Source organism: Ceratotherium simum, chromosome 18 (genome assembly GCF_057802395.1).
Source record: "Ceratotherium simum simum isolate JZ-2026a chromosome 18, ASM5780239v1, whole genome shotgun sequence".
Taxonomy (NCBI): domain Eukaryota; kingdom Metazoa; phylum Chordata; class Mammalia; order Perissodactyla; family Rhinocerotidae; genus Ceratotherium; species Ceratotherium simum.
The window spans coordinates 56,199,857-56,329,591 of NC_141917.1; the positions used below are offsets into that span (position 1 = coordinate 56,199,857).

The 129,735-nt window shown below is 55.7% G+C and overlaps 6 protein-coding genes across 11 annotated transcripts; 4 read left to right on the plus strand and 2 right to left on the minus strand.

Moving 5' to 3' along the window:
* The first annotated feature begins 30,510 nt into the window (after positions 1–30,510).
* HOMER3 (homer scaffold protein 3) lies at positions 30,511–37,506 on the plus strand. The gene is made up of 10 exons (XM_004422929.3): positions 30,511–30,646; positions 32,208–32,289; positions 32,370–32,526; positions 32,774–32,905; positions 34,017–34,124; positions 34,976–35,097; positions 35,273–35,429; positions 35,740–35,847; positions 36,112–36,198; positions 37,044–37,506. The coding sequence occupies exons 2-10, from the start codon at positions 32,276–32,278 to the stop codon at positions 37,233–37,235; spliced, it is 1,077 nt and encodes a 358-aa protein (XP_004422986.1). The 5' UTR covers positions 30,511–30,646; positions 32,208–32,275; the 3' UTR covers positions 37,236–37,506.
* Positions 37,507–38,100: 594 nt separating this feature from the next.
* On the minus strand, positions 38,101–45,557 carry DDX49 (DEAD-box helicase 49). Of its 2 annotated transcripts, XM_004422931.3 has the most exons (13): positions 45,407–45,557; positions 44,442–44,565; positions 43,141–43,226; positions 42,932–43,053; positions 42,422–42,609; positions 42,164–42,304; positions 41,408–41,483; positions 41,055–41,131; positions 40,773–40,870; positions 39,603–39,677; positions 38,901–38,989; positions 38,740–38,811; positions 38,101–38,660 (listed from the first exon to the last, which is right to left on the minus strand). In XM_004422931.3, the coding sequence occupies exons 1-13, from the start codon at positions 45,519–45,521 to the stop codon at positions 38,472–38,474; spliced, it is 1,452 nt and encodes a 483-aa protein (XP_004422988.2). In that variant the 5' UTR covers positions 45,522–45,557; the 3' UTR covers positions 38,101–38,471. The 2 variants fall into 2 exon arrangements, with proteins under 2 accessions (XP_004422988.2, XP_087299595.1); XM_087443469.1 differs by lacking the exon at positions 39,603–39,677.
* A 290-nt stretch (positions 45,558–45,847) lies between these two features.
* Positions 45,848–63,878, plus strand: COPE (coat protein complex I subunit epsilon). 2 transcript variants are annotated; one of them, XM_004422932.3, is made up of 10 exons: positions 45,849–46,025; positions 53,057–53,119; positions 54,472–54,572; positions 57,570–57,722; positions 58,940–58,993; positions 59,497–59,578; positions 61,000–61,155; positions 62,702–62,770; positions 63,492–63,566; positions 63,673–63,878. In XM_004422932.3, exons 1-10 carry the CDS (start codon positions 45,900–45,902, stop codon positions 63,718–63,720), a joined length of 927 nt encoding a protein of 308 aa, XP_004422989.1. In that variant the 5' UTR covers positions 45,849–45,899; the 3' UTR covers positions 63,721–63,878. The 2 variants fall into 2 exon arrangements, with proteins under 2 accessions (XP_087299598.1, XP_004422989.1); XM_087443472.1 differs by lacking the exon at positions 62,702–62,770 and having other exon boundaries at positions 45,848–46,025.
* A 3,202-nt stretch (positions 63,879–67,080) lies between these two features.
* On the plus strand, positions 67,081–84,507 carry CERS1 (ceramide synthase 1). Of its 3 annotated transcripts, XM_087443470.1 has the most exons (8): positions 67,081–67,398; positions 69,759–69,918; positions 73,961–74,141; positions 75,814–75,975; positions 76,682–76,829; positions 77,070–77,179; positions 78,866–78,953; positions 79,029–82,831. In XM_087443470.1, exons 1-8 carry the CDS (start codon positions 67,150–67,152, stop codon positions 79,077–79,079), a joined length of 1,149 nt encoding a protein of 382 aa, XP_087299596.1. In that variant the 5' UTR covers positions 67,081–67,149; the 3' UTR covers positions 79,080–82,831. The 3 variants fall into 3 exon arrangements, with proteins under 3 accessions (XP_087299596.1, XP_087299597.1, XP_004423099.3); XM_087443471.1 differs by lacking the exon at positions 78,866–78,953 and having other exon boundaries at positions 67,086–67,398; XM_004423042.3 differs by lacking the exons at positions 78,866–78,953; positions 79,029–82,831 and adding an exon at positions 84,333–84,507 and having other exon boundaries at positions 67,094–67,398.
* GDF1 (growth differentiation factor 1) lies at positions 84,469–87,818 on the plus strand. Its single transcript, XM_004422935.3, is given in 3 exon segments — positions 84,469–84,928; positions 85,561–85,749; positions 85,752–87,818. Coding segments are annotated over 3 exon segments (1,101 nt in total). The 5' UTR covers positions 84,469–84,603; the 3' UTR covers positions 86,339–87,818.
* UPF1 (UPF1 RNA helicase and ATPase) lies at positions 86,690–121,511 on the minus strand. 2 transcript variants are annotated; one of them, XM_004422936.3, is made up of 24 exons: positions 121,092–121,511; positions 109,784–109,926; positions 108,145–108,234; positions 105,645–105,812; positions 105,041–105,221; positions 103,582–103,743; positions 102,842–102,926; positions 102,560–102,658; positions 101,254–101,362; positions 100,929–101,088; positions 100,708–100,826; positions 100,046–100,210; positions 99,811–99,925; positions 99,020–99,163; positions 98,420–98,633; positions 94,605–94,722; positions 94,067–94,223; positions 93,719–93,861; positions 92,403–92,577; positions 91,544–91,625; positions 90,007–90,168; positions 89,655–89,872; positions 89,136–89,258; positions 86,690–88,483 (listed from the first exon to the last, which is right to left on the minus strand). In XM_004422936.3, exons 1-23 carry the CDS (start codon positions 121,308–121,310, stop codon positions 89,139–89,141), a joined length of 3,348 nt encoding a protein of 1,115 aa, XP_004422993.1. In that variant the 5' UTR covers positions 121,311–121,511; the 3' UTR covers positions 86,690–88,483; positions 89,136–89,138. The 2 variants fall into 2 exon arrangements, with proteins under 2 accessions (XP_004422993.1, XP_014637198.1); XM_014781712.2 differs by having other exon boundaries at positions 102,809–102,926.
* Positions 121,512–129,735: the final 8,224 nt, after the last annotated feature.

The window sequence follows — 129,735 nt, forward strand, 5'->3', positions numbered from 1 at the left end:
TGTTGTCAGTCTCTATGACGTCACCTGTTTTACCTCCCAGGATCTGAAACAGCTTGACTTTCCTGTGTGCTGCCCTCTCAAGCGTGTAGGCCTGAGGACGGGAGTTTCTGCCTTGATCTCTGCACACTCACAGCTCCTACGAGAGGCCCGTCTCTCAGTCCCTGTCTGTTGAGTAAAGAGCCACGTTCCCTTCCATCAGACTCTCACCCTCCAACAACGACTCCGGACTCACGGGCTCCTTCCCCTCATCACCCCAGAGTCTCAATGTCCCCATGGAGACACTGCTCCCACTGCTGTCCTGGTCCTCTCCTACTGCTCGCCTGGACCATTCCTGCAGCTTCCACCCTCACTCCCTCCAGTCCCTCCCCCACAGCAGCATCCAGAGGAATCTTTTTAACACTCCACTCTGGCTATGGGCCTCCTCTGCTCTCATACTCTCTATAGCTCCCAATTGCCCTTGGGTAAACATTGTAGGCCGTCTGTCCATTGTTCAGAGCCCTTCAGAGTGGGCCTTGTCTCATTGCTCACACTTTTCCAAACACAAGCCGTCCCCTTGCCTGGCTTGCCCTTCCCTACCTCTCTGTTTGGTGAATTCCTACTTACCCTTCAAAACCGCATTCAAATGGCCCCTCCTCCAGGAAGTCCTCCCTACTCCTCAGACAGGGCCCTCACTCCCCTCTGGGGATGTCTGTGTCCAGCTCTGTCTCCCTAAGGCTGGGGGCTTTTGAGGGGCCTTGGTATCACCTATGAAAGGCTGATTACACTGTCATCACCTATTTAACAAAAAGACCAGTTCACACTCCATCGAGAATGCTGGTAATCATGCAGTTAGATGTTTGAGAGTCATGTTCCAAGTCACCCCTTTTGGTTTCCACATTGCGTCCAGATTGCCAACTACATGGACATGCATCCGGCCAGCCAAGCCGAGGAGACCTGGGGCAGGTGTCCCTCGGACCCCACCCTGCAGTATGGCTCTGTCGTTTTCCGTAAGGCCTTTTCACATTTCTACACAGACTTGAGAGTGCAAACCTTTCACCTACTGCTACGCAGCCCCCAATCAAGTCCCTCTAGTTTGCAGTTGGGACGAGATTTGAGAAGTTGTGAATCTTCTGTGGTTTGTGAAGATCTGGCAACCCTTCCCCAAGGCGTGTGAAAAACTTAAAAGCCCCACACATGAGCGAGAGGAATCATTGGAACATTTAGAGAATTCATTTCCTCAAAGGAATGTTCTGTGTTTTTGACATTTGGTTGCTCTGAAAACCACGCGTTCTTGCAAGAGGTTGTGCTGATGACGTGGAAGGATCTTGCCTGAGGCGCGAGTCTGCGGCCCTCATAGCAGCCCCCGCCCCGGGGTCCATCTACAGACAAGAAGTTGGAGGCTGAGTCGGGGGGCGACACGTCTGCCTGATGGTGCCCCCGCCTCACTATGGGACCCAGGGCATTAGTGAGCCTCGTGTTCATCGCCTGAGCATCGGGGACCGTGGTCAGACTTGACGAGGAGATGCCTGGAGCTCACCACCAGACGGCGCGCAGTAGGGCCTCAGTCTGCAAGCGCTGTTACTTATTACTTTAAAATTTTTTTTCCTTTGGTGGCAAAATATACACAACATAAAATTTACTATCTTAACCATTTGTAAGTGTCCAGTTCAGCGGCATTAAGCACATTCACATTGGCGTGCAGCCATCCCCACCATCCACCTCCGGAACTTGTTCATCGTCCCAAACTGAAACTCTGTGCTCGTTAAGCGCTCACTCCCCATCCCCCTCCCCCAGCCCCTGGAACCCTTCATCCTACTTTCTGTCTGTGTGAGTCTGACCCCTCTAGGGACCCCATATAAGTGGAATCACACAGTATTTGTCCTTGTGTGACTAGCTTATTTCACTGAGCATATTGTGCTTAAGGTTCATCCATGTTGCAGCAAGTGTCAGAATTCCCTTCCTTTTTAAGGCTAATATTCCACTGTATGTATACACCACACTGTGTTTGTCCATTCATCCATTGATGGACACTTGGGCTGCTTCCACCTTTTGTCTATTGTGAATAAGGCTGCTATGAACATGGTGTACAAATATCTCTTCAAATCCCTGCTGTCAGTTCTTTTGGGTAAATACTCAGAGGTGGAATTGCTGGGTCATATGGTGATTCTATGTTTAATTTGTTGAGGAACCACCAGACTGTTTTCCACAGCAGCTGCACCATTTTGCTTTCCCACTGGCAAGGCACAAGGGCTCCAATTTCTCCACATCCTCACCAACATGTTATTTTCCCTTTGTTTTTCTTAAAACCATCCTAATGAGTGTGAAGTGATATCTCACTGCGGTTTTGATTTGCATTTCCCTGATAACTAATGATGTTGAGCATCTTTTCATGTGCTTATTGGCCATTTGTATATTTTCTTTGAAGAATGTCTATTCAAGCTCTTTGCCCATTTTTAAATTGGGTTGTTTGTCTTTTTGTTGTTGAGTTGTAGGAGTTCTTTATATATTCTGTGTATTAATCCCTTATCAGATTTAGGACTTGCAAATATTTTCTCCCATTCTGTGGCTTGCCTTTTCACTCTCTTGATTGTTTCCTTTGATGCACAAAAGTTTTTAATTTTTATGAATTCCAATTTATATATGTTTTCTCTTGTTGCCTGAGCTTTTGGTTTAATATCCAAAGAATCCTTCCCAAATCCAAAATCATGAAGCTTTTGCCATATGTTTTCTTGTTTTTAGCCCTTATGTTCAGGTCTTTGATCCACTTTGAGTTAATTTTTGTGTATGGTGTGAGGTAGGGGTTCAGCTTCATTCTTTTGCATGTGGAGATCCAGTTTTCCCAGCACAATTTGTTGAAGAGACTGTCTTTTCCTCCACTGGATGGTCTTGGCGTCTCTATTGAAAGTCATTGACCATGTATGTGAGGGTTTATTTCTGGCCCTCTATTCTGTTCCATTGGTCTATATGTCTGTTCTTATGCCAGTACCACATGGTTTTGATTACTGTAGCTTTGTAGTAAGTTTTGAAATCAGAAAGTCCTCCAACTTGGGTCTTCTTTATCAAGATTGTTTTGTCTATTCAAGATCCCTTGAGATTCCATGTGAATTGTAGGATGAGTTTTTCTATTTCTGCAAAAAATGTCATTGTGATTTTGATGGGGTAACATTGAATCTGCAGATCCCTTCGAGTAGTATTGTCATCTTAACAATATTAAGCTTTCCAATCCATGAGCTTGGGATGTCTTTCCATCTTTTTACATCTTCTTTAATTTCTTCCGCAACGTTTTGTAGTTTTCAGTTCCCCTCCTTGGTTAAGTTCATTCCTAAGTATTTTATTCTTTTCTGATGCTTGTAAATGGAATTGGTTTCGTGTGTGTGTGTGTGTGTGTGTGTGTGTGAGGAAGATCAGCCCTGAGCTAACATCCATGGCAATCCTCCTCTTTTGGCTGAGGAAGACTGGCCCTGGGCTAACATCCCATCTTCCTCCACTTTATATGGGACGCCGCCACAGCATGGCCTGACAAGTGGTGCATCAGTGTGTGCCAGGGATCCGAACCTGGGCTGCCAGCAGCAGAGCGCAAGCACTTAACTGCTACGCCATGGGGCCGGCCCCTGGAATTGGTTTCTTAACTTCCTTTTTGGATTGTACACTGTTAGTGCATATAAATGCAACTGATTTTGACATGTTGATTTTGTATCCTGCTACTTTGCTGAATTTGTTTATTACTTCTAACAGGTTTTTTTGGGTGTGGAAACTTTAGGGTTTTCTATATTAAGAGCATCATCTGCAAACAGATAATTTTACTTCTTCTTTTCTGATTTGGAGGCTTTTTATTTCTTTTTCTTGCCTAATTGCTCTGGCTACAATTTCCAGTACTAAGTTGAATAGAAGTGGTGAAAGTGGGCAACTTTGTTGTTATAGACTGAGTGTGTTCCCCCAAAACTCATATATTGAAAACCTAACCCCCAAGGTGATGGTATTAGGAGGTGGGGGCTTTGGGAGGTGATTAGGCCAGGAGGGTGGAGCCTTCTTGCATGGGATTAGTGCTCTGATAAAGAGACCCTGGAGAGCTCTCTCACCCTCTTCCACCATGTGAGGACACAAGAAGAAGGCAGCTGTTTGCAGCCCAGGAGAGGGCTCTCACCAGAACCTGACCATACTGGCACCCGGTCTCGGACTTCCAGCTTCCAAAACTGTGAGAAATAAATTTCTGTTGTTTATAAGCCACCTTGTCCATGATACTTTGTTATAGCATCCCAAACAGACTGAGACACTTGTCTTGTTCCTGATAGTAAAGGAAAAGCTCTCAGTCTTTCACCATTCAGTATGATGTGAGCTGTGGGTTCTTCATATATGGCCTTTCTCATGCTGAGGAAGTCCCCTTCTGTTCCTAGCTTGTTGAATGTTTTGAGCAAGAAAGAGTGTTGGATTTTGCCAAATGCTTTTTCTGCATCAATTGTGGTGATTGTGTGATTTTTATTCTTCATTCTGTTAAGGTGGTATATCACATTGATCGATTTTCATATGTGGATTAGTTTTGCCTGTGATAAAATCTCACATAAATGGAACCATCAGTTCTGTGGCATAATGACCATCAATCCATGTGGTTGTGGGTTGGCAGTCAGCTCTTTATCATGGCTGTATAATATTCCACAGCATGACTCAAGCACGGTGTCTTCATCCTCCTATGATGGGCATTTGGGTGGTGTCCAGTTGGGGTGACTAGGAATGATGCTACAGAGCACATTTGTGTCGTGTTTATGTGGGGCGAGTCCCAGGAGTGGAGTTGCTGGGCTGGGTGTGGTCTCCCGCAAGCGAGGAATGTTTTGATTCCAGCCCTCCGCCTGCCACATCATGGAATGTTGTGTAGACACTCATGTAACCAGACCTCTTGGGTTAGGTTTAGGGGCTGCTCCCAATTTTCCCCAGTATTGGGAATATCGCTGAGCTGTGCATTGCTGAGCCAAAGCTTTGCAAAATGGCAAGGCCTGGGCCATTTGAGGGCCCTTGGTGCCCACCGCCATCTGCCGTTCCCAACTGGGCATTCCCCAGCAGCCAGCTTCGCAGGGCTCTTGCATGCTGATGTCTCTTCAAATCTTCCCCCTCTAGCTACAAAATTAAGAGCCACTAGTGCTCTGAACTGAGCCTGGATGAATGAATGTTCCGAACTTCTCCTCAAAGGGAGGGAGTTCAAGAAGCTGAGGCCACCGTGCTCATGTGTACATCTTTTGTTAATACATATTATGACGCAGCTCCGTGCACAGCCCCATGCTAGGTGACGCTGGACCCATGAAAGGCCTCAGTCCTCAAGGTCCTCCAGTCTGGGCAGCAAAACCAAACACAAACACCCCCAGCCTGATGGGGTCAGGGCTGGGCCAGAGGGAAGAATTGGGGCTGGTGGACCCCAGAATGGGGAGCTGGGCCCTGCCTGGGGGTTTAGAGAAGCCTTCCTGGAGGAGGGGCCATGACGCTGGTCGTTGAGTAGGAGTTCAGCAGGTGGGGAGGTGATGAGGTGACTCTGACAGAGGGAAGGGCACGAGAACAGACACTGAGCGGGGGGCCACACAGGGGCAGCCAGGGACGCCGCTGGGGGAAGGACTCCTGCGGAAGCAGTGGACAGCCTTCCTCAAGGTCAGCCGGCTCTGCTCCATCCCACGACCAGCTTCCACTCAACGTCCTGTAAAACTGAAGACTAGAGAGAAACTTTCTCTTACCGGATCCTTCTGCCTCAGTGGTAAGAGGACATCATTTCTGTGCCTCTGGAGAGCAATAATATGATGCCCACTGCATGCCAGGCGCTCACTGCCAGAGGCAAAAACAGCTGCTCAGGAAGGCTCAGAGCTTTGGGTTTGAACCCTCGGCTGTGGGGCGGGAAGGTGATGGGAGGCTCTGACCTGCCACCTGGGGCCAGGCGGGACCCTCCCTTTCTTGCGTCACCTCATGTAATCTTCACCCCAACAGTCGGGAGGAGAGAGTCTCATCTCCATTTACTGAGCCTCTGAGAGAGGCTTCCTGCTTGAGAATTCAGAGCTGGCGCCTCTCAGGAAATGCAGAGCCCCTGGCCCCGCCTGCCCGTCAGCCCAGGCGAGCTGGAGCTGGGAAGGGGGCCGAGGCCCACCCTCGAGGCCCGTCTCTGCCAGAGGGCGACCCGGAGGAATTGCTCCACCCGCGGTTTTGTGTGATCATTTTCCCCTAATTATAAAAAGTTTGGGCAATTTCCTGATGGAGAATCAAAGAAGCAGAAAAGAAAACAAAGAAAGACACAACCTCTCCCATAATTGCTCAGCACAGAGATCATCACTGGGGGCATTTTCCTGCACTGCTGTCCAGAATTTAAAAATGGTCTCATTAGGGCTGGCCCCGTGGCTTAGCGGTTAAGTGCGTGTGCTCTGCTGCTGGCGGCCTGGATTCGGATCCCGGGCGCGCACCGATGCACCGCTTGTCCGGCCATGCTGAGGCCGCGTCCCACATACAGCAACTAGAAGGATGTGCAGCTATGACATACAACTATCTACTGGGGCTTTGGGGGAAAAATAAATAAATAAAAAATAAATAAATAAAAATGGTCTCATTACATTTGTGTTGTTATTCAAGTAATATGACTCTACTGGAGGAAAAGCAACTGACAAGATAAGCAGAAAGAAAAAATAAACCGAAATTACCTATCATTTCTAAAACAAGAGGCATTAATATTTTAGAGGGAAATATTTATTTTTCTTAGTACGCAACGCTGCATCTACTGCAGACGACTTAGACGATACGGATCAGACAGAAACGTGCAGCTGTTTCTTCTCATTCCTCCACCCAGAGACGAGCCCTGTTAAGGCTGCTTCTGCGGTTTTCCCCACACTCATGAGACAAAGAACAGCGAGTGCTGACGAGCAAAGACTCTAGACTCAGCTCAGGTTCAAATCCCAGCTCTGCCCACAGGCTGAGTGACTTTGGACAAGTAGCTTCACCTCTCTAGGTCTCAGATGCTTTGTCTGTACAGCAGGAGGGACAATAATTGTGTTAACTTCCAAGGGCACAGTGAAGATTGAGATAATGCACTTACTGTGCCCAGGACATTTTTTAAAACTTTATTCTTATAACTCTTTCCTCTGCTTACAAAAATAAGATATGCATACCCCCCACACACACACACTCACACACACACACACACACACACAAAAGTTGCAGCAGCTGATGTGGCAGCCACCCACCCCGCCATCCCCACCCCCTCCTCAGGCTGATCCCGCGGGGAGTCTGGAGTGTGCAGAGCACCTCAGAGCTTGTCTGCCCGGAGGCCAGGCTGTGCTGGCTCATCCAGATTCCCCTCACAGGGGCTATTTCTCTCCACTTTTCAGAAGAGGAAACTGAGGCCCAGAAAGGAGTAGGCGACTTGTCCAGGGTCCAGATTTGATCCATGTCAGGCACAAAAGAGTAAAGTGATTAGGAGAAAAGTTAACTCTTAAAAAAATTTTTTTCCTTCTATTTCATTTTAAATACAAAAATAGGTTGGGTGGGTGAAATGGATGAAGGGGGTCAAAAGGTACAAACTTCCAGTTATAAAATAAATAAGTCCTGGGATGTAAGGTACAGCATGGTGACTATAGTTTTATTACTGTGTTGTATATTTGAAAGTTGCAGGGCCGGCCCCAGGGCGTAGCGGTTAAGTGTGCGCGCTCCGCTGCTGGTTTCCGGAGTTTGGGTCCCGAGTTCAGATCCCGGGCGTGCACCGACGCACCGCTTGTCAGGCCATGCTGTGGCGGCATCCCACATAAAGTGGAGGAAGATGGGCACGGGTGTTAGCCCAGGGCCAGTCTTCCTCAGCAAAAAGAGGAGGATTGGCGTGGATGTTAGCTCAGTGCTGATCTTCCTCACAAAAAAAAAAAAAAAGTTGCTGAGAGAGTGGATCTTAAAAGCTCTCATCACAAGAAAAAAAATATTTATACCCGTGTGTGGTGATGGGTGTTAACTAGACTTATTGTGGTGAGCATTTCGCAATAGATACAAATCTTGAGTCATTATGTTGTCCACCTGAGACTAACGTAATGTTATAAGTCAATTATATCTCAATAAAAAATAATATATGCTCAGTGTGAAAAATTCAAGTTTACAGGGTTCTACGGAATAAAGAGAGAAAGCCCACCACCTCCTTTCTGAGAGCAGCTGGACAAGCACACTTCCGGGGCCACACCTGCCAAGTATAAACATCCACATACAGAAATGTAGATCTACATTCTTAACTTCACAGAAACATGATTCTGTCCTACATGTTGATCTGAAAATGGTTTTATTCACCAGCTCTGTGTTGTGAATATATACGCACATCTATACACATAGATATACCTCATTTTTTTCTTGAATGGACCACCTTAACCCCTCTATTTGCCTTTTTTATAATATTTTTTCAAATTTGTTGTGAAGCATAAACTTATATTTTTCATTTTTCTCTATTGTTGCGGTATAGCGTACACCCAGGAACATGCGTAAAGTGCATTAATTTTAGGTGTGGAGTTTGGTTAATTTTTTATGTGGGCACACCCGGGTAATCACCACCCAGCTCAATCTGGAGGGTTCCCTTGTGCCCCGCCCCGTACATCATCTTGTTTCAAACAGCTATATGCGTTCCACTGTCTTCATAGAGCTTGTCCCCACTTTGCAAAATAGTATCTATTGTTTTCTGTTATTTTCAATATGTGATCTTAATCCTCCAGCATTGCAAGTCTTATCATTTTCATTAAACTTTTTATTTTGCAATAATTCCAGATTCACATGCAGCTGTAAGAAATAAAAGACAGAGAATTGAAAGCATATGTTCATACAAAAAGTTGTATGTGAATAATCATAGCAGCATTATTCATAACAGCCAAAAGTAGAAGCAATCTAAATGTCTGCCAAATGATGCATGGGTAAAGAAAATGTGAAATCTCTGTACAGTGAAATATTACTCAGCCACAAAAAGGAATGAAATATTGGTACATGCTACAACATGGATGGATCTTAAAAACACACTGCTGCCCCGTGGCCTAGTGGTTAAGTTCAGTGTGCTCCACTTTGGTGGCCTGGGTTCAGTGCCCAGGTGCAGACCTACACCACTTGTCGGTGGCCATGCTGTGGTGGTGACCCACATACAAAATAGAGGAAGATTGGCACAGTTGTTAGCTCAGGGCAAATCACCCTCAGAAAAAAACAAAACAAAACAAAACTTGATGCTCAGTGAAAGAAGCCAGACACAAAATAAAAGGCCACATAGTATATGGTTCCATTTATGTGAAACACTCGGAAGAGGCGAATGTGAAGAGACAGAAAGATTAGCAGCTGAAAGATTAGCGAGGTAGGGGGAGGGGAGAATGAGAAGTGATTGCTAATGGGCACGGAGGTTTTTTTGGGGGGTTGTGAAACTTTTCTGGAATTAGTGCTGATGGTTGTACAACTTTATGAATATACTAAAAACCACTGAATTGAAAATTTTAAAAGGGTGAATTTTATAGTATGTGAATTATATCTCAAAGCTATTGAAAAAAACAGAAAAAATACAGAGAGATCTGGGGTACCCTTCACCCCACTTCCACCAGTGGGAATGTCTTGCATGACTACAGTACAGTATCACAACCAAGAAACTGACATTGATACGTTGACAGACCTTATTCAGATTTCTCCAGTTTTACATGCAGTTACGTGTGTGCCTTATAGAATTTTAAAGAAACAATAATAATAATAATGGCAGTAGTTGTTTGAGTGCCAGCCGCATAACAGGCCTACGGGGACCCAATCCCACAACAGGTCTTCGAGGTGGGGACTGTCCCCCACAAGAGGCTCAGAGTAAGAAAGGGCTTTGCCACAGGTTGAATGTTTGTATATGGCGTGAGGTAGGGATCAAGGTGCACATCCATATGTTCCACATGGATATCTGGCTGCTCCAGGACAATTTCCTGAAAAGCCCATCCGTGTCCATGCTCACACAGGGAACCAGGGATGGAGCAGGGATTCCAACTCCGATCTGTGTGACTCAACTCGAGCAGTCTCCAGGTCCCCTGTGGCCTGTCCTAAGGGCCAGCCAGCCCAGCAAGCTTTGCCCCGTCAGCAAAGCGCAATGACGTTGTGGAGCATCTGCCAAAGGAAGTAGGGCGGGGAGGCGCGGACCGGCTCAAACTTGCTTCCTTCCTGCAGGGATGGTGAAACAGCTCACTCTGCCTCCTGCCCGCCCAGACCCCACCTTTGTTAATATTTTTCTTTTCCTGCCTTCTTCTGAGGGGAGGGGGGAGCATCTGGCTGTGTGTGTGTTCCCTGTGTGGAAGGTCCAGCACGTCTTTGCCAAGGGGAAGCTCAAGGTCATGCTCAGGTCCAGCGCCTTCCTCCACTGGGAGATGTGGATGTGAGACTCCCAGGCCACCCTCAGACCTGCCCAGTGCCCCTCAAGTCTCCCCAAGTCAGGGAAAGTCTCCATCAAACACCAGACATCCAGGAGTCTCCTTAGACTCCTCTCTTCCCTCAGCCTCCAGAACATTCCCCCACTTAGCTAACTTCTCATGATCCCTCGCCCCACGCAGGCAGACCTTCTCTCCCCCGGAGGCTGCCCCTGCTCATCTTTGGTCTCCCTGACACCACCATGCCCCAGTCCCTTCTCCCTACAGCAGCCACAGGGAGCTTTCCAGAACTTAAAAACCACACCAAGTTATTCCCCCGCTCAAAACATGCCTGTGGCTCCCATCACCCTAGAATAGAAACCCCTCACTCTCTGCAGCCCCTGAGGAGGCCCAGCCCCTGCCCATCTCCCTGGCCTCCTCTCCCTCCCTCTCCACCTTGCTCACCCTGCTCTAGCCTCAGCACCTCCTCCATGCTCCTCAAACACGCCCAGATCCTTTCCACTTCAGGACCTTTGCATGTGCTGTGCCCTCCACCTGGGATGCCCTTCCTCCTGATCTCATGTGCCTGACTTCTTTGCCTCCTTTGGGTTTCAGGTCAAATGTCAGCTCCTCAGAGGGGACTCCTTGCCTCTCCTGGAGACAGTAGCGCCACCTCCATGCTCTCCAGGCCATCCCCCATGTCCTGTTTGATTTCTTTCTCAGTACATATTGTCGTGTGTCCTCTCCTTGTTTATATTTTTGCCTTTTATGCTTATTGTACCCCTCCCCACCCAGCCCAGGGCCCAGGACATGGTTAGGCCTCAAAATATCTTTGTAGAATGAATGAGTGAATGGATGAATGAGTGAACAGACTGTAGGGGTTGAGCGACCAGAAGTGACAAGAACTCCTTCTGAGGCCCAGGTATGGGCTGGACTGTTGACACTTTCCCCAATTTGGAGAAGCCCCCAGGCATGAACAGGGCCAGGGCCAGGGGTGGGGGTGGGAGGAGGTGGGGGTGCAGCTCAGGCCCCAACTCCGTGCTCGCTTGCCTGCATGCCCTGGGGCAACTCAGCCTCAGTTTCCTTCTCTGGAAGACCTGCGTAATTATAACTGCGGCCTCCTCCGCCCTCCTCCATGGGCCAGGGTGGGGTCCAGCCACGACAACTGCTGTCATCACATGGTTGAGAAGCCAGGAGGCCTGCCAGCACCTAACCAACGCTGACCAGAGCCGTGGTTCCGCTCCATGCCTCCTTCCGTGCTCCTCTCTGCCTCCCCGCCCCTGCCCCGTGGGATGCTTCATCTCGCCGGCCCCCACTGCCCTTCCTGAACCCCCAACTTGGAGACAAGATGGGGCATTTGGGCCCCGGGGACCCCACCCCCACCTCACCCCAGTGACGGAACATCCACAGGACCTTGAGCTTCATGGCAGCCCAGGTGGGGAAACTGAGGTACAGAGAGTCTTCCCTAGCTGCCCAGCCTTGAGAAGGGAGCTGAGGCCGGGGTCTTCTGAGTGACGCCTCTCTGGACCTCTCCGGGACAGGCTGAGGATGGGCCCAGGGGGGTACCTTGTCCACCCTGAGGCCCAGAGCAGAAAGGGGCAAAGCCAGGGTGCTCCTGAGATGGGTGTGGGCGGGGTGGGCAGGCTGGCTCCAGGCCCTGCAGGACAGCAGCAAGGGCTCCCCAGACACACCGGCTTCCAAATGCCGACAAGTGCTCAGTGCATGTGGGCCCAGAGTGGAGGAGAGGGGGTGATTCTGAGCACCTTCCGTCAGACACTCAGGAAATACACCTCTCTCTCGTTCCCTCCCTCCCTCCATCCCTTCTTCCTTCCTTCCTTTGAGCATCAATGTGAACTCATGGATCTTGAACACATTCGACGTGCTTCAGTCCATCGGGTCCTCAAGCTGGCTCTTGCTCACTCATCCCATCTTTAGCTCGCGGGCACCCTTCAGGGTTTTGCTCCTTTGACATGATCCCGATCTTCAGAAGCTTCCTTGCTTTCTGGTCTCACAAGACACTCCTGGCTCCTCTGGCGCATTTCTGCCAGGACCTGGAAGCAGCCCTCCCTCAGCAGCCGCGGCTCCTGTGGTGGGAGTGGCGGGTGGCGTTTAGAGACCATGCCGGCAGCAGGGAGCTCGCTGCTTCTGGGCCTTTCCGGAGGACGGAGCCAGGGCCCACTTTTTCTTTTCAAGAGACAATATGTTCTGTGTTCCTACTAATTTTTCAATTCAATTATCTAGGTTGGCAGAATTTTACTTAACTTTCCTGCTTTTATATTTGTACATCTTTCCTGTAACACTGAAAATCTTGGTTCCTAACATTAACAAAATTACTTATTGCTTTGGTTTTAAAATATACGTAATAGTTTCAGAATAGCAACACCAATATTATCACTAATATGATGATTGTCAAAAACAGCTTAAGATTTTTTACAGTTCTTTTTGTCCTTGGGGGGGAGCCCACGAGGGCGTGTACTGCGCACTGTGTTCAGACAGCCGTGTTTTAAAGTCATCTGAAATAACTCCTGTTTGTGGGGCTGAGACACCAACTCAAAAACACAATTGGTTCATTTGTCTCATTTTGATTTCAAGTTTTTTGGCTCTCTCTCTCTTTCTCTCATTTAATTTTGTTTTGTAACTATGTAAAACATTTACATGATCCCAAAGCTACATTTACAAAACAAGATGAACTCCGAGAAGTCAGCTTTTCACCTGTCCATTTCATCCTGTTTCTTCCTTTAAAATTTTGAGGTTTATTCTTCCATTTTAAATACAAGCAAATAAATATACATTCATAGTCTCCCTTTGATAAATGACAGCATATTACACGAACTTTCCCCTACTTCGCTCTTTGCTCTTTATAACGTGCCTTCGCGGTGACTCCAGTAACACGCAACTCTGCCTCAATGCACTGCACAGTGTGTGCTCCGCTGGGTGGACGCACGGGCACTTCATCCCGCTGCCCCACTGGGTTGTTTCCAGTCTTAGTTATCACTGCACGTTGTACACACATCTTTTTGGAATAGATCCCTAGAAATAGGATTGCTGATTCAAAGGATGAATGAACATGTAGATTTGCTACATACTTCCACATTCCCTTCCATCACCACGCCATTATACTACTTTACATTCCCACCAGCAATGAATGAGAGTACCTGTTTCTCCACAGCCTCACCAAGGATGTAGGGTCACACGTCTATCTCCATGTTTTTTTGTGTGTGTGTGTGAGGAAGACTAGCCCTGAGCTAACATCCGTTGCCAATGTTCCTCTTTCTGTATGTGGGATGCTGCCACAGCATGGCCTGATGAGCAGTGCATCAGTCCGCACCCGGAATTTGAACCTGCGAACCCCGGGCCACTGAAGCAGAGTGCGCAAACTTAACTGCTATGCCACCAAGCCACCCATTTTTTTTTTTTTCCCCAAACAAAATGAAAATTTAGTTTCTCTCTTATAAAATTCCAGAGGTAGATGGTCCAGGGCTCACATTGTAACTGCTCCACAAAGTCCTCTGGATTCAGCCTCCTTCTATCTTGGCCTCCATGCCCAATGTCTCATGGTCCAGTATGGCTGCTTCAGCTCCAGCCATCACATCTGCATTCCAGGCAGCAAGAAGGAGGAAGAGATAGAGAAGGTGGCAAAGAGGGTGCCCTCCATGTAGTTTTAACTTGCATTTCTCTTATTAGAGTGAGGTTAAGCATGTTTTCAGGGCTATTGCATTTATTTATTGTGATCTCTTGCCTCTTTTTTATTATGGGGTAGTTGATTTTCCTTATTTTTGGAAACTATATATTAGGAATATTAACCCTTTGTGATATAAGTTGTAAAGATTTTTCCCACTTCATCATAAAACATTGCTAATGATATTTGTTGACATGCAAAAGTTTTATTTTACACATTCACAGACACATACACTTTCTGTTCTTACTTCTGGGCTTTGAATGGTCTTTAGGAAAGTGCTCTCCACTCCCAGACCGTAGGGGACCGTGGAATCATCTTCTAGTGGTTGTAGGGTGTGTGTTTACAAGGACTTCTCTGGTCCATTAGGAATTATCCTACTGTACCTAGTGAGGTATGGATCCGATTTTATTTATTTTCCCCCAAAGCCCCAGTAGATAGTTGTATGTCATAGCTGCACATCCTTCTAGTTGCTGTATGTGGGACGCGGCCTCAGCATGGCGGGAGAAGCGGTGTGTCGGTGTGCGCCCAGGATCCAAACCCGGGCCGCCAGCAGCGGAGTGCGTGCACTTAACCGCTAAGCCACGGGGCCGGCGCTGGACCCGATTTTATACTTTTTTGTATGACTATCTGGTTAGCCCTACATCCTTTTCCCTCTCATGGATTTGAAACTGGGGGGAGGGAAGGCTATTTTGGCCAGGGTGGTGGCATTTGAGCTGAAGGAACAGCCAGTCAGGAGGAAGAGCTGAGGGAAGGCTGTCCAGGCAGAGGGACCAGCATGTGCAAAGGCCCTGAGGTGGGTGTGTTGTTGCTCTGTGCCAGGACCAGTAGGGATACTCTTGGCTGGACAGGAGTGAATGAGGGAGAGAGTGGAGGGAGGTGAGGGTGGAGAGGGGAGGTGTCTGACTGTATTCTGAGGCCACTGGGGAGCAGGGAAGAGACCAGCTCTGGTGCACAAAAGGCCCCTTCTGGCTTGGGCTTGGCGTACCCATTTGTCAGATGTGGAGACTGAGGCCTAGAGAGGCACGGGGGAGTGGGGCGCAGACAGGAGGTGAGGATCGAGGCCCCATTTCCCTGACGAGGAGCTGAGGCCAGACCCTTTTCCTCTCCCCCAGTGCGTGGACAACGTGGCCCGGCAGCCTCTGCTACAACCGCCCCAAGTTGCTGCGGGAGCGGACGCCGCAGTGCGTGCGCGAGCACCCGCGGCTACGCCGCCTAACCTCGGCACCAGCACATCCTCGACCGCGGGGGCTCGAACGCCCTTGCGCCACACAGGTGCGCTGTCCGCCCCGCCCCAGCCCCGCCCACCAAACGGGGCAACCCCGCCCCCAGCCTCACCCCGTCACCCCGCGAGGAGCCCCGCTCCGCCAGGCGAGCCCCCGCCGCCAGTTCCCCTAAGCCCATCCCCTGTGCTGAGCACAGGTGCGCCCCGCCCGGGCCCCACCCGATGGGGTAGCCCCACCCCGCCGGCTGCGCCCCGGCTTCAAGTCCTCTCCTCTCTGCCCGCAGCTGTGTGGCCTCTGGCAGCCCGCTGACCTTCTCTGTGCCCTGCCTTCCCCCTCTATACAGTGCACACGGGAATAGCCTCACCCCAAAAGCCGCCTCTGCCCGTCCTTGCTGCCGGCATGTTACGTCGCTCTCCGGACCTCAGCTTTCGCCTCTGTAGAATGGATGCTGGTGGAGCCCTTTCCTCAACACTGGGCCCCTCGTTTCCCAGCTGTGACAACTTGGGCAAGCTCCTTAACTGCTCCGTGCCTCAGTTTACCCACTCAGTGGGCTATTGGGAGAACGAACTTTGAGGATGTAGATTGGACCCTCAGCGTGCAGCCGGCGCTCAATAAATGTTCGGGGATTGTTCGCTCAGTTCCTCCAGGAGAGGAGAGTCGGCAACAGGCTGTGGTTGAAGGAGAAGCCAGGAGGTTGGGGGCCCGGGGCGGGCACTGAACCTCAGTTTCCTTTTCTGCAAAATGGGCCCATGAGGTTGTGGCGAGGCCACAGGGGAATCCGCAGTCTGGACTTGAAGACAGCACATAGCGGGAGCTTTAGAACTGAAGGATCCCTTCTGGTAGCGTCAGGAACTGCTCAGTCAGCCGGGTTGGTCCCCCCTCACCCTGGGGACCTTCACCGTAGGCGCTGCCTTGGGCAGACCTGAGGGGTCCAACAGAGGGCCTGGCCCCGGAGCGCGCTGGCGCTTTTGAGGAGAGTTTCCAGCCTGGTTGGAGTGGGCAGGCGCCAGGAGGGGCAGGCCCTGGGCGGCTGAAGCCCAGGAGGTGTGTGTGTGTTGGTGGGGGGCTCGTCCCCTACTGTTAGCAGGACCCTTCCCCACCTGGGCCTCCTGAGGGCCAGACTGGAGCTGGGGGCTGGGGGGAGGGCGGGGAGCAGAATGTGGCTTTCCTGCCATTTTATGGGGCACCTGGCAGAGGGAGGGGCTGAGAAGCCAACTTTCAATCTTCCCTAGCTGGGCAGTTTAAAAGCCTCCGGAAACTGAGTCCTGGCCTGGAGTGGGCCTGGCTCTCCTCACATCTGCTCCGCAAAGTACACTTCACTCCCAACTCGCCCCCCAAACTTCTTACAGATTGGGCCATTGGGAAGAGTTGGGAGGGTGGGAAGGGTTCAAACTCCAGCGCTGCCCCTGCCCCTCTGCCCCTGTGGACCCGTGGCCTGTGGCTGGGGACTCAGTTTCTGCATCTGTGACACTGGGATGTTCATGCCGAGCTTGGCAGGTCAAAATCCCAGGCGTGAGGAGGGTCTGGCCAGGCGTGCCTGTGCAGGCGGGGGTCCTCTTTAGAGGGCTGTAGAAAGAACGAGCAAATCCAGCCCACGTGGCATTCAACTGCTAACTGTTTGATATTGGTAGTGGCTTTGGGGCCTGTCTTAGTTTGGGGCCCCCGGAAGCTGACCCCAGGAAGCCCTTGTGAGGGGTGGAGACCCAAGACGGAGAGGGAGGGAGCCCTGCAGGTGACACCGTGGGCAACAGGGGCTCGGTCCTGCTGAGGACCTCAGGGAGACAGCACGGAGCATACGTGCTGGTTCCTGGGAACCAGGAAGGCGCTAGGGGCACAGAGGAGCCCCCACCGGTGACGGCTCTTCACACTGCATCTTGGTGAGTACTCGCCAACCCTGGCGCCTGGCGTTGATGCCGACCTGTAGCTCAAGTGACTGAGGCCCAGAGAGGGTGTGCACCTGCCCCTTTTCACACAGCCAGCACAGGGCAGGCCTGGGTTTCCCCTAGGGTCTCTGTGGGACAGGCTGGCTCTCAGCAAAGCCCCGAGCACTTCCCCAATGTTCTCTCCTGCCCCCAGATGACAGGTACCTACCCAAGGCCCACAGCCACCGCCAGGAGATGGTCACCATGGAAGAGGCCCTGTGGCCCCCAGGCCATGGGCTCCGTGGAGCTGTGTCCCCAGAAGGGAAGGCCACCACCTCCTTGGTCATCAGCTTGATCCATGGCCAGTCTCTCCCTCAGCACAACTGATCCCTTCAGCCGCAAAGACATCCTGAGTCCGCCCACTTCTCTCCCCAACCCCTACCCAGTCTCCTCCCCGAGGCCCCCAGCCCTGCCTCCAACCCTCCGGCAACTCCCTATTGTGGCTGCAGGGGCTTTCTCCAGATCATCCTGTGACGCCCAGCCCAATAGGAATAAGACCCTAACTCCCCTCCGAGACTCTGCCCCATCTTGCCCCTCCCGATGCTCCCATCCCCGCGTGAGCTGAGGCTGCTCTCTGCCTCTCTGCATCTCATTCCCTCTGCTGGGCTTTGCACATACACTGCCCTCTTCCAGGAGCACCTTCTCCCGTGTCTGCCCCTTTCACCCAGTTCTTCCATCCCTTAGCTCCAGCTACCCCCCAGAAGCTTTCCCCAGCTCCCCCAGCACAGGTCAGGCCCCCTGATATAAGCTCTCATAAAACCAGTTCTTTTCTTTCTAAGTGGCTCTGTTCAGACTTAGATGTTCATTTCTGTGGCTGTGTCTTTTGTGCTTGATTGTTGCTCCATGAGGACAGGCCCAGGTCTCTGTCCCCAGTAGCATCTCAGGCTCAGCCCAAGGCTGGCACACAGTAGTACTCAATGCACGCTGAATAAACCTCCCCGCCCCCCAGGCCAGGACCTTCCTGTTTATGCAGCCCTCTCTATTCTCTCTCCCAGAAAACATTTATTAAGTGTCAACTGTGTGCCCCACGTGATCCACAGGATCGCAGGCTGGGGAAGGACCCGCCTCCCAGAATCTCAGCCCCTGAGTTCCCTGAATGTCCCTCTCTCAGTGCCACATGTCTCTAAAGCATCCTGAGTCTCAGGCCATCCTCCTTGTCTGCTCTGGGCCCCTGAGCTGGTCACCAGGCAGAGCCCTGATACCTCTCACTCCTAAGCCCATGTCCACTCAGGTCCCTGATCCTGCCAACCTCCTTCCTCAGTTCTCAGCTGCATCGCTCCTGCTGTTCCCACGGCCTCCCTGGTTCCCACCCGGACCCCTCCTGGCCTCCTTCCCCGGACCCCTGGGCCCAGCCACCCCAGGGGGCTACACCTGGCCGACCTCCCCTCCTCACACCCTTCATGGCCCCCTCAGGTAGGACAAGAGGGCTCTGCCCCAGCCCTGCCCACCTCAAGGCCCTCCCCCTGTGCAGGGCGTGCTGAGGCTGGGACCCGGAGGAGGCCAGACGAGAGGCCTGGGGTCCTTGTGCTCACTGCTCACCCGCCTCACCCAAAGGCTGCCCGGCCGCAGAGGGAGCCCAACTCTGGAGGTCAGGGCAGCCTGCAGCTCAGCAGCCCCCAGCTCCAGCCGCCAAGGCCTCCCGTTTGCGTCCTCAGGGTTGAGCGTGCAGCTTCTTCCAGTGGCTGAGGCGCTACCAGCTCTGCCTTGACGAGTGCTGCCCTGAGACCCTCCTCACTGCTCCTGGGCCCCACACTTCACCTACCGCGTCCCCCTGGCCAGGTGCCCTGGCCTGGTGGCCAGGTACATGCCGCCCCCTCCCCTAGTCCCGACCATGCCACTGAGGCAGGGACCGAGGGCATCTCACTCCCATTCACAGGCAAGGGAATCGAGGCCTCGCAGCACACTAGGATTCGAACCCTGAATTCAGGGTCTTCAGCTGTCTTAACCACTCTCCTACGAGCCCACAATGATAATTGACAAGTGTTGAGTGGCCTCAAAGCCAGGGACATCCTGTCCATTTCAGGAGCAGGTATCCAGTGGCCTCAAAGGCTGAGCATGGCTTTGCCAGGGGGAAGGAAGAAGGGTGCTCCCTGGGAGGGCACCACCGGCGGGGGGGTACCACCGGCGGGGGGGTGGGAGGGGGCGGAGGGGATATTCAGGTTAGCCCTGGGCGCGGTGTCACTGCATTGGAGGAGACAGTGGGAGAGAGGGCCGAGCTGGGTCACACAGGGCTTCGGATGCCTGTAAGAACCACAACCACTACCAGCATTTATTGAGCACCTACTGCACGCAAGCTGCCTGGCGCTGAGTGCTGTTTTTATATGATGACTTCTCGAAAACTGAGCCTTGCAGCGGGCTAGGGCAGGATGGAGACAGGCCCCCACCCTGCAGCCTGCTTTCTCCCTGTTTTTCGGCAGGTTAATTCAGGCGTCTCGCAGGGAAGCTTGTCTGGCTGTCATCCGGCTGGCAGGTGGACGCAGGACGGAGGGGCGCCTCTGCTACCTCCATGCAAGTCCCCACCAAGGGCTTCTGTTGGGTTTAAAAGAAACCTCAGTCCAGAGAGTGTAAATGCTGCCCAGGGACCAGGAAAACCAACGAAGGGGCCCCCAGGGCTGCAGCTTTGTGCTTGGGGACAACTGCAGGTGTCATTCAAGCCATGAGAGAGGGTAACCCTTCTCCCTCCAGCCACTTGCCCCCACCAAGCCCTGCTGCCTGGCCACTTACGGCCCAGAGGCCCCTCCCTTGGGCCAGCCCCCCACTGGTCCCTCACCTTGGGAAGCCGCCCTTGGGGAGGCACCTGTCCACCCCGAATCTGCTTGACGAAACACACGCGGTTCATTTGCCCTCGGGTTTTTAGACAGAAATCAAGGAAAATACAGACAAGCAGAGAGGGGTGAGAACTGTGTGCTCCCCCTCCCAGGGAGCCTCTCCTTTGCCAGAATGCCTTTTTCTGGGTCTTGCCTGGCTGGGGTCCCTCTGTCATGTGTTGTGTCTGGCTTTTCTGTTGGACATGATAGCAACAATTGGGTTGTGACTGTTGTTTCATAAACTTTCGTTTATTCAACAAATATTTACTGAGGACCTACTGTGTGCCCAGCTCAGCTAGTGAATAAGTGAATGAATGAATGAAATGATTCCAGGGAGTGATGAGAGCTGTGAAGACAAATTGGAGGACAGAAGGAAAGTGCTGGAAGGGGTATGGGGGGTTGGCTGTGGTAATGAGTGGAGGCTTCCTGGAGGAGGTGATACTTGAGCAGAGTTCTGGGGACTTTCTGGAAGTCCGAGACCCCAGGTTGGGATTTCTGATTTTTTTTTATTCAGGTAAAATTCATATAACATAAAATTAGCCATTTTAAAGTGTACAATTCTGTGGGATTTAGTGCATTCATGATGTTGTGCAACCACCACCTCTATCTAGTTCCAGGACATTTTCGTCACCCTAAAAGGAGACCCCATACCTATTAAGCAGTCACTCCCCATCCCCGCCTTGGGGGACTCTGATTTTAATCCACATCTTGCAAAGCCGATATCTTTAATACTTATTTTCAAATGTCAGACATTCAGAGAAGTGGACACATTCACCCATGGCTGCTGGGAGCAGACTGAGATACAGGCATCCCACATGGAAGGAGGTGTGGCCCTAAATTTCCATTAAAAGCCTTGAAAATGTGTTATTCCACTTTTAAGGCTCTCTCCAAAAGGTATCCCTCGAGGAAGCAACCTAGTTGCCCAATCACAGGGGATCAGTTTAATAAATCATGGAAGAGGCGCCAGATGGATGATTATGAAGCCCTTCAACACAAGAGAGTAGGCTCGTGTTGACCGGTGTGGAGAGTGGGCCTCCACTAATGACCCGTGTGTACAGTATGATTCCATTTCAGCTAAGAAAAACAAGGAGAAAGAAAAAAAATCTAGAATGAAATGGACCGTCATGTTACTAACAGTGATTTCTGGGTGTTGATTTTATTTTTAAAATTTCATTCACTCAACAGATACTGATGGAGGACCCGCCGCGGGCCAGCCTGCGCCGAGGGCAGGGCCTGCGTCTGGAGTTTGTTTTCTTTGCCAGTGTCTTTTAAGTTACCAGGGAGCACCAGACACGTCATAAATGGGTAATAAAAATGCATTCAGGGAATAAATGCTATGACAAGGGACCTATTTAGATTGTTTACGTCATGCTTGTCTGTTTTCTGAAAACGTTTTTACACTGAGCACATTCTACTTTGGCAATCAGAAGAGAAAACACGCAAAGCTGTTTCTATTAGAAAACGTATGTGTGTGTGTCCCAGGCCCTCCCAGCCTCCCATCACGGCCAACCCTCTTCCCAGCCGCCCCTCCTCTCCTCCACCTGGCTCCTCCTGGCCTCTCACCGAGAGTAGAGCTGATACATCCCAGCTCCTGGAGTCTGTGGTGGGGCTGGGCTCCTGGAAAATGTGCAGTTAAGTTGAGACGTAGAGATTTCCAGGTGGGGGATCTGAGGCTCAGAGAGGGAAAGTAACCTGCCCAATGTCACAGAGCACATAGTGACAGTGAAAGCTGTCTGCCCCTGGAGCTCCTTCTGCTCCCTGGAGTGGACTCAGGCCAAGCCTGGATTCCTTCCTTCCCTGCGGCCATTTTATTGGGTTCATATAAATGGCTTCATTACTGATGAGGGGACTGCATTCCACATGGAGGCCTGTTTGATTCCTCAACGGGCCATGGGCAGAAGTTGGTGGTCTTCTCCTTGGTACCCACCTCACACTGGTGCTGCTGGGCCCTCAGGAAGCATTAGCCCATGACCCTCAAAGAGCCCCCTGTCTGAGGAAGCCAAGTCAGATACACTCGCTCTCAGCTCCGTGGGGTCAGGCCCGGGCAAAGCGCTCTGTCTGAAGAGTCTGGAGGGCTGCATGGAGGAGGGGACACAGAGTTGGGGCTTGAAGAATGAATAGAAGTGTGTTAGGCTGAGAAGTGGAAGAATAGCTGGGTGAATACATGGATGGAGCTGCTGGGGGTGGATCATGGATGATGCCTGCATCCGTTGGAGGGCAGGCAGATGGGTGGGTGGGGGGCAGATGGGTAGTGGAAGGGTGGGTGGGGGCAGATGGGTAGTGGAAGGGTGGGTGGGTGGGTACTGGATGGGTCAGTGATTGGGTAGATGGATGGGTGGGAGACTGGGTGGATGAGTGGGTGGGTGGATGGATGGGTAGGTAGGTGGGTGGATGGGTGGATGGGTGGGTGGGAGATTGGGTGGATGGGTGGGTGGATGGGTGGGTAGGTGAGTAGATGGGTGGATGGATGGGTGGGTGATTGGGTGGATGGGTGGATGGGTGGGTGGGTGATTGGGTGGATGGGTGGATGGATGGGTGGGTAGGTGAGTAGATGGGTGGATGGATGGGTGGGTGATTGGGTGGATGGGTGGATGGGTGGGTGATTGGGTGGATGGGTGGATGGATGGGTGGGTAGGTGGGTGGATGGATGGGTGGGTAGGTGGGTGATTGGGTGGATGGATGGATGGATGGGCAGATGGGTGAGGGGGTGAACAGTCAGGGAGTAGAAAGAAGGAGCTTGGCCTTGGGCCTCAACAATCTCTAAGGCCCCACCCTCAGCCTACCCCTGAGAGCCCAGTGTGAAAGGTCAGGGTGGTGGTGGGCCACAGGCCCCCCGCGTTACAGCTTCTTCTCCAACCTGGCCTCCACAGGGGGCTCTTCAAGGCTGGCTGCTCCTCCCGCGAGACTCCAGACACCTGCTCTTGAGCGGAGCCTGATGCTGCTCACCACCATGGAGACCAGCACCGGGTGCTGTAACTACCAGTCGGTGGAGGGCGCCGGGGGTGGGACTCGCAGGCTGTCCCGGCCAGCTGCACCTGTCTGTCTTGGACAGGGCACCACCGCTGTTTCCCAGCTGGGCTCGGAGAGGTCCCCCCAGGAGAGGGTCCAGCCCGCTGCGGCTGCCCTGGGAGCGGCTGCTCTCCGAGGTCTGTACGTGTGTGTTTGCCTTCCTGTTCCTCAATCTCCTGACCTGGAGCTGGTGCAGGGACACGTGTGCCCGGGAGCCCCAGGCCCTGGAGAAGGCCCCGCCCCCACAGCCGACTTGGGACCGCCCACCACCTGGCAGGCGCTGTGGGGGCCCGGCAGCCCCTCCTCCCTCCTGCCCTTCCTCGTTGCCTCCCTGTAAGGTGTCCCCAGAACAGCGGGGACACCCCCAAGGACTCAGCCCAGCCACCAGACATATCCTCCTGGGCCCCAGGACAAACGCCAAAGCCTGAGGGACCCCAAGAAGTGACTAGGACCCCCGGGATGTGGTGGGACTGACACCCCTTCCCCAGACTCCAGCTCCCTGCTCCCTGTTCACTTTGGGATTAGTTATAACAGAGAATTAAAGGGTTTTGAGAAGCAGGGACCACAGTTCCCAGAATTCTGCAACCCCAGCCTTTGGGGTACCCAAGATGTGACGAGGAGGCTGAGTCCCAGTTGCCCCCCCACATTCAACACCCTTGCCACCGTTTGGGGAGGGGGAAGGTCCCCATGGGTCCCCCTGCTCTTGGGCACACCCCCTTCCCTCTCTCAGACTCAGTTTCCCCAGCTGTAAAATGTGGCAGTGGAAGCTCCCACCAAGGGCCAGCTCCTGAGTTCAGTGCTCTGATGTCACTGTCTTAAAGTTCTGAATAAGTCTTTGACAAGGGCCCCTGCATTTGCCTTTTGCGCTGGGGCCCGCAAGTCACGCGGGCTCTCCTGCGGCATCCAGCAACAAGCGTTTCTCGGGTGCCGGGCTGTCAGTCCCTGCTCAGGAGGACTCTTCAGGCCCGGGAGCTGTGGCTGCTGCTCTCAGGCCTCCCAGCTAGGATAAGACAGGGCAGCATTCGAACCCAGGCCCCTGACTGCGGCCTGTGCAGAGTGTCTCTCCTGTGTATGCGGTCGGTGCCCAATGTGTGACCCACTCTCTGTCCATCAGTGGCTCTCCTCCCCCAGCCCTGGGCACAGCAGCCTCCTCTGTGACCTCCCTTGGGGCTGCAGGATCCTGGCTCAGGGAAACAGATGTTTCCGAGCAGTTGGAGGCCTGAGATTTCAGCGATAAGGCCAGGGCCAGCGGCTTCAGGGCCCGTGAGAGAGAGAGGAAGGCAGGACAAGCAGAAAGGAGGTTGTTGAGACAAGCTTCCTCCCCGAGGCCCTGGGAGGCATGTGAGCTCAGAGCCTGTGGCCATCTCCAAAGATAAATGGTAGTGCATTTGTGTGTCAAGCACAGCCCAGGACGCCCTCCGCACGGTGATGGTGGGGAGGAAAGCATTAGAATCACCCTCAGTCCATTCGCATGTGGTGCCCTGGTCAATCTTATCTAAATGTGTGAAAGCAGATCATGTCCCTCTCCTGCTCAGAAGCCTCCCATGGCTCTCCAGTGCTCTGAGTATAAAGTTTACACTCTTCGCTGGGGACCACAAGGTGCCCTGTGACCCCACTTACGGAGCTCCCTGCCCACACGGCCCCACATTCTAGCCCACAGCTCACCCTGCTCTGGCCACACCCACCTCCTCGGAGCTGAGCAAGGAGCTGAGCATATTCCCGCCTCAGGGCCCTGGCACATGCTGTTCCCCCAAATCACCAGCTCCTCAGGAGCAGCCTTTGCCGACCACTCGTCTTTGCCTGTTGCTTTGCCTGGTTTTCTTTCCTTCAAAAAATGCTGTCAGAAGTCATCCGACTTGGTCCTCTTTGTCATCCGTCTTGTCCACCAGAGAGCTGGAGCGCCTTGAGGGCAGGGCCTCCCACAGGGCTGGCACCTAGTAGGTGCTCAATACACACGAGACAGCAGATGAAGGAGGAGGAGGAAACAGAGGCCCAGGGAGGCCCCCAGCGCATCCATGGACACGGGCTGTCGGAGCCCTGGAGTCTGAGCCCAGATTGGACCAAACTGACCTGCAGCCAAGTGAATGCCCCTCCCCCTCCCATGGGAAAATAAGCCTCTGGAGGCTGCAGGAGCCGGGCCTGGGCTCCCAGACTCGGGCTTGAGGCCCGGCTTTTCCTCTCGGCCAGCTTTTAATTTGAGGAATCAGCTTAAGTCCCTTGAGCCTCAGTTTCCTCTTCTATAAAAATGGAGTTAGAGGGTGGGTCAAGGAGGCAGCCCGGGGGGTTCCCGCCTTGGGCTGCCACAGCATGTGTCCTCCTCCCCCAGTGTCCCCTTTGTGCTGTCCCATATTGGGTGACGATGGGGCCCCTGAGAGGCCTTGGCCAGAGCTGGGACATCGAGGAACCCCCAGTCTGGGGTGGAGGCAGAGCCGGACACAGACCCCACCTTGTCCCGGGGGTCAGGGTTGGGGGAATGGAGGGAGTCTGGGAAGCCTTCCCAGAGGAGGGGGCGTCGAAGCTCACGTTCCAGGCCATAGGTGGGCCCAGCGCAAAGGCTCAGAGGTGGGGTCTGGCAGCTTGGCCAACGTCAATGAGGAGCTGGATTCTCCCTCTGACACTGGCAGGGGAGCTGTGGAAGGTCCGGAGCAGGAAAGTGAGCAATGCCAGTTAAAGGGACCACTGCGGGGCGCTGGTTTGGAGGCAGCCTGGAGAGGCGAATCCTGACTCCTGTCTGTGCCGGGGGACCAGGAATGGCCTCCCTCAGCAGACCGAGGGAGGAGACTGCAGCATCTGAGTCAGCCGGTTCCTGCAAGAACATTCGGCACCCAGCGGCCCTGTGTGGGCTGCCAGCAAGCAGGAACACGGCCCCCGGAGCCCCTCCGTGCCGCCTTCCCTGAGGCCTCCCGCTCTCTGTTCCCACAGCTGTTCCGTCAAGGCCCCAGAAGGAGAGTAGGAGGAGAGGGCAGGTGAAGGGGAGGCCATGTAGGCTGCTGGGCCAGAATCTGGGAGTTTGGGCAGAGGGGAGCATCCTGGGCAGAGGGTCCAGTGTGTCCTGGGGCTGTCCAAGCCTCAGGCCTCTACCCGAGATGGGGAAACTGAGGTTCAGAGAAAGGGAGAGTCTATCCCCATTCTGCACATGTACAGACATCTAGTTCTCTCCCAAAAGCTGAAACCCTGGCCTGGAGCCTGAAGTGTAAAGCTGATCACTTCCCTCTCTCTCTGGCTCCAAACTCTCCCATAGCTCCCCAGTACCTAGAGAGGTGAATCCTAACTCAGAACAAAGCCTACACACCTCACCACTGCCCATGAGGTCCAACCTGGCTCCTGTGACTCCCTTAGCCCTCAGCGCCCCCTACTCTCTTCCCACTCACTCTGCTCTGGCTATCCTGGCCTCCCTGCTGTTCCTCCAAAACACTCAGCCCATCCTTGCCTCAGGGCCTTTGCACATGCTGTGCCCTCTGCCCAGAGCACTCTTTGTAAGTTATTATCTTCATTTGATCCCTCAGGAAAGGTGCAAAAAGAGAAGGTCACATGTCCAGGCACATGCATCAAGTTGGTGGGAGTGAGGTTTGCACCCTGGCCCTCTCCCACCAATGGTGCCACGTTTAAAACAGGCCTCCAGACCAGTCCACCGTGGAGCTAGATGATTCTCAGCCCCTCCAGGTCTTGCTGCCTCCAGGTGGGTGCCAAAGACCCTCAGGCCTCGGGCTCAAGTCCCTCTGCTCAGGGAGCTCCTGGGCCAACCCGACTGACCCCCAAGTCTCCCAGCGTCCCTCCTGATGTGGCCGCAATTCTTTTGCCCCACTTTCTGCCCTTCACGCAGGCAGATGGCAGAGCCCTCAAGGACGACATAGCCAAAAATAATCGGGCTCCGACCTACCTCCCCAAAGTGGGCCAGCCCCGCCCAGCCACCTGGCACGGTGCAGGTAATTAGTGCATGTGGCAAATGAGGGTAATTAGGTCTGTGGGAACCGAACCGCAGATCCAGGTCCGGAGTTTGGAGGGGGCTCGAGGATGGCCTCCCCCACCCCCAACCCGCCCTGGTCCTGGGAGCTCAAGTCCATAACCCAGAGCCAAACCCTCCCCTAGCCCCTTCATGCCTGGGCCTGAGGGGCCTGGCTCTGTCACTTCCTGGGAGCTGTTTGTTTAATGAATTAAACCTGGCCTTGGGTTGGATCTAAATTTAAGGTGGGGTCCCTGTCAAATGATAAAAACTCACCAGTATTGAGTCATCGAACTCTCCTCTGCCATGACCCCAATGTGTCCATCCAATGCTGGGAGATGCCAAGCCCGAGGGAAGCCAGGCTTCCTCAGTGCCTGCACACTTCCAGGTGCCCTCAGGCTGGGGGTCAGAGCTGAACACAGACGCCACCAGGCCTTTGGGGTCAGGGTTTGGCCAGAAGGAAGGAGGGTGTTGGGAAGAGTCCAGAGGGAGAGGAGGGAGGGCTTTTTGGAGAAGAGGGCATTGGAGGTAGGGCTTTGAGGGATAAATAGGAGTTTTCCAAGAGGACAAGGTCTGGTGGCTGGCCCAACTGACGATGCTGGGGGAAGGGGGAGAAAGAGGAGGAAGATGGCTGGAAGGGCACAAGGGCCTCAGAGCTAAAGATTTAGAGGATATCATGCCAGGTTGGACCCATTTCTGTCCTCAAGAGTTCATGCCTGGCTGGGACCCTTCAACTCCTGAAAGAGAAAATCTTAAGAACTCGGCCCAGGATCAATACCACATGCTGGACAGCCAAGAATAAATACAATGTTTATAATGGCAAGCATTTATTAAGCTCCTAGAGTCACGCCTCTTCACGCAAGGACTCATTGGATCCTTACAGCAAACCTCAGAAGTGGGCACCATTCTTATTCACATTTTATAGATGGGGAAACTAAGGCACAGAGAGGGAAAGTGGCTTCTTTAAGGTCACACTGCTGGTAAGAGGCAGGGCTAGGATTCACTCCCTGGCTCATGTGACCAGACTGGACCACCAAAAACCAAGGCTGGGGCCTAGGGCTCCTCGCCTTCTGGAAGCATTTACAGAGTTCCTGCTGTAGGTCAGACTTGCTCTAGGTGCTGAGCCGTGGAAGAGGTGGACAGTAACCAAATCACACACAACAGGTCTAAGCGGCCACTGTGACCTGTGCCACATCGTTGGGCAGGTGGCTTTGGGAAGAGTGACAGACTTACCCTGATTCGGTGGGACAGCAGCTCCCCAGAGAGGACAGACGATTTAGCTTTAGTCCAAAGGTTGGGTCAGATTGAAGTAGGCAGAGGACAGAGCTTGACCCCTAAGAGCCACTCTGCAAGGGCAGCTTCCCTAGAGCAGAGCAAGCTGTTCCAGTCCCTGTTTGGTCCCTCCTGTGACAGGGAGCTCCTTCCCTCATGCCTTCCTCAGCCCCAAGTGAACGCTGTTGCTTCTAGCCAGCCACCCTGTGGTAATGGCCTCTGCCACCCTGCAAGGACATCCCCAGGCAGCAGAGGGCTCAGGCTGCAGGGGGCTGCAGCTCAGGGCAGCCCCCACCCATCGATACCCAGGGGACAGTGAGGAGCTGCTGCTGTTGCCTGGCTCCTCCCTGCCTCCTCCCCCACCCCCAGCCCTGCGAGCATCAGACCATTGTCCGGGCAAGAAAACTGAGATCCACACTGATAAAGCCATTCCTTCAGTCTGGACTTGACTACGACAACTTCAGGTCAGGGCTGCTCAAGGCTAGCCCTGTCCCAGCCACTCCCAGAGGTCTGAGAGGGGGCCCTACTCTCCCTCATGCTGTTGCCTTCTGCCCACATACGCAGGAAAGTCTGCCCGGGCCCCTGGCCCAGCCACCCCCAGAGAATGGCCACATGGCCCCAGCTCTGCAGCCGGCCAGCACTCAGCACATCCTGAGTGGCTTCCAGAAGCCTCGACCCTGCCGGCACCTTTCCAGTTACTTTTTTTTTGGTTATTTTTTTGGTAATAAGGAAAAGTCACTCTTTGCACAGAACAGACGGTATTTTCTTTGTTCCCCACAATGTTCAAGCATTTTGTGGCTTTGGGCCTGAGAGCGAAGCCAAATCCTTTGTCTGTGCAGATGCCTTGTGAACTTAGAAGCAGCTGGGGAAACTGAGTCTGTGCCTCAGTTTCCCCAGCTGGGGTAAGCAGTCCCTCTCGTGCCGGGCGAGGCTGGGGCTCCAGGACGGGCTGGCCCTCCAGGAGTACCCAGAAGTAATAACCAGGTAACACAGACCAGGGATCCCACAGAAAGGGATGGGGTTGTGAGTAGGGGAGGGTGAGATTCCTTCCAAGCCTGGGAGAGTCAGAGAAGCTTCCAGGAGGAGAGGGGGCAGCGGAGCTGAGCCTGGAAGGAAAGGAAGAATACATGCCTGTGGAAAGAGCACTCCATGGGGAGGAGACAGCTTGGGCAAAGGCCTGGAGGGAACAAAATTCAGACCTTGGCCTGGGAATAAGTCTCCAGAAACACCAGGACCTGGAATTCCCTAACGGTAATATGAAGGCAGCTCCTAGCTCAGATGTGTGGTTCTTGTCAGGAGGAACAGAAATAAAAGAACAGGGAAAGGGGACAGGGGCAGAGCAGATGAAGAGCAAAACCCCTAAGGGTGTTGGAAAGCTCAGACCTGAGGCTCAGAGCTTCAGGGAACTGCGGGCCGGTTCTGAGGAGCCCCGTGCACTGCCCACCAAGCAGACGACTCTGTGTGGCCCCAGAGGAATCTCCAGAGAAAGGGCAGCCTCGTGACTAAGTGGGCCCCACAGGCAGGCTGGGGCCTGGGGAGGCCGATTCCGGCTCAGCTGCAGAAAGAGCCTCTCCTGGCAAATGTATGAGGGCTGGGCTCCTCCAACCAGAAGTGGAAACCCAGGCCTGCAGACCTCCAGGGGATTCACCCATTCGGCGGGAACTGGACACCCACCTTCCCTCCGCCCTGGATTCTGGGACCCTGGGATACAGCGATAGTCATCGTAATCTAACCATCACTAGCATTGCTACAGTGGTCTCAGGGGAGAGAGAGGCAGACAGAAGCCTGAGCCTGGGGGATCAGGGCTGGGCGGGAGGGCAGGCAAGAAGGATTCTGAGCAGGGCACCCGAGATCAAGCCCCATTAAGCGTCTACTGGTTGCTTCTCTCAGCCTCTTCCCGCCCCCTCTCTGCCCAGGTCTCTCTCATTTCCTGGCAACATGCACTGAGCACCTACTGTGTGCAGGCCCTGCACCCACCAAAGTGGCAGATGTGCCTCTGTCCCTGGACGCCCCTCAGGTGGACAGGGACCTGACTCCCATCAGGGGCAGAAGGCAGCAGTGACCTGGAGGGTCGGGGTCACCCTTGACGAGAGAATGAAGCCACATTCCCCACTGTCCATCTCCGTCTGTCTGTCTGTCGTCTCCTGTGTCTCTGCCCCCACCCCCACCCCATCCTTCTTCCCCGCCCTGAACCCCCTCCCCCGCGCCGCGGAGGGCCGGCAGGGGGCGCTGCGGGGCGGCCTCGGGGCCCGGGGAGGCGGGGCGGGCGGCGGCCGCGTCGGACCCGCCGCGATGGGACCGGAGGCGGCGCGGGCGGCGGCGGCGGCGCAGACAAAGGCGCGGGCGGCGGCGCGGAGGGCGGCGCGGAGGGCGCGGGCCCCGGAGCCAGCGAGCGAGCGGGGTGCCGGGCAGCGGGGAGTCGGCGCCGCGGGGTCGCACCCGACTCGCTCCCGGACACTCGCGAGGCGCCGAGCCGGCAGGGTGAGCCGGGCCCGCCGAGCCTGCGCGGGGGCGCGGGGCCCCCGAAGTTCCCGGGCCGGGGGAGGGCTCCGGGGGTCCCCGAAGTTCCGGACCTGGAGGCTGGGGGCGGCTCTGGGAGCCCCGAAGTTCCAGGGCTTGAGGGGGCGCCGGGGCCCCGAAGTTCCGGAGTCGGGGTCGGGAAGGGACTGTGCGAGGGCTTCCCAAAGTTTCGGACCGGGCGTTGGAGGAGGCTGCGAAGGTGTCTCCTAAGTTCCGAACCGTGGGTGTGGGGGCGGCACGAGGGGACCCCGGAATTCCCGACCTGGAGATGGAAGGGTGGCAGAAGGTCCCCGAACTTTAGGAGTCGGGGGCGGCGCGGAGGGTCCTCGAAGTTCTGGACCTGGAGTTGGAGGAGGCAGATAATGTGCCCCCGAAGTTCTGGACCTGGAGTCGGGGTGCGTCGCGGGGGTCTCGGAAGTTCCGGGGTCAGGAGCCGCGCCTCCCGAAGTTGGGGCGCGCGCGGGGCGCCCCGCTCCTGACGCCGGTGGGGACTCGATCCTGACTGACTGTCAGGCCTCCGGCACTGGGGCGCATGGGGTGGGGCTTCGCCCCCGCACGCGATTGGGGCTCCCCGGCACCGGGCGGGGTCGGGCCCCCTCCGGGAGCCCCGCGGCCGAGGCGCATGACTAGCTGGTGAGTAACTTTCCCCGAACGCCAACGCCGCAGGTCGCGGCAGAAGCGTCGGTGCCGGAAGGGCCTGAGTTCCTGGGACCCCGGCGCCGGGAGCCCTGCCCCAACCCAGGACCCACCCCCAACCCCGCCGAAGCTGCCGCCCCTCCTCCACCTAGGGGCTCGGGTTTCAGACCCTGTGACCGGGACAGCAGCTGCCCAGGACAGGGCTGTGCCGGGGCCTCCCTTCCCCCCCCCCCCCGCTTTGCCTCCCCCTCCCCCAGGTCCCTCCAGGATCTGGATCCCGCCCGGCCCCCCATGGTGTCGGGATTGAGTGGCATGGGAGGTCTGGCGGTAGGCAGCAGGGTGGACCTTTTTGGTTACATCTTGTCTTTTTAACGAGGCTGGAGGCTTCCTGAGCATTGGACCTTGTCTCTAAGGTGTGCCTCTGCCCCAGAGTGGAAGCTCAGGTCTCTCTCTGAGCCCAGTGGGGGACTGGTTTCCCAGTAGGCCCCTGGCTGTGCCCCACTTTTTGATGGTGCCCTGGTTTGGGGAGTGATGGGTGAATGTGGCAGAAAGTACTGCGCGGGAGTTGGCCTTGGCCTCCTCAGCCCAGCTCCCAGACTGAGGGGGCTTCACTGGGGTCCAGTGACTGGGCCGGTGAGAGTTTTACGCTGGGATGTCAGGGGCCCTAGCTCGCCTCAGAGAACAGTCTCCTGCCCAGGGTGTTGTGGGGGCTTCCTCCAGATGGAGAGAGACCCGTTTTTTGGTTCTGAGTGATCTACTGAGTCCTTCACCTTTTTGATTGAAGTTCTGTGAATGGTGCTCCTGGTGGTGGGTCCTGAGGTTGGACCTGCTTGGCCTCCCTCAGCCTGGCCTGTGGGGGACACTCACAGGCCCCCTCTCCCTCCAGAGGTGGAGCCAGCAGCTTCTGCCATCCCCCTGGCTGCCTCTTGGAGCCCGCCCAGCTCAACCTGACCAATGTCCACAGCCAGGTGAGCCCCCATCTCCACCTGCTTGGCCCTGAGCCCCCTGGGCGGTGCCCAGCCCCACTGAGCACCCTCTCCCCGTGCAGGGAGCAGCCCATCTTCAGCACACGGGCGCATGTGTTCCAGATCGACCCGGCCACCAAGCGGAACTGGATCCCAGCGGGCAAGCACGCACTCACCGTCTCCTACTTCTACGATGCCACCCGCAATGTCTACCGAATCATCAGCATCGGGGGTGCCAAGGTCCCTGCGGGGCCTGGGTGGGGCGGCAGGTGCCAGGGGTCCGAATGACAGGCCTGGGTCTGGTCGATGCCTTGCTCTGTGCCTGGAGGAGCCCTGACCCTTTCTGGGCCTCTTCCCTTCCTCCTGAAATAGTTCAGAGCAAGGACCTCCGAGGTGCTAATACAAAGTGATAGCCGGGTGGTGGTGGGGGTTTCATGTCCATTGTTACCAGTCCCACCAACCTTGAACTCTGCTCCCCCCTTCCCAGGCCATCATCAACAGCACTGTCACCCCCAACATGACCTTTACCAAAACCTCCCAGAAGTTTGGGCAGTGGGCAGACAGTCGTGCCAACACTGTCTACGGCCTGGGCTTTGCTTCTGAGCAACATCTGACCCAGGTGGGTCTTGGGGTTACGCGGGGGGAGGGACAGGGCTGCGCCTGGGTCTTCTCCTGGGTGCCCTGGGGACCCTGGAAAGGTGCTGGGCCTCCGTCTTCCCACCTGCAGAATGGGCGTACAGAATTGGACAAGTCAGAAGACCCTCCTGGTTCCCTGGTTCGCGTCTCAGCTCTGCTGGCCGCCTGCTCCGATTTTGCAAACACCCTGCCCTCTCTGGGTGTCTGGGATGGGCTGGGCGCTTCCCCACACACCCCAGCACTCCCTTCGTCATCGCGTCCCTCCACCCCGCGTCCTCTCAAGACTTCAGTCTCGTCTTATCCATTGTCTTCCTGTACGGCTAGCGCTCTCGAGTCCTGCTGAGATCGTGATGATTTTCTTCTCTTCTAGAAGCTTGTTTTCTTTTCACATTTAGGTCTTGAATTAATTTCTGTGGGTGGTATAAGATAGGAATATTTTTTCCATGTGAGTATTCAGTTGCTCTTGGACTGTTTTTTGAAAAGACCATTTCCCCCCAATGATTTGCACGGGCCTCTGCACAAATCAAGTGGCTGGATGTCTGTACATATTTTCTTTAAAAAATTATTTTCAAAGGAAGGAAATTTATTTTAAAATGAAAAAAAGTGTATCCTCCCCTACCTGGAAAACTGGAGTGGGTGGTAAATGTAAACATAGTGTAACAGAAATGAGGATAGGGTATTACTTTCTCACTGGCTGTGGTGCCTCTCCGGCTCTGAGCCCAAGCCCTGCCTTCTGTCCGTCATACAAGGATGTTCACAAGGGTCCAGACATTACAAACACATTAGCACCCAGCTAATGTGGCTCTCCTTGCTGAAATACGCCTGAGAGGAAAAGGGGATCCCTCTCTCAAGGTGGCTCAATGTCATACACCTCCGTGGACATCCCACCCCCGACCTTGATACCCACTCTGCTCATTGGGACATCATTTTCCAAACCTTCTTCCCACTTTTCCAGTTCATGAGATGAGAAGATGTGCACAGTTCCTAAAGTTTCTTCCAAAGTGACAGGGCTGGTACAGGGGTCGGGGGGGGCTCTTAGGGGAGAAGGCTGGGAGTTTGTTGACTGTCTGTTGCTGCCCCCCTCCCTTCCTCAGTTTGCTGAGAAGTTCCAGGAAGTGAAGGAAGCAGCGAGGCTGGCTCGGGAGAAATCTCAGGATGGGGGGGAGCTCACCAGTCCGGCCCTGGGGCTTACCGCCCACCAGGTCAGCACTCCCTATCCCGTGCCTGCCAGGCACTCGACTGATACTGGGGGCTCCGGGTGCTGTGCTGGTGCCCCGGCCCAAATGCTCACAGATGACAACATAAAACTAGACCCATGGCAGGGGCCACAGAGGAGGAGGGGTGCGGGTGCCACGGGAGCATGTTGTAGGCGGTCGGGCGTAGCCTGGGGTCAGGGAAGGCCAGAAGACCAGCCCAGATGGCGGAATAGAGACCTGGAAGTTGAAATGGCTAAGTAGAGGGGTTGAGTAAAGAACTGTCCCTGGGCCTTTTCCTCCATTAATTTATTTGGCGTAATTTATTGGCCATCGTCTGCGTGCCAGGCCCAGGGCTGGGTACAGGGGTTACAGAGATGAAAAAGTCAGCTGGCCCTGCCCTCAGGTCTCAAGGTCTAGGCAGCGAGGTGGATTCATAACGAACTCAGCCTGGTGGAAAGGGCTTCCTATCGGAATCTTAAATGGATGTTGAAATGCGGCCCCAGGGAAGGGCATTGCTCTTAGGGAATAGCACGGAGGTTTCAGATTGCTTCCCCTTTGCAGATTTCAGGTGTCTCAGTGAGTTTAGACCAGACTGCATCAGGTTTGCTCCTGGGGGTGGTGAGAGTCCGAGCAGATAAGGTCGGGGCAGATCCCGGAACTCTGGCCCAGGGGCCATGGGGAGCCATGGAGGGTGGGTGAGGAGGGGAGGGGCGCGCTCAGATCCCAGTGCCCGGAAGGACTCCCTGACCCTCAGTCACGACCCCGCTAACATGAGCCCTGACCCCAACCATGACCATCTAATTGGTTCTTGACTGAAGCCACCCCCACCGTGACCCCACTTCTGCCCACGCTCTTAGGTGCCCCCGAGCCCCCTCGTCAGTGCCAACGGCCCTGGCGACGAGAAACTGTTCCGCAGCCAGAGCGCAGATGTCCCGGGCCCCGCGGAGCGAGAGCGGCTCAAGAAGATGCTGTCGGAGGGGTGAGGGGGCGGGGCGGGGCGGGGCGGGAGCTGCTCAGAAGTCCACGGGTTGGCTCCGGCGGCGGATCTGACTGGGGACCCCAGGCCCGGGGAAGGGGAGGAGGCTGACCCCGGGACCGCCGCCCCCCCGCACCCGCCCCAGCGCTCTCCTGACCCGGCCCCTGCCGTCCCGCAGCTCGGTGGGCGAGGTGCAGTGGGAGGCCGAGTTCTTCGCGCTGCAGGACAGCAACAACAAGTTGGCGGGCGCCCTGCGAGAGGCCAACGCCGCCGCCGCCCAGTGGAGGCAGCAGCTGGAGGCCCAGCGCACAGAGGCTGAGCGGCTGCGGCAGCGGGTGAGGGGCCCCGTCGCTCCCTGAGACCCCAAGTGGCCTTGGCCACAAGGTGCGGGCGCATCCTCTGTGTCCTGAGTTCGCTGACTGGCTGTGTGATCCCGGCAGGTCACCTTCCTCAGTCTCAATTTCTTGCTCTGTAATATGGGTTTGAAATAATGCCAGCCTCAGAGGATTGTCAGGCCCTGAAGTCCTACCTGCCAGAGGTGGGGTGGTGGTCCCACCCAGAGGGGTCAGTGAGCGGGAGGCAGAGTGCCCATGGGTCAGGAGAGTGCAGGCTGGAGGCCAGGTGCTGACCTTGCTGTCTGCACAGGTGGCTGAGCTGGAGGCCCAGGCAGCTGCTGAGCCACCCTCAGGCAGCGAGGAGGGGCCAGGCCAGTCGCTGGAGCAGCTGGAGGTACTAGTACAAACCAGGGACCAGGTGAGCACCCGCCGATGTGTGTGTGTGTGTGTCCCCGGGCCTTGCTTTCCCTGATCTCCTATAAGGGAGCCAGGACCCCCCCAGACAGACGTGTGTGTGTGTGTGTGTGTGTGTGTCCCCGGGCCTTGCTTTCCCTGATCTCCTATAAGGGAGCCAGGACCCCCAAGACAGACGTGTGTGTGTGTCCCCGGGCCTTGCTTTCCCTGATCTCCTATAAGGGAGCCAGGACCCCCAAGACAGACCCTGGGAACTCTTCTCCTCCAGGAGATTCAGACACTGAAGAGCCAGATCGGTGGGCCCCGTGAGGCCCCGGACGCAGCCGAGCGCGAGGAGACACAGCAGAAAGTGCAGGTGTGTGTGGTCGCCATGGGGTGGGGTGACCGTGCATGGGCAGCCAGGCTGTGGTGTGGGACAGACCTGAGATTGTCCTTCCTGGTGGGTCCTGGGCAGCTATATGACTCCCTAAACCTCAATTTCTTCCCCTGTAAATGGGGTCAGGAAGATACCCGCCTAAAGTTGTGAAGGACTGGAGAGACCAGGTGCGTGGAAGGCCTGAGGCACAGCAGGTGGTTTGTAAACCATGGCTGTTAGTACAGCGTTTCATATCCATCTATTCATTCAACGAGCAGTTTGAGTCCCCAGTGAATCCGCATGCTTGATGCCATCAAGTCTTCACACATACTCATCCTGAAATCAGGAACCTCCATTTGAACCCAGATCTGACTGCCCTGGTTTTCGCTGAAGATTTTATCTGAGAAACATTCATGGGGCATGTCCTGTGAGTCCAGCAGTTGGAGCTGTTCAAGGATCTGGTGCCCCCAAAAGTTTACAGGGAGAGAGAAGTTGGGGAAATGCTCCCTGTTGTCTCTTTGGCAATGCACAGCATGTGCAAAGGCCCTGAGGCGGGGAGCAGGTCAGTGTGTTCAAAGAACTGCAAAGAGGCCGGCGAGGCTGAGTTGGAATGAGCAAGAAGAGGAGGGAAGGGTGTGGATTTCATTCCCAGCCAGATGGGTCACAGGAGGGCTTTGAGCAGCAGAGGGATGTGATCAGTTCTGTGATATTCAGATTGGCCAGGGTGGGAAGTGTCTTGGGCAGAGGGGGCTTGGTCCAGAGTGGGATTTGTGGGGATGGCACTCAGATGCTGGACGCCCTAGGCAGGGTTGGGGCCCCCAACTCTGCCCGCCCTCTCCCTGCAGGACCTGGAAACCCGCAACGCAGAGCTGGAGCACCAGCTGCGGGCAATGGAGCGCAGCCTGGAGGAGGCGCGGGCTGAGCGCGAGCGGGCGCGGGCCGAGGTGGGCCGGGCCGCGCAGCTGCTGGACGTCAGGCTGTTCGAGCTGAGCGAGCTACGGGAGGGCTTGGCCCGCCTGGCCGAGGGTGCGCACTGAGCTGGCCGCCGGGCCCATGTGGGGTCTGGCCCATGGGAGCTGGTGTTACATGAACGATTCCTGCCTGGGGCATGGGCTGGGCCGCCGGCGGCACAGTGGGCCATTTGCCCTGGCAGGGACCAGGGGCCGACCCAGTCCGGGGAGGGCCTGGCCACAGCACCCCTGCCGGCCCTGGCCACTCACAGCTCAGGGGCTGTTGAGCTTTTCATTGTGTAGAATTTCTAGAATCCCCTGGGTGCGTGCTGGTGCCCAGATTACATTTCTAAACGTGGCCGTGTGTGTGTGTGTGTGTGTGTGTGGGCACCGGGGCCTAACCGCCTTCACAGGGCCCGCTACCTACCCCTGTCTCAGGTGCATGTAGCTGCCTTCAATCCCTATAGGGTTTGGTAAGCCACGTGCAGGGGAGGGGAGTGAGGTTCAGAGAGCCTGAGGGGCGTGCCCAGGCCACATAGCCAGGAGCCCAGCTCTGCTGCCCCCATCCCCTGGGGTTCAGCCCATGTTGTCTGGACCAGTTTGGATTTAGGTGGCCTCTGGGTAAGCCCCATTCACTGTGGCCACAAACCCCAAATGTGCCCAGGTGGCTATGCAGGGAAGTTCCTGGAACACAGCTGTGTTCACTAGGCCTGGGAGCAAACCCACCAAAACCTCACGGTGGTGTTTGGAGAATGGTGCAGTTGCTACGCCCATTTTCTGGATGAGGAAACTGAGCCCCAGAGGGGGCTTCACCGACCCAAGGTCATGTGGCCGGAATGGCCAGCACTGCAGTTCAAAGCTTTGGGCCTGGCCAGGTGGGAATGGAGAACTGGGGGTAGGTGGGGGGGACATGATGTTCTGGGGGACCTGAGAAGCACAAGCAGCCGAACTCTCCTCTCCTGCCCCGACTCCCTGAGAGTCAGATGGAGGAAGTCGAAAGACCCATTTATTGAGCACCTCCTGTGAGCGACAGACCTTCGCTCTGGGGCCCAGTGGCACACCCATGAGGTGACCTTGGGCTGGGGTCACCGTATGTGGAACTGGGCCCAACCTCACAGCCAGCGTTCTTTCCTCCCCTGCAGCCTGACTCTTGGCCAAGGTTCTGAGAAGGGGCCAGTTGGGGGCTGTACAACGTGGGTGTCCATGGGCTCCGCTGAGGGGGACTGGGCAGGCTGGGAGGGGGGACTGTCCCCAGGGGGGGACTCTCTGACCCTCGGCTCGATGAAGGAATCTCAGGCTGGGCAGGTGGGGGCCGTGTGGAACTCAGGCCGGGTCCTGGGTGGGTGCTGGGGCTGAACGGGCCTCAGGCTGGACCCCAGGTGGATGCCCCTGGCGGCCAGCCCTGCTGGCCTCCTGCTGCTGCAGGGCCTGCTCTACCTTCTCCTTGAAGCGCCGGTTCTTCTGCTTGATCTTGGCCAGCTCTGCCTTGCGCTTGGCCTCCAGGTCAGGGTCCTGGCACGGGGAGGACCGGGAGGAGGCTGAGCCAGTCATCCCCCTGGGGAACCCTGCCCCCTGCCAGCTCAGCCCTCACCTTCCCCTCCAGGATCAGCTGCTTCCGCTTGTTGATCTCCTTCTTTTCGTCAAAGTTGGCTGCCTCTAGTTTCTGGTAGGGAGGGAAAGGCTGTCATGAGGGGTCCCTATCTTGAAAAGACCAGCTCGGTCTCTTGCCCCAGCACCTTCCTCAACACTCACAATCTCACACTCCCTCCGCACCACGTTGACCTGCGTGAGAATCTGCAGCACGTTGGCCTCCTCCACCGAGAACTCCTCCAGCTTCTTCTCTGTGGGGACAGCAGGGGCCAGGGAGGCAGGCGGACATAAGAGGGATTTCGGCCACGCAGTGAGTTCCCCGTGCGGTGGGGCATGCAAGGCCGGCCAGGGTCAAACCACGTTAAGGGTCAGGTGGACAAGTTCAGGGATTTCAGACCTGAGAAAGGTCTGAACCTTCCTCAGACCTAAGGATGAAGGACTGCTCTTTTTTTGTTGTCAGCAACACTGAATTCGACTGGGAATATTTATTTTTTGGCAACAGTGGTCTTTCAGGTCAGATGTTTCTGAATTTTAGGACACTCTGTGCAGTGACTAGAGATGCCCAGTCAGTGGTTCTCAGTCCTGGCTACACGTTCAACCACCCAAGCCCAAGCCCGGGCCCATCTCTGCCGCCTTCTTCCCCCGCAGGACCAGCCAGACTCCCTGGTGTGAGCGGCCAGTCCTTTCCCCCCCGCTGGCTTTCAGCTGGTGAGGGCCGCTGTGGGAGCTTCTGTTTCGATAAAGGGGCGAAAGACACTTCCTTTGGGGTTGTGTAGGAAGGAAACTGCATTTTCGCCTGTTCACGTGAGGCTAGTGGGCATCTCACCCCGAGGCACCCGCCTCCCCCGCACCCCCCCCACTCACTGATCTGCTCCTCTATGGCGTGTACCAGGTGGATGTCATACTGCGTCACCAGTGTGATAGCCTGTCCCTGCCGCCCTGTGAGGACACACCATAGTTACCTGCTGTGTGCTGGAGGCCGGGACAAGGGGCCAACAGAGGCAATTCTGACTGCTAGGCCGCTCAGGGCTCCTCTCGATTGAGGGGAGCAGAGCAAGAGCTGGGCAGGTGGGTGGGGGGAAGGGAAGGAAGCCCAGGGCATCAGGGCTCACCCCCTGCCGGACCTCTCTGTAGTAGGTGGGTCTGCCCCAGGGGGGCTGCAGGACCCCAGGGAGAGGCGGCTCTCCTGCCAGCTTGCCCTTACACAGGGGCTGGTGATGTGGCTCATCTCCCTTTCTGGTGTGACTGCCAGGGAGCCCAGGCTGAGTTATGTCAGCAATAAGCCCCAACAGGCTTCAGCCCAGATCTCTGTACGCCAGGTTCTCCACTCCCTTTCTGTGACGGTGACTGATGCTGGAGCAGCACTGACAGCTGACGAAGCATGTGACCCTTGGAACAGCCCGAAACAGGTGTCACATTCTTTTTATCCATCATTTGATGAGGCAACGGGGCCCAGAGAGCTAATGTGACCTGCCCAAGGCCACAGGGCGGGAGAAAAGGGCCAGGTCCAGCCCAGCCCCAGAAACCATCTCTCTCCCCACTCCAGGAGTGAGAGAGTCTCATGAACCCCATGGCCTTCCCTGCTGGGGCTGGGGAGCAGACAAAAGGATGCCTCCTCAGCCCCTGGCCAGGGTTACAGTGAAAGGTTGAACTTGGACACGAAATCCTACGGGGCAGCATCAAACCTACCAGGGCTCACACACCTACTTGCTGCCGGGCCCTGATTGGCAGCTCTGATAGGCAAAGGAGACTGAGTGAGGCAACGGAGTGGTGGGGACTGGGGCAATGGGTGCCATGCCCCCAGGGGACAGTGCACGCTGCTCAGCTATCAACACATAGGTAGTGTGGAGAAGCCAAAGCACCCCACCTTTGCTTCTGAAAGGACAATTCCCACGACTTGCAAACGCCTCTAGTATCTCTCACCTGAGGGCTGTATCCCCATGCGCTACCAGCTCATGACTTTGACTCCTCGTGGTGTGGGCAGGCTGGAGCAACAAACAGGTGCCCAGAGGCCACCACAACCTGTCCGCTCACCTGCACGGGCGGTCCGGCCGACTCGGTGGATGTAGATCTTCGGGAGCCCGGGAGTGTTGTGGTTGATGACCACCTGCACTGTGGGAATGTCCAGGCCCCTGGAGGCAGAAGCTGGTCAGCACCACTGTCCACATGGGGAAACCGAGGCTGGGACACAGCCAAGGTCACCCAGCAGTGAAGCTGGGGCTGCGCAACCCTTGCTGGAGGCCACCCTCCCACTCTGGCCCCTCTGTGGGCACCAGGGGACCAGCGAATGGGAGGAAGTACCCTGGGGCTGCTCACCGGGAGGCCACATCTGTCGCGATCAGGATCCGGTAGATGCTAGACTTGAACTTGGCCAGGGCAGCAAAGCGTTCTTTCTGTGCCGGGTCAGGGAGAGAAGTAGGGGAGCTGGGGTCAGGGGGCATCTCAGCAAACGTTTGAGCACTTAGTGTGTGAGGCCTGGGGACAGGCCAGGACCATCCCCGCCCTCACGGGGTTCACAGCCCAGCAAGCAAGACGACCATGGGAAGACCAGATGGAGCAGACGAGTGGCAGGAATAGGGAGGAGCCTGGGCAGAGGCCCTGAAGCTGGGAGGAGTCCCCAGGGCGAGGCAGACGGGCGACGGGGTCTCTGGGGCAGCCCACCGTCTCACCTGTTTCATCATGGAATGCAGGGCCACGGTGGGGAAGTTGAATTTGCGCAGCATCATGCACAGGATCTGGCAGGTCCTGTGGGAAGGGTGTGCTGTCAACCCCTGCAGCCCACCCCTGAGACCCCAAGCAGGTGGCCCTGCACAGCTGGGAAAGGAGAAGCAGGGGTGTGGGGTGTCCTCGCTGGTAACATCCTCTCTGCTGACCCTTTCCCTGGCCTAAGATAACGAGTCACCCCTACATCCAGACGTTTCTGGTAGCCAATAAGTTCTTGGAGGGCAGCAGCCAGTTAGGAGGCCTCCTCAATGCAACGTGGACTGCCCCTCTATCCTAGCTCATACTGGAATAGCTTACATCTTCTTGACATCTCCCCAAAAGCTTCAGAGGAGGAGCCGACTTGAACTGGCTCTAGGGACCCCTGGGATTGCAGAGACAACAGCCTGGGTGCTGGTGCGCTGGGCCTCAATGACACCCTAGAGCATAGCAAATCTGCTGCAGGGGTTCCTGGGGACAGCCCGAGGCCCCTGGCCCTTCTAGTTAAGGGCAGGTCTGAAGAACCCCAAATCCTGGCTCCAGCTTCAGGAGAAGTGACCATGGCGAATCCCTTGGCCTCTCTGAGCATCCTTGAGAGAGTTCTCTGAAATCTCTGGTCTGAGCAGAGGCCCCACAGCACCGAGTCTGGCTGTGTGCCTCACATCTGCACCTTGGCCCCTCTTGGGCCTCCGTGAAGGGCTCGGGGGGGGCTCGCTCAAGCTCACTTGCACGTGTTGGTGAAAATGATGATGGACCAGTCCTCGTGCTCATCCTGGAAATTCTGGATCAGGTGGACCAGGTAGGCATCCTTGATCTTCTCAGGCACCAGCAGGTAGCGCTGGTCCAGCTGCTCCACCGTGCGTACCCTGGGGACAGGTGCGCCATGTGTCCCCTTCTGAATGGGGCCAATGCCCCGCCCTGCCCACGGGTAATAGCCTCCGTTGGGGATGCCCCCCACCCCCTGCCTGCGCTGCTGCTCTTACAGGGCCTGAGCCTCCCAGAAGAAGGGCTGGTTGGTGGCCAGGCCCTGCAGCTCCCGGAGCGTGTCGGTCAGTGTGGCACTGAAGAGCAGGGTCTGCCTGCGGGCCGGCACGGCCGCCAGGATGGTCTCCAGGTCCACAGTGAAGTCAGTGCAGCCCTGCTCCAACAGCCGATCCGCCTCATCCAGCACCTGCGGTGCCGGCGGCGGGGGGTGGGGGTGGATCTGGGGTGAGGGTGCTGTCTGGGGCCTGACCCGCCTCCCCCATGTGCCTCCTTCCCTGCCTTGGATGTGGGCCCTGGAGAACTGTCCCTCTAGGTCTCGGAGGCCTGCTCCCTCACCCATCTTGGCTTCTATGTCAGCTCCTCCGAGAGACCCTGCCCCAACCATCTTCCTAGTACAGGTCCCCTCGTTGGTCCCTGAGTGTCCTTGTCACTGTTCCCAAAGCTCTACTGCATGGCCTGTGGGACGCATGTTTCCCAAATAGATGAATCAGCGCCCCAGGCCAACTCACCAGGAAGCGGATCTTCTTTATGCTGAAGGTGCTGGAGCTGCGGAGGTGGTCTGCCAGGCGCCCCGGAGTGGCAATGACCACATGTGGTTTCCGGGAGAGCTCCAGGGCCTGAGCCACCATGTCTGTGGGCAGAGGGCGAGAGGTGGGGCTGGGCAGGTGGTCCAAGGCTGCAGAGGGCCACACTCAGAGCCTCCCCGAGCCCTCCATACCCATGCCGCCTACGATGATGCAGTCTTTCAGGCCCAGAGGCTTCCCCAGGACCCGGAACTGCTCTGCGATCTGGTAGGCCAGCTCCCTGTGGGCATGAAGAGGCCGGGTTGGGTCAGATAGGGGTTCTGTGCCTTCTCCCATTCCCGTCTCCACCCGCCGGCGTCTCCTGACTCACCCTCTCCCGTTCACACACCCTTCAGGGCTCCCAGTCCCCTGTGGTCAAAGGCTCTGATGCTGAGCGTTGGAGGCCTGTTGTGGCCCCTGCACCCTCCCCAGGCTGGGCCCCAGATCAGCCCAGGGCCCTGCCCCCCGCCAGTCCCATCCAAACTGGCCTTTCCTCCTCCCACGTCCTCAGCAATGGTCTCAACACCAGTCACCAAAGCCTGAGACCCGAGCATCAGTCCCCCCTCCCCGGGGCTGGTCAGTGTCCAAGTCCCCTCCTCTGTGCCTCAGGCCCAGCTCTGCCCAGGCCTCTCCTCGGCCCCTGTCCCCACTTCCTGGCCTCCTGTCTTGCCCTTTCCTGCTCACACACCTTCTGAATCAATTCTAACCTGACATTCAAGGCCCTTCTCAAGCTGGCTCTAACACACGTGGCCCACAGGACCCTTTCTGTTCCCTGCCTCTCAGACCTCTGCATGAATGCACTAGCAGATCCCTCTGCCTAGAATGCTTTCCCCAAACTTGTCCTCTTGAGAGACCTTTTCCATCCATTAAGGCATCCCTTGAATGAAGCCTTCCTCGACGCCCCCTTCTCTGGCCACGCCCTCAACAGCATGCAACGCCTGCCTCTTCTGTGGCCATCACAGGACTTGTCATTTCAACTGCCACACGTGTCTGCCCAAGAACTGGAGATGTGTTTACAGTCAGGCATCACTTGACAGGAACCCGTTCTGAGAAATGCGTTGTTAGGCAGTTTTATGGTTGTGCGAACATCACAGAGTGCACTTACACAAACCTGGGTGCAGCCTCCTACATACCCGGGCTCTATGGTGCTGATCTTATGGGACCACTGCCATATATGCGGTCTGTTGTCGACCGAAACATCGTTACGTGGCAAGTGACTGTATTTCTTGGGCTGTAAGACTACTGATGGCTCCTTTCCGGCAGTGCCTGCCCTGAGGCAAGCCCTGTGCCCAGCACTTTTGGCACACCGTCTTGTTTAATTCTGCAGCACTCCTATGAGGCGGCCTCTATTTCTGTCCCCATTTTGCACATGGGGAAAGTGTTGCTCAGCAAGGTAAAGGCGCCTGCCTGAGAGCACAGCTGGTTAACTTACCCAGGAGGCCTGTAGGGGGCTCACCTGGTGGGTGTCAGGACAAGGCAGAAGATGCCATAGGGATCCTCAGACAGCTTCTGCAGGATGGGCAGGACAAACGCTGCTGTCTTGCCGCTGCCTGTCTTGGCACAGCCTAGGCAGTCCCGACCTGGGCAGAGGGCAAAGCAGCATCAACACACTTTAGGTGTAGACGGGTGTTCCATTTGGCACAGTTGACAGCTGACATTTAATGAGCAGTTACTGTGTGCCCAGTACTGCCTATGCCATTTCCCCTTCGAACATACTGACAACGTTCCATTGCTGGTAACTGACAAATTCTAGGAGGGAAAGGCCGTTATCATCCCCATTTAACAGAAGGCAAAAATGAGTCTCAGAGATTTGTCCAGGACACACGGCTGGCAGATGGCAGACTAGATTGGAACCCTCATCCATCTGACCCAATATGCCTGCTACTGACCACTACCTCATTTTGACTCCCTTCCAGAGCACCTGAACTTGGGGAACCTGGAATGCCCTCCCCAATCTGCATCCTATGCTCCCTGTTAATTCTTCCATCTTTATTTAATCCCTCAAATTGTCTCATCCTAGGCTTCTTGAGGGCCCCTCAGTAATGGCAAAGTAGGTCGGGCCAGAAGAGTGGGGAGAAGAGCAGTCACGGGACCAGCGTCCTGGATTTACCAGTAATGTTGACAGCCTCAGTTTTCATTTGTAAAATGAAGATAAGTAGTGCAAACTCTACCAAATCTTCCCAGTACTATCAATTAATCATTTATGAAACCCTCCCTGTTCTGAAGCTATAAAAGTTTCAGAGATTATATCACTTGTGCGAGGACACACAGCCTAACACCAACACTGCCCAGTCTGCCTCCGGAACCTACACTCGCCCGTAACGCCCAAGCCTGCCCCACGCCTCACAGGACCGGCGTGGGCAAAGAATGAGAGGCAACAGGAGTGGAGATGCCTCTGGGAAGAGGCCGGGCCACACTCACCCTCCAGGATGGCGGGGATGCAGCCGAGTTGTACGGGCGTGGGCTGCTTCAAACCCAGCTGCCGACATTGTTCCACCAGCCACGACGACAGCCCGAGCTCCGCGAAGCCGGCCATCCTCGCCGCCAGCCCCGTGTGAGCAGCCGTGTGTAGAGGCGCTTCCGGCGCGTGCTGATGACGTCACGAAACCTCTCCCGTTAATTGGATCCGCCTCCTGCATGGTCCCGCCCTCTCCAGCTCACTCTGCCATTCTCAGCCTCGACCGCATCCTTACCATATTTCCCCGAATCCCGTTGGCTCGCAGGATCGAATCAAACTACAATTCCCGAGATGCCCTGCGACACGCACTCGCGTCCCCCGTACCCCCGTTTAGGCGTCTCCCATTGGCTCATCTCCAGGCCGGAACGAGTAAACTACATTTCCCGGCCCTGCGGTGGCCCCCTGCTTCCGGCCGACGTGTCCCTCAGGAAGAAGAGCGGTTGCGACGATAGCGATATGGCGCCTCCCGCCCCCGGCCCGGCCTCCGGCAGCTCAGGGGAGGTGGACGAGCTGTTCGACGTGAAGAATGCTTTCTACATTGGGAGCTACCAGCAGTGCATCAATGAGGCGCAGCGGGTGAAGGTGCGGCCGCTCCGGGCCCGGGACGCTGGGGGCGGGGACGGAGGAAGCTGCCTGGTGGCCGCGAGTCGCGTTCTGACTTTAAGAACGCTTCCTCTTCTCGCGGCGGTTTCCCCTCACGCATCTCTTGAGAGCGCGGTGAGGAGTTATCTTGTCCCATAGCAAATCTCAGAGCAGTAACACTTCATAGTGCTTCTCACTCAGAGCGCTCGCTCTGCGTCCTGGAAGCATTGGAGTAAGAGAGGCATTTGTATCATGTAGTAATAATGTGCTCCTTTGTTGATAGGCCCACACTGTGCCGCCAGACCCTCAATTCCCGTGAAGTAGGGACTGCTGTTTATCCTCATTTTGCAGAGAACACTGAGGCTCAAGAGAGAAATGGCTTCCCCGGTGTTATCCTGCCCCACTAGCCCGGTCATTTCTCCCCAGACGTGCTTGTTCAGTTATTCATTCGTTCGTTCCTCATTGAGCATCTCTGTGGGCCAAGTAGTGTATTCGTGCTGGGCTCAGAGCAGTGACAAAACAGACAAAACTCCTAGCATTCTCAGAAACCTCAGCCTCTCGAGGGAGACAGACAGTAAAGGAGTAAATAAACAAGAAGTCAAGAGGTTGCGTGATGGAGAGTGGTGGGAATGAGCTTGGCTGTTTGAGAGCTAGAAAATAGCCCTGCAAGGCAGGGCCCAGCCAGCCAGTGACAGGAGAGGGGGCACCAGGGGCCATTAGCAGCAACTTTTGGGGAGGGACATGATGTTACTGACACTGCGAGAGTGAACCATTGGAGAACTTTTAAGAGCGGTGAAATTGGCAGTCTTGCCTGCCTTCACAGTCTAGTGTTCCAAAGAGAGTAAGCAAGTAAAGAAGCTAGTGAATATGTAGTTACAACTTGAGCACTCTGGGGGTGGGGGGGATAAAAAGTGCTGAGAATGGAGAAGGAGGGTGCTGCTTCATGTGGGAGTGGTCAGATCAGGCCGGGCCTCTCTGATTGTCATTTGAACCTGAGGCTGAATCTTGAGAGGCGTCTGACCCCATAAACTGCTGCAAAAGTGCTGAGGCAGAGATGAGCTTGGCGTAGTCCAGGCATAAGGGGTCAGTGTAGCGGAAGTGGGGCAAGCGATGGGGAGGATGAGAATGAGGTGGGCAGGGCCTTGGGGTCACGGCAGGGCTTTAGATTTTATTCTAAAGGCACAGGAAGCCACTGGAGCACCTAGTGAGAGAGTGGCAGGTGTCTTCACAGAGGCAGCCAGAGAGTTGGGAGGAATTTAGACTCTGAAGTAGAGAAGGCTTGTTTTCCATGCTTTTTGCCTTTTGCAGTGTACCTGATTTCCCTGCACGTCATTTGTATAATGGGGGTAAAGCCTCAAACAGATTTCAGAAAGCGGTTTGGATTTCTTGAAATAACGTTAGCATGATTGCATGAGTTTTCTGTTGCCGCCGGGACAAATTATCTCAAACAATAGCTTAAGACGACACAAACTCATCTCAAAGTTTCTATACGTCAGAAGTCCAACACGGCTCACCAGGCTAAAATCAAATTGTCAGCTGGGCTGTGTCTTTTCTGGAGATTCCGGGGAAGAATCTGCTTCCAAACTCATTCAGGTTGCTGGCTCTCTGCCTGGGGCCACCTAAGTGACCTCCTAGAAGCTTCTCTCCAATTCTCAACCTCCATGTAGCCCCTCCATCTCAGAACTAGCCGTGGGGTTCTCACACTTGGAATCTCTCGAATTTCCCCTTCTGCATTCCTTCTATCTGTTAGCTGCTATCAGCTTCTGTGATTGGGCTGTGCCCTCCCAGATAACCCAACATAGTTTCCCCCTCTTAGGGTCCATAACCTTAATCACAGCTCTGAAGTCCCTTTTGTGACGTGACGTAAGCTATTCACAGATTCCAAGGACTGGTGTGGACATCTCTGGGCAGCAGGGGTGGGGGGTGCCTTATTTGGCTCACCACCACAATTTTATGTGTCTCTTGGCTGGGGTAGTGTGGGCTGCGAGAAGATTGAGACAGACCTGGGCTCAGATTTCGGCTCTGCTACCAGGGCTGAGTCATTGCACCTCTTTGAGCCTCTGTTTTCCTCTCCTGTCAAATGGGAAAAATGATGCCTATCTCATTAGGGTCACTGTGAGATTGAGTGTTACACTCACATTCCACCTTTTGACTTCTACCGTATGTCTGTTCTGCTTACGTCATAGCGATGTGTTCTTTTGAGTCATTATATGCAGACTATACACTGCTGCTGAAAGGGAGAACCAGCATGACCTGCTGTACATAGAGAGTGTCTGAAAATGAAGATATGGAAACCATGTCAGTGGTCACTTTGGCTGGAGGCACACTGCTCAGCCTCTGAGCTGGGGACCTGCGCCCTCTTTGGCGATGTGATCAAGAGGTGCTGCCACCAAGCCAAGGTGTTCTCCCTGAAGCATCCAGAAGAATGGAGCACTCTCCCCCCTGAGCCATTTGATGTGATTTAATTCTGATCCATAGGCCACCTGAACCTTCCTGGGCAGGCTGTACTGGGTTGAGTGGTGTCCCTGAAAAGATATGTCTACCCAGAACCTGTGAATGTGGCTTACTTGGAAAAAGGGTCTTTGCAGATGTAATTAAGTAGGATCTCTAGATGAAGTCATCCAGGATTTAGGATGGGCCTTAAATCCAATGAGAAGTGTCCTTCTAAGAGAAAGGCAAAGAGAGGTTTGAGACACAGACAGAGAAGACAGAGGCAGAGATTGGGGTGATGAGCCACAAGCCCAGGAACACCTGGAGTCCCAGAAGCTGGGTGAGGCAAAGAAGGATCCTCCTAGAGAGCCTTTGTGAGGAGCCACGGCCCTATTGACACCTTAATTTGGGACTTCTGGCCTCCAGAACTGTGCGAGAATAAGTATCTGTTGTTTTAAGGCCCCTAGTTTGTGGTAGTTTGTTACAGCAGCTCCAGGACTTCAGACAGGCACCACCTGAGGTGGCTCCCGCTAGAACACCTGGTATGTCATAGCACAATGTCACTGTCATGAAGTTTCCCCATTTGTCAGATATTTCTCAAGTGCCCACAAGATGGCAGGCACTGCCCAGGTGTTGGGACAAAGCAGTGAAGAAAGCCTTGAGCAGCTGGCCATGTGGTGTGGTCAGGTGGCTCTAACTGGCCTCCCCAGACAGTACCATCGTCCTCGGCCCCGGCTGCACCTCTGAGCTGTCTGGGGCAGTGTGGGGCCACCCCAGGGTCAGGCATCATTGGTGAGGTGGGCTTCCTGGCTTTGCTGGTTCTGAGTTCCCAGGTGATTCTGACGAGCTGTGGGGGCTGGGGACCACAGTGCTCGCGTGGTGGGATGCATCAGAGTCCCTGGGGTGCTCTGTAAATGGGGGTTACTGGAGCCACCCCTGCAGGGTCTGAATCAGCAGGTCGGGGAGGGGCCCAAGATCTGCCTCCCTGATGAGCTCCTGGGAGATGCTGCTGCTGCTGCTGCTGCTACAGAGATGGTGCTTGGAGCCCCAATGCACTCACCCGTTGGGAGGCTGACCTCCCAATGACCCGGCCTCCGGCATTGGTTACCCCAGTTTGCAGGTGGGGCCCAACCCAGAAAGGGGAACATAGCCTCAGGGAAGTCACAGCATTCAGCAAGGGCCTCCAACCAGTGACTTAGTCAAGCTGCCAGAGCAGGTCTCACCAGCTCCTTCCAGAACATTTCAGCCCAGCAGACCTTGGGGTCTGGGACCACAGCTGACTGTCAAGTGGACCCAGGACCCCCTCTGTGCCCCCTGTCTCCTCTTGGCAGGGAGGGCAGTAGGTTTTTGGTCTGTTTAAAGTGGGGCCTCTCATTAGCCACACTGTAAACTGGCTGTTCCTGGAGCAGCTTTGGGCCCCACAGAAGGAAGGTGTCACGGGGAGGAGGGGCCTTCAGGCGGGAAGCATCTTGCACGGCAGGCGTGCGGGCAGACGCTCAGCCGCAGTAAGACAGGTGCCGCCGTGGACCTTGGGTTGGTGGCCTGTCTCCCCTGGGGGATTGGGGAGCGGCTCCGTGGTCCCGCTCCACAAAGTGTAGGCTCCTGCTCCCAATCTGCACTCCACAGCCTCAGTCACCGGTGGCAGGCTCTTGCCAAGCCACACAGTTTCTGGCCCAGTCCCCACAAGCCTTCTTTGTCTCCTGGCTCTGGTCGGCCTGCCTTGGTGGGTTTTGATCTCCCAGGTAACAAACAGATGAGTCTCGCATGAGGAGTGAAGACGTTCTGAACCAGCCCAGAGTCTGCTCCCGGCTTGTCCTGGCGTGTGAACAGGCAGCTGTCTGTGCCTTGTTCCTTGTTAGCAGAACAGACCGTGCCGGGCCTGTCGTCTGCAGTTGTCTCGCAGAACAATTTGCGTCAATACCTGTAGATGTGCTGCCTTCTTTTTCCCCACTGTGTCGTGTGCCCCCCTGGGGACCTGCTGCAGTTTATGTAGCTACTCCTCTGTCGCCAGACATTTGGGTCCCTTCTGGCTTTCTGCTGTGCCAGCAGGCATCCTTGCACTTGCCTCTCCTTTTTTCTTTCTTTTTTTTTTTTTTGAGGAAGATTGGCCCTGTGCTAAAGTCTGTTGCCAGTCTTCCTCTTTTTTTTTTTCTCCCCAAAGCCCCAGGACGTAGTTGTGTGTCATAGTTGTGGAGTTCTAGTTCTTCTATGTGGGACGCCGCCTCAGCATGACTGGATGAGCAGCGAGTAGGTCCGCGCCCAGGATCTGAACAGGCGAACCCCGGGCTGCTGAAGCAGAACGCGCGAGCTTAACCATTATGCCACTGGGCTGGCCCCTGCCTCTCCTTTTTTCAAAATGTGTCTTTGCTCTGCCAGCAGCTGTGGTACAAACCAGGCTCGAGCTCTCTCGCCCCAGGGAGACGCACGTTTCACTTCCAGTTGCTGTGGGGTAAAACATGACTGTCGAGGGAAACTACAGAGGTTCCAAAATCTCCTGTCGTGGCCCCTGGCCTGTATGTCTGTCCTTGTTCTTAACGCCTCCCAGACGCTCTTCTCTCTCAGGCTGTTTGAGGGGGTCCTGAGTGTCCACATGCTGGTCTGGGTGATGCCTCGGCAGTCCTGCAGGCTCGGGGTGGGGGTGCCCATTTTACAGATGGGGGAGCTGAGGCTCAGAGTTGCCTCTGGGACCCAAAGCCACCCCAGTCCCTCATGGCGTCCCACTGTATTATTGCTTCAAAGACACCAAGAGCTGCCATTTGTCTTTTTTTTTTTTTTATAATTTTATTTTTTTTCCCCCAAAGCCCCAGTAGATAGTTGTATGTCACAGCTGCACATCCTTCCAGCTGCTGTATGCGGGATGTGGCCTCAGCATGGCCAGAGAAGCAGTGCGTCGGCGCATGCCCGGGATCCGAACCTGGGCCGCCAGTAGCGGAGCGCGCGCACCCAACCGCCAAGCCACGGGGCCGGCCCGCCATTTGTCTCTTTTTATTGAAGAGGACCCCAGGCAGGTTGCCCTTATTTGGAAGAGGGGCAGCCGGGTGGTGCAGTGGTTAAGTTCGTGCGCTCTGCTGTGGCGGCCTGGGGTTTGCAGGTTCAGATCTAGGCACGGACCTATGCACCGCTCGTCAAGCCATGCTGAGGCGGCGTCCCATATACAAAATAGAAGAAGATTGGCACAGATGTTAGCTCAGGGCCAATCTTCCTCAGCAAAAAAAAAAAAAAAAAAAAAAGACGTCATGTTCTAAATCATGGCCAGATCCCCAGCCTGGCCATCAAGGCCAGAGCAAGCCATTGGAACCCTGTGGCCAAGTTGCCCTGCACTGAGCTGGGGCCAGGAGCCAGGCGCCAGGCTTCTTGTTCTAGGTCTCCCTTGACCTGGGAGGAGAAAGTGTTTGCTGCCCTCACTCCCCTGCCCCCACCCCAGGCTGAGGAGAAGAAGGTGAGGTGACTAGGAATCTGGTTCTCAGCCTCGGGGACGGCAGTCCTGGTGTGCCCCCAGCTGTGGGCTTCAGACTCTGTCCTGTGTGGACAGGCCATCTTTCTGTGCACTTTTCCAGGGTCCATGGTTTGGAGGCTGTTGGAATGGTGACTCCAACGTGGCCGGCCCTCTTCCCACGTCAGTTACCTCTTCTGGCCCCCGGGTGGCCTGTCCCAGTGCCCTCAAGCCCTCTGGGCAGAGCTGCTCTGTGCGCACCCATCCCAGGTACCGCAAGGCCTCCCAGGGAGCCGGCTGGCACCCTGGGGCATCGTCCAAAGCTGTTCTCCAAAAGAAGGGTCCCCTGCCTGCCTGCAGCCTCCTGGGGGCTTCCTCACAGTCCCACAGTGAACATTCTATGAGGTCACCTTGCTCCTAGTCCTTGGCTCTGTGCGGTGGCTGGGTTGCAGGGGCCTGGCCCGTGGGCCTTGTCCCTGAGGTCTCGCCCAGCCCTGGGCAGCCAAGCTGAGCTCTCTCAGAAAGGCCCTTTTGCTGGAGATAGGGCAGGCTCTCTGTGTGAGGCCGACCTTCGTCTGTTTTGTTTGTCATGTTTAAAGAGTATTTTGGAACAAAAACAGGACAGGAACAAGCTGCGTGGAAGTATTTGTTAAGAAGGCAAAGTCCCCTTTGCATGTCTCCACCTGGGTCTTATCTGTTGTCCAGCATCAGCCAGCCCAGGCCTATTCTCTCTGCTTTTACAAACCCAGTCACCAAGGCATGTCCCCCTAATGTTCTTGGACCACACGGACTGTCAAGCAGCTTCTCTTTTGACCTGCTGCCCCCTGGGCTCCTTCCCCATCTGGAAGAGGTAGTCAGAGGCGTGGGCTCCACCCTGGCCCCTTGCCATGTAGTTGGAACAGATGTGGCACTTTTGGTGCCCCCATCTCTCACCTGGACAGATGGGGGTGACGATCAAACCACCTTCCCAGGGTGGTGTCGGGGTGGGACAGCATCAGTCGCCCGGCATGCTGCATGCCCTCAGCCGGGGCTGCTCTCCTGTCCCCCAAGGTCACAAGCAGCTGAGAGCCAGGGCCAGGACTGAGGCCCAGACTCTGCTGGGGAAGCTGCCCACTCTTGGCCTCTGAGGGCCTGTCCTGTGCATCCTGACCTGCCTCTGTTTCTGTAGCCATCGAGCCCAGAGAGAGACGTGGAAAGGGATGTCTTCCTGTACAGAGCATACCTGGCACAGGTGAGTGTGGGCCCGTCACCGTGCCCGGGGCCACCAACACCCCTGGGGTGGGGGAGTAAGGAACAGTGCTGGGAGGGGGAGGGGAGGGTAGAGTCCAGCCACCACGAGCAGCCAGTGTGGCCACCACAAGTAGGTGGGCGTGTCACCGAGGCCCTGGACCACCAGGCCAGAGGGCCAGTGTCAGGATTTCTCACTTTTATCTTTTTACGTATCAGATTTTATTTGTTTAGTACAGTTTTAAGTTTACAGAATAATTGAGCAAATAGTAAAGAAAATTCCATATTCCACCCCCCACCAGCAGTTTCTCTTATTAACATCTTGGGTTGGCCAGATGCTTTTGTTAACAATTGGTACACCGATATTGACCCTGATGTTAACTAGAGTCCACAGTTTAGGCACTGGGGGTTTTTAAACGCAGCGTTACTCTGGAATACAGTAAGAGTGCCTCCTTATGTTCTAAAAATCCAGCCAGTGCAGATGGAACCGAGCTGTGCCCTGGCCCGGTTCTGCCCAGTGCCCGCTGTGCGAGTGTGGCTGCCGGCCTCCCACCTGCCTTGTCCCCTAGCTGCAGCCCTGGAACTGCGGCTTCGCAGCTGCCCCACCTCACATCTGGGCTCCAGTGGCTTCCCAGGGCTCTTCACACCTTTCTGTTTGTGGGGCATTCCAGAGCCTGACAGGACCCCTCACCCCCTGACACTCAAGAGTGAAGCTCAGGCCCAGACAGTATGTATGGCCCACAATCTCCTTGGAATGTGTTCCTACTTATGTGTGTGCACGCGTACGTTTTACAAAAACGAACACCTGTGCGTGGCAGTAAAAACACTGAAACCGCCTAGAGAGAAACACAGTGAGAAATGGGCCCCTGGCTCCAGTTCCCCTCCAGGAGGTGACCCCCAGCACCAGTTCTGGGTGTCAGCAGGGAGGGCCTCTGTTGTGGGGGGTGTGTTCTGCTCTATAGAAGCACATACCCAGACCCCCTGCCCCCAGTGACATACCTCCCCAGAGCTCGTGGGACCCTCACCCTGTCACCTCATCACCACTGGGGTGAACCACTGGGGTCTCCAGCCAGAGCAGTGGGCAGCGTGGCCTGACAGGCGACGAGTCTGTGCTGGCTTCCACAGTGCACTGTAGTGAGGCTGGCACCTGGCAGCCTCGGGTCCCTGGAGGTGGTGGGTGGTAGACCTCCTGCAGCCCAGGGAGGGCAGTGTGGGTTTTACCTGCTGCACCAGGGCCGAGCGTCCACCCGGGTGATGCTGGAGCCACGAGAAGCCCTTGTGTTCCTGGGGGCTGAGGATCTATAAATCCTGTGGGGTAGGAGTAGGGAACTGACAGCATGCTTGCCTTGACGGCAGAGGAAATATGGCGTGGTCCTGGATGAGATCAAACCCTCCTCGGCCCCCGAACTCCAAGCTGTGCGCATGTTTGCCGAGTACCTGGCCAGTGACAGCCAGAGGTGAGGATGGGGGCTCCTAGGGGGGTGTCCCTCTTTCCCACCTGTCACCTCCCTGAATCTCTGTTTCCCTCACCTGCACAGTGGGCGGCAGTGATGGACCCTGCTTCAAAGGGGTCTCGGGGGGTCACAGATGAGGACTTGTGTGCAGATGCCCTCCGGGGCCGTGAGGGGCGTCATGCTGCCAAGAGGGCCTCCCCCTCGACACACAGGGTCGAGACCCTCCAGCCAGTCTTCCAGCCTGCTGCTTACCCAGGCCCTCGGTCTGTCCAGGGAGGCGGTTGTACCACCTGCCGATCGTCTCCTCAGGAGGGGGACCCAGGTGGAGGGGGGATGGGAACATGCCAAGTCCTCACCCTGAGCCACAGACCAGCAATTGTCAAATTCCCGAGGGTGATTGCCAGGGGAGGTGGAGGTTGGGGCTGTGGGGACCTGGAAGCACTGCCCCCTCCCGCAGCCAAGGGAGGGCAGGGTGAGCCTTGCCTGCCAGGCTAGGGCCAAGCATCCCAGGCCCAGGCCCACCTGTTTTCTGCTGCTCAGTGTGGGGTCTGCAGTGGCACATTCCAGCCCTGCTGGCCTTGAGTGGTTCCTACTGCGGGGTTTGCATGGCTGTTCCCTCAGTGGTAGCATGCTCGCTCAGATGCACGTGAGCTCAGGCCTCTGCAGGTGGGAGCCACGTGACCCTGCCTCACCTGTGCGTGGAGCACCAGCTTGACCCAGCAGGCTCCGCGGCCCCTCTGCACCTTGGTTTCCCCCATCCCTGGGAATGGGCTGGGATTGGGGAGGTAAAACACTCCCCAGAGGGCAGCTGGGATAGAAGGATGATGGCACAGCCCACGACAGGGAGATGCTCTGCTCTGTGGGCTGACCCCTGTCCCTGCCCCAAGACCCCACCACCACCCGAGGCCATCCCTCGCGGCACTGAGACGACTCACAGAGGGGCCTTCCCCAGTCTCTGCCCTGCAGAGCTTCTTAGACCAGGACGTGGTCATGACCTTGTTGACACCATGTTTCCCTCGTGGGCTGTGGCGGCTGTCTGCTGGTCCCAAGTGTGTGTGCTGTGAGCTCCTTCGTCCACAAAGTCCGAGGCTCGGGGTTTACTTGTGAGCAGTCACAGCTGAATGGGGGCCCCTGCAAGACGTGTCCATATCCCCTGGAACCTGTGAATGTGCCCTCATTGGGAGTGGGGTCTTTGCAGATGTAAGTGGTTAAGGATCTTGAGCTCATCCTGGGTATAGGGTGACTGGGGTCTTTATAAGAGACAGAAAAGGAGAAGACACAGAGAAGATGCCATGTGAGGATGGAGGCAGAGATCAGGGTGACGTAGACACAGCTGAGGAACACAGGACTGTGCAGCCACCAGAAGCCGGGAGAGAGGCCCGGGACGGATTCCCCCTGAGAGCCTCCGAAGGAGCCAACCCTGCCCACCCTTGATCTCAGACTTCTGGCCTCCAGAGTTGTGAGAGAAGAAACTCCTGTTGTTTTAATTTCCCCTGGCTGGTGGTGCTTTGTGACAGCAGCCCCAGGACACTAAGACGGGCAGCCTCCTGAGGCCATCGTTTCTCCCGCCCCGCACTTCACTAGCCGAGGTGACAAATGCCATTGTCCTTGGGAAGGGGAGGGTACCTGGGGGTCCTCCAGGAGCAGTGGCTGCTGTGAGCATTACAGGAAAGAGCCCACAGGAAGCATGTGGCATGGGGCAGGAGCTCAGGAAAGCAGAGCAGTTCAAGGTGGGTCCATCCTGGCAGCACACACCTGCTCCTGCACACGGCCTGCCTGGCAAGCAGGTGGAGCAAGTTCCAGAGCAGTGAGCACAGCTGCAGCGTGTTCCAGTGTACAACACTGACATCACAGTGACAACAGCAGGCAGTGTGTCCACACCCCGTGTGCCCAGAACCAGGCAGGAAGCTCCGCGAGGCGGCCCAGAGGGCTCCTCAGGCCAACCCTGCATTACACCCTGTACGTGGTCCTGCCTTGCAGAGCAGGAAACAGGCTTAGATTTGAAGTTATTTGTCCATCAGGTATCTCCTTGGTGGGCACGGAGACAGTGATGGGCATGTCCCCGCCCTCCAGGGGCCCTCAGACACAGGTATTTGGCCAACAGCGCCCCAGAAATCCTCACGACATCCACGCGTTTGTGGAGACTGTATGGACCCCAAACAGCAGCTTTTGTCTAGTGGTGAGGGGCCCGGCCTTTGCCTTCTTTCTCTCATCGACTGCTCAGCAGCCCTTTGAAACAAGGGGTCTTGGCTCCATTTTCCAGTTAAGCAGACCATGGCTTGGGTGTCCTGTGACATGTGGGGGTGCCTGGTTGGTCCTTGGCCAAGCCTGGACTCCAGGCCGGCCGCTGGCTCTCAGCCCCCAGCCTAGCACATTAGTCACTGGCCAGGAGCAGCCAGCACGCCGGGGTCAGGAACGGAGGGCAGCCTCCCTGGCAGTGGGGCGTGCTCCTGCCCAGCTGCCCTTGGTACCCAGGCCCATGTGCTGATGGATGAGCGTCTGGAGCCTCCACCGGACCACGGGCCTCCTCAGGAAGGTGGTGACGTTCCACTGTGAGATTCACATGTGTAGTCTCATGTCCCTGTGGATGCACCCCTGGCAAGTCAGCCATCCCTCCACATTCCAGGGTGGTATGGACATTACAGCCCCCAAGCGCTGAGGCTGGGGGATCTTGAGGCCCACGTGGTCATTTGTGCTGCTTCATGGGCAGAGCCGGGTGTGGCCCCTCCTGCACCACATCTCCCCGTGGGGCTGGGAGCACCTAGCCCCACTTTTCTTGACCTTGATTTCCCTGTCTGTGTGGGGGTGAGAAATACCTTGGGGCAAGGTGACAAGGCTGGCACCCAGTGGGGCTTGACAGAGACAGCTGGGCCCATTCTGCCTGCTGCTGCTGTGTGTCCCTGGGGGCCTGACTCGCCCTCTCTGAGCCTGTCTGCTCCCACAGGGGTGAGGCCTGCCTCCCACCCCCAGCCACAGGCCCTGCGTCACCATGTCTTGCAGGGACGCAATTGTTGCTGAGCTGGACCAGGAGATGAGCAGGAGCGTAGATGTGACCAACACCACCTTCCTACTGATGGCTGCCTCCATCTACTTCCATGACCAGAACTTGGACGCAGCCCTGCGTGCCCTGCACCAAGGGGACAGCCTGGAGTGGTGAGTGTCCGCCCTGCACCACAGGGACGGCCTGGAGAGGTGATTGGCCTCTCTGGTCTCCAGGATGCTCAGGCCCTCTTCAGCCATCGTCCTGGGAACAGTGAGGGGGCTACTATGAGAGACTGGGGCGGGGAGAAGACCTCCTATTTAGGCTGCAGCTCTCATTCTCTGTCCAGGAGACAATTCTTTGTGCACGGCTGGGCCACTGCTCCAAGGACACAGTGCCTGGGGCTGAAAACCTTTTCCCGAGGGCAGAGCAGAAAGCAGCTTTGTCTCTGCCTGAGGTTTCTGTATCCCATTCCCCCCATGAAGCCTTGTGTTCCTCTATGCTGGCTTTTCCGTGTCCTCCTAGGTTCTCCAGGCTCTCCCCTGAGGCCGGCCCTCATTCAGGGCACTCCAAGGCTGGGGTGCTGGAGCCCACACAGCGTGCAGTCGCCTCTACCCCCCATCCCAGGAGGTGACTCTGGGCCAGCACTGTGTCCAGGGCTCCAGCCCCAGAGGGCACAGTCGCCCTTCCCCGTGAGCTCTCTGGCTCCTGCCTTCGCTTGGTTAGTTGGTCACTACGTGTTCCTTATGTATCTGTTTATGTCCTTCTCAATCCAGAAGGGGATTTGCAGCAGCTTAGAAATCGGCATAGCACATGGCCAGGGAGGCAGTGGGCCCCACAAGTGTTTCTCATGCTCCTACCTTGGCTGGTCTGGGTGCTGGGTCACATTCCTGTGGGACAACCTGGGAACAAGCAGCCACATTAGTACTGGGCAGTCACAGCCCAAGAGGGAAGCAGTGGGTGTGGGAACTAAAGGGAGTAAGCCGTGTTCCCCCTGCAGCACTTCATCTGTGACTGAATTCGGAAGGGGGGTGGGGGTAGGAGGTGTGAATATGGTGGCCGGCTGAGGGGTGGGCAGGGAGCAGGCCAGAGGCCTGGGGTCCCTGCCTTGGGGACCCCACAGGAGCTCCCGGCCTGAGCGTGCTCAGCTGTGACACGTGAGAGTGAGGTTCCCAGGAAGTGATGGGAGTGCTCAGCCTAGCAACGGGTGCCCAGGTCTGAGTCTGGCTCTGCTGGGCCAGTGGTCAACCTCAGTGTCCCCCTCTGGAAGGCTGGGTTGGTGGCCCAGGCACTCATAGGAATGTTCCAGAAGGTGGAACCCACATGAAGTGAGCCTCTCATGGGAGAGTAAAGTGGGGAGGGGTCTGCTGACTGCTGCCCTGTCCCACAGCATGGCCATGACGGTGCAGATCCTGCTGAAGCTGGACCGCCTGGACCTTGCCCGGTAAGCTCCTCCTCACCTGTCACCACCTGGGGGCGCTGTGCTGTGGCCTGTGCATTGGGGGTGCCTGAGCAACAGCCAGGCCGTGTTGGGACCCCGTGTTCTCTGGAAGTTGGGCTCCTGTCCACGAGGAGGCACTCAGCGTGGGGACTGTCCCCGAGCCCTCCCCCTGCCCCAGAGCATCGATGCCACAATTGTTTCTCTAGTTCTTCCAGTCGATCGGGGTGACGCTCCGATGTTTACCCGCCCTTCCCTGCAGGGTGTTGCCAGGACAAGGGGCTTCACTGTCCATATCTCAGTGTCCTTCTGTGAGGCAGGCAGTGGAGCCTGTCCTGCAGGGTTGGGTTGGGCTTCTCAAGTGTGTAGCCTCGGGTGGGGGGCAGCCGGGCCATGGCCCAAGGTTCTAGAGCCTCATAAGCAAGCAGGTGTGTGTGCCTTGTGAGCAGGGAACTCAGGGCACTGGCCAGGCCCCTTAGCACCTTCCTGCCTCTCTCCTCTGCCCCCAGGAAAGAGCTGAAGAAAATGCAGGACCAGGACGAGGATGCCACCCTCACCCAGCTGGCCACCGCCTGGGTTAACCTGGCCGTGGTGAGCCTCCTAGGTTGCTCTGGGAGATGGGGGCAGGAGCATCAGGGAGCTGGGAGGTGGGAGGTGGCCCCCTGCACCCAGCACTGGCTGCTCCTATGGGGAGAGTGTAGGTGGGGGGGTTCCACGATACGCTGGACCTCCTGCTTCCTTTAGGGCCAGTCCGCCAGAGGATCCCAGCCCCGGGGACCTGGGCACGTTTCCCACCTCACTCCGCGTCTACCCCATTGTAGGATTCTCGTAGCTGAGTGGCTTGGCCAGAGTGAATGGACTGGGGGGCTCCGGAACCTGACTCGGCATGCCTTTCCCCACACGCCCCCCGGGACCCACTGAGCCGGCCTGCCTGGCAGTGGACCCTCCCCTGGGGTCTGGCCCTGGGCTTGGCTGCTGCTCAGCTTGCTCTCTGAGGTTCTGGCACAAAGTGGGTGGGGGTGTCCCCCTCATGGGTTCCCCTGTGCCCAGTCCCCGTTCCCCCACATGCCTGGGTACCCCAGTCTCCTGGCAACAGCCCCTTTTTTGGCTTGTGGCACTTGGCTTCCTTTCTGAGTAACTCTTTTGTACAGACCTGTTTGTGTGTGTGTGTGTGAGGAGGATCAGCCCTGAGCTAACATCCGATGCCAGTCCTCCTCTTTTTGCTGAGGAAGATTGGCCCTGGGCTAACATCTGTGCCCATCTTCTTCTACTTTATATGGGATGCTGCCACAGCATGGCTTGACAAGCGGTGCGTCAGTGCGCGCCCGGGATCCAGACCTGCGAACCCCGGGCCGCTGAAGCGGAGCACGTGAACTTAACTGCTACACCACCGGGCCAGCCCCTGTACAGGCCTTTTAATATGTGCTCCCCATCTTTATGCATCTTCACTGCCCTTGGGCAGCTGAGGCCTCGCCCAGGCTGGTTTCCAATATCCGTCTAGTTTCGTGAGACAAACCCTGACAGCTGTCTCTAGTAGCCTTGCATTGTCTCACAAGCACATCTTGGTCTCAGGCTCCCTTGCAAGTGTGACACTATGTCTTTAGCAGGCAGACAGAACCTTCTACTCAGAGCCTGGGCAGTCGGGGTCAGGGCTGCTGGTCACCGAGCAAGCCCACCCCTGATGGGCCATGTGACCCAGTGGTCCCAGCTCAGAGTTTGGCCTGGCCGCCTGTGCACTGTTTCTCCTCTTGGAAGCTGAGGCTTCTGCGTCTGTAAACCGAAGCCTCGGGGAGCCGGCCTTGTAGCAGGTGCATGCCGTTTCGGCCCCTTCAGCACAGCAGAGGCTCCGTGGGGGTCTCTGTGGGGAAGGGGGCAGTGTCCAAGGAGTGCCTGCCATGCTGCCCTTGCCAGGATTGTCTCCACAAGGTGCAGGGATCCTTCTGTGAGGGAGCAGGCAGGGGTAGGGCCAGACAGCAGAGTGACAAACAGTGACATCAGAACTGTCCCCACAGGGTGGCGAGAAGCTGCAGGACGCCTACTACATCTTCCAGGAGATGGCTGACAAGTGCTCATCTACCCTGCTGCTGCTCAACGGGCAGGCGGCCTGCCACATGGCCCAGGGCCGGTGGGAGGCAGCCGAGGGCGTGCTGCAGGAGGCGCTGGACAAGGTACAGGCAGGCCTGGCCTGTGCCCGGGACTCCCAGAGCGGGGAAGGCAGGTGGCTGGGCTTGCTGCAGAGGCACACAGGCAGATGGAGACGGACAGAAACAGGTGCGGCAGAGACCCCATGGGCCTGCCATGTGGCCACACAGGGATTTTAATGCTGAGTCAGCTGAAAATTGGTATTGCAAACGAAAATCCCGATTCTAGCTTCTCTTGGAAATGGGAGGATCCCGTCAGCTTGAGCCTCAGTCAGCCTGAGCTGAACGGACATACATGTCCCAGGCCCTCCTCGCTGTCACTTTGGCTGCCTCCCCTGGGTCCATACATGGAAGAGACGCCCGTCGTTCACTACCGAGGGGAGAGTGGGCTGCAGACACGTGGCATCGCCTGTGCCCATCCTTGTCGAGAAGGGGGACTGAGAGCGCTGCCCTCTTGGGGCGGCACAGTCGTCTTCTCCTGACCGACATCTGTCTTTTACGTTATTTTTATAATCAGAAAAGCCGTCAAAGCTGTTTTCAATTTTGGAAAAAATTTTTTGGTATAATGAGAAACTGACACTGGTAGGAAGCTTTCTTCTTGTTCATCTCTTCGAGGGGCTGAGTGATCATCAGAAGGTTGTGTGCAGAGCAGGGACGGGCCAAGGGCGTTAGTCAAGTGCTTCCGCGGGCTGGTGTCCCCAGGCTGCACCCTGCAGCTGCCTCACCCCGCCAGGGCACCCTGTGCTGGCCGGAAGAAGTTGGGTCTCCGCAAAGAAGGGCAGCCAAGGGGTGGAGCCAAGTCTGTGCAGGAGGCCAGGGTCTCTGCAGCCCCTTGAGCTTGAGGCGCTGTGCGTGCTGGATGGTGCCTCTGCCCTGAGTCCAGGCAGCGCTCCTCCCAGTGTCCCTGCCTCGTAGGCACTAGGGGCTCTGGCTGGGGCTCCTGGCCGAGGCAGCGTCTGGGTGGTTCCCAGGGTTCCCTGTGCCTCAGAGCCCAGGATGGGCGGGCAGAATGAGGTCACCCGCCTGGAGGTTCTGGTGATTTCCCAGTAGCTTCCTGCCAAGTTCCCTTGGGAAGAGGTGGGGTGGGCGGGGTTTGCCCATGGTCATCGTCACAGCATGAGGAATGGCTTGGTTATAGCATGGCTGTGATAGTACTGAGGCCGCCTTGGGCCGGGCTTTGTTACTTTGAGATTTGTGTGATAAATCCACTCCTCCCAAATTGCAGTAAGCCAGGGGCTCCATTGCAGTCTGGTCTGCAGAAGACAACGAGCTCAGAGGGGAAGCAGCTGGCCTGCAGAGGTGGAAGAGGCCGTGGCCCCTCCACACTGTGCTGCCTCCTGAGGCAGAAGGCAGGGCCCCGAGGTGACCGCCTTGCAGAGTGGCCACTGTTGGGGGGCACTCTGAGTCCTGCAGCCTCGGCCCTGCCTCACTTCTGAGGGTATGACCTTGTGCAGGTCACGTCCCCACCCCAGGGCAGCAGGGGACGTTGTCCTGCCCAAGATAGGGGTGAGCAGACTGAGTCTGGGGGCCTGGAGGAGCTGACCCTGTCTGCCCGGCGTCCTCCTGTTTCTAGGACAGCGGCCACCCGGAGACACTGATCAACCTCATTGTCCTGTCCCAGCACCTGGGCAAGCCCCCCGAGGTAGGGCCCCCCAAGCCTGGTGCAGAAGGGTTTTCCAGCCCTCACAGTGCCAGCCTGGGGCGGGCGGGGGTCTCTGGTTTGGTGCCGGCTCCAGAGGAAGCTTGGGGCCTTAGAGTCTGGACTTCAGAGTTGGCCTGGGGTTGGGGCAACTCACCACAAGTGGGTTCCGGGCTGCAGGTCAGCTGCTCCCGTGAGTCCTATGGATGAGTAGGCTGAGGCTTGGAGGGCGCCTGGGCTGAGACCCAGCCTGTGCCACCTCGTGCTGGGGGGTGGGCAACAGGACAGAGAAAAGGGGCCCAGGGGAGTGATTCTGGTGAGCCCACCTCGTGAGGGCAGAGCGCAAGAACATTGGGGCACTGCTCCGTTTAAGTGACTGGCCCAGCTGGCCAGGGGCCCTCCCAAGGGCTTTCTGACAGAGAGTCACAGGACCCTTGGGGCTGGGGTAGTGCAGGACAGATAGAACGACCTTCTCACCCCAGAAACAGCACCAGACCCCCAGTCTCTGTGCCGGGCACTGTTCCAGCTGGTGCTTCCCCCACCCTGCGGGTCCTCTCTCATCAGCCTGATTCCAGGGTGGGTGATGGAGGGAATGTGGGGAGACCAGGTTCCTGCCTGGGGTCGGCTGGGTGGCCCTCGTCCCACCCCACAACTGCAGGATGGGACAAACAAAGCCACCATGGGGTCCATGTATCCAGCTAACCCGGACTCACCTCCCCCACAGGTGACAAATCGCTACCTGTCCCAGCTGAAGGATGCCCACAGGTCCCACCCCTTCATCAAGGAGTACCAGGCCAAGGTGAGCCCATGTGGGTGCCCGTCTCTGAGCCCCAGACCCCGGCCTACCCAAGGAAGGCCTGGAACTTGGGGCCTGGCTCACATCTCTCCCCTCATTCGTGTTGAAGGAAAACGATTTTGCCCGGCTGGTGCTGCAGTACGCCCCCAGCGCCTGAGGCCCAGAGGCACTTCCCGAGCCTGGGACAGTGAGGCCCAACCAAGCTGCTCTCTCCCTTGGGCACCTGCCCTCTACTTTCCCGTCTCACTCACCCGTCCTGTCTCGCCCAGCCCTGCCCCCATCCTGTCAATAAACATCTCCACTAGGGTAGCCCCATCCGGTCCGTGTTTGCTCCAGCAACTTCAAGGTGGGTGTATGGGAACCAGGGCTCGGATGGGAGGGGCCTGGGCACCATGGCCAAGGGCTGTTCCTGGGAGGGGGCTCTGGAGACCAGAGTCTGTGAGTAGCAGCTACACAGACTCCCCTGCACCTCAAACAGCAGTCCTATGCTGCCGAGCTGTGGGTGGCACAGCCATGTCCCCCAAGCCCACTTGGCATCCAGGAAGACTGAGGTGCAGAGAGGTCACAGCCATCACAAGGAGCACCAGGATTGACACCGGGGCCGCACGTAGTCTGTAGGTGATGAGGGGGCTGGAAGCACTCAGGCCTCAGCTCAGCCAAGCGGGGAGGGGGTGTGCCGGGTCCTTGTGGAAGTAAACATCAACCCGCTGCCCCCAGGCCCCTGCTCCTCGCTGCTGCCCTGTGGTGAGTCATCAGCCAAGACTGAGACCCGCTGTGGTCGCTGTGGTCGGGGCCGTGGGTGCTGGAGTGCCTCAGCGGCTGAAGCACGGAGCTGCCTGCCCGAAGAGAGAAATGCGTAGTGAGCACCGTGTGATAAGAGGAGGCTGGACAACAGAGAGGGAGGCGGGTAGTCAGGGGAGGGGGTTATCTGGGGCCTGTGGGTGAGGTCACCATTGAGCTGTGTCCACCTGAACAAGAAGGACCTGCTCGGCCCGGTTCTGGGGAGATGAGCATCCTGGGCAGCAAGAACAGCCCGTCAGAGGCCCTGAGACCACACTGGGCTCGGTGAGCTGGACAGGGCTACATGCCCTTTCTCCCGGGGCCAGTGACTGGGTCTTTCCCAGGGAGGAGTGAAGGCACCTGGGTTCCAGTGCCTGGCTCCATCTGTTCCAGAGGGGGCCATCTGAAACCCAGTGCCTCGTTGCTAGGACAGGACATAGAGCAAGGGACCCCCTGCAGCAGGGACCACCCTCAGCCCCTCCTTGCCTGGTGGGGGGCCCAGCCGGGGAGAGGTGGCGGATAAGGCTTACCTGAGCAGGGCCATCAGTCAGGGTCAGGAGTGGTCAGGTGGTGAGCTCCCTGGGAGAGAAGGCCCACCCTCTTGGGAGGGGCAGAGAAGGGGCGCTAACCTTGGGACCTCAGCAGCCCTCCACTGGGTGCCTGGTGCCTGGGAGCCCTGCTCCAGCTGGGAGCCTCAGCTGCCACCACCAGGAGTCACTTTTTTTTTTTAAAGATTTTATTTTTTTTCCCCTCAAAGCCCCAGTAGATAGTTGCATGTCATAGCTGCACATCTTTCTAGTTGCTGTATGTGGGACGCGGTCCCAGCATGGCCGGAGAAGTGGTGCATGCCCAGGATCCGAACCTGGGCCGCCAGCAGCGGAGCGCTCGGACTCAACTGCTAAGCCACGGGGCCGGCCCCAGGAGCCACTTTCTATTCCTGTCCTGCATCCACGTTGGTGGCCTCCCCTTTGGGCCCCGCCAAAATGAAACTGGAGCCTGGGCTGGAGCTGGTGGGCAGGGGTGCCTCTCCCGTTACTGATGGGCGTCATGGTGACCAGATAGTGCTTGGGTGGGAGGGCCAGGATGGTGGTTGGGAAGGTCCAGGGCTGCCCCACAGTCCTGGCCAGACCTGTGGGGGCATGTGCAGCCAGCCTGGGACCCCTGAGCATCCCTCTGTCTGCCAGGCTGACCAAAGTATTGACAGGACAGATGAACCCTGCCCACACAGAGTGCACAGTCAAGAATGAGTAGGAGGTATAGCAGGACAGATGGTGACGTGCCAATGATGAGAATGACAGGGGGGTCAGGGAGGCACTCTGAACAGGTGATATTAGTAGGTAAAGTCAAGTTGGTGAAGGAGGAACCCTGCCAGTACCTGGGGGAACAGCATTCCAGGCAGCGGGAACAGCCAGTGCAAAGGTCCTGAGGCACTTCGGGGTGTTGGAGATACAGTGAGGTGGCCAGTGTGGCTGAAACAGAGGGAGCAAGGTGGAGAGAGGAGGGTGTGAGGGCAGGTGATATGTCACGGTGAGAAGCTGGGTTTTTACTCTTGAGTGATGGGAACCATGGAAGGCTGTGAGCAGAGGAGGGTCTGACTGGCAGGCTCCCTCTGGCCTGTATGTGGGGTGGGAAGGAAGTCAGGATACCATGCAGGAGGTACGAGGGTGGCCCAGGGCTGCATGAAGCTGTGCAGGCGCAGAGAAGTGGCTGGATTCAGGAACATTTGAAGGTGGGGCCAGCTGGTGTGCTGCAGGACTGGACGAGGGGTGAAGGGAAGGAGGAGAGATGAGGCCCTCCTTGGCCCCCCTCCCTGTTTTCACCTGTGCACCTGAAGGTCAGGTGAGGCTGGTGGCCCTATGGGCCTGGAGCTCAGCTCCTGCAGAGCCCACACTGATTCCTGCACTCTGCACCTCGAAGGCTACAGGATGACGTCCTAGGTGGGGGAAAGGAGGGGCATGGCTGTTGGGGAGTCCTGGGGGCTATCAGTGCAAAGTGAGGCGATGTCCCCAACAGGTGTGCCCTCAGTGATGGCCTTTGGGGGCTTTGGGCACAGGGCCTGGTCAGTGGAGGGTGGAAGGTCACCAGGGGTGGTACCAATGAATCTGTGGCCTTGATCCAGCCTCTGAGCCGCCCCCACGTGGGCATCCACTCCTTCTGCCTCCCGAAAGGGAGGCCTGCCTGGGCCTCAGGGTGATGGAGAGCAGCAGGGGGCTCAGACCAGAGAGTGGTGAGATCCGAGGGTGGGACGGGGGCGGGAGAGGCGTGCTGGAGGGCCAGGGAAGGAAGGTGTCGCCAGTCGAGGGCACTGCCTGCTGGTGCCCACCGTGCCCCATGTCGCGGACACAGCGTGATGGGATAGGGGAGCTTGGGGTGGGCACAGGCGCTCTGGGGCGGGGATAGGGAGTGGGGACACGGGGTCGCGCCTGGCCTGCACGGGTCCAGGCCGAGGAGGCGCTGGGCCGACTCCGTCCTCCCGCCCTCTGCACCTCCGATTCTTCGGCTGGGGAATGGGCTGGTGCGCGGGCCCGCCGCCAAGACGCGGCGCAGTAACTCCGGGACTTATCCGCCTGTGATCCCCGCCGCTGCCTGCGGGGGACCCAGCACCCGTGTGGCCCCCAGCTCGCGGACGCCACGCTAGGGCCCCGCGTCCTCGCCGGGGCGGAGCTTGCGACGGCCCCGCCCCTCCGTCCCCCGCGCTCCGGCCGGCGCGCCCCCAGCCCAGCTGCGGCGCGTGACGCGGGGCGCGCGGTTCTGGCGGCCACCGCGGACGGGCACAGGCGGCGGGGACGGCCGGCGGACAGGAGGCATGGCGGCAGCGGGGACCACGGCGGGGCCGGCGGGGCCCGATCCCATGCCGAGCTACGCGCAGCTGGTGCAGCGCGGCTGGGGCAGCGCGCTGGCGGCGGCGCGGGGCTGCGCGGACTGCGGCTGGGAACTGGCGCGCCGCGGCCTGGCCGAGCACGCGCACCTGGCGCCGCCCGAGCTGCTGCTGTTGGCGCTCGGCGCGCTCGGCTGGACGGCGCTGCGCTCGGTGGCCACCGCGCGCCTCTTTCGGGTCAGTGCTGTTGGGGGCCGGGACGCGGGGGCCCTGGGCTGGAGAGTTGGGATATTAGGGGGCCCCGGCCCGGGGGATCCCGGGCCGCTCTGTGGGGGCTGGGGTCACTGAAACATGGGGGGTCTCGGGCTGGAGGAGCTCGGCCGCGGAATCCTGGGTCCCCGCGCTCCCCTTTCGGTCAGTGCGGGGTGGGGGTGGGGGTGGATGTGGGGGTGTGGCCGAGCTGGGGGAAGCCCAGAAAGTGAAGACCCTGATACGAGTAGGGTGTTGGAGATGTGGGAGAACTGGGGCTGAGCCATTCCGGTCAATGCCGAATAAGGGGGCCCTGGGCAGTCAGAGGGCCCGTTCCGCCGCGCACTCTTTCGGGCAGGGCCGAGCCGGCGACGGAGGAATGCAGGCGGGGAGGGCTCGGCGCATAGGGGCCGCCTGCACCTTGGGCTTCTGGGCCCTGCGGGTGGCGCTCGGAACCGGAGCGGGACCTGGGTCCGTGCGGCGGCGGCGGCGGGGCCGACTGTCCGCTGCTATCCGGAAGAGGCAGGAGCTGCCCGGTCGCTGCTTCGCGCCTGTCTGGAGTCAGCGCCACCTTCCGACCAAGGGAGACAAAGGCTTGAGCTCCCCGGCCACCCCAGTGATCGTAGCCTTGGGGAGGTGGGACGGCCTGGGTCTTCGGAGCTGGACTGTGCTGCCTCCAAGGGGCCGCGACCGAATTCCCAGCGAGCCCGGGGAGGCCAGCGCCCCGGCCAGAGAGTGACCACGGGGCTGACATTGGCGCCTGGTCTTCATCCCATACTTGAGGAGTGGTCTGCTGTGGCAGCTGCTATGAGTGCTGCTGGGAAGGCGTTTGGGCTCCTAGCTTGGCTGCGATTCCCCCGCGGACCGACCGGCTGGGGCACCCCACCCCAGTCTGGCTGGAGGTGGCAGGGGGTGCAGGGACAGAGCGCCCGGCCCCAACAAAGGGGCCTTTCTCTGTTGGCCGGGAAGAGGCGGGCCCTTGTTAAGTCGGGGATGGGATGTGGTCTGGCTGCCCTTGTCCCCACCCCCATCCCCATATCACTCACGTGGCGAAGGGATCCTGGCCACCACCCTGCTCCCGGGAATGGGAGGCAGGCATGACGAGGGTCTCTCCATAGGTCAGCCATGGTCCCAATCTGGCTTTGTTACTCCCCCATCTTCCCAGTTTCCAGTTGGGAAGGGCGAGGTCCAGGAGGACAAAGGGCAGAGCTCGGGAGAGGGATGTGGTCACTCTGGGATTACCAGGGTAGAGTGGGCTCTCTTCTCATGTTCCTGAGGAAGCTGGGTGTGGGAGAGCAAAACCACGTGCTCCCTCGCTTTTGGAATCCCCAGAGGTCAGGCTGTTGCCCCTGGTCCTCCTTCCGAAGCTCTGGTGGGGCTCTTGCCCCAATTCGAGACTCGCCCTTCCCAAGAAACCGGCAGAGGGGCTGCCCCGGCCTCCAAAGCTCATCTTCTTGGCAGCGGACTGGTTGCCAAGGGTTATGAGCTGGCTCTGGCTGTCTCCATGGCAACTGTTGGTGCTCCAGCTCCCTCAGCCTCTCCTGCTGAGGGAAGGGGCAGGGCTTGGCTGGCAGCTCTGGAGCCCCTCCCCCAGGGTCTTGGGCCCCTCAAATTCCTCTCTGCCTCACATTGCAGGCTGCACTTCCCCTGGTGTCCTCCCTGATGTCCCCAGAGGTCCCCCCATCTCCTGTGACATCTGCTCCCTGACCCCCCTTTTTCCTTTTAGCCCAATTCTCGCCTCCTTTGTCCCCCCACGTTTCCATGTCCTCCCCTACTTACTCACCCCATCTTCTCCAGCCCCCTGGTCTTCCCTGGTATCCCCAAATTCTTCCGAGGCACCCCCTTCCCCTCAAGTTTCTCCCCCATGGGGATCACTTGGGGTTCCAGCCCCCTGCATCCCCCACATGCCCCGTATTCTGTTCCATGTTCTCTTCCCTAGTTCATCCTACAGCCCCTCCGTGTCTTCTCTTTGATCTGCCCCCCTCTTTGTTACACTCTCAGCTACCCCTGTGACTCCCAAGCCTCTGACTCCCCTGGGCTGACCGCCTTAGTCTTCCTTGCTTTTTGTCCCCCATGCTCCCTCCTGGCCCTCACAGCCTGCCTTCACATTCCCCTCAGGTCCCCCCCTTCACTCCCCTCCCCATACCGCCGCCGGACAGCTGGGCACTAAGTTTAGCCCTTGGCAGGCCCACGTGGGCTCTGGTTATGCTCCAGGCGGCTGTGGGTACCGGGGCCCAGCCCTCCCCGACACTGCCCGACCTGGGGAGTCTCTGGGCCTTGGTTTCCCCATCCTGGAGGAGTGGCCCTTGGCCCCCGGCGCTGATGGCCGCCCGCCTTCTCACCTGTAGCCCCTGGCCAAGCGGTGCCGCCTCCAGCCTAGAGATGCCGCCAAGATGCCTGAAAGCGCCTGGAAGTTTCTCTTCTACCTGGGCGCCTGGAGCTACAGTGCCTACCTGCTCTTCGGCACCGACTACCCCTTCTTTCACGACCCGCCCTCCGTCTTCTACGGTAGGGGTCCTGTGGGATGGAGTGGGGGAGGCTCTGCTCTAAACATGGAGAAGGATACATGGAGGAGCCGGACACTCATCAGTCATCCCATGCTGGGTGTCTGCCCCGAGACAAGGGCCGTCAAGGGGCCCTAGAGGCAGAGAAGGGGGCACCTGGCCCTACAAGGGCTCAGGGAGGCATCCTGGAAGAGGTGACCCCTTGTATGGGCCCAGGCGGGCATTCTAGGTGTCAGGAACAGCAAGTGCAAAGGCCCTGGGGCATGCAGGAGCTTGATGCCTGAGGATGAGAGGAGTGTGGCAGGAGTTCGAGTTTCACGCTGAATGGGATAGGTCTATGGATTATAAAAAGCTCTCTCTAGCTGCCGTTTGGGGACAGACAAGTCTTACGTGTGGAGGGCAGCAGGGCCTGGGAGTAGCGGGGGTGATGGGGGTACCTATGTGGCTTGGACCAGCTTGGTGAGGAGATAAAGATGGTGAGAAGTGGCTGCATTGATTGGATTAGATGTGGGGGTCGTCCAGGCCTGAGCTCTAGGGGGACGGACAGGAAGGTGACTGCATTTCCTCTCTCACCAGTGGGTAGGCCGGTATAGAAAACCTGTGTGCGATGGGGGCTCAAGCTTCCCTCCTCCTTTGCTGACCCCCCAGGCCGTGTATCACGTATACACCTGGGCGTGTTTCCTGCTGTGTGACATGAAAAGCCTGAGAGGGCTCCTGATGGCACTGAGCCCAGTGCTCCTGTTGGGGGGCCAGGCACGGAGCCCTGTGTTACAGGGTCCTGGTGAGAAACACTGGATTTACTTGGCACCTGTGTGTCTTCGTGGGAGCGTGTGACCATGCACCCATACGGCCACTTTTCTCACGGAGCACACGGTCGTTTCCCATGTGGTCAGTCCTAGAGGGGAGGTTTTAGCTCGTGCAATTCCCTTTATGCAAATGAACCATAATCGAACTCTGAAAGTTTCGGGCATGGAGTTGCCTCTGGCTTATTCTTATAAATTATGCTACAATAACATGCTTGCAAGTTAGCTGCTTCTTTGCATGTGCACTTATTGAGTACCTACTGCATACCAGGCACTGTGTTGACACAAGCAGTAAGCAGATCAGAGAAAGCCCCCCGCCCCCGTGTTTCAGGGCAACAGGCAGTGAAATACGAAATCTGTTCACAGCGATAACTGCTGATGAGAAAACTTGGGTGGGGAGAGGAGAGGAGAAATGGGCTGTCTGGGAGGTGGGGAGGGCGGTATTTTCTACAGGGATGGGGACAGTCCCACCCAAGGTGACTTTTGAGTGGGGACCGGAAAGAGCCTGGAGCAAACAGGAGATACGAAGGCTGGTGTCAGACAGATGCTCTCCTGGGGGGACCAGGAGCAGCAGTGAGCACACCCGGCCAAGGGAGGGGCCAGGAGGGCGGCCGGGCAGCAAGGGTGTGTGCCAGGGGCTGTGAGCAGAGGAGGGACATGGACAGGACCCTGGCCAATGCAGATGATCTGAGGAGGGGCCAAGGGCAGGGCTGGGACACGAGAGGGCCGTGTAGGGGGCAGAAGTGGCTGATTTGAGAAAAGTTTTGAAGGCAGAGCTGATAGGTTTCATGCCAAACCAGAGATGGGTGTGAGAGAGAGGGAGGGTGGGGATGACGCTAGGGTCTGGGGAGCCAGGAGGCTGGTTTGGGGGAGACCAGAAGCTGGGTATGGGATGTCCAGGAGGCTGATAAAGGAGGTCGGGGACGGGGATGTGGCAGGGGTGCATGGGCATCCAGAGCAGCAGGTGGGACGTGTGTGGAGAGGAGGTTGGAGGTTGGAGGCCCCCCAACGTGTGGGGAGGTGCAGACGCAGTCTGGATGGTGAATCGTGCCCCTCTCTCCCCCCAGCCCAGATCTGGGGCCTGAGGCTGGAGGGGGGCGCTCACCTGCTGTCACAGTCTTGCCAGTGCAATGGGGGAAAAAGATGATGATGTCCTGTTTCCACAGTGGACTTTGTGCCTCAAGGCACCTTTGTGTCCCTTCCTTCTGGGTGCCTCGGGCTGAAGAGGGACAGAGGGACGTGGCAGGTGGCGACTGGGCACCGGCTGCAGAGTTTCCATGTGGTTGAGGACGCAGCTCGGGGTGACAGCCTAGCCGGGAGTGTGAGTTTTGCTGTCGAGCTTTGGGGAGCCCCTGAACGTATTGAAGTGGGGGGGTGAGATCTGATCTCTGAGCAGTTTTCCTTTTTTTATTAGGTGAAATTTACATAATATAAAATTAACCGTTTTAGTCACAAAAAGACGAATACTGCGTGAGTCCACTTACATGAGGTCCCTAGGGGAGTCAGATTCACAGAGACAGAAAGTAGGATGGAGGGTGCTAGGGGTTGGGGGAGGGGGATGGGGAGTGAGCGCTTAACGAGCACAGAGTTTCAGTTTGGGACGATGAACAAGTTCCGGAGGTGGATGGTAGGGATGGCTGCACGCCAATGTGAATGTGCTTAATGCCGCTGAACTTAAAAATGGTTACGATGGTAAAATTTATGTTACCACAATTTTTAAAAATGAACCATTTAAAGTGAACAATTCAGTGGTCTTTAGTACATTCACAATGTTGTGCAACCATCATCTCTATCTAATTCCAGAACATTGTCATTACCTCAAGAGGAGACTCCGTCCCTGTGAGCAGCCACTCCCCATCCTCCTCCCCCAGACCCTGACAACCACTAATACCCTTTTCATCTCTATGGATTTGTCTGTTCTGGATGTTTCATATAAATGGGATCCCACACCGTGTGGCCTTTTGTGTCTGGCTTCTGTCACTCAGCACAATGTTTTCAAGGCTCATCTGTGTTGTAGCATGTCAGAGCTTCATTCCTTTTTGTAGCTGAGTAATATTCCATTGTGTGGATGGACCACATTTTGTTCATCCATTGATGGACATCTGAGTTGTTCCCCTTTTGGTGATCGTGATGAGTGCTGCTGTGAACACACGTGTGTGAGTCCCTGTTTTCACTTCTCTTGGGCACATACCTAGGCGTGGAATTGCTGGGTCACGAGGTCTGGGTATTCATAGCCGTTGAGGCCATCATGGGGAGAGTGGACAGGCAGGAACTGGCTCTGGAGGCTGGAGGACCTGGGGCAGCGCTGGGCGTGAGACGGTGGTGCCTGGACCACGGTGGGTGGCGGGGGCGGGGGGACGTGAGCAGAGGCATGGACCGAAGGAGGGCCCTCGGGTAGGCGTCCAAGTGAATCCTGGTTGTGGGAGGAGCCTGGGCACAGATGAATGGCTGTCACTGAGGTGGGGGCACAGCAGGAGTCTAGGGCTCCAGCGGGACGTGAGGGTCTGCTCCAGGTCCCTGAGGCAGGGGGTGGGGACAGGAGGCCCTGGATGGAGCCCAAGGAAGCTGTTTGGGGGGTGGGCAGAGAGGGAGCCACCAGAGAACAGGGCACAATCCAGAGAGTTCCAGGTCGATGCAGGTAGACCCCTTGGCCGTTGGTGATGGCCTGAGGAGAGGACATGGAGGTGGTGGGGAGAGCCGGGGGGTCAGTGTCACCGGAACGGTGGGCACAGGTGCCAGGAGGAATGGGGAGGCTAGAGGAGGGGAGGGGAGCCAGGGCCTGCTCAGTGGGAGAGCCCACACTCAGCGGCGTCAGCAGGTCAGATTTCCGCCTCAGCTGCTCAGACCATCATGGCGAGGCCAGGGGCAGCCTCCATCAGGTTGCGGATTTGCCGGGAGTGGGCTGCCCAGGACAGGGCATCTGGGCTGGCTCAAAAGAGCCTGAGAAATACGAGAAGATGGGAAGGGGGGCTGGGGCAGAGTTGGAAATCCTGCAAGGGACCGATTTAAGGGGAAGGATCACCTTTTTCTATAAATCTAGAGCTGTTCTAAAAAGTAACGCCTGTTCATAAAGAACAACAGGTAGAGAATTGGGAACAGAAAACCAGCAGCCAGTACACCTACAGAGACGTGGGGTGTGCCCTGGCATGCAGGGGAGTGTGTCTGGCTTGAGGGGGCGTGTGGGGGCACTCAGGGTCCCAGAGGCCCTACAGGTCCCTGGTGGCGCTGGCTGGCTCTCCTCAGACTGGACGCCGGGCATGGCGATACCACGGGACATCGCAGCTGCCTACCTGCTGCAGGGAAGCTTCTACGGCCATTCCATCTATGCCACGCTGTACATGGACGCCTGGCGCAAGGACTCAGTGGTCATGCTCGTCCACCACGTGGTCACCCTGGTCCTCATCGCCTCCTCCTACGCCTTCCGGTGAGTCCAGGAGGGCAGAGGGCACTGCGTGGGCACTGGGTCGAGGCTGGCATGGGGCAGAGGCTAATGCCTGGGAGGCGATGGGGATGTCCATGGAGGAGGGTTCCAGAGACAGAGACTCGGAAGGGATGGGTGAAACAGGTGCAGAGTCACCACCCCGCCCCTGGCCCACCCACTCCCTCCACCTTGCCTGGATGGCACCCTCAGCCAGGTCACATAGCAGGTGCTGCTGGCGGCACAGCCCTGAACACAACAGACAAACCCTGTTGTTCTAGAGGCCACTGTGGTCATCACATGTGGCCACTGAGCACTTTGGACAGAGCCTGTCCAAACCACGACCTGCTGTATGTGTGAAATCCACCCCAATTCCAAAGGCAAAGGAAAGTGAAAATATCTCGCCAATCCTATTGTTATATCAATTACATGTGGAAATGACAATATTTTGGATTTACTGAGTTAATTACAATACATTATTAAAATTAATTTTATCTCTCCTGTTTTTTAATGTGGCCGATGGACAAGCTTTTATAAAATGACATAAACAGCTCGCGTGCTATTCCTATGGGACTAGCTGCTCTGTCGCACTCTCCAGTACAGTGGCTGCTGGCCACAGGTGGCTATTGCAACTTTAGTGAGACTTAAATAAAATCACACATTCTGTTCCTCAGCCACACTAGCCACATTTCAGCTGCTCAGTGGCCACAGGTGCCTGGTGGCTCCCATATTAGACAGCACAGGTTTAGAACATTCCCATCACTCTAGAAAATTTTGTTAGCACTGCTCTAGAGGGTAGAATCAGATGATAAAACCAAAAAAAAAACAAGGGAATGAAAGAAAAGAACTAGCAATGTGTTTGAAAGTGATAACTATAGAGAATAATCACATGGGAAGATGAGCACTGGCGAGGTGGTGAAGTTTAGATGGGGTGGTCTGGGTGACAGGGGAGCACAGACTGAAAGGAGGTGAAGAAAGGCTTTGTGAACACCGGGGAGGCGCATGCTGGGGGATGGGAACAGCACGTGCAAAGGGCCTGAGGCAGGAGTGTGAGCTGAGGGCAGAGTGGGGATGGAGACATGGTGAGAGAGGTGCCCAGCCACGTCCAGGCTGAATTCAGGCCCCTTGGCCCAAGCAGCTGTAAGGTGGAACACTGGTGAGGGACAGGGAGCGGCCTTCAGGCTCTTTAGATCCTAGTGGGGACTCGGCCTTTCCTAGGCAAGTTTGCAGCTTGCAGCCACGTTTAGGTTAAATGTATAAACCTGGGACTCTCAGCATGGCAGTGGCGTTCAAAGCGAGGGATGAGTTGGTGGGAGATCTGGACATAGAATGGTCCAGGCCTGTGAGGTCCAGAGGTCATGGAGGGTCAGAGGTCACGGAGATGAGGAGGGACCAGACTAGGCACTTCCAGCGAGGCTCCTAGGTCATCGGGGGACAGTGAGATGGGGAGGGTGAGGGTCCCGGTGGGGCTGTCATGGGTCAGGTACAGCCCGGGTGCTGCCCCTGACTTGGCATGGTGGGCGGATGGGCAGGGTGGGTGGGCCAGGGAGGATGGCTCTGAAGGGGCCCATGGGAAGCCTGGAGGTGCAGCCAAGGGGGCCTGTGCTCGAGAGCCTCAGTGCGGGGCGGGGGTCCCCAGTGTAACCTGCCTTCTCTTCTCTCCCACTGCACTGCCCAGGTACCACAATGTGGGCATCCTTGTGCTCTTCCTACATGACATCAGCGACGTGCAGCTGGAGTTCACCAAGCTCAATGTCTACTTCAAGTCTCGCGGAGGCTCCCACCACCGGCTGCACGCTCTGGCGGCCGACCTGGGTTGCCTCAGCTTCAGCCTCAGCTGGTGAGAGGGCAGGGAAGGAGGCAGGGCTTGTGGGGAGGGGTGGGGCCAGGCTGGAAGGAGGCAGGGCTTGTGGGGAGGGGTGGGGCCAGGCTGGAAGGAGGCAGGGCTTGTGGGAGGGGTGGGGTCAGGCTGGAAGGAGGCACTGCTTGTGGGGAGGGGTGGGGCCAGGCTGGAAGGAGGCAGGGCTTGTGGGAGGGGTGGGGCCAGGCTAGAAGGAGGCAGGGCTTGTGGGGAGGGGTGGGGCCAGGCAGGAAGGAGGCAGGGCTTGTGGGGAGGGGCGGGGCCAGGCTGGAAGGAGGCAGGGCTTGTGGGAGGGTGGGGCCAGCAGAGAAGGGAGTGGGGCTTGTGGGAGGGGTGGGGCCAGCAGAGAAGGGAGTGGGGCTTGTGGGGAGGGGTGGGGCCAGGCAGGAAGGAGGCAGGGCTTGTGGGGAGGGGTGGGGCCAGGCTGGAAGGAGGTGGGTCCTGGTGGGTGGGCAGGGCTGGCAGGGCAGGGGAGGCCTGAGTTGGGAAGAAGGGGAGTTGGGCTGAACAGAGCAGGAATGGAAACAGCTGGGCGGGGGTGGACAAGGATGGTGCAAGGGCTCAGGGATGTGTGGGGATGTGCAGGGACAAATGGATGAGTCCAGATGGGACAGGACAAGGACCTGGTGGGGCCACCCTCCCCCTCTCCCCCACAGCCTCCCCAACCCGTCTCCTCCCCCTGCAGGTTCTGGTTCCGCCTCTACTGGTTCCCACTCAAGGTCCTGTATGCCACGAGCCACTGCAGCCTGCGCTCGGTGCCTGACATCCCCTTCTACTTCTTCTTCAACGCACTCCTGCTGGTGCTCACCATCTTGAACCTCTACTGGTTCCTGGTGAGTCGGCCGCCCGCAGCTCATCACCCAGTGCTCCTCCTCAGCCAGCAGGCCTGTCCTGGTCCCCGAGCCCGTCCCCAGGCAGTGGTCATGCAGGCCCTTCTCAGGCCCGCCCGGGTGGGGCATGTTAGGCATCGAGGAACAGCAGGTGCAGAGGACCTCTGGCCAGAGCACAGGGCCACCAAGAGGGCGGCACCGTCGGGAAGGATGTTTTCTCACCTGTGCCTTCCCCTCCCACAGTACATCGTGGCTTTTGCTGCCAAAGTGTTGATGGGCCAGGTGCGTGAGGTGAAGGATGTGCGGGAATACGATGCAGCGGAGGCTCCAAGCCCCAAGCCCAGCAAAGCTGAGTGAGTGTGGAGGGGCCGCCGCCCCGGGTTCATTCCTTTAGCCACATCTGTCCCTCTGAGCACGTGTTCTGTGGGCGGGCCCGGGAGACACAGCAGCAGATGAGGCCGAAGCCAATGTGGCCCACCGGAGCCTAACGTCCAGATCAGAGACTGTAATAAAGACGTGGATGATGTGGTGACAGTTAGATGCTGTAAGGACAGACAGTGAGGAATGGGGTAGGAGGTCTGGGGTGAGCGGTGAGAATCAGGGTCTTGGTGGTGGGAGCAGTGCCAGAGCAGGTGAGCGAGGGCCCTGGGGGTGGTGAGGAACAGCCGTTGGCCAGACCAGACAGTAAACTCTAAGCAGGTGGCAGCGGAGGTGGGATGAGGGGGTGCCACAGGTGGCCTGGAGAGGCCACGCTCTGTCTATGCTGATGCTCCTTGGCCTCAAGGTCCAGCAGGGCAGCCCACTGGTCAGCCAAGCAGGAGCTGGGGCAAGGGGCTCAGGTGCAGTCTGGCCCAGGTGGGAGTCCTAGGAAAGAAGAGAAGAAGGGGCCTCGTCAGGCATCCTGGAGGTAGGGCCCTCGGGACTCAACAGCCTTGGGATGTGAGCCAGATGGTGTCCAAAGCCCCCGGCCTGGAGGGGCCCCGGGAGCGAGCAGAGGCAGGTTTGGGCGACCAGCAGGGTGTAGGGAGCATCGTGACGAGGCATCGTGAGGGCTGTTGGAGCCGGCGCCAGGCGAGAGGCTGCTGCAGGCCCACAGGGTACTAGCCCTGCGCACCCTCCGATTTGGCATCTGGGGCATCATCAGCGACCACCCTGGGAAAGGTGGTTTTGGGGAAGCAGTGGGCTCAGAGCTTGATGAGGTGAGTTGGAATGGGTGGCCAGGAGGATGAGCGAAGCAGAGATTTTCAAAACCTCCTTGAAAGACACGAGAAGGGGAGCAGAGAACTGGGGCATTGCCAGAGCGGAGGGTGGGACCCAGGAGGGCTCTTGAGGCTGGGTCTAATAAACAGAAGCACTTTGCATCCGCCAAGCATGAGACCACAGGCGAGGTGTGCCGAAGCCAAAAAGCCAGTGCCCGGGCTGGAGAGGGATCAGGCAGGTGAGTGGGGACGACATGAGAGGACTGGGCAGCAGGTGAGGTCGCCCTGGTGGTCAGATCCCAACTCTGTTGTAGAACCAACCAGACTCTCTTTGGATGTAGGCGAAACAGAAATAAAAGAATCAGAGACGACCCAGACTTCTGGCTCAAGCTGCCGTTCACCAAGATGGCACTTGGGGCAGGGCTGTGCATGCAGACGGGGGCAGTGTGGGAGTCTAGTTTAGGGGGTGATGGATCATCACTGTCTAGGGAACGTGAGTTGGGAATTCTGCAGAGACATTGGTGAGGTCTCACCAAGGAGTCTGACCCATCCTCAGAGGCTTCCAGAAGGAGCCGTGGCTAAAGAGAACTCCAGGGCTGGGGGAGGGCAAGCACTTGCTTGGCTGAATCTAAAAATTGGAAGGATCTTCTTTCTGTAAAACGGTGAACTTCTGGTGAAGATGTCCTTGTAAATTCAAAGCCCATGGCAAAGGCAGGCCAGCCCCCGGCCCCACCTGTTTGATCTCCCCTGAGAATGGGCCAGAATGTAGGCTGGGGGGCTGGCACCCCGCCTGCTCCTCCACTAGGATGTCCCAACATTTCCTCTGCGTGGAAATGACAGAGTGTACCAGGGGACACGCTGCCATGGTCGACCCCGTGGGCACCACCAGCAGAACTTGATTCCTCAAGGATGGCTGGAGTTAGTGCAGGTGGGTATGAAACGGGATGGGCTAAAACGCAATGCGAATACAGCAGAGCTGGTCAGGACACCTCAAAACCGCCAGGTCATGGAGACGAAGAAGACGGAGGCACTGTCCCAGATCAGAGGAGACTAAGGAGACGTGATGACTGAATGCAGTGTGAGATCCTGACCCAGAAGAACAACACCTTGGACAAACTAGTGAAATCGAAATGGCGTCTACGGTTTAGTTCATGGCAGTGTCCCAGCGTTGGTTTCGTAGCAGATGTACTGTGGAAGTATAAGATGTTCACATTCGGGGAAGCTCTGTAGTATCTTTGCAAGGCTTCTGCAAATCTCAAATTATTCTAAAATTAAAAGTTCATTAAAAAAATAAAAGGCATGAGAGACCATCAAAAATGGCACTGGATGTTATATTAGTTTTGGGGGGCCGTTGTAGCAAATGACCACAAACTGGGTGGCTTAAAACAATAGAAATTTATTTTCTCACAGTTCTGGAGGCCAGAAATCTGAAATCCAAGTGTTGCAGGGCCATGTCCCTCTGGCGGCTCTAGGGAGGAGCCTTCCTTGTCTCTTCCAGCTTCGGGGGCTCCAGGGCTCCCTTGGCTTGTGGCTGCGCCCCAATCTCCCTCTTCCATCTTCACGTGGCCTTCTCTTCTCTCTGGCTCTTCTTTCTTAGAAGGATATTGGTCATTGGATTTAGGGCCCACCCTAAATCCAGTATGATCTCACCCCAGATTCTTTTACTTAATTACATCTGCAAAGACTTTTTCCAAATAAAGTCGCATTCACAGGTTCCAGAGATTAGGACGGGGACATAGCTTTTCAGGGACCACCTCTTAACCTACTGGAGATGATAAGGTTCAAATGAGTAGAAGCAGCTGGAGAGAGCATCAGTCGAAAGCTGTGAAGAAATTACCCAAAATGCAGCATAAGCAGATGGGAAATATGAAAGCTAGAATTCTAAGAATTATCTAGTCTAGCGGAGTTCTAACAGGAGACAAGCAGGGAGAGACAAGATGAGAAGACATAATGCTGAGGATTTTCCAGAAAGTGACAAGACAGAAATCATAAGCAGGATGAATAAAAAGGCATCCATGCCCTGACACATCATAGTGAAAACGCCAAAGAGCCCCAGAACGGAAGAGATGACCTACAAAATAATGGCAGACTGCCAGCAACCAAGGATCTGGAGGACTGGGGGTAACATAGCCCCTCAGGTGCTGAAAGGAAGTCACAAGCAACTGAGAATTTCGTTCACAATTTCAAGAGATAGAACACCCTCAGGAACAAAATCTGAGAAAGTTGACCACCGTCACATCTTCTCTACACACATATTTCAGAAAAAAGGAGACTATCCCAAGGGGTAGGTCAGCAGAGAAATTGACACATATCTGGGTAAAAATGTTTAAATGCCTAATTTGAGAGATTAAAAAAATTAGAACTGAAGTATCAAACATTATTGAAACAGGTTTGGGGCTTTGCATTTTACAAGAGGCTGGGGTTACCTTTAGGCTGTACTAAGTACTTTTGTTAACACTGTTAGGGCGTAGAGGGAGAATGAAACAAAAAAACACAAAAATAAATGCAAAATAAAATAAGGGTAGAATCTCAAATATTAGGCATTCAAATAAGCATACATGGAATAAGCCTGACAGTCACGAGATTGGGTTCTTTTTTTAAATCCACCTCTATACTGATTAAAAGACTTCATCTCCATGGTACGCAAAAGTTGCCAGTAAAAGGACAGGAAGAGAAATCCAGGTGTAATTCTTGATCTGGAACGTTCCGCATGTCGCAGCCATGAAGCTCAGGGGGCCGGGGCCATGGGAGGTGGTCCAGGCTCGTGCTCATGGAGCAGCAGAGAAGCAGAGTGAACAGATGTTCTTACACACAGGAGCCTTTCTCAGAATTGACCAAGCCAAGCCCCGGGGGAAACCCCAGTCTCTCAGAACCAGGATCATGCAGACCGTATAGACGCAAACTCAGGTTTGAAAATGGTAAGAAAACTGACAAGAACCACTTTGAAGTAATTCAAGAGTCAGACACAAATCATGTGGTGACTAAGCAGCGCCGGCCCCTCCTCAGCCCCCCTGTCTTCCTTCCTGCTTCCCCAGTGGCTCTCGAATCCTGGGCCCCCACCCCAAGCTGGTTCTCTCTTCTGATCCCCCCACGGGGCCCCTGGTCATCTGGCAGACCACCCTCCTGGACCGACGCCTTCAGCCCGCTGGGCTGGTCCCCATGCCCTGCTCATGACCAGGCACCTCTGTCGGAAGCCCCCGTCATCCTCTCGGGGGGCTGCCGGGACCACTGGCCATCGAGGGGCCCTCAGCTGACCTGCCAGATGACACCCTCGTCTTCGTACACCCGCTTCCACCTCCACTGCACTTGTGGCTGCTCCACGGCCTCTGAAGAGCTGTGACCCGCACCTCTGGCCCTTGCTGCTGCGCCACCATGGGCCAGAGCACCCTTGGTGCCGCCCATGCAGTGCCAACGTGCCCACTCCTCCTCGGCCACCAACTGCCCTCACCATCGTCCCCTCCACCGGTGACCTGACCTCTGTGTCCCCGAGAAGGCAGGAGTGGCCAGGTGAGGACATCCACCCTCGCACTGTCCGGCCGCTTCAGTGGACATCCTGTCTCCCTCCAAGGCCACCATCCCGGGCCAGGGGTGTCCACACTCTTTCCTGCTCAAGATCGTCCCCATCCTGGAGAGAAGCCGCTCTCTCGGCCCTACCCCGCCAGCCTGGCCCTTTCGTCCCCCTCCACAGCACGGCTCCTCCCTCCCCTCCATCCTGGAACCTTCCTCCCACCTCCCCCTGAGACCCCTCCTGTCCAGCTCCACCCAGCTGTTATTGGTGCTAAACTGGGGTCACCTAACCATCTTTTTTTTCAATAATAGTTTTAGCGAGATAGCATCTACACACCATACAACTCGCCCACTTACTGTGTAGAATTCAGTGTTTTCCCTCCTTTCACAGAATTCTGCAACCGTCACCACAGTCTTAGAACATTTTCGTCACCGCCATAAGAAACCCCACACCCAATCCAGCGCCCCGTCACGCGCCCACCAGTCTCCTCTGCTCCCCACTTCCCAAGGGCCCCTTTTCGCCCTGATTCTGGTGCGTTCTTGCTCCGTCTTTGGCCTCCCCTCTCCCAGGGCCCCTTCACTTCATCCACCAGACTCCCCAATTTCTCTCCTGGCTCACAATGCTCCTCTGAGCTCCATCCTCTGTCTCCAGCATCTGCTTGATATTCCAAGCATCTTCTAAAATATCCAAAGTCAAGCCCCAACTCCCCCCACCCCCCAAACTGCCTCTCCTGAATGTTGGCCCATCGCAGGTGATGGCAACTTGGGGGCAAAAAACCTTGCAAAACCCTAGGGAGCCCCCTCTCCCTCTCCTCCTCGTCCTCGAGGAAACATCCAGAAGCTACTTGACTGGCCGCCTGCCTCATCTCCCTTTAGCCTCCCTCTCGCCGATTTCTTCCCTATGGTGTGCACCAAAACAGAAAGGTGCAAACCTGGCATCGTAGAGAGGCCACTCTCCCCCAAATACTAACTGTGTTTTGAGGGGAGAGGGGGCCCTTGGAAGCTTGTGCACAAAAAGCAACCAGAGTCATCAGGAAAACTGGTAAAAGGCATGGAGTGGGGGTACCAATCGCTGAAGGTATGGAACTTACTATAAAAGTATAGGAATTAAAACAGCACGGGAACCGAGCTGAGTCCACAGACGGAACAGACCCGAGTCCATCCAACTTCAGTAGATAATACAGATCGCCGGAGGGCAGCCATCTGGAGAGAACTCGCATCAGCTTCCAGGGCAAACTCCCTGTGGATCAGAGATGTAGATGCAGAAGCAGAAGCCAAGAATTCAGACCACAGCCAAAATGGGAGACTGTCGTCCAGCAATTGAACTATGAGAAGAATCGAGAAGTTGGGAACCCCACCGCTGCTCTGTCTGAAGGACCATCAGGCAAAGCCAGAAGATAAAGGACGGATGGGAGTTCCCGTGGGCTTATCTATGGCCACACAGGTAAAAGGCTCCTGCTGGTGGCAGAGAGAGAAAGAGCTACCACGGGGAAGAGGGTGCAGGGTACGAGAGGTGTCCTCCCAGGACAGGACAGCCAGGGGCTTCAGCCCAAGGGGAGAGCCAATGAAAGTGACCAGGACCGTCTTCTCCAGGAAAGTCTTTTGTTCTCGTATGAAAGGATCTCTGAGCTAGAGTGCTCCCGCGCACGGAGGGGTGCCGGGACGGGAATACCGCGGGTATCTGCGTGAGGACACACGGACGCTAGCACCGGCGGGCCCCGTGGAGTGGCTCAGGAGTGGAGTGTTCTGTGCTTTCTGATGTCTACGTTGTGGGGGTGTATTACTGGCTCAAAAATCGTAATGCATTTGTATGTAAACTAGACTATAGAACCTACTTCTACAAACAGATAGACCATGTGCAAAGGCATGAAGAGCGCCCGTAAGTGGGAACAGGAACCGCCAGTGGCCATGACCGTTTGGCTGCAGGGAGATGCCGTCTGGGCACCAGCAGGCCGGCCGATTAAACAGGATGCAGCCCCAGCACTAGCAAAGCTGCGAAAAGCAGGGGCAGAAACTCCTGCCGGGTCCTGTGGGGTGGCCTGGGCACACCTGCGGATCGCAGGGCCCCTCCCGGTGGGAACCCCAGAGACGGGCAGGGAAAATGGAGTTTACAGAGAGCAGCAGTGCACGGGAGAGATCTCGAACAGTGTTGTATTTGGGGGAAATTGAGGTGCAGGAGAAGACATCTTGATAGTTTTAAAGTGCAAACCACGAACATTGTTTAGAAGTTAGGGGTCTTTCTCTGGGATCTTAAGCTGGACACTTAACGTGCTGATTAGAGTTTTAAAACATCGCATAACTTGTTTTAAGAACATGGAAGGGAAGTTGGGGCTGCAGCAGAATGCACAGTGGGCAGTAGATGGCGAATCCCAGGGGCAGGGAAGCCTTTGCTGGTTGGGCTCCGACCCGGCCAGGACCACTGGAGCCGGGAGGAGCCTGCCCAGGCCGGCGTGGCAGGGGGCTCTGGGCAGCCCTGCCTCCCTGGCAGGGAGGGGATAAAGTGGCGGGTTATCCAGGTCGAGGCGGTGAGGTTAAGTCAGACGGAGGCTGGTCGGTGGCTTTTGCTCTCCAGCGGCTGTCCGGGGCCCAGGAGGGAAGGATGCTGGGAGGGGAGAAGAGGGTTTAATTGTGGGGAAGAACGGGGACGACGTGCTCACCAGGCGCACCGCGGGGTCTTTGGGCCCTGTGGGCAGGGACCGCGCGAAGCCGGCGCCCGGATGGGAAAGAAATGTGGAGGGCAAGACGGGCGGGTAGTCGGGGGCGTGGGGTCCGCTGACTTGGGCTGGGTTCTGGTCCACAGGAAGCCGCTGAGGAACGGCCTGGTGAAAGACAAGCGCTTCTGAGCCCCTCGACCCCCGCCCTGACCCCGGGGCCCCTGCCCCGCCCCAGACCCCGCCCCGGGATCGGTCCCTGTCAGGCTTCAGGACCACGGCCACGCCCCTGGGACCCTGACCCCGCCCAGCCTCGAACCCCGCCCCGGCCCCTCCAGGGACCCCGCCCCCGCCCCCAGCCCGCCGGTAGGGGGGCCCGGCGGCCCCTGAGCACTCGTCTGGCCGCTGCCTGCAAAGAAGATGCCAACGCTGCGCCGCCGTCCCGGCCGCCACTTCCTTCTCCTTCTCCTGGCCCTGCTGCTCCCCTCGCCACCCCCGGCCCGCGCTCCCGCATCCCCGGGCCCCGCCGCCGCCCTGCTCCAGGCTCTCGGGCTGCGCGAAGCGCCCCGGGGAGCCCCCACTCTCCGGCCCGTACCCCCCGTCATGTGGCACCTGTTCCGCCGCCGGGACCCCCAGGAGGCCAGGGTGAGCCCGCGGCGGACGCCCCCAGGGGCCGCCCTGCGACCGTGCCACGTGGAGGAGTTGGGAGTCGCCGGAAACATCGTGCGCCACGTCCTGGACCGCGGTGAGTGGGGCCCGCGCTGGGGGCGTGGGTCCGGGAGGCCTAGACCTCGCTGGGCGTCCCGGGCCATCACCAGCCTCGAGTGCCAGGTAGGGGAGGCTGGAGCGACTCTCAGTGTTCCCACCCGCCCCGTCCAGCCCACTAGCAACCTGGGAGTCCACGCTCCATCCACTCCTCCCCGTGGACACCTGCGGGGATCGGGGGAGCGGTCCTAAGCCAGGCTCCCTTGCACCGGGCAAGGCCCCTAGCTTGCAGCTGAGGCCCTGCCCCCATTCCACCGCCTGCTGCTTCACACCATTTGATGCCTTCCTGCAGATGCCACCCCGCCCCAGCTTCGCTTCCCCGCAGGCCCCAGGCGGTTGCTCAGCTCTCCCTGCTGCCTGTATCCCCAGCTGCGGGCAGGCCGACCTGCACTGGGCAGGGCCTCTTCTTTGCAAGCGATGCCCTGCCCCCACTCCATCTCCCCCCACCCCGCAGCTTCACACCATTTGACGCCGCCTAACAGATGGTGCGCCCCCCCGCCCGCCCCGCCCCAGGCGCTCACCTTGCCCCGGTCCCGGAATGAGATCCCTCGCGGCAGGCCGGGCACCGTGCGGGGACTCAGCGCGAGCCCAGCCCGCTCCCTGCCTCCCCAGGTGCGTCCTCCCGGCCCCCGCAGCCCGCCTCGGCCGCTGGGCAGTGCCCCGAGTGGACCGTCGTCTTCGACCTGTCGGCTGTGGAAGCCGCCGAGCGTCCGAGCCGGGCCCGCCTGGAGCTGCGCTTCGCGGCGGCGGGGCCGGCGGGCGGCTGGGAGCTGAGCGTGGCGCGGGCGGCCGAGGGCGCGGCTCCGGGCCGGTGCTGCTCCGCCAGGCGGTGCCCGCCCTGGGAACGCCGGTGCGCGCCGAGCTGCTGGGCACCGCGTGGGCCCGCAACGCCTCGGCGCCGCGCAGCCTCCGCCTGTCGCTGGCGCTGCGCCCCCAGGTCCCCGCCACCTGCGCGCGCCTAGCCGAGGCCTCGCTGCTGCTGGTGACCCTCGACCCGCGCCTTTGCCACCCCCTGGCCCGGCCGCGGCGTGAGGCCGAGCCCGCAGTGGGCAGCGTCCCCGGGGGCGCGTGTCGAGCGCGGCGGCTCTACGTGAGCTTCCGCGAGGTGGGCTGGCACCGCTGGGTCATCGCGCCGCGCGGCTTCCTGGCCAACTACTGCCAGGGTCAGTGCGCGCTGCCCGCCGCGCTGTCGGGACCCGGTGGCCCGCCCGCGCTCAACCACGCCGTGCTGCGCGCGCTCATGCACGCGGCTGCCCCCGGCGCCGCCGGCCTGCCCTGCTGCGTGCCCGCGCGCCTGTCGCCCATCTCCGTGCTCTTCTTCGACAACAGCGACAACGTGGTCCTGCGGCACTACGAGGACATGGTAGTGGACGAGTGCGGGTGCCGCTGACGGGCGGGGACGGGGCCCAAAAATAAACAAACACTGCGTGGTCGGCTCCCCGTCTCCTCGTCCTGTCCCCGGGGCGGGGCGGAAGCCGCTGCATCCATGGCGATAGGCCGTTAGGGTGATGGGGGTCCTACAGAGAAGACGGGGGTTCCTGGCGACCCATCTCCAGGCGCCCACCCTGGGAGCTGCCCTCCACTTCCGAGGGGCCAGGTCCCCGGAGTCCCTGCTGTGCAGGTCCCACCTCTCTCAGCTTTGCCAGAGGTGGCTCAGAGTGCCCCCACCCAGCCAGCCCCACCCAGACCAAGTGCTCTGCCACCTTCCTGCACTTTATCCAGCCCGAGTGTGAACGCAAGAGCTGTTCATTAAGATTTTATTGGTGACAAAAGAGCTTAAAACAAATTGACCAAAAATCAAAGTTACATTGCACTTGGTACAGATGTGCCTCGATTTGAAAAACTCAGAGAAACTGCTGCCGTGAAGGTGGACAAAGCAAACAGCACAAAGCAGAGGCAAAGCATTCCAAGAGGGCAACAGGGCTGGCGGGGTGTTGTCCAGGGGGTGTCGCACAAAGGATCACAGCAGAAACCTACCCAAGCTCTATGCCTCTATGCGGCCTACCCAAGGAAGGTGGACCCAGCAGCTCCACAGCAGTGGAAGGTGGCCTGTGTGCCCCCGACTCGCCCGTGAACAAGCTGGAATCTAGAGGCTCTTGGATGAGGCCCAGCATCAGCCACACGGGGATGGGGAAGCCGGGGCGTCAGGGTCACCAGGGCTTGGGTAGGCAGGGGATGGCCCCCAAACAGGTGGCCACCAGGGAGACATACCCCACCATGGTGTGCAAGGAGCTGGAGGTCGCACGCTCTCAGCCGCCAGAACTTCTCAAGCTGCAACCCAGACCCAAGCCCCTTGACCAGCTGATGTGCCAACTCCTCCAAGCCCCTTTGGCACAGAACCAAGTTATTTCTGAAACGTACTCCCTTCCCCCCAAAAGCAGAAACCACCCCCTCATTGAAGCTGTGCCCAGAGGGGTTGCAAACTTGGAGAGTGGGGTGAAAAATAAGGGGGGTGCTCTGTGTGTCTAACCGGCCACAGGGACGTAGGCATCTCCCTGGGGATGGGTCCTCTTGGCTGCTGTCTTCTGCCAAATCCTCAGGAAAGACCCTGGGGAAGAAGCCCTGGCCAGGGAGCAGCCACCTTCCCACACTCCGGCCTCTTGGCCTTCCTGGGGGGCCCCTCCTGGGGGCCTGAGTCCACCACGTGTGGGAAGCACTTTGCTTCTCCGAGTCCAGCGGGGACCGTGGAGCTGCCTGGCCCGGGATGGTGCTCCCTCACTGCCTGATGCACAGGGAGAAGCCACCGGAAGCTTTTTAAAAGTGAAAACAAAAATCCTCTCGATCAAGTCACAGGTGTTGATCCTAATCTCGAATTGTGTCAGCTCATTTAAACTTCATTTCTGGAAGGTTCTCGCATTTCCCAGGTCCACCACTAAGATTTGAGAGACAAACTCAGGAAAGTATGTTTTTCAGTACTCCTTTGAAAGAATCTTTAAAAAACAAACAGAAAAACCCAAAACACCGTATTTTCTTTAAATGAAAACCTTCTTAGAACACAGGCAGTGTGGCCTCGGCGGTCTGTCTGGGAGTTGGCTGGCGTGGACAGAACCCGCACCTCCTTGGGCCCTCCTGGCCCGGCCACCACCTGCAAGGAGCCTGCTCAGCACAGAAATGCAAAGTTGTTTCCTGCTAAAACGTAGTCCCCTTTCAATAAAAGAGAAAAAGAAAAAAAAACAGAGGAAAGGGCTACTCTGAGATGAGGGTCCTCCTCCTCTGCCCCGGTCGCAGACCCAGGTGTGGATGCGGCGAGCACTGGGCCTCCTCGGCGAGTGGGGCTGGCGGGGCTCAGGCGGGCTCCGCGGCCGGCCCCGCCCCTCTCCCTCTCCTTCTCCTCGCCGCCGCCGCCGCGTGCCAGCAGTGGGCGCCCACTTGGCCTCGGGCTCCTCTTCCTCGGTGCTCCTCTCCCTCTCCTGTCGCTCACAGTGGTGCTTCAGTTTTAGCAGTGGAAAACAGGTATCCATTTATTTTTATTTTTTATTACCCAGAATAAGATGCTGATGGACTAAGCCACGGAGCTTAGCTCTTCCGCCGCCACCTGTGGGGGGGGGGGGGGCGCAAGAGGCATCAGAGAAGGCAGGAGCCCCAGCTTTCCCCACACCTGTGTCCTTACCTGTGAGAGGGCCCTTCAGATGCTGGCCGGCACCCTCGCAGACCAGTGACTACCCACTGAGAGAGAAGGTAAACCAAGAGCTAAGGCTACTGAGCCTGCGCTGTAGCAACAGTGCCCTCTCCCAGCTACACCAGCACCCCACTTTCCCATGCACAGGGGGCCCCAAGCCCACACTGATCCGGTCACGTTAGACAGCGAACCACGTGCAGAGCCCTTGCAGGCACCTAGAAGCACCTCTTCCACAGGTGCCCATGTGTCAGGGACCAGGAGCCCTGTCACCTGTCAGGGAGGAGTGGGTGGTCCTCCTCACTGCCCACCTGGGTGGTGGCTGCAGGTCCCCCAAATCTACTCCTTTCTCGGGGAGCTCTAGGACTCTCTCAGGAGAGGACCGTGACTCAGGGAAGTGTGCATAAAAGCTCACGTCCCCCCGCCACCGTGAGCAGAGGCATAGGGACCTGAAGGGACAGGTCACAGGACAAGCTGGCCCCTTGGGGACTTGAGACCCTGACCCCACGCTTCCCAAATTTCCCCACAATTCCAGATTCCCAGTGAAGACCTCCTCCAGGGGTTGGCTTACCTTCTAGTACTGGGACAGCCCCGTCACTCCGCCGTGCTGGTATGCCCGCTCCCCCTGGTATGTGGAGTCTTGCGACAATGCCACATCTATCTGTGACTTAAACTCATCACCAAGGTAACTGTCCTGAAAGACAAGGTTGAGGAGATGAGCACCCACAGTCGGAGGACACACTCACGTCCTCCCAGGCTCAAGAACCTGCTCCTCATCTAGTCCCTCAGAAGAATCTAGAAAACCCTGTTCTCAAGCCTAAATGGCAGGAGACCCACACTGGTTACCTCATCACAGGAGAGAGCTCAGACCAGCTGCCCAGGACTCTTCTGAAGGGTAGTGTCATGGATGGAATGTTCTAGACTTAGGGTCCCACTGCTAAGGGCATGCCTATGTAGGAGACCATCCTCCTTCTGAGTCTTCAGGGGTGAGCATCGTGGGGTCTGTGTGTGTGGAGAGGGGTCCCTGGGTTGGCCTGACTTCCCTACAGGTGTGAGACATTTCAAGTTCAAGTGCCGGCCAGCTGCTCACCTGGGACAGCTCGGGCTGTGAGAGGCCAGGCTGGCTCATCTGGGAGGGCTGGCTCATGGAGATGTAGCCCTGGGTCAGCGCGCCCTGCGAGAAGGGCTGGGATGCCACATCCTGGCTGGCCTGGCTGTTCGGGAGATTCGTCTGGCTGGGCCCAGGAAGCCCAAAGCGGTTCTTCTGGCGTCCCCCACGACCAGTCTTGCCTTTTGGAGTGCCCCGGCCTAGAAAACAGCAGTCCAGGGTTCCTTGAAGGAGGTTCTGGGCCTCATAAGCAAACACACCCGCTCAAAGCCCGGATGTGAACAAACTCTCATGCCAACGTGCGTTTCCCCACGCGATGCTGCCAGGCACTCACCTGCGGCTGGCCCGTTAGCTTGTCCAAAATACCCCGGTGGAGGCATGGGCGGCATGACCAGGTTGAAGGGGATGGGAATGTTCATGGCGGCCACATGGCTAGGGCCAGCACTGATCATGCCGATCTGGTCGTGGGTCTGGAAGTACATGTTCGAGGGCCGGCCTGCAAGACACAATAGGGGCAGCAGGCGTCACCAGCCACATCCAAATGAGCCTGTTGCCCACCTCCAAATCGGCTTGTCTGCCTCGTCCTGCACTGCCCGCCCGGCGTTCCCTGGTGCCCCCACAGCAGAGCCACCTGGAGCAGACCCGCACCACTCCATCCCAGCTCGCAACAGCGTCCCGGGGCTAGCGCCTGGGCATGCGCCTTTTCTCCCAGTAGACTCAGAACAACTGGCCTTACAGGAATCTGAAAGATTGAAAATGGCACTACATTTCCAATTTTTAAAAAAAACTCCTTTTTATGGCAAGTTTTACATTCATATTGCACATACCTTCCCCTCTTCCTCCCACAAAGGAAGAAAACGCCTAAGGTCAATAGACCAGCAGATCCCACTGAAGGCAAGGGCTCCCAGTGCGCCCCTGGGTCTAGGGACGCCTGACCTGCACAGAGCGGCCTGGGGGCGGGGAGACCAAAGAGAGCCGGAGCCCAAGAGCGTGGTCTTCCAGGTTGGCCCCCCAGGGCCGCAAGCCTACGCCAGGCCCATAGCGGACTCAGGGATGAAGAAGGGACCCAAGACGCCCTTAGAGCTACAGGGTGACTCGCTGGATGTGGCAATGAGATTTGTTGTCATCAAAGAACGTGATCCACAGTCTGAACCCAGCAACCAGGAGACTACTGGAACAAGGAAATGGGGCTTGTGCCAATTTAAGGTGAGAGAGGAGCAGCTGGGGTGCACCTGCCCTCAGGGTGGACAGCCAGCACACAAGGGGATGAAGCCCAAGGTAAAACGTGGGCAGGGGGCACCGAGCACTTGGGCAAGGTTGTCACCCTCAGTGGGGGCTGGCACAGGGAAGGGTCCTAGGAGGCAGGGACCTGGGGAGAAATGGAGACCATCTAGATGGACTGGCTCAGGCAGGAGGAGGTGTGCCGGGCTCAACCTTGGGACAGAGAGCCCACGTGGGAAACGAAGATGTACACCCAACTCTGAGGTCTGACAGCGCACGCAGAAGCTTCAGGAAGGCAGCAACACCTGAAAGGAGGCTGCAGGCCCCCTGGAGGAGCTGCAATGTAACCTTCCCTGAGAGGTGAGCCAAGGGCGGGGCACGCGGGCCCTGGGACAAACAGGCAGAGTGGCAGGATTTGCTCAGACACCACCGACGCAGAGCCGTGTGACTCAAAAATCATCTTGCTTTTAGAAAACTGCCAGAGACCAATTCTTTGATTCCAGACAAGGGAAGCTGAGAAGGAACTCTGTCAGGCAGGTTTCTGTGGACTGAAGCTTGGAGGCCACCCCAGGAGTGACAGGGTGGGAAGCTGCAGGTGTGGGAACGGTCAACACACACAGGGCGGCTGGTCCCCCCCAGAGCAGACTCACCCTGGCTGCTCCGATCGTAGACCGATCCTGGAATAATGGCCTCCCGGGCGTCATACATGGCTGTCGTCATGAAGCGGGCTCCCTGCAGAGAGTTTAGATGGGTGAGGAATTTATCATCTTGACACAGGAAGAACTTTCCAAGATCTGGTGGCCTGGGGGTGGTGGGGCTGTGCCGAGGCCAACCCTGAGGCTTGCTGACCGTGTGCTTTGGGTCTTGCTGGCCCCTCCTGAACCAACCAGGCTTTTGACACTGAACATTTCAGCCTCTGGGCTTTGGCTCAAGCAGCAGCACACCCCCTAAGCCCCCCAGAACACCCCAGTTCACAAGGTTTTCTAATGGCCTGTGTCCCACTCCCAGACGCTACCCATGACTTGGCATCTGCTAAGGCTCAGGCCAAAAAGGCCTTAGAACGCTCGGGAGACCTGCGTCGGGGGCTCCATGGAGCACGGCACACATCACTTCTGTCCACACTGAGGTGTGCACCCACCCTCATTCAGGCTCACCACCACTGACACCTGCCATCCCTCACTGCCACGTGTCCAGAACACTGGCCTAAGGAGAAAAGGGCTTCCTGCCCTGCTCTGAGACCCTCTCTGTGGACGAGAGGTGGGGCTGGCCCGAGCGTGCGGGGGACTGGCAGATCCTGAGTCCCCATTCCTAAGGTGCATGGGTGCCCCCCTCCCGCCTGCTACAGTGTCACTAAGCCCCTGAAACAAGGGAGGGATCACGGGCTGCTGACTAGGGTCAGAGCATCTTATATGAGGTGAGACGCGAGAACTTCCCCCTCCAACTTATTCTGGCTCAGGTCAGGACCACGAGGCAGGCCCTGCATCCCCCGCCCGCCCTCCTGGCGCTCACCGGGTTGATGGTGTTGACCAGCTTCCTGGGCTTGCTGAACTGCATGAGGCTCTCCCGCAGGTTGTTCAGGGGCCCCTCCACCAGCACCTTCTGCTCCTTGTAGTAGTTCAGCAGGTGGTTCCAGAGCGGCTGCTTGGACAGGGCCTTCGGGTTGCCCACAATAATGACCCCGTATCTACAAGATGCAGGCACAAAGAGTGCAGTGCTTAGGTCCACGTGGTGAGCAGAGAGAGCACCAAGTGGAACAGTCTGGGGCAAGGTAGAACCAACTCAAAACCCAAATCCCAACATCAGGAGCCAAGCCCGGGTAGCTCTCCTGGCACGCCCCCCACCCACCTCCTCACCACGCAGGAGCCTGGGAGGTCACTAGCCCATACACCAGGCCAGCCCCGGGCCACTCTCGACCTCCCTGCCCAGACGCCTGTGACAGCGCCCACCATGAGTGCTGGGGATGGGCGGGCACACTGCTGGCCACGGTGACCGCCCTGGAGCCCACCATACAGCTGCTGACACTGCACTCAGGTCTATTTGGGGGCGGATTTATGAGTAGCCCAGACATCAGAACGGCTCAGAGACGAGTGTCCTTGTTTGCAGCCATGGGTACCAGGTCATCAGCCGCCTCACAGACCCTCATGGGCCAGGGTACATAACTTGATGCCCAAACCTCGGCCTGGCTTCCAGTGGATGCTCACCTTCACCCACCTGTGGCGGGGACCCCCCAACCCCACTGCCGGCCACCAAACAAGAGGGCACCATTGAAAGGGAGTAACAAACAAAAACCAAAACCAAGGTGCCCTGAGGGAAAGGAACCAGCCTGTGAACATGAGCCCCGCTTCCAGCTGGTAAGGGAGTGGGCATCGTCTGGGGGCCATATGGGGGCCAACCTGTTCTCTGGGTCCCTTCTGCTATTAGTGCTTTTTCAGAAAAGTTACATTCTAGAGCCAGAATAAGCAGACAGGACCAAAATGTCAGACTTGCGGATTAAACAACCAGACGGGACACACACCCTGCCGCCGCTGGGTTTGCCTTTCCCGCGAGACCAAGGCCATAGAAAACCACACGGAAACAAAGATGACTCTCAGGTGAGACATTTTTTCTAAATTGCTGCTGGGAGCTCTCTGACCTCTGACACCGGCAAAGGGCCCTCCCTACTGAGCTGCCAGCCCCAGGTGTGGCTAGGACAGGAGGATTAGTAACCAGGAGAACCACGCAGCAAGGGGCCTCTTGGGCCGGCCCTCCCAGGCCCAGACTCCAAGGGAAAAGTCTCTCGGAAGGACTCCCCAGCAGAGGGCCCAGCAGGACTCAGCCCTCCATACCGCGCTCTGGTCAGGGCCACATTAAGCCGTCTGGGGTCGTTTAAAAACCCAATGCCTTGGTGTTCATTGGCCCGCACGCAGGAGAGGATGATGAAGTCCTTCTCACGCCCCTGGAATGCGTCCACGCTGGCAATCTCCACCTCCTGCAAGGGGCACACGGTCACGGTCAGCCAGGAGGCTGCCTCCAAGGAGCCCCGACTGCAGGAATCGTTTCAAGATGCACCATCAAATCCCACCAACGAGCCTGGGACCTGAAGCCACAGAGCCCCAGGCTGTTCCCTGTGCCTCCACTGCAAGGAGGTCTAGGTCGGCGCCTACGGTGGCCCCGCGGATAGCCCGAGCACGCACCTGGTAGAGCTTGGTGTGCAGGGAGCCGCTGAACTGCATGTACTGCACCAGGTAGGAGCGCTGGCCCTCGTAGGGCGTGATGATGCCGATCTGGTCTGGTTTGGCACCAGCCTTCAGCAACTTCGTGGTGATCTTCTCCACGTTTGCGGCTTCCGTCCTAAGAAAGCCAGGCTTTCAGTGCCGGGGCTCCGCCTGTGGGCTCCTGATGCCCGAGGCCGGAGGCTGAGGGAGGCGTGGGGCAGCTCTGCCTCCAGCGCAGCCCAGTGAAGGCCCTGCCCAGTGCCCGATCCTCGACTGACAGAGTCACAAGAGGCAGAAAAGGCCCACACATGGCCTTAGAAAGGACCTGCTCAACAAGAGAACACGTACTGAAAAGATGAAGTGGAAACACTCGGTTGGTTTAGGTGTCTGAACAGAAGGGGGAGGAGGAAGGCAAGGAAAAGTTTCAGCACTAGGTTAAAAGACACCCAACAGGTCAGTGGCCACTCACCAAGCTGCCTGTGAAGCCAGCAGACACGCCGGGCAAGTCCCTGCTCACCTGTTCAGGTAGGAGGTACCCGAGCTGGCGATCTCCTCCTGGCCCTGGGTCACGTAGAAGAACATCGGCTTATCGGGTTGGGGCCACTGGAAGTCAAACCCCTTCTTCACACGGTCCGCTGTTGTTGGGGACAGAGAAGAGGCCACAGTTCAGTCAAAGAAGAGGCGGCCAGTCTCGACTGAGCTGAGACAGAGCAGCGCCGAGGCTGCGCCTCAACGGCAGAGGCCAGGTGGCAGAGCAGGCCAACGGCAGGCTCCAGGCAAGAGACCCAGGTCTGTGGGGCCCCAGAGAGGCCACCCGAGCGAGTCCCCTGCCCAAAACACCTAAGACTGAGTGAGGCGTGCACACTCAGCACCGTGTCTGACACAGAGCCGGCTCACTCACTGAACGGATCTTTCAGTGCTTTCTGTGGCCTGTTTAAGAAATCTTTGCCTGCCCCAGGGTCACGAAACTATTCTCCTTTTCCTTCTAGAAGCTTTACTGCTGTAAGTTCAAGAACCCATAAGCCCCTCCAACTGATTCTTGTGGGTGACTGCTGAGCCGACCCCGCCCTGACACAGAGCAGGGCCTGAGGTCGGCGGGTGTGCCTCTGGACTCTATCCTGGGCACCGTGTCACAGTGTCTCAGCAACTGCAGCTTTGCCTACAGTAAGTCGTGATGCCTCCGAGTGTGAGCTGCCACCTTCTTCAGGCCCTTCCTGTTCGCGGTCCTGTGCATAACTTAAAAATCACCTTGTCAACTCATACAACCCGCCCATCCCTTTGGGATTTTGACTGGAACTGCATCTAGTCAACAGGTCAGCATGAGAAAACTGGCTTATAGCACCTCACATGGATGAAGGAAGCCTGACCAGTGAAGGTGCGCTGTATGGTCCCCTTTATGTCAAGCTAAGGCAAGGACTAGCTGGTGAGCTTGGTGCCGTGAGCCCAGCAGCAAATGTTTAACCGTCTGCTGGGGGCAGGGCTGGTCTGCAGCATCTGCCAATTGTTGTGGTATAAACGCCCCTGCCAGAGCTGTGTGAGGCTACTCCGTATCAGTGGGTCTGCGCTGACACCAGCACTGCCCTGAACAGGGGTCGCCTCAGGGCTGAAGGGGGCTTCTGGGAGCTGGTTAGGTTGTGTTTTGGGGTTCAGGTGCTGGTTACATGGGTGTGTTCACTTAGTGAAAACTCACTAAGCTGGATGGTTAAGACTTGGGCGCCTTCACACTTCAATAAAGAATGTTCGGGGCCGGCCCTGTGGCCTAGTGGTTAAGTTCGGTATACTCCACTTTGGCAGCCCAGGTTCAGTTCCCGGGCGTGGACCTACACCACTTGTTGGTAGCCATGCTGTGGTGGTGACCCACATACAAAATAGAGGAAGACTGGCACAGATGTTAGCTCAGGGTGAATCTTCCTCAGCAAAAAAAAAAAAAAAAAAAAAAGAATGTTTACAGACATACTTATCAGGTGCTGACTAGGTGCTGGGCACTGAGGACACAGCAGTGAACCACCACCACTGGGCCCTGCCTTACGGAGCCGATGCCATGGAGGACAGTGGAGCAGGGCTGGTGAAGGCGTGAATCAGTGCTGAGCAGTGGCTTCCCCAACTAGTGTCCACAGCATCACAGAACCACCAACAAACTCCTTGTGGCCTGGCCTCTGCTAGCCCCATCACCCCAGGGACCAGCAGAGTCTAAGTGTCATGGTGATGGTAACAGTGGCAGCAGCCCCTAGGACCGCACCATGTAGCGGCTGCAGGGCCCTGGATGGGCACGCCCTCAGCCTCAGTCTCATCTATAAAGTGGGCTAAACAAGGCTGGCATGGCTGCTGTTGGCATCAATGAGACAGGAAGTCAGCAGTTCTCAAACGCTTGTCTCAGGACCCCTTTATGCTCTGAAAAGTTGGCAAGTCCAAACAGCTACTGTTTCTGTGGATTACATCTACTGATACTGACTGTAATTTAAGGCCTAGAAACTTAAAATATTAATTCATGTAATTATTAACTTACAATTTTTTTTGTGTGTGAGGAAGATGGGCCCTGAGCTAACATCAGCCAATCCTCTTTTTGCTGAGGAAGACTGGCCCTGTGCTAACATCCACGCCCAGCTTCCCCTACTTTATATGGGACGCCGCCACAGCACGGCTTGACAATCGGTGTGTCGGTGTGCGCCCGGGATCCGAACCAGCGAACCCCAGGCCGCTGCAGCGGAGCATGCGCACTTAACTGCTTGCGCCACCGGGTTGGCACCAACTTACGAATATTTTTTAATGAAAACTGTATTTTCCATTAAAATACATATTTAGCAAATTTTTGCAACTCACTTCACTCTCTGGCTTCTGCACTCTCTGCTTCTGCACGCAGTCCCCCAAGAGCTCCCTCAGTAGCCTCACAGACACATGGAGTTAGAAAAGCGAAGAGTGTTCTGTCACCTTTCTCACAACTGTGAAATTCTGCCCAATTCTACACCAAAGCTGGACAGGAGGTCTCCCTGCAGGTCAGTGACGATGGCCGCTCTACTCTGCCCTGCGCCTGCAGGGCCTTGGACCCCGAGTGACTTGGTAGCACCCTCACCGGCCGTTGGAATGGGAAGTGTCCCCAAGTCAAGCAGAGCTTCCAAAGGCTGACACACCTCACAGACATCTGTTACCACCATGGATCTCATCAGAAAAGCCGCTCAGCATTAGGAACACTTAGTCAGCTCATATTAGGGGACATAAGTTTTCCAAAATTCTAATTTTTGTTTGAATCCTCATCACAGGTGAAAAATACTGTCAGTTGTTGTCCTTGAAGCCACAGGCTTGCTTCGATCATCTTTGGAAAACGCCTGCCAAACACCCCAGTCTGAATGACTGCAGTATGTCCACGAGTCCTTCCTTCAAGCACCTGCCAAGTGTCTTAGAACTATCTCGGCACACACAGCATCACAGGACGTGCACTCAAGGGTTTAATAAAATGAATACTCTTCACTTCTGCATCTGGGTGGTGCTTGCCTCAAGCATGTGGCGGTGACAACACATGGCATTTTGCAGCACCTTCCCGACTCGCGCCAAGGCACCAGCCAGCCCCCCAGGGTTGCTTCTGCACCATTGGCGCACATGTCAGCACAGTGAACGGGCACACAATGACTCAGGGTTACTATGAAAGTAACTCTAGGGGGCCGGCCCCGTGGCTTAGCGGTTAAGTGCGCGTGCTCCGCTACTGGCGGCCCGGGTTCGGATCCCGGGCGCGCACCGACACGCTGCTTGTCCCGCCATGCTGAGGCCGCGTCCCACATACAGCAACTACAAGGATGTGCAGCTATGACATACAACTATCTACTGGGGCTTTGGGGAGAAAAAGGGAAAAAAAAGGAGGGGGATTGGTGATAGATGTTAGCTCAGGGCCGGTCTTCCTCCGCAAAAAAAGGAGGACTGGCGTGGATGTTAGCTCAGGGCTGATCTTCCTCATACACGCACACAAAAAAACTAACTCTGACCTCGGTCTTGCAGACCCAGGGCCCAGGCTTTGAGAAATACAGAGAAAGGAGGGACTGGGAGGGGCGCTTGGCTCTGCTGCCTCCTTTCTATGTGCCATGTGTGCTGAGCCCCTGGGGTGAATTCTTGTGTATGAACTCTGAATTTTAGGAGGATGTGGGCTGCTCCTCGCCCACAACCCAAGGACGTCCCACATTCCAGAGTGGACATCTGTCCCACTGACCACAGTACCTCTCTGAGGTGCCCCCCGACCACTGAAATAAGTGGTCACTACATGACGCCACTTAGGAAGGCAGTGACAGTGGATTTCGTCTCCCAGGCCGTGCTCCCTCCAGGCACCCCCTCTGGCCCTAGCGTTACCTGCAGTGACACCATTCTGAAGAGAGCCCTCATAGAAGATGTTGGATGGGAAGGCGCTGAGCGCAGGGTGCATCCGATACTGGACCTGGAGGCGGATGGGACGGATGCCCAGCACCACCAAGCGCTCGAAGAGCGACTGGGACAGCCCGGCCTTGGCCGCCTTCTTGCACATCACGACAGGGCCCAGCTGGCAGTGGTCGCCCACAAGGATCAGCTGCGGCAAGAGGCCCACACAGGTGAGAAGCTCAAGCACCAAACAGCCTAGACATCCACTCGCAGGGACTAAGGGGCCCTTCATCCATATAATCACCCAGCCACGTGAATCCAAGAGTAAGACACTGACCAGGTATGGGAAAATCGCCCACCACACACACCAAACACAGACTCGCACTCACGAGCCACATGGAGAGGCACTCCGTGCAGCGCCCACCCTTCAGAGACCCCCTCAAAGGGCTGGCTGTGCATCCCGCTATGCTCTGCCAGGGTGTCACACAGCATTATGGGACATTTTAAAAAACGAACTTCCAGATTAAGAATTAGAACAGAAAAGAACACAGACTAGGTTTCAAATGAGACTACAGCAGATGCAACATGGCCCACCTGCTTGGCTCCAAGGACCACAGGGACCATGCACTCCGGTTCAGTGGCCTGGGTGCTTTCGTCGATTAAAATGGAACGGAACTGCATCTTGGCGAGCCTTGGGTCACCTGCACCCACACACGTGCAGCAGATGACATCCGCGTTCTGGGGAAGAGAGTGTACGAGGTGTCACGGCCCCTACAGGTGGACGTTACCAGGCCCCAGAGGGCAGGTGGGACAGGACGCAGACACCATTCTGATCCACACTTTCCCCAGCAACTGTGGAAACAAGCTGTCCCTCCCTGACAACATCTATGTCCAGGCTGTGGTGACACTAACTTTTGAGATCCTAAGTGGCTGTGCTTCATTGGAGAAAACCTCTCAGCACAGAATCGGTTCGGTGCCTCGAGCCAGCCTCCGAGGGGCAGTGCTGAGCTGGGGAGACCCATACCCGGGCTGAGATCCACTTCTGGTTGGTTGGTTGGTTATGAAAGAGCAGGAGGGAGCATTCCAGACGCAACCTGGGCATGTGGACCAGGTATCCCAGCTCCCAGCAGCAGGGAGGCTGGCAGGGAGGTGAAACTACCTCCAAAATCATGTGTTTCAGGTAGCCAAGTATCTCTAATTTCTTCACCAAGGAGAAGACAAACAAAGGAGGCATCAAAGTTCTCTTCTCAAAAGTGGAACAACAAGCTAACTAAAGGGGCCATCATACGCTTAATATATCTAAACAGGTCCTCCGGCCAAAATGAACACACCAAAGCCCCAAGGCCCCAGGCCTGTTTCCTGGCGCACGCCAGGTAGGAGCTCACCATGAGCAGCTCCCTCTCAGCAGTGCGCTTCAGGGCCCGGTAGCGCTTCTCGTCCGCAGACGACAGCTCCCCAGTCTCGTCCTTCAGCTGCTGCAGCTTCTGCAGCTCCGGCATGCTGGAAGCACAGGGGCACGTCAGTGAGCACGGGAGGGTGCGCCACCAGGGCCCCGCACAGCGCCATGACTGAACAACTGACTTACAGGGACAGTCTGGAGGCCAATTACCCGACACCCACCTATCCATGTTCCTGATCTGGTTATGCAGGGCCAGGAACGACACCGGGGAGTCGATGGCCTCGCGGCTCTTGGCACAGAGCCGCACGACTTTCAGTCCGGTCTGGTGGATCTTCTCGGTCAGCTGATCCACGGCTATGTTACTCGGAGCACAGACAAGCACAGGCCTTCAACACAACATAAGTGCACACCTCAGTGCTCGCCAGAGGAAGTTCAGGAAATGCTAATTAGCCAAGGCTATTGCTTTGAATCACAGGCAGTGGAGCCAGTGTGCCATCTAAGACTAAAGCCAGGAATGACACAATGCTGAAGGAGCTAAAACCCAGCCGGGCTGGAGCTTCCTGTCCCACGCCCAGTTTTCACTCCACTCACGCAAAGCACTGCTAGTTGACTGAGTCCCGTGTCCTCAGCCTCCTGTGTGCACCGTGAAGATGTCCTAAGCTCCGGGATGTGCCCAGGCACAGCACAACCCACAATGCACCAGCCCACTGCTGCCTTTACCAGAGCTGCAGGCTTGCTTGTTACAAGCAACCACAAAGGCCAGATTTAAGACAAATACTGTACAACGCAGCATGCCAGGTAACCAAGCCCCAAAGACACCGGCATGCCCGTAGCCCGGCAGACAGGGCTCCTCTCTCACCACCTGGGCACTGCTGAGCCCTACCCGTTGCCTTGTCGGGCCAGATGATAGACGATGGTGGCTGAGGTCACGGTCTTCCCCGTGCCCGGTGGTCCCTGGATCAGGCTCAGTGGTCTCTGCAGCACAGTCTTCACGGCGTAAACCTTCAGGTACAAGTGGCCGTTAAGGGTGCAGACGCCCCGGGGGGCTGCCCACCCAGTGGGCTCTGCGGCCCAGGCCCCTTCAGCCCCTGGACGGGCAAGAACCTGCGAGTGGTTGAGGTCAGGTAGCCCCTGTGCCGTGAAGCGCTTCGGCAACTGGCACTTGATGATCACGTCCTCCACCTCGTGGCCAAGCAGTTTGTGGTAGATGTAGCCTGACACGGACGTCTCGTCCACGGCAAAGGTTTTCAACGCACTCTGCATCCTACAAGGAAAGCTCCAGGTCAGTAACAAGCACCACTGTGGAGCAACAGTGAAGACCTGCTCCTGTGACGTAGAGAATCATCTAGAAGGTAGGGGCAGTGGCCACGCCAATAGCAGGTGACTACAGAGCAGATGCAGCAGTGCCTCTGGGGGAAGGCAGACATACCTATCGAATGAGGTTGACTTCCACACGAAATCCACCTGGAAGTTATGAGTCACCTCCACAGGTGCGCCCACACTGCTCCGAAGCTCAATGGCGATCTCATCACCATAATCTGTGTCCGAGTTAAGTGTCATTCTTATCAAAAGCCAGGCTTACCTTTCTGAGGCACCCTCATTTGCTTACTTAGGAGAGACCCCTCTTCTGTGCCAAAAGCTAAAAGCGCAGCCAGTGAGGCCTGCGCTCGCCTGCGATTCTGCCCATGGTGCCCAGCCCCACTGCAGTCAGCCCCCGCACTCTCCCTGTGAGCCCTGGGGCATCACCCAGTGCCCGGAACGAAGCGGCCACGTCCAAGGCCTGGGTTCTGACTGTGAGCTTCTGCAGAGCCCTTGGATGCAGAGCTGGGAGCACTCTGGCCACAGGCAAAGCAGCTCTTCTATCAGTTTATACAAAGGAGTGCTCTCAGAGAAAACTCAAGAGGGCTCAGGGCCTGACACAAACACGACTCAAAGGGGCCACCCCGGCCCGGTACATCCTCAGGCTGCGGCCATGAATGACAACCTTTCCTCCACTTGTGCCCCAAAACTGGTCTCCGAGGGGACCCACAGGCAAGTCTCCTGTGCTCAGGTCGAGCTCAACAGAGGGCTGGGCAGAGGGTGGCTGTGGGGTCAGGCACCAGCACCATTAGCCGACCATGAGGAGAAGGCTGAGGTCAACCTGCCAGTGTCGAGGCGCCTTCTGGCTCTAGGCCCTTCTCCCAGGAAGTCTCTTCCATGGTGCGCCCCCACCCCACTGCATCCAACAGTGTCTGTGCCACGTGAATGCTATGAGTCCAGCCACCCTGGCCAGCACATTGGACCACCCAAGGTCACAGCATGCCTGCGCTCCAAGTACCTAGACACAAACCCCAGACTTCTCAACCCCTGTGCCTATGCATCAGCTTCCAGGTGAGGGTCTCCAGAGCCAAACTAACCTGGGAGAGTCAGACCTAGGAGCCGGTGGGGGGGGGTGGGGGTGGGGGGGGTGGGAAGTGCTCCTTGAGATCAGCAGCTACTTCCGATCACAGACGCTCCAGGTCACCCTCGTCAATGCACCACTGGGCAGAGAGGAAGTAACCATACAACCACCTTTCCCAGCCAAGGTTTAAGTCCTGGAATTTTCTTAAGAACAGTGAAGGGTCATGCCAACCAGCCCCTGCATCCAGCTGAGAAGCTGGCACAGCCACGCCCACTAACCCACGGCCTTCCTGCCTCGGGTGTCCCCAACCAGGCTCTCCCCCAGGCTGGCCAGCCCTTCTTGACACAAAGGATACTATCAGGGACCTTGATGACATGGCCGATCCCCTTCCACAGGGGCGCCAGGTCCCCTTTGTACCGCAGGCATATCTCATCCCCCTGCATGAGCCGCATGTCTTACAGGGAAAAGACAGCGAGAAAGTCAGCATTTTCAACACGTGCCAAGACTGCCACCATGAAGATTCAAATTAAGGGACACTTTACAAGGGTGAAACTAGGAATTTTATGCTACTTATAGTCACAAATATTTTAAAACTTAAAATCACCTCTTAACCAAATTATGACTAAATCCTCATTACCAGAGTCAGTCTTGGGCAAAGTGAAGTAGGCGATTCTCTTCTTGTTAAGGCCCAGGTCCCACCTGACCGTGATGTTATCTTGAGTCTGAGCACATGAAAAATAAGAGCCCTGTTAGCCTATAACACAGACACGGCCTGGACTCCTCGTGTCTGGGTATCCACAGGTGCACGCCCTATGGGCAACCTCATCAGCCGTGATGTTGGGGTGCAGCAAGTAGCACCCCACAGCCTGAAACACCAACAAGAGCATATCTGGGAGAGAAGCCATTACGACCCCCAGAACCCTCACAAGACGACCAAGAGACCCACACGCCGTCTGCTGTCAGAGGTCCATGGAGGAAGAGAAGGAAGCCAAAGGCTGAGGACACAGCCCACGGGCCTCGGTACTCCTGCTTCCTAGACACGCTCTTCATGGGACTGGCATGAGGAGCGCCCTTGGCATGTCGTGGGCTCCTCCGGTATGACTCTCGTGGCTGTGGGTGACGGCTGGCAATGCGACTGTGAGGAATTTTTGTTGGAATTAAAAATCAGAAATCACTGAGGCCGCTGTTCTGCTCTGAGTGATGGGCTGTCTGCCCAGAGGTGGCTCCTTTGCCTGCTGTCAATCCGAGGGTCCTTCTCTCTGGGCACTGCACCTCGGCCCACGGCAGCATCCGCAGCCTGAAGAGAAAACTGCCCTCCCCAGACCTTGGGAGAGACACTTTGTTAAAACGACCAAAACCCCCCTGCACACACATCACCTGGGACTCTTTTAGTTTCTTGTCATAGTCGGCCTCCAGCTTGACCAGGGGGCCAAAAATGTTCTGATATTGGTAGGCATCCTCGTACCGGAGGAGGACGTGCTGCGGCTCCTCGTCCACCCCTGGCTTCTCCAGGTCCTCCAAGGTGGCAGAAGGATTTTCCTAGAGGACAAGAACCGGCACCTTGTCCCTGTTCTCACCTACATTCGACATGAACTCTATGTGAGCTCACCAGTCACCAGAGGGACAGGGTACACCCATCACTTCTCAGAACAAGCCAACGTTGGGCTGATGCAGAGAAGGGCACCCAGGGGCCCGGGGTGTCCACCCTGTAAGGAGAGCCCTTGTATGGGGACGTCCACGCAGCACAAGGAGCTGGACACTGCCCTGGCCCATGCTCATGCCTCAGCCGCTGCTCCTAACCCTCCCGCCCAGGGTTACACCAACAGGGTAAATCTTGGTGAAAATACCCCAGGTACACAGCCTGACACACCTCCTACCATCAGATAGCTGCATTCTCCACCAAATGCCCAGCCCTGAACTGGGAGAGAGAACACCTCTTCCAGGCTGCCAGAAAGACGACTGGTTTCTCTGGCTCTGTAAACAGCGGGGGGCCCACCTCCCCGTTTCCTCCTGACCCTACGCTGTGGTGACAGGAGTGACACCCTTTTCCCTGACAGGGACAGAATGGTATGTGGCTGTTTGGATAGAAACAGAGACAGCGAAATAACTGTGGCAACCTGGAAACTGAAGTGGAAAGGTACCTGGCTAGACGATGCTTGAGAAATACTGACTTGCACTCAAAGTGAAAATAAATTCACATTTAAGATTTCTGATTATATGGGTGTCTAACTAAAATTTCTAGCCTCCTTATTAAAACTTCATCATAAAATCTAAGCAGCCAGAACCAGAGGAGGGCTTCCATGCAAAACTGGGTCTGCCGGGCAGGGCAGGAACCCCACTACCCAAGCGGGAAGCCCCACTCCCCTTCACTCGTCAGGCTGTTCTGGGGCCCCGTCTCTGACCTTTGAGACCCCGACCCCTTTCCCACTGAACACTTGCCTCCTGCCTGGTGTCGCCCTGGCTCAGACATGTCACAGGCCTGATGAGGTTTCAAAGTGCCCTTACAGTCCTGTCTGTCCACTCAGGCCCAGGCTCCTCCTGACATGTCCACCCACAGCTGCCCACAGCCTGTTCCCACCCTCCTCCTTCCCACCACCCACCCTCACCCTCGACAAGGGAAAAACTCCGACGACTGGAGCTTTCCTTTCCTGAAGGCCCAGCGGGAGCTGTCCGCGCGCCCTCACTCCCAGCGAGGGGCCACTCCAGGTAGAAGCTGCAATGTCCCTCCAGCATCTCGTTTCTGAAGACACTCCCCTCAGCTCCTCTCCCTCCCAGTGGAGCCGAGCTGAGGCGGAAGCTGGGGCTGTGCGGATTTGCATTCTCAGCAGGCCCTCACCTTCCACAGCTCCTCCAGCTTGTTGATCTGCTGGGCGGTGATCTGCCGAGCCCGCAGCTGCTCCTGCTCAGAAGGGATCTTGACCAGCCAGGACAGGAAGCAGCGGTCCTGGATCAGCGGCTGCCACTGTGAGCTGTCCCAGTTGATGTCCTTGAGGCTGCTCTGGCTGGCGCAGGGCTGCCTGCAGACGCCCCGAGGGCGGGGAGATCCCAGGTGAGGATGACCCCCACCCCCCAAAGCTTAACCCTTCACCCCAAGTGACATTCCCTACATTTCATTATGTGATCATACTACCTTTGTTCATCATACTACTAGTACTACTACTACTCATACTAAGTTGTTAGTAACAAACTGCATCTCCCCACACACTTGAGGTCTAAACCCTTAATTAAAACTCAGAACAGACTTGGTATTTACAGAATTGTTTTTATGATTTAACCAGAACACCCCAAAAGAGTCCCTCGACATTCCTGGCTCTCTAAACAAGCCCCCGAACGTCCTCACACCGTGCCAGGCGGCAGCAAGCACTTTCAAGCATTTTGAAGCTCCACTGAGTCAGCGGCCAGGCAGAGAGGCAGCCCCGCGAACTGGGTCCCGGCCTCACCTGCACAGCAGCACCACCACCGAGTCGGCCTTGGCGGGGATGAAGCCGAGGAGGAAGACATTGCGGCAGCCGCAGTTGTAACACTCCAGGACCGTCTCCCCCAGGGGCCCGTCCTTGTGCAGAGTCACCTCTTTGCACTTTGCCCTCACTAGGTGATTTACAATGTGGCTGAAACCAGGAAATGATAAATAGTTAACACCCCAAGTTTGGCTTTTCACCACTTCCAATTTTTGAGCCCCGTTAAAAGTTCCGGTACCGTTCACGGTCCATTAGCAGGGGCGGTCACACCTCATCCATCTGGCATCCCAGGGGTCCCCTCCGCCCCTGAACTGGCTCCCCACCGAGTGCAAAAATCAATCCAACTTGAACCATTTCTAAGGAAAACTTTCCTAACACGTTTCGCATACTTCCTGATTCTTTTTTTTCAGTTCCTGCTTTCTTAAATCCAACAAATCAGGCCTAACGGAATCAGTCCCTAGGGCCGAGGCTGCCATCCCGGGGAGGCAGGAGGCTCGCCCCCTTCCACTGCTCCTCTCTGCTTGTGGCTTCTCTGCTGCTTCTTTCCAAGTCACTTCTCATGGTCCCTGTGCCTGCTTCCAGGAGCAGCAGCCCCTCCTAAGCTCCCGCAGGCCAGGAAACTTGATAACCAATCATATTAGAAACCTGAGGACAGTAAAAAATACCGAGTAGGGGGGCCCAGGGCTACTCTCGGGAAGCAGAGGGCCAGTTCTGAACCGCCTGAAACCCCTGCTGCCTCGGCTCTTTCCTTGAGGTCAAGTGGCCAGGACCCTGCCACCCTTCCTGTTTCTGAGACACAGCTCACCTAAACCAGGGCCTTGTCGATCCCCTTGGCTGCTAAACTCTGCCTGACGCCCACCAGCCATGCTGGGCATGGGTCTCAGCTAACAAGGCTCCCCGCTACACCACCCTGGCTTATCTGCAGCCTTGCTGCAGGTGTGCCACACCTGAGCATGCCCACTGGGCCTCCAGCCTGCCTTGCTGCCGCCCACTCTCCACCTCAGGAAACCCCTCCTGTCGAAAGCCTGGGCTCAGATGCCAACATCCTAATCCTCTCTGGCCCCACAAAGCCCTTTGAATTCTCTAACCAACCATCACTGCTCTTGGCACCCACAAAGTCCCCTACTCCTCGTCCAGAGCCACCACCACCGGGCATTTTCCCAGAATCAGCAATTTCCTCTTGTCTTTTCTGCACCCACCTCACCCTAGTACACTGGAAGCTCGCTGAAGGGCAGGGGCTGCCCCATCTTCACAACCGGGCCTTGCACAGCCATGCAGAGCTGGGTGACCGAGTCTGTTTTCTCTTAGAGGCCCTTGGCTCAATTCCCTGATCTTGGCTCTGCTGACCAGAAACTGGGGTTGCCAGCTAAGACAAGGTTTATTTAATTGCTTTTCCTGCAGGAGAGGAACTAATGTAAACATAGTAACACTTAAATTACCCAGAACATTCTGAAAATGGGACAGGAGTCTCTTTTGGTTATTGTGAAGATGCTTTTCCTTTAAAGTCTTTTAAAAACATCAGCCCCGTTTCTTGCCTTGCTCAGAAGCCCACAATTCGCATCGCCAACTCCAAAACAACACAAGATCTGACCACTCTGTGTCCTCAGGCGGCACAAGATGGTGAGGCCTAGCCCTCAGCTGCTGAAGGCACAGGAAGGGTGGGGGCTCTGTGCACCTAAACCTGCCTACCGACTCTTGTCACTTTCTCTCTCCAAAACACGAACCTCAGGGGAAGATGCCGCTTTCTTGCTGGCAATGTGGAGCCCTGTCCCACCAAGACTCTGCTCTGCATCTCTGTGGTAGAAGAGCGAGTCATCACACATCACAGCAGCCCTGGAAGAGCTGCCAGGACAAGACCCTGCACTGGCGGTGGGGGCCGAGGAGCCCCACCACTTGAGCTAGACAAACGGACTCTCCCCTGGAATCCAAGCACCAGCACGACGCTGGGCTCACCACAAACACAAAACAAGGGACCTAGTCACAGCTGCTGCTGATCAACAGCAGGAAGGGAAGCCCAGGGCTGACGGTCAAGTGAACTTAATTTAATCCGATGATTCAGGACCTGGCCCATACTAGCCTCAGGACCGCTCCGATGAGCTAAGGCCAGAGGGAGTCTTCTCAGGAAGCGGTTCCCATGGATGCCCATTACTGTCTTGGGAACATCCTCCCCAGGCACCCAGTAATAAAGATGAATGGGCGTGCCAGGAGCTCATCTTGCAGAAAAACATAAATAAAAACTGGAAACGAGAATTAAGCCAACCCTACTTGCATAATAAAAAGAACCACAGAATAAATCAAGGGTAAATACATTAAGGCATTCACACACCACCATCTGTTTCAAGTTAAACCAGTCACAGAGGAGGGAAAAACCAGGTTTGTTAGCATGATTTTATATTGTGCTTCGCTTCAACATTTCCATAATTTACACAAAAATCTGAGCACAGCACTTGATTAAAGACACATGCGTGATTTGGTTATCTACCTGCCAGAAGTATTTCCACGTCCGTTACAGAACCACTTCTTGCTGGTATTACAGTAAACCACGCAAGCAGGATCGTGTATTCCGCAGTAACTAGAAAAGTCAAAGCATCAACAGTTAAAGCTGGAAGGTCACTCTCTGGTTTTAATTTGGCAGGATGTAAAATTCTTTCCTCTTACAACATTTTTAAGTTTTTCATTAAACACATACTCAAACCCAACGATCTCACTAACAAAATCCAATCAGTTCACTGCAGAGGCTTCCTAACCATGCAAACGTGGGGAGGGGTGAGGGGCGATGTGGAGGCTCCTTGGAGACACCCCAGGCAGCAGCAAAAACCCTGCAGGGGGAACGACGACAAGAGCCGTGCAACGTGCCAGGTGAGCGAGACACCCCCAGGGTGACCCAGTCTCTTCCCTTGGCTTTCAGTTTTCAGGAACTGTGACTTATAAGCAGGGGAATCGGCATCCCTAGCTCTCGGCACAGGAAGGGAAGCTGTGACCACGCTGTGTTTCACACTCCAGCAGAGGGTGCCGTGCTCCCAGGATCGCCCAGCTCAGACCCAGCAGTGGAGGGTCCGGGATGCAGACTGAGCTCAGCTCACAAGCACCTAGGGGGAGCCCCCAGCCTTGTTTTTCTGAAAATTCACACATCAAAAAGAAAAACACTGGCTCTCCAGAGTTCCACATACGTATGAAGCCAAGACTCAGTCTCAAACCACAATGTGCTTCAGCCAAGAACCTTCCCCTCAACCCCCACACCACAGGGACTCGCCCCACCCTCCTCCACGGGGAGGGGGAGGAGTGTGCAGACTTGAACCACCTGCAGCTCCACAAGGACCACGTCATGGGCAACTGTGTCTGTAACAGGAACACTGACACATCACTAATACTCCATAAAAACGTTTGTGAATTAGTGAACAAAGAGTCAACATAAAGTAAAAAGTCTGCCCACAGAGCAGGGCAGAGAGCCGCATTGTCCCAGGGTGGGGCAGACCTTGGAGGGCAGCATGCCTGAGGGCTAGGCCCAAAGCTGCCCTGACTGGCCAGGGGCCCTGAGCAAGATCACTTCACCTCTTTTGGTCTCAATTTCCCCATATGTGTGTGTTAACTAAAAAGCTAGAATAAATGTAGATGTGAGGGACGGGTCCTTGCTCTGGATGAGAATTCCAAATTTGGTCAGCATGTAGGTCTATCCACTGATGATTCACTTCCCATTTTTCAGGAACCTTGAATATATCAGGGAGGCAGATATTTTACAAAATCCCACAGTAATCTCTTTGTAGGAGAAACTTCAGCTGCTCTGTTGACCCTATAACCCAAAGGCTCACCCAACACGAGTTCTTTCTAACAAGTGAGTGGGGCAGGGACTGGGGAACCACGCCAGGGCCTGAGGAAGGCAGGGAGAATTCTCCCGCTGGGAGAATTAGGGGTGTCAGAGGGTGCTGATCCCACCCTCCTGCCCAGTAACATGGACTCATGTGTGGACCTGGACCTGAGCAACCTCCTTATTCCCAAGGACAGTGCTACCAAGTGTCACAGTCCACAATCTGAGATGGACCTCCGTAAAGCCAGCAAACTAACGCAGACCATGAACACTCTGGTAGGTGCGTCCCCGCCGCCACCCCACCACAGGCGCTCACCTGCAGGCATGTACGGGGAGATCCTTCGTGTAATACGTATCTTCTTCATCTTCTTCGAAGTTCAACTCAGCCAACAACTGGCTAGTCTTGGCCACACTGTCATCCACAGCCCCATTCTGCAGGATGCCCTCGGGTCCGCCGACCTAGAGCAGAATGGCAGTGTCACCGTCACCATGCAAGGCTGCAGCTTCCAGGCCTCAGCCCGAGCACATGACTCCTCCCAAGATGGGCAGCCAGGGTGACCCTCCCATGAAGCGCTGGCCTGCTCTCCACTTTGAGACAGTTCAGCTTCTGAACTGACTTTTCACTCTCTCCTCCCTCTTCCCTATCAAACCTACCCAGCCAAAAACACAGCACTGGCAGCCTAGGCCATCCACCCTGCCTCTTGCACATCCAGGCCCAATCCTGTCTGGCCACGGAGCCACAACCACAACCAGGACGCTGAGGAAAACGCTTCATCTCCATGACTGAGGGCCACAAGAAGCAAGACGACTTTTTACAAACCAGTTATGGTCCCCCCTGGGGACAGCTGCGCCACATCAGACCAGAGGGCCTGGAACCCCACCACAGTGAATGGTCCTCCCAGAGCCTAAGCACCGAAGGTAAAGGCTGTGACCCCTGGCGACCTGGGAGAGCAGTCCTCTCGTTAGTCAGCAGACCTCCTCCACCGCCAGCCCCCTCTCCAGAAGGCAGCCCTTCTTAATTGTGAATTAGAAATTCAATGGTAGGACAACCCATCATCTTACCAAACGTATTTATTACCTTTTATACGTTACAACCACAACAACAAACAACTAGGCAACTGTAGGTAACTCAGCTGTGAATTTCACAGGCACATCTGCTGAGCTCACATGTCCACTCCTGGGCACACAGACCCAGCTTGCCTGAGGGGGACAGGCATTCCTAATGCCGCCCCCCCAGGAACCTCAGATGGCTGTCAACAGTCCCTGCCATCTTCCCCACACGAGGCTGGCTCAGGCAGTAGGAGCTTTGAGTGGTGATGAAGAACGGGGAGGAGTGACAGGAGCCTCAGGGCTGGTGCCAGGTTTCTCTGTGCTGTAAGACGGGATCAGACACCAGCTGGCACCCTGCCACCTAAGGCTAGGGGACCAAAACCCAGACCCGCACCAAGTGGGGCTCACTCGGGCCACTGCAGCCTGAGCCAGCAGTGCCCACAGGGACCCTCCCTGCCCCTTGCTCCAGCTGTGTCACTTGTATGAGACTATGGACAGCGGTTCTCACGAGGGGGGCATTCCGGAAATCACAAAAGTGCATTTAGGTTGTCACGAAGTCAGGGTCCTGTCGCAGAACACCTGCGTCTGTAATGGTCTCAGCCCAGGTGAGAACCTCATTTCAGTGTCTGCCACCAATTTCATATACTGTTTTCATGAAGGTAACAACTCGGTTAACTGCTAGAAGACTGTGGACTGTGTTTGAAGAAAAAATTTTTTCAAAGAGGAAAATCAAAATCAACTTTTGGACTTTAATGCAAAGAAGATAGTGCTGATAGCATCGCCATAAGCACCTCTTTGTGAATCCCTGATCTGTTTTTAAAAATTGAGGTAGAATATCACAACATAAAATTTACCATCTTAACCATTTCTAAGTGTATAGTTCAGGGGCAGTAGATACATTCACACTGTTGTGCAACCGTCACCACCATCCAACTCTAGAACTTTTTCATCTTCTCAAATTGAAATTGTCCCTATTAAACACTAACTCCCCATCCTCCTCCTCCAGCCCCTGGCACCCACCATTCTAGTTTCTGTCTCTGTGAATTTGAAGACTCCAGGGATCACATACAAGCAGAATTATACAATATTTCTCTTTTTGTGACTGGCTTACTTCACTGAGCATAATGTGCTCATCATTCATCCATGCTGTAGCATGTGTCAGAATTTCCTTCCTTTTTAAGGCTGAATAATATTCCATTCTATGGATGGACCGCATTGTGTTTATCCATTTATCTGTCAATTGCTTCCAACACTTGGGCTGCTTCCACCTTTTGGGTGCTGTGAATAATGCTGCTGTGAACATGGTGTACAAATATCTCTTCAAGTTCCTGCTTTCAATTCTTTTGGGTTTATATCCAGAAGCGGAGTTGCTGGATTATACAGTCATTCTATGTTTAACTTTTTGAGAACTGGCAGACTTGTTTTACAGTGGCTGCGACATTTTATATTCCCACCAGCAGTACACAAGGCTTCCAGTTTCTCCACATCCTTGCCAATATCGTTATAATTTTTCTGGGTTTTGTTTTTTTTTAATTCAGATTCCCCTCCCCCAAAAGCCCCAGTAGATAGCTGTATGTCATAGTTGCACATCCTTTCTAGTTGCTGTATGTGGGACGCGGCCTCAGCGTGGCCAGAGAAGCGGTATGTCGGTGCTCACCTGGGGTCCGAACCCGGGCTGCCAGGAGCGGAGCACGCGCACTTAACCGCTAAGCCACGGGGCTGGCCCTCTGGGTTATTTTTTGAAAACAGCCACTCTAATGGATGTCAGGTGGTATCTCACTGTGGTTTTGATCTGCATTTCCCTGATAGTTAATGATGCTGAACACCTTTTCATGTGCCTGCTGGCCATCTGTATATCTTCGTTGTAGAAGTAAATGTTTATTCAAGTCCTCTACTCATTTTTAATCAGGTTGTTAAATTTTCTGTTGTTGAGTTGTGCTTTAAGATTCTGATAGCTGGTTATCACTTCAAAAAGTCACCTCTCCATTTGGCAACACTTTTCCTGACACATGCAATAGCAATGCTGGTGTGAGGCTGCCAACAGGAGACAGTACTGCCGACTCACGACATCTCGGTGTGACTGTGCCTAGGCATACACGTGACAGTTTTCTCAAAGTGTGTGGTCAGGACACGGCACCTGAATTTTACCTCATGGCAGCGAACGAGGCATATATATCCTGCCGCAGCAGAGGGCTAAGAAGGTGCTCCAGGACGGGATCAGCCTGCAGGCCATCCTCTCGGGCTCAGGAAGGTATTTATGCTTTTTAATGGTTAGATTAAATAACTAATAATATACTCAATTTTGCTTCTTGTTCACAAAGCCTAGAATAATTACTAGCCAGCCCTTTAATAAGAAAACGTTTGCCAACTCCCAGTCTAAAAGAAGTCCTAAAATATCTTATCATTTTGCATAAATTGTTACGTACAAAGAACTATCAAATACAAATTCAAATTGATGATATCTGAATCTTTACTTTCCTGAAACATCAAAATTAGTATGTGGAGTAATACAGAAAACTGCACACCACCAGGTGCCCTCATCCTACTCACTCCTGCCTCATCTGGGCCTCAGAACCCAACACCTCACCTCCCCTCAAAGGGGAGGCATGAACCAGCAGAGGGCTTATGGGGAATGTGTGAGGCCCTGAATGGAGCCTGACCAGCCATGTGTCTGCCCCACCTTACCCAGTCAGGCTTAATAAGCGGCAGGAAATACAAGTCCACTCTAGGAACTCCAGGGAGACAATACAACACAGACACGAGATCAGGTGGACTCTCACTCACCCCCACTGAAGCCCAGGAGGCTGATGAATAGAGACCAGATTCCCTGAGGTCCAGTGGGCCCTCCAACCGCCTAGCTGGGGAGCTCGGTGTGTCCCCCATCACCCATGCCCACACACACACTCAGACATGCACGCATGCCCGGCTCCCACTCGGCCCCACTCCTGCCCAGCTGTGACCTGGCCATGACACAAACGGACTTCTACAGCTGGGTTATTAGCTTCTCCCTCTGCTCTCTGGAAAGTTTTAAGATAAACATTAACTTCAAAAATACATTTGACCTTAAAACTATAATTAAATGATTTAAACCAAAGCACTAGAAAGTGCCTGGCACAGAGAAGGCCCACAACCCTGCCAGGTGACATGATGGGAAGAGTGGAGGGTCCTTGTCCTCAGCTGGCACAGGACTGAGGTCCTCCAAGGTTATCAACCCCTTACCTCCAGCCAGGACCCCTGGGTCCTGCTGGGCTCAAGAGGGGCAGGGCCTCCTTGTGCCCCCAGGCTTGCGGAGTCCACCCTCAGGCACCGTGTCACTGGGGACACAGTTCCGTCTCCACCTCCGCTCTGGACACACACAGTCTGAAGTCCATCTATGAGCTGCTGAGCTGATCAAGGCCTGCAAGGGTTTCTGCCTAGAGACAGTTTCGTAAGCCACACTACAGAACTCAGACTGCACATCAGAGCAGCAGGAAGAGAGGTCACTTCATTCCCAAGAGAAAAGCACGTAAACTCAAAAATTACCCCTAAATGTGCTGGTAAGAACGTTTAGACCACAGACTTTACTCCAAACCTCATAACCGTCATGCCACTCAGCATGAAATGCCCTTGCTGTCCTCAGCCTCTGAGTCTCCTGGTGCCCTGGGGCCTCTGCACTCACTGTCCTTTGGCCTCTGCACAGCTGACTCCTGGTCCTTCAGGTCTTGGTCCACAGGGTATCCCCCAGGGAGGCCTCCCCTGACACATCTGAGGGGCCCCAGGGGGGCCACTATGTCTGTCCTATTCCCTTGCTCTGACCCCAGCACCTAGAACTGAGCCCACACCCCAGGAGGCCCTGCTGGTGATGGCGAAATGAATGCATCTTCTCATCCAAAACAAAGGCGGAGATGTAAAGTGACTCACCATTTACCCTTTAATCCCAAGGTTCGAATAAAAAAAGAGAGTGGGAAATCATCTTTCCCACAGGGTGGCTCCCTGGCCCTGAGGCAGAGTCCCCTCAGGAAAGGGCTAACAGAAGGTCTGGCCTCCCCCAAATTTAAAAAGTTAAAACCACAGAGAATGAACGACCCACATCCCATCACTGAATCTACCAGCCACTCACATTTCGCCAAGCTTACTCTCTCCCTCTCACTCTGCACACACACGCACACATACATGCACACTCTCCAACATAATCAAAATACAAGCATCCTGCTCAGGAATAACACTGATATAACACTGCTATCTAATACGCAGAGGCATATTTCCCCAACGTCCTTTATAGTTTTTGAAATCCAAGATCCAGTTAACGATCGCAAATTGTAATGTCTCTGTAGCCTCTTTTAATCTATTGGTTTGAACTCCATGAAACTGCTGAGATTTGACCATTTTTGACCTACAAAGAAGGCGACTTCACATGGTCCCATGTAACACAGCAATCCCCAGGTTCTGCTTTCCACATTCGTTTTAGATAGACAGCCGTCCTCCCTCCCTTTCTTTGTGGACCCTTGCTCTGATCAGTGCACCCAAATCCACACCCACAGTTCACTTTGATGCTCAGAGCATCCCCAGCTCACCTTGGGCTGCCCCTACCTGTCCAGCCCCAGGATCAGCCACTCTCAAAAAAGCACATGGACTGAGATGGAATCCCTCCCAAACCTGCAAGGAGAAGCCAGGGTATGACAACGAGGGGTTCAGTCCATAAGGCAGGACACCTCAGGGGACAATAACCTGGACTGGACCCCAGTTCAGTGGCATGAAAAGGAGGGACATGCTGCCCTGGACAGCAGGACCAGGAGACACAACGATCACATTAATGATGGACCTCGCAGGGGTCTGGACCAAGCAAAGACATTTTCTGACAAGTGAAGAAAGTGACTGTGGAGAGAGGGAAGCCTCACATATTAAATCACCCCAAAACTACTGTTGGTGCTGTTCCTCTGCAACAGCAGCGTGGCTACAAAGGAAAGTGCTCTTTTTGCATTTCTAGAAATGCAAACTAAATATTGTAGGTCAAAATGGTCGAGTATCACCAATTCACGTAGCTCAACCTCAGAAGTAAGGGTGAAATGACACACTGGATTTGCTTTAAAGTACTTCAGTGAAGGAAAAGAAAAAAGGGGATAGGAAAATCTTCACAGTTGTCAAATCGAGGAGACGGACGGGCAGGGTCTGCTTTCTCTGCTTATACGTTAGAGAATTCACAGTAAACAGTTTTACACAGCACAGGTGGACGAGGTGGCCGCCTGGAACCTGTTAGCTCTGTGGAGCCACGCACTCGAAAGAAGTGATGGAAGACGAGCACAGCTCTGACAAACGCCTTCCGCCCTGAGAGGAGGAGAGCCACCCCTCCAGGCTCACAGTCACCCCTGGCAGCTGAGCTCTGCAAGGAGATGAAGAAGACAGGCAGCTGCCATCCTCAGTTGTGACAAAGGGCTATGCACAAAGCTCAGCAGGCAGCCTAAATCAACGGTACGTCTAGAAGCTATCTTGGCAACAGTCTGCAGGGATCCCGAGAAGTCCAGCATGCAAGCTGCTACTGGACCAATACCAATAAACAGGTACAAGGACCCTTTGCCAGCCATGGGATCCCAGGATCTGGCAGTGCCCTGGTACTCTGGTAGTACACGTACACATGTACACACACAAGAGGGCACACACCCGATCACACTGCCCTCTGCCTGAGCTCTCCTTCTGGCCTCAGCCACACTCAGCCAAGTCTCCCCACCGTCTAAGGGCCTTTCCTCTCAGGTGCGGTCAGGGCACCCCTCAGTTGCTTCACAAGCCTCCAAGATACAGCCCAAGCCCCTGGCATGGCACACCGGCCCTTGGCCGCAACCACTGTCCCTCCACACCAAGCCCCAATTTCCCTACGTTAGAGCTGTTGATGACTACAAAGATTAGCAGGAGGAAAACTGAAGCAGGAAAGGAAAGAAGAGGCAGAGTGAAAGAGAAATCGAAGACAGACAGTGACTGTTGTGATGGCTGCACAGCTCCGTCAATTTACAAAAAAACACTAAATTGCACACTTAAAAACAAGAGGACTCCATGGTATATGATCATACCTCAATAAAGCCATTAGAAAGGTGTCTCTTTTTTTTTGGTTGTGGGAACTGGATTGAGAAAGAACTCTGTCTTTTAGTTAATCCTGGTATTAGTGTTAACTTTTCTCCCAGTCATGCTGGATCAGAGTAAAGAGATTAACTGGGGTTCAGTGAGTTAGAAGTCATTTCACTTATTCACCACTAACTGACATGTGAGCCCTCCTCTCTTTCTCCTAATCACTGGTAGAGTCCTAACCATCTGGAACCAAACCCGGGAAATCCAATATGGGGCAAACACTGGGCGAACACTCGCCAGAGCTCCGGCAGGTGTGCAGCGCCTTAGCTCCAATTTTCTCGAGGTGCACTTCCGTCACAGCCGTCCTAACCAAGCACTCACAAAACCAGATGGAAAAAGGCCCACTCACATTTTAAACTCACCACTTTCATCCCCGGGACTGTGTGGAACTCACTCCTCCTCCTCACAAGCTAAGGGTCAGTAAGCAGATGATCTGTCTACCTGACAGTCAAGGATATGTCAGGACAGCCTTCCACGAATTCTGAAGGCAGCCAGGACTGTGGTTCTGAAGACTAGGTAGCAACTCTTGATCCAAGTATCTCACCACTTGAAGAGGAAAAAGAGGCCCAAGGTCACGCACACACGACTACAACTGGAGATGAGCCTTTGTTTATCCGTCCACCTGGCGACGGCCACTGGGTTGTTTCCAGTCTGGGAAACAGACTGGTTGTTTCCTGTGAATGAAGCTGCTGTAACACTCGGAGCAGCCCCACACGTGGACCACCTTTGCTTCTCTGCAGGGCTACAGGGGTCTGGGCAAACGAACCATTCCACCAGCAAGGCAAGGGAGTTCAAGAGGTATTTCCAGCCTTTTTAAAAACAAATTGAGCCACTCCAATGGGTGGGTAGTGGTATCTCCATGTGGCTTTTTCTTTTAACAGTTTCACTGAGGTATAATTGACGTACAATAAACAGTGTATGCTTCAAGTGTATAATTTTATAAAATGACATATGTCAATGTACATACACATCCGTGAAGCCATCACCACAATCAAGATCAACTGAGCACATCCAGCACCCCGAGGCTCCTCGTGCCCTCTGTCAGTCCTCCCTCCCTCGCTGCCCTCCCCCCAACCACTGAGCTGCTATTACTCTAGGTTAGCAACACTTTCTCGAGTTTTATATGAACAGAATCATAGAGTATATAATCTTTTTTGTCAGAGTGCTTCTTTCACTCAGTGCAATCATCTTGAGATGCATCAGCATTGTTGTGCGTATCAACAGTTTCTTCCCTTTCTGGGAGTAGTGTTCCCAACTCTTAGATTTTCACTATAATTCCAATGTTTGGAGGAAACACAACAATAGCAAAAGTTAAGAAGAAATATTCCAACTGGGCAGACCAGGTTTGTAACACCAGCTATTATTCAAAGGACTTTTGAAATTACCTTTCCCTGCCTTTTGAGGGGTGGAGGAAGGGCCCGGGAAAGGGTCAGATAATCAAAAGAAAACTGTTGCTTTATCTTAAGGACACTTGGCAGGACTGTGCCAACGCTTTTCATTTCGAGGGCTTTGATAAATATCAGTTTCATTTCACTAGCAACAAAATGAGTGTTATTTGACCCAACTCAGAGCTCAGCAGGAGTCACCCCGGCTGCCATTCTCCCACCCCTGCCGTGACACTCCTTCTGCCTCTAAACAAACTTTCAGGTAAAACTAACCATGCAAAACTGGCAGTCAGGACTGACAGCAAAAGTGGCTGCATGCTGGAAACGAGTCTGGCAGCTCCTGAAAGGGCTATGCAGCTACCACATGACCCAGCAATTCCACTGAGGACATATATCCACACAGAAACTTGTTCACCAATGGTCAGAGCAGCACTACTCATAACAGTTCAAAGTGGAAACAACCCAAATGTCTACCAACAGAGGAGTGGATAAACACAATGTGGTCTGTCCATGCTGTGGACTATTATTCTGCCATAAAAAGGAACAGAACAGATACTGCTACACCATGGACAAACCTTGAAGATATGCTCAGTGACAGAAGCCAGACACAAAAGATTACATATTGTATGATTCCATCCATATGAAACGTTCAGAGTAGGTAAATCCAGAAAGATTAGTGGTGGCCTGGGGTTGAAGAAGGGAGGATTGACGGGCTGAGGGTTGCAGGGTTTCTTTCTAGGGTGACGAAAATGTCCTAAAATTGATTGTGCTGGTGGTGGCATACCTCTGAATGTACTAAAAGCCACTGAATTGGACACTCGAAACGGGTGCATCATATGGTATGTGAATTCTATCTCAATAAAGCTGTGAAACAAAAGAGACCACACAGCAGTTGACAATTCACAGCCACTCATCCAATAAGACGGAATGAAAAGGCATTCACAATGGGAGGTTTTTTGAGTCTTTCTGGAAGCCCCATCGTATAGCTGGTTATACAGCCAACTCCTGAGGACAAATAAGGAAAATCCTCCCAAATGCTGTAGGCAGCCAATGCCACCAACTGGCACAGGAGATAATTAACTTTTTTCCACTTTGTGATTCTATTCAGACTTTCCTATCCCCAAATTCAGGGCCTCCTCTTGTGACACAAAGGATATCACTTCCCTTCCCCAAATACAAATCAAAAGTTAGGCTATAGGTGGGTGGATCCTTAGGGTTCATTAAAAGGAAGGACGGACAGACCCTTTTGATGTCATCAGAACTCAAATGAGATCAACTGCAAGGTTTACCTTCAGTGGAGCGTTTTAATGCTATTATTTTGTACAGTGTTCAGGTGCAGGAAAATAAATTGATTACTTCAACTGAAAGAGAAGGACAAGCCTCACAATTAATCGCAAACAGATGGCAAGGAACAAACCTAGAACTCAGAGCTGCCCCAGGTTTGCTGTTTTATATTGGCTGCAGTTAAAAAAAGATTTGCAGTAAAACGACTACCTTTCACAACCCTGAACTGCCACAGAGCATGGCACACTGTTCTACCAAGAGATCTTTATCCTCAGCCTTCCGGGTATGCTGGCCACAAGTTACAGGCAGCACTATCTGGTCCATTCATACACGAGTCCAGATTTCATGAATGTTGAAAAGTAACAAAAACATAGCTGCTACCTTCATTTCACAGCTATGGAAACAGAGGGGTCTACAAAGCTTGAAACTACAGGCGTTAGCAGCAGCCTCCAGCGGCTCCTTCATTTCTCCATGCAAACTCCCCTCTCCTACCTCCCTCCACCATATGTAAACAAAACTGAGAAACATACATACTTGTACACCTGTTCTCCCCAATGCTCCACCCATTGGACTTCTATTTTTAAGGAATCTGGGGTTAGAATGAGTCAAATGTTTTCTGCTTGTATTAAGGGCTAAAAGAAAGAAGTGGGTGGTCTACCCACTGGAGTGACTCAACCAACTAGAATGTAAGCCCCCTCCCCCAAGGACAGGATCTGAGCTCATTCCTGCTGAGGATGGGTGGCTCCCCAGCCCTGGCAGTGGGTCCTCAGAGCAAAGGACACCTGTGACAAGGTGAGCCTCTTAGCTCCTCCCTGGTTGAGAATTCAGGAAAATAAACCTGAGGGAGGTGCTGGGCACAGGGAAATTTGGTAAACGTAATCTGAGATCCAGAGAATGACAGCAACATTCCCTGGGACCCCAGCCAGCCCCCTCTCCCATCCTGGGGCAGGGACCCAGGTCACCGAAATGTACGCCTGATACTTCTCATAACCAAACTCAAATTTAAAACACCCAAGTAGGCTTTGCCAAACGTCCATATCATTAAAAACAAAAGTTTCTGACGTGGCAGACCCATTTATGTAAAACTCACTATCACTGCCCCATTGGAGGAACAAACTCAAACCCAACTTTTCCAAGGCAGGGCTGTGCAGTTACGTAACAGGTCAGTTTCAGCAACAGGCAATGCAAGAAGGAAAAAAAAAAACCCAACCTGCCTCTTCAATAATCTTAATAGCCAACGAGCGTGGGGCTCTCGACTGGAGGCAGAAATTCCGTTTCTGTTCCAGGAGCATCGACCGTCACCCTCGCCAGCGTCCCTGGGCCCGGGGAAATTTGAACCAGCTGCTCAGTGGGCATGACTGGGGGGGTGCCCAGATGGCTGCGACCACAGGCAGGTAGTAGGGCAGGGCGGCGGGACTGGCCAGAGGAGGGACCGGGGCAGATACCCCCGGAGCCGCCTTGAGCAGGGCACGGACCCAGGTGGAGGGGTACTGGGGGGCAGATCACCCCCGACCTGGCCGGAATCAGTGCTAGGGCAGGTCACCCCGGACAGGCCCGGAAGAGGACTTGGGGCAGGTCACCTAAGACCCAGCCTGAACTAGATCCTGAGCAGATGACCCGGACGCAACCAGAGCGGGACTCAGAGCGGGAACCCGGGCAGGTTCCTCCCGGCAAGTCCTGAGTGAGATCCCGAGCCAGGTTACTCCGGACCCGGCCGGAGAGCGGGACCCGGGGCGCATTAGCCCGGCAAGTCTCCGGCCGCCGAGGAGAGGCCCGTCTGGGCTTCCGGCGCCGCCATGTGCCGCTCACCTGCGCGTCGAGCTGTCCGGCCGCGGCGCCCGCGCCCACGCCGACCGGGCCCCCTGCGCCGCCGCCGGGGCCGCCGGGGGGCGTCTGCGTCTGGCTGGGGATGGTGAAGTCGGTGAACTCGAACTCCGAGCCCTGCGTGTCGGCGCCGAGCAGCTCGGCCTCCTCGGTGTCCAGGAAGGTGAGCGTCTGCGAGCTGGGCCCGTACGCCTCCACGCTCATGGTGCCGCCGCGTACGGCCCTCAGGCCGGTTCCGCGCCGCACTCGAGCCCGCCGCCGCGCTGAGGCCTAGGCCGCAGGCCTCGGACCTCGGACCGCCGCCGCCGCCGCGCTCCCGCCCCTGGACCGGACCAAAACGCCTGCCGCGGCGCGAGCCGGGCAGAGAGTCCCCCCCGCCGAGCCGCCCCCGCCGCCGCCGCCGCCGCCGCCGCCGCGCCCCTGAGCGCCGCCGCTCCTCTCGGAGCCGCCCGCCGCTCGCAGCTCCCAGCAGGAACCGCCGCCGCCGCCGTGCGCGTGCGCGAGCCCGACGCCGGCGCAGGCGCGCGCGCTCCTCGCGGCGCCTCCAACCGCGCCCGGACGCCCGGAGCCCAGCGGGCCGACAGGAGGCGCAGCGCGCGCGCGCGGGAGGCGGGGCTTCCAACCGCCGCCGCGGCGGCCGCACGAGGCCGTGGTCCCGCCCAAACCGCTGTTCAGTGGCGCCCGGGCGGAGGGCGCTGAGGGTGTGGTGGTTGTGGCCGTACCGACGGCGACAGTGCCTCGGGTTAATTGAGCAGTAGCTGAATGCATTACGTAGGTGGTCTTGGAACACCCAATTGGAGAGGCTTGGCGGCACGGCGCTCCCTCATGTCTCGGAGAAGCTTCCTGGGCCTCGGTTTCCCCATCTGTAAAATGGGGGTGCCTGACCCATAGTAGATGCTCACTGTGCACTGGTTGAATAAACAAATGGGGGCAGTCCTTAGCACGGAGCCTGGCACACATAAATGGTGGTTGCTGCTGCTTCGGACAATAATATTATTATTCAAGAGGCAGTATATGATAAAGCGATTGGGAGCGCTTGCGCTGGGGTGAAATCCAGATCTGGCCACCTACTGGCTGTGTGACTGTACAAGTGAATTCGCCTTTCTGAGCCTAAGGTTTCCTCCACTAGAAAAGGATGATAATAACCATCAAGATGGGATGAAGAATAAGTGAACTACTATTCACTCCCTTAATTGTTAAGTAAGGAAAGTTCCACATGGACAGGGGTTGGCTTTGTTCATCACATGGTCTTCCCCTTGGGAAGAATAATGCCCACACACAGTAGGTGCTCAGTAAAAGGTTGTCCAAGTTCAGCTACTGGTTTATGAGCCTTAATCTCCTAACTTCCAGCCTCTAGCTTCCTTTTTTGTAAAGTGTCTTGGAGAACTCGCCACTTCCTTTCTGTCCCAAGTTTCTGAGGCTCTCTAAATACTTGAAGTCAGCTCACAGGGCTCCTGGTTTGCACAGCTGCACTAATAGTTCCTGATCCTGCCTGGTTCCTCATTTTCCAATATTCCTGTCACGACGTGATAAGAGGTTCCTTTTTCCTTCTTCACATCTTTTCTGGTCTCCTACTATGCACTAAAGTGTGAGAATATAGAAAATGAATAATTAGGTGCTCCCTTTCCAGGAAGACACAGTTGAAGAGGGAATCCCAACAAGCCAATGGATGGTTTTGATAAAAAACAAAGCCCTCTTTGGAAAATATCCAATTGAACTGGTAAAAGCATATAAGACCAATGTGGTAACACTATCAGTTTTAAATGCAGGCCCCTCTGCACCTTTGATCTAGCAATTCCACTTCTAAGGCTCTCCTCTTTTTTTTTTTTGCTGAGGGAGATTGGCCCTGAGCTAACATCTGTGCCTATCTTCCTCTACTTTTTTTTTTTTTTGGTAAGGAAGATCAGCCCTGAGCTAACATCCATGCCAATCCTCCTCTTTTTGCTGAGAAAGATTGGCCCTGAGCTAACATCCTTGCCCATCTTCCTCCACTTTATGTGGGACGCTGCCACAGCATGGCCTGACAGGTGGTGCGTTGGTGCACACCTGGGATCCAAGCCCGGGCCGCCAGCAGCAGAATGTGCTCACTTAATGGCTACGCCACGGGGCCGGCCCCTACTTTTTTTTTTTTAATATGAGAAGCCACCACAGTACAGCTTGACAAGCGGTGCAATGGTGCGCACCTGGGATCTGAACCTGAGAACCCCGGGCCACCAAAGCTGAGTGGGCACACTTAACCGCTTGCACCACCAAGCCGGCCCCTAAGGCTCTCCTCTTATTTCCTACATATACTCACATTTGCAAAATGACGTTTTGGATGGCACACTAAAGCGTGTCTAATACAAAAGAAGTCCGTAATGGAATAATTGAAAAAAAAAGATATAGACATATAGAAAACAAATAACAAGATGGCAGAAATAAGTCCTTATCAGTAATTACATTAAATGTAAACGGATGAAACTCTTCACTTAAAAGGCAGAGATTGTCAGATGAATTTTTTTTTTAAAACACAATTTAACTATATGCTGTCTACAAGAGAGTCACTTTAGATTCAAAGACACAAATAGATTGAAAGTAAATGGAGGGGGCCGGCCCCATGGCTTAGCGGTTAAGTGCGCACGCTCCGCTGCTGGCGGCCTGGGTTCGGATCCCAGGCGTGCACCGACGCACTGCTTCTCTGGCCATGCTGAGGCTGCGTCCCACATACAGCAAGTAGAAGGATGTGCAACCATGACTTACAACTATCTACTGGGGCTTTGGGGGAAAAATAAATAAATAAAAATTAAAAAAAAAAAAGAAAGTAAATGGAGGGGCTGGCCTGGTGGCATAGCGGTTAAGTGCGTGCACTCCACTGCAGCAGCCCGGGATTCAGATTCCGGGTGCGCACCGACACCATGCCGTGGAGGAAGATGGGTATGGATGTTAGCCCAGGGCCAATCTTCCTCAGCAAAAAGAGGAGGATTGGCATGGATGTTAGCTCAGGGCTGATCTTCCTTACCAAACAAAAAAAAAAAATAGAGGAAGATAGGCACAGATGTTAGCTCAGGGCTGATCTTGCTTACCAAAAAAAAAAAAAAAAAAGAAAGTAAAGGGATAGAAAAAGATATTCCATGCAAACAGTAAAGAAAAGAGAGCTGGATTGCCATATTAATATCAGATAAAATAGATGTTAAGACCAAAATTGTTACTTGAGACAAAAAACATTATATAATGATAAAAGTTCTAATCTATCATGAAGATATAACAGTTATAAACATATATGCACCTAACAACAAAGCCCCAAAATACATGAAGCAAAATGTGATAAAATTGAAAGGATAAATAAACAATTCAACAGTAACTATGGTTTACTATAGAGCAATGGAGTCAAAGGCTCAGGGAGATTGGAATGTTAGAGTGGATTTGTCATTTAAGACTCACCCTCAGAGGGTCTAGAGGATACACCTTTCACCATGATTGTGAGAAATAAATTTGTGAGGGTAGCCCCAGCATCCTTGAAGAGCTCTGTGATCATTCTTCTTTGTAGGCCAGAATTTATAGTGCTACCTGCTGCCACTTATTTGGGAAACCTAAGTGCAAGAGAGTAATTGGATCCCAGAGTGTCAGGGGCCAAGCGGTGGCACTCAACTACCAAAGGCAAGGTGGGTGTGGTCACCATAATGGACATTAGAGTTGAAGCAGCAATCAGAAAAGTCTGACTCACAGAGACTTTCTGCATTGACTAGTTGATCATGGTGTTCCTAGAAGTGAAATAGATGGGAAGCCTACTAAATTCTTACTTGCTCTATACCAGCTGAAAAGTTCTAGGTCAAGTGAACAGAAGTATAACTTGAATCATAAAAACAGAGAGTCACAGCCCCCTCAATCAATTCTCAAAGTTGAGGCAGTTCACAGACCCAGAACCCTTTGAATGAAGGGGAGGCTGGGTCCCCTCAAGGAAGGACCCTGGTGCACTACTGGAATTTTATGCTGTAAATCTTTCTCCCAGCCTTTCCCTGTGGGACCTACAGCCCTTTACCAGGGTGACTATGCATTGGGGAAAGGGAAATAATCAGACCTTTCAGGGACTAATGGACACTGGCTCTGAACTGACACTAATTCCAGGAGACCCAAAATGTCTCTGTGGTCCACCAGTCAGAGTAGGGCCTTATGGAAGTCAGATGACACTGGAGTTTTAGCTCAGATGCATCTCATGCTGGGTCCAGTGGGTCCCTGACCCCCCCATCCTGTGGTTATTTCCCAAGTTCTGGAAGGAATAATTGGAATAGATACACCTAGCAGTTGGCAGAATCCTCACATTGGTTCCCTGACTTGTGGAGTGAGGGCTATTATGGTGGGAAAGGCCAAGTGAAAGCCACTAGAGCTTCCTCTACCTAAGAAAACGGTAAACCAAAAGCGATGCTGCGTTCTCAGGGTTCCACAAGTGAGTGCTGCCATCAATGACTTGAAAGATGCAGGGGTGGCGATTCCTACCACATCCTCATTCAGCTCCCCTGTTTGGCCTGTGCAGAGGACAGATGGGTCGTGGAGAATGAGAGTAGATTATCATAAGCTTAGCCAGGTGGTGAGTCCAGTTGCAGCAGCTATACCAGACATGGTTTCATTGCCCAGCAAATGAACCCACCCCCTGGTACCTGCCATGCAGCTACTGAGCTGCAAATGCCTTTTTCTCCACCCCTGTCCATAAGGCCCACCAGAAGCAGTTTGCTTTCAGCTGGCAAGGCCAGCGACACGTGTTCACTGTCCTACCCCAGGGGCATATCAACTCTCCAGCCTATGTCATAATTTAGTCCACAGGGACCTTGATCACCTTCCCCTTCACAAGATAATCACGTTGGTCCATGATATTGATGACATTATGCTGATTGGACCTAGTGAGCAAGAAGTAGCAACCAGGGGCCGGCCCGGTGGCGCACGCGGTTGGGTGCGCGCGCTCCGCTGCGGCGACCCGGGATCCGCAGGTTCGGATCCCAGGTGCACACCGACACACTGCTTGGCAAGCCATGCTGTGGCGGCGTCCCATGTAAAGTAGAGGAAGATGGGCACAGGTGTTAGCCCAGGGTCAGTCTTCCTCAGCAAAAAAAGGAGGAGGATTGGCAGATGTTAGCACAGGGCTGATCTCCTCACAAAAAAAAAAAAAAGAAGAAGTAGCAATCACTTGAGAGTTATTGGTGACACGTTTGCTTGTCAAAGGTTGGAAAATAAATCTGGCTAAAATTCAGAGGCCTTCTACTTCAGGGAAATTTCTAGGGGTCTAGTGGTGTGGGGCATGTTGGGATATCCCTTCTGAGGTGAAGGATAAGCTGTTGGATCCAGCCCCTCCTACAACCAAAAAAGAGGTACAATGCCTAGTGGGCCTCTTTGGATTTTGGAGGCAACATATTCCTTATTCTGGCCCATTTACTGAGTGACCCGAAAAACTGCTAGTTTTGAGTGGGGCCCAGAACAAGAGAAGGCTCTGCAACAGATCCCGACCACCGTGCAAGCTGCTCGGCCACTTGGGCCGCATGGCCCAGCGTGGCCGATGGTGCCTGAATATCCGTGGCAGAGGGAGATGCTGATGGAGCCTTTGGCAGTTCCCAGAGGGGAGTCTCAGCACAGGCCTCTAGGATTTGGGAGCGAGGCCCTGCATCCTCTGTGGGTAACGACTCTCCTGTTGAGACATAGCTGTAGGCCTGCTCCCGGGCTTCAGCAGAGACTGGACACAGAACCGTGGGCCACCAAGTTCCCACAGGACCTGAGCCGCCCATCATGAGCTGGGTGTTGTCTAACCCGTCAAGCCATAACACTGGGCATGCAGAGCCACACTCCATCATCAAACGGAAATGTATATGTAAGATTGAGCCCAACACAGATGTTAGCTCAGGGCCAGTCTTCCTCAGCAAAAAGAGGAGGATTCGCATCAGATGTTAGCTCAGGGCTGATCTTCCTCACAAAAAAAAAAAAATTGAGCCCAAGTAGGCCCTGAAGGCATAAGTAAGTTACACGAAGAAGTGGCCCAATGCCCGTGGTCCCCACTTTGGCTACACCGCCCTCTCTCCCAGCCTGCACCTATAGCCTCATGCAGAGTTCCCTATGGTCAGTCGACAGAGGAAGAGAAATCTTGGGCCTGGAGAGGGTTCTCACGATATGCGGGCACCACTCAGAAGTAGACAGCCGGAGCGCTGCAGCCCCTCTCCGGGACCTCTCTAAACGACAGTGGTGAAGAGAAGCACTCCCAGTGGGCAGAACTTTGGGCAGTGCACCTGGTTGTTCATTTTGCTCAGAAGGAGAAATGGCCAGACATGCAATTATATACTGATTCATGAGCTGTAGCCAATGGTTTGGTTGGATGGTAGGAAATGGGAGAGAACATGACTGGAAAATTGGTGACAAGGAAGTCTGAGGAAGATGCATATGGATAGACCTTTCTGAATAGGGGAAAGATGTGAAGATGTTTGTGTCCCATGTGAATGCTCACCAAAGGGGGACCTCAGAAGAGGAGGATTTAATTTTAATTTTTTTATTGCAATAACATTGGTTTATAACATTATATAAATCTCAAGTGTACATCATTATACTTCTATTTCTGCATAGATTACATCATGTTCACCCCCCAAAGACTAATCACAATCCATCACCACACACGTGTGCCTAATCATCCCTTTCGCAGAGGAGGATTTTAATAATCAAGAGGGTGAGATGACCTGTTCTGTGGATACCAGTCCGCCCCTTTGCCCAGTCACCCCTGCCATCACCCAATTGGCTCATGAACCATGTGGCCACAGTGGCAGGAATGGAGGTTATGCATGGGCAACACGGACTTCCACTCACCAAGGTCAGTCTGGCTATGGTCACTGCTGAGTGCCCAATCTTCCAGCAGCAGAGACCAACACTGAGCCCCAAATAGAACATTCCCTGGGGTAATCAGCCAGCTACCTGATGGCAGGTTGGTTACTTTGGACCACTTCCATCATGGAAGGGGCAGCATTTTGTTCTTACTACAATAGATACTTACTCTGGATGTGGAAGTACTTTCCTGCATACAATGCTTCTGCCAAAACTACTATCCGTGGACTACAGAATGCATTGTCCACCCTCATGGTATTCCTCACAGCATGGTTTCTGAAAGGAGCACACTTCAAGCAAATGAAGTGCAGCAATGGGCCCACGCTCATGGAATTCACTGGTCTTACCGTGTTCCCCACCATCCTGAAGCAGATGGTTTGATAGAGCCGTGGAAGGGTCATTTGAAGACTCAGTTACAGTGCCAGCTAGGAGGCGATACCTGGCAGGGCTGGGGCACAGTTCTCCAGCAAGCTGCATATGCTCTGAGTCAGCGTCCAATATGTAGTGCTGTTTCTCCCACAGCCAGGACTCATGGATCCAGGAAGCAAGGGGTGGAAATGGGAGGGGCACCACTCATTATTACCCCTAGTGACCCACTAGCAAAAGCTTTGCTTCCTGTGCCCATGACCTTATGCTCTTCTGGCCTAGAAGTATTCATTTCAGAGGGAGGAATGCTTAGACCAGGAGAAACAACAACAATTCCATTAAGCCAGAAGTTAAGATGGCCACCTGGCCACTTCAGGTTCTCCATGCCTCTGAGTCAACAGGAAAAGAAGGGAGCTCCTGTGCTGGCTGGAGCGGTTGATCCTGACTACAAGGGGAGATGGGCCTGCTGCTCCACAGTGGAGATAAGGAAGAGCACGTCCAGAAGACAAGAGATCCCTGGAGGCGTCTCTTAGCATCCATGCCCTGTGATCAAGACCAAGGGAAACTACAACCCGACTCAGCCAGGACTAGTGATGGCCCAGACCTTTCAGGAATGAGGATCTGGGTCACCCCAGGAGGTAAAGAACCCCAACTGCTCAGGTGCTTGCTGAAGGCAAAGGGGATGTGGATTGGGTAGTGGGAGAAGGTTGTTACACCAGCTATGCCCACACAACCAGTTATAGGAATGAGGATTGTAACTACCACAAGTGTCTCCTCCTTCTCTTGTTGGAAGAATGTGTGTATAATATATACGTGTGTATATATACACATAGAGCAAATATTGTAGTTTTCTCCCTTCTCTTATCCCCTTATCATGTAACATGGTGTATTGACTTTATATTATAGTATTTAAGTATTATTAGCTTTACATCATAGTATTTAACTCACAGGATATCAAGGACAAGAATAAACATCAGCCAAGGACTTTGCATTCTCTTCTGGAGAAAGGGTTAGTGCCTTTTCAGTTGTATCATGTTAGGCGAAATTCTGGCCTGGTTAGTGTCTTTATTTGGAGATTAAATGTGGTTTAAGGAGATGTGTATGATTACTAAGTTGACAAGAGGTGGACTGGTCATGGTTAATTTTGTGTGTCAACTTCAGTAGGCCATACTACCCAGATATTTGGTCAAACATTATTCTAGATGTCTCTGTGAAGGTATTTGTTAAATGAGATTAACATTTAAAGATTTTATTTTATTTTTTGCCCCCAAAGCCCCAGTAGACAGTTGTATGCCATAGCTGCACACCCTTCCAGTTGCTGCATGTGGGACTCAGCCCCAGGATGGACAGAGAAGTGGTGCCTCGATGCGCACCCGGGATCCAAACCCAGGCCGCCAGCATCGCAGCACGCGCACTTAACCACCAAGCCACAGGG

Excerpts from the sequence above, each read along its gene's own strand:
- HOMER3 (XM_004422929.3), top strand. Across the intron at positions 32,906-34,016 it reads CTGAGCAACATCTGACCCAG|TTTGCTGAGAAGTTCCAGGA; the intron begins GTGGGTCTTGGG and ends TCCCTTCCTCAG. Across the intron at positions 34,125-34,975 it reads TGGGGCTTACCGCCCACCAG|GTGCCCCCGAGCCCCCTCGT; the intron begins GTCAGCACTCCC and ends CCACGCTCTTAG.
- DDX49 (XM_004422931.3), bottom strand. The coding sequence starts at position 45,521 with ATGGCCGGCTTCGCGGAGCTCGGGCTGTCGTCGTGGCTGGTGGAACAA. Across the intron at positions 43,054-43,140 it reads CATCATCGTAGGCGGCATGG|ACATGGTGGCTCAGGCCCTG; the intron begins GTATGGAGGGCT and ends CTCTGCCCACAG. Across the intron at positions 39,678-40,772 it reads CGGCCGGACCGCCCGTGCAG|GGCGGCAGGGACAGGCTATC; the intron begins GTGAGCGGACAG and ends GTGTCCTCACAG.
- COPE (XM_004422932.3), top strand. The coding sequence starts at position 45,900 with ATGGCGCCTCCCGCCCCCGGCCCGGCCTCCGGCAGCTCAGGGGAGGTG. Across the intron at positions 54,573-57,569 it reads CTGGCCAGTGACAGCCAGAG|GGACGCAATTGTTGCTGAGC; the intron begins GTGAGGATGGGG and ends CATGTCTTGCAG. Across the intron at positions 63,567-63,672 it reads TCAAGGAGTACCAGGCCAAG|GAAAACGATTTTGCCCGGCT; the intron begins GTGAGCCCATGT and ends TTCGTGTTGAAG.
- CERS1 (XM_087443470.1), top strand. The coding sequence starts at position 67,150 with ATGGCGGCAGCGGGGACCACGGCGGGGCCGGCGGGGCCCGATCCCATG. Across the intron at positions 67,399-69,758 it reads CCACCGCGCGCCTCTTTCGG|CCCCTGGCCAAGCGGTGCCG; the intron begins GTCAGTGCTGTT and ends TCTCACCTGTAG. Across the intron at positions 74,142-75,813 it reads GCCTCCTCCTACGCCTTCCG|GTACCACAATGTGGGCATCC; the intron begins GTGAGTCCAGGA and ends TGCACTGCCCAG.
- UPF1 (XM_014781712.2), bottom strand. The coding sequence starts at position 121,310 with ATGAGCGTGGAGGCGTACGGGCCCAGCTCGCAGACGCTCACCTTCCTG. Across the intron at positions 100,827-100,928 it reads CTGACCTCAACCACTCGCAG|GTTTACGCCGTGAAGACTGT; the intron begins GTTCTTGCCCGT and ends TTGTACCTGAAG. Across the intron at positions 91,626-92,402 it reads TGGTCAACACCATCAACCCG|GGAGCCCGCTTCATGACGAC; the intron begins GTGAGCGCCAGG and ends AACTCTCTGCAG.